This window comes from Rousettus aegyptiacus, unplaced genomic scaffold, assembly GCF_014176215.1.
Source record: "Rousettus aegyptiacus isolate mRouAeg1 unplaced genomic scaffold, mRouAeg1.p scaffold_m13_p_3, whole genome shotgun sequence".
Classification (NCBI taxonomy): domain Eukaryota; kingdom Metazoa; phylum Chordata; class Mammalia; order Chiroptera; family Pteropodidae; genus Rousettus; species Rousettus aegyptiacus.
The window spans coordinates 172,358,448-172,480,024 of NW_023416306.1; the positions used below are offsets into that span (position 1 = coordinate 172,358,448).

Here is a 121,577-nt window from a genome sequence, read left to right on the forward strand (position 1 = left end):
TTGTCCCCACTGCAGGTCCAGCTACATAATCTGCGGAGGCCCCAGTGTAAAAGGAAACGTCCGAGCCCCTTGTTCGAAAATTAAGAATTTCAAGATGGCAACATAAATAAATAAATAAAAGGGAATTTCAGGCGGGCAACAGCAAAGCGTCAAACCCAAGGTGGTCTCTTAAAGGTACAGGACCTTGGGGCCTATGGGATTGCACAAGTCACAGCTGGAGAGAGCCGCCGGCCTCCCCCAGGCCACGGCCTCATCCCGGCTCTGAGCTGCTCCTCTGGGCTCCTGGACTTTCTTTCACGTTGGTAGAGGGCCCCAGACTTCTGGCCTCTGGGGCTTTGTCAATGCTGTTCCCTTCCTGGCAGCCTCCTGCATTTTCAGGTCCTGGCTCAGCTCTCCTTCATATCCGGGTGGGGTAGGCAGTGCGGGCTGCTCAGGTCGGGTGGGGCCGCCTGGGCGTCCTGAGGCCACAGCCCTGCGCTGGCCCGGGCCTGCCTTTACGCGGCTCCTTGGGCGTTAGGTGAAGAAATCAGCTCAACCCAACTCACCACGTTTGATTTAGGATGACAGTACTTGAAACCTGCTGTGTCCCAAGGCTCCTGTGACCTTCCAGAAACCACGTAGAATCGCACCCATGTGACATGGGCGGGATAGGCGCAGAAAGGGGAGGACACTCAGCCAGCGGGCACGCAGGGACCCACGGAGGGTTGGGGGGTGGGCTGCCCTTACCTCCTAAGGATTAAATATCAGGGTCTGCACATCCTGAACGCTCGCGGGGCTTGCCCTGCACAGCGCACCCATTTGCCTGGAGAGGAGACTGAGGCCGGGCCTGGGGGTGACCGCAAGTCCTCCGGGATGGGGGCCGCCTGGCCTGGCCAGTCCGGCTCCCTGCCAGTCCGTCGCTGTGTGGCCTCGGGCCAGCCAGGGCCCCTCGCGGGCCGTCCCGCGCTCTGGGGCGCTGCCAACGCCACTTTCCTCTCCGCTCCACCCCCATCCTGCTGGGTTCCTCGCTGCCCACGCCGAGGAGAAATCCAGCCGGCGGCCAGAGGAGGCGGTGCGGCCCTAGCAAGTCGGAAACCGTAGTCATGGTGACCGCGAAAGACAAAGAACGCGCCGCTCGGGCGAAGGGGCTGCGCGAGGAGGCCGCGGCCGCGCGGGGCGCCCCACGGACGCCTGGCGGCCCGGCCGCTGCTCGAGCCCCAGCCTTCCGCCTCTCCGTGCCTCAGTTTCCTTATCTGGACAACGGGGGCAGGGTCCCAGCGGCTCCTCCGGGTTTTCGCTGTTCGGCTGTTCTTTTCTTTCGCCTCCTCCCTCGGTAAAAACAAATAACCCGGGAAGGTCCTTGCAAGGGGGCTCCGGGGTGTGCGTGCTGAGTTCTGAAGGGCCCGGGCTCCTCCCTCCAACACGTGGACGGGGAAACTAAGGCCTGGCGCCCGTCGCAAGCCAGGGCGGCCCCTCCCGGCGTGGTGCCAGGCTGTGGGGGGCAGGGGAATGACACCGGCGACCCCCCTCTATTGGCCTGGCCCTCCCCCAGCACCTGCCACAGCTCACGGGCCCTGGCGGGACCAGGCACTTTTGTTGTGGCGGCAGAGGCCCAAAGCCCTCTATTTCCAAGACACTCGTGCCCTTCTGGTGGGTAGCCAAGGCCCTGCCCTGCCCCCTGGCTTCTTCCCAAGGGCCCTGTTAGTCTGGAGTCACAGGCTGGGGGACACTGGTCATCATCCCCTTTATTCCAAGGTGGGCCTCGGTTTCCCCACCTGGAAGAGGAAGTGAGCAGAGGTTGGGACTCTAGTCTCTCTTGCACCTAGGGTCTCCAAGGCCTGGTTCAGCTGGTCCGAGGTGCCCTGGCCCCGCCTGCCCTGCTTTCTTGGCCCCCATGGGCACCTGAGGAGTGTCCGCAGTTAACAGGTGGTTTCCTTCCAGGCCCAGTGGGAATAGATAATATTAAACAATTGAGAATGTGGGGAGACATGAATTTACCCAATTCCAGTGCATCGATGATCAGTAATTAAGCATCAGATGCAGTTATGAGTTTCCTGGCAGGCAAGGCATAAAGGGAATGAGAATAGGCCTTCTCAGCAGTAGGAACTTCACTATCTGGTCAAGGTGCACGTATCAGACAGTTAGCAGACCCACACTTATTCCCAGAGAGAAGTTCTCCAATGAACGTATACCCCAAAACTCAGGAAGCAGATGTTTCCCATGGAAGAGCCTCTGGGAACAGACCAAAAACGGCTATGAGCTGGGCAGGCACCCTTGGGACCCCACCTGCAGGGCAGTCCCAGGCGTCCTGCCCTCCCTGGGTCTCTGGGCCAAGGCTAACCCCAATCTCCTGATCTGGGTGTTGGGAGCTTGGTCATCACAATAGCTGCCCCAGAGCTTAACCCGGCCCCACAGAGGCACCACCCCGCCCTGTTTCCCAAGGTGGCCCCTGGACAGCAGAGCGGGCTTGACTCTCCACACTGCAGGGGGCCTGGGGCAGAGGCTGCTCTCACGCCGGCCCCTCCCCCGCCTCTGCAGGAGCTCTTCCCCACCGGACCACCCTTCCCACCCTTGTGTGCCCACAGAGCTCTAACTGTTCTTGGCCTTTCGGTTCACACATCCCCTCACTCACTGTATGGGCACTGTCCCTTTACTGGTCTGTCCCCCCTGACAGCCCCAGAGAGGACACTCCCCTGGCTGGGGACAATGTTTCTGTCCTCCTAAGTCCAGCACACAGGCTGCCATACTGGTGGAGCAGCCGGAGTGTCCTCTGAGTAGGAAGAGATATTAGGTGCACCATCCCCATTGCGCGGACAGGGAGGCCGAACCCCTGTGCTGGTCAGCATAGGCCCCGAGGCCATCCACCCTGGGGTCACTCCCTGGGGGGGTGGGCAGCGTGCCGCCGACATTCAGAGAGCAGCTCTAAGGTCGGGCTTCCTGGGTTCAAATCCCTGCTCTGTGACTTTCTCGCTCCGTGACCCTGAGCAGGTCACCGCTCCCTCCGGGCTTCAGATTACCTCTGTGCACTAAGGGGACAGTGCTAGGGTGCTGGCTCCAGGGAAGCCGAGGGGTTCATCCGTGGAAGCACTTGGCAGAGGCTCAGTTGGGTCAGCTCTGAGAGGCTTGGTCACCACCACCTCGCCCCCCACACAGGGGCAGAGCCGGGGGCCTCTCTGCCGCCCCCACCCCCACTCCCATCATCTAGCAGTGGGGACTTGGACCAACTAGACGAGCTAGGGAGGGCATTCTGGGGGAGGGGATGAACATGGCGAACCAAAGGGCAGGATTGTACAGGGCCTGTTCTGGGAGCAGGCGGACCTGTGTCCCTTCCTCAGGAGCCCTGGGCATGCCAGTGGTGGGACCGGCCCATCGGAGCCAGGCCGAAGAGCTGGCCCTTTGCCTGAAAGTGGCTAGGAGTCATGGAAGGTTTGGAGCTGGGGTAGGCTGTGGCCACATCATGTGGGGCTGGCGGAGGGTGAGTGAGGGGTGCAGTGGCCTCCAGGGCCAGGGGGGTCTGAGGCAGTGCTGGCCCCAGCACCTGGCCCATGACTGCTTGGAGCCCGCCCTTGATGAAGGAATGAACGAATGAATGAATGGGGCCTGTATTTGGTATTTGGTATCGGAGCCGCCTAGGAGGTGGGCCCACCTGTCCCATGGGTGCCATAGCCCTGGAGTGGACGGGCACGTGGCTGCGACTCTCTCGGCCCCAGGCTGAGCCTGAGAGAGGGTGGCTCTGTGCGCATGGCTGCGCGGGGGGGGTCATCGGCTTTCCATCGAGGCTGCAGTTCTATTTGGGGACTCAGCTGCCCCCGTACAGCAGCTGCCAGGCGGTCTCTCTAGGAAGCCACAGCTGTTCTCCAGGGTGGGACAGGTGGAGCTGGGGGAGGGGAGAGACCCGTGCACTCACGCTTTCTCAGACCCCTGGGAAACCCCAAGCCCGGGACCCACTGTGGTCAGAGTCCCCATTCCACATCCCACCCCTGCTGCCCGCTAGCTGTGAGGTCTGGTCCAGTCACTTCCGCTTTCTGAGTTATGTCGTACAGGATGGGCCAGGATAAGTGAAAGTGATAACAACCCGGAATCTTTTTTACATTGCCTAAAGATTTTTTAAAATCAAACAGCGTTATTGAGGTATAATTCCCATACCCTTAAATCCACTCATTTGAAACGTGCGACGCGGCGGTGGTCAGCATGTTCGCGGAGTTGTGCAACTGGCACAATTTATTTCGAGCGTTTTCATCATCCCCCAAAGAAACCTCGAACCCATTGCAAATCGCTCTTTCCCCACTTCCCCCAGCTTTGCAACCGCTCATCTTTCTGTCTCTGTAGATTTGTCTAGTCTGGGTATTTCATATCAATGGCATTATAACATGGGCCCTTCTGAGACTACTTTCTCTCACTTAGCATAACGTTGTCAAGGCTCCTCCACGTCACACTTCATTTCTTTAAATGGTCGAATGACGTTCCATCATTCAGACAGACCACATTTTGTTCATCCATTCGTCAGCTAATGGACAGTAAATTTTTTCTGCTTTTTAGCTATTGCAAATAATGCTGCTATGACTATTCGTTTACGAGTTTTCATGGGCATATGTTTTCATTTCTCCTGGGCATATACCAGAAGAGGGATTTCTGGGTCTTATTGCAACTTTTAGAGGAACCGCCAGAAAGCTTTTCAAAGCAGCTGCACCATTTAGCCCCGCGCCGCCTCCAGCAGCGGGGGAGGGACCCAGTTTCTCCACGCCGTGGCCATGCCTTGTTACAGTGTATCATTTTGATTGCGGCCCTCCTACTGAAGTAGTGACTCTTTGTTTGCATTCCTCTCACGACTAATGACAGTGAGCACCTTTTGATATGTTTCGTGGGCCATTTATATATCTTCCATGAGAGATATCCATTCAACTCCTGGGCCCATCTAAAAACTAGAGCTTTTTAGAGCAGTTTTAGGTTCACGAGAAAGCCGAGTGGAAGGCAGGGGTTTCTCGCATGCTCGCACCTCCATCCATCGATCGGCGCGACACTGCGAAGCGACCTTCTTACCTTCACTTCCTGCCCATCGCGGGCTGGCGGCGTCTCTGCTCCACGTGCCCTCGCGCCGGGACCCCGGATGGTGGTGCCTCACTGGTCACTATGACGGGGGAAGAGGAAGAGAAAGTGGTAAGTGACCCAATTGCTCTTGAGGCTTCCACCGAGAGGATACCTGTCACTCACACTCACATTTCGGTGGTAAAGCGGGTCACCCAGCCATGCCTACCTGCAAGGAGATAGGCAGTCCTCCCACGTTCCTGGAAAGAGAGGATTCAAATATTTGCGGAATGCCTCTAATGATTCACAGCAGTTAGATAGGAGTCTTTCCTGCAGGACTTCTCAGTGCCTTTATTGCTGGATCATTCACTGTTCCTCTCTGGAGGGAGCAAGCAGGACGCAGCAGGCAGAGCAGCCCAGACTTACTCCGCTGGGGAGCCCTTTCGTCCCAGAGCACCTCATAGGGAGTATCCCCTGCAACCCCCTTTGGGAACCACTGCCTTGGCTGGTAGCCATTCCTTAGAGGAGGGATGGGCAAACTTTCTGAACAGCTCTCGAAGGTAACTATTGTAAGTGCTGTGGGCGCTGAGACCAACTCCTCCACTCTGTGGATGTGGAGCAGAAGCAGCCACATGTGCTGTGTAGACAAATGGGCGTGGCTGTGTGCCGACGAAATGTTATTCCTGGACCTGAAACTTGAATTTCATGTAATTTTCTTGTGTCCAAAATAGTTTTCTTTTGATTTTTTTCAACCATTAAAAAAATGTGAACCTATCCTCTAGTTTACGGATGATACAAAAGCAGGTGTGGGCTAGATTTGGCCGTGGGCAGTAGTTTGCTCCCCGCCCCCCGACCCGGAGGACAGAGCCCGCCCAGCGCCTTCGCCCCCGCCTTCGAGCGCCTTCGTGTTCCCGGGCCTCACTTGAAACCGCGTCTGCCCTCCGAGCCTGGGCTCGGGCCGGGGCAGGTGTTTTCCCAGGAGCGAATCCCACGCTTTCCCTCCCGGGGCCATCGCACGGGCTGTTCCTCCTCCGGGACTGTCCTTCCAGCCCCTCTTCCAGCGTCCCCGGAGAGCAGCCCTGGAAGGAGGAAGGCTGACCAGAAGCCCCTCGGCAGGCGCTGACCGTGTGCCGGGCACCATGGGGGAGGCGGGGCCAGGAGGGGGAGGGCACAGGCCTGCAGAGGGCCGACCTTGACGGAAAGTCCTGTCACCGTGTCCCCAGTCCCTAGTGCAACGTGGACACTCAGGGCGTGCAGCACGGCCGAGGAGAGCGGAGGAAGCCTGGCGGCGGGTCTGAGCGAAGCGGCGTGCGCTGCGGGGGCCGCGTCAGACCAAGGCGGCGCCTGCACCTGCCGCGTCGCCCCTACCCTCGTCCGGGGCCTGGGCGTTGAGGCTTCCTGTGCCAGGTTACATTTGGACTTGAATCTGAGCCGAAAAGCTCCTCTTCCTACAAATGGGGAAACTGAGGCCAGGGAGGTCCAGAGATGGGCTCGGGGGCTCTCAGTCCCATCCCACTGCCCTTTCCCCTGGGGGTCCCACCGACACGCTCTGCTGCAGCACCCAGAGAGTCTCGGCCTGCGGCCCTCTCCCGGGAGACACAGATGCCAGGATGTGTGGGGAGTCGGTCCGCTAATTAGCCACATCATTTTTGGCATCTCGCACAGCCTCGGGGAACTGGAGAATGTCATTGTCAAAGTATTTTTGAATGTTTGCCTTCTCAGCAGGAAGATGCTATGAGAACACTCTGTCTTCCACACGGGTAGATACCAGCAGAAACAACAGAGACCGCGCGCTGGAAGGATCTGAGCACTTGGGCGTGAGGCCTGGAGGAAATCCCCGCGATGCCGGCCACACCTGCGTCCCCCTGCCCCCTGGGCCTTGGCGTCCTACCCTAGAACAGCTCATTCGTTTCTCAGCTATTTGTGGAAGCCCGCCGTGGCCTGCCACTGCTCTGGGCTCTGAGAAACAGCAGTGAACAAAACAGACAGGGGGCCCCGGCCTGGAGGGGCTGCCTTCCCAAGGGGGGCCAGACGTGTGCAGACGGGAAGACAAAGCCTGCGTGTGTGGGGTGGCCTTTTTCAGGAAGGTGGTCAGGGGTGGCTCGCTGAGGGTGAGAGCGCGTCGTGAGCAGAGGGCACCTCTGGGAAGCAGCATTCCTGGCACAGAGAACAGCAGGTGAGCAGGTGCAAAGGCCCTGAGGTTTGTTAGAGGGTGAGCAGGAAGGCCTGGGGCTACGGGAGGGTGATGGGATGGAGAAGGCCGAGGGCACTGGGGGCCTGCTGGTGCCGGGCCCCCGAAACCACCGGAAGGTCTTTGCTCTCACGCCGAGTGAGGTGGGAGCTGCTGGAGGAGCGACATGGGCGACTTCCGTTTCCGTCACGTTCCTCTGGTGACTGGGTCGGCGGTGGAAGCAGAGAGGCTACACCAATCCAGGAGAGAGGCGACGGGCCGCACCGGGGCGGGGCGGACGGGGAGCGAGAGAGGGCTGCGAGCCGGGCGTGTCTGGAGGCTGAGTGGGCGCTGACGTGGAGTTCGGGGAGGAGAGGAGCCAAGGTGCCTCCGGGATGGTGACAGGAGCAGGCGGGAGAGGAGCCTACACATCCCCGAGGCGGGGCCGGGGCTCGGCGAGGTGCGGTGCCCGCCAGACAACCCTGGGCGCACTGGGCCGGCCGCTGGAGCTGATGTGGGGGTCCCTGGAGGAGACGCGCTGTTTGAAGCCTTGAGCCTGCCTGAGATCGCCAAGGGGCAAGTGCGCGAGGGGCCCGGCTCGAGGCCTCAGGTGAGGCCAGCGCCTCGGGCCAGGGTGGCCGAGCCGCTCTGAGCGTGGGCTGGCACCTGTGGGCGCTGGGCCCAGCGTGGGGTTTTCACCGTCATTGTAACAGTCACGCCTCACGCTCCGGCCTCGCCACGTCCTCCTCTGCGACCTTGGCTCACAGCCCCAGAATCCAAAGCTAGTCCTTTAGGGAAGGCCAAGGGGCAGAGAGCAGGGCACACGGCAGTGTGTAGGCGTAGGGTCACTCGAAGGAGCCTGTCGCCTGCCCCGCTGTCCTCTGGGGTCCTATGAGTGAGTCCTGATGTTGAATTCGAAGGCTGGGCTCCACGTTTGGTCCCTCAATTCTGTGTGTGTGTGTGAGTGTTAAAATACACATAAAATTGATCATCTAACCACTTTGAAATGTATAATTCAGTGGCATTAAGCACGTTCACAGCGTGGGCCACCTCCTCCAATATCTAGTTTTGAGCATTTTCGTCACCTGACGAGAAACCCCACCCTCACTGCACGGTCACCGTTATTCCCCCCTCCCCCGGTTCCTGACAACCCCAAATCCACTCTCTGTCTTTCTGGATTTGCCTGTTCTGGACGTTTCGTATAAACGGGATCAGACACTGCGTGCCCTTCGGGGGCTGGTTTCCTTCCTGTTGCGGGGTGTTTGCGAGGCCACCCACATGGCAGGAGCAGCGAGCAGGGATTCTGGTACTCTGGGGGTGTGCCAGTCACATGGGTCTTCACGGCTGGGTTCGGAACCAGCCCTGTCGGGCCAGCGAAGTCGGCGGCCACTCGGCCATCTGATTCTTGGCTTCCAAGACCGTGTGGCTGTTGTGCGTCCTTCTGGTGTCTTTGTTGGTGGGTTTTCACCGGCGGAGCCCGGAGCAGGGCCGAATGGGCTCCCCCAGCCATCTTTCCAAGCCTTCTGAGAATTTCTGCGATTTCTGAAGAATCCCTTTGGGACAGGCTTCGTCCCCTTCCTTAGAGGGGGCGCAGGGGCAGGGAGGGCTGAGCATGGAGCCCGCACCTGGGAGATGGGGCAGGCTGGCCTGGTTTGCCTGATTCCTCCGCTGGCTCAAAAATGTCAGGTGTCTGGTCAAAGGACCCTGATGTTGCTCGCGTTGTCCCCCCACCTAAAAGGATGACTCCCTCGTGGTCCACCCGTCAGAACCCCAAACGCTGACTGAGGCCCCCGTGTGCTGGGCCAGTGAGCGGAGGACGGATGCCGGCCAGTGAGATGCCAGGGCTGTCAGGGAGGGAGGCCGGCGGCGCCGTGGCAGGGCCGAGGGCCTTGGGCCATGGCAGCCGCTCCGGCACACGCAGCCACGGCGGCCTCCGCAGGCCTCGCTGTCCCCTGTGTCGCCCCCGGCAGTGCCCCGCTCCGCAGGCCCTGCAAGGAGGGCACCGAGAGGCACTCCCCTCTCGGCACCGGCACCGGCGCGGGGGACACGGCCATGCGCAGGGTGGACGGCAGGGCCCCTGTGCCGGGGCAGAGTCGAGCCAGAGAGGTAATGAGACAGTTGTTTCATAACTGTCGTTGAGACAGGATGGGGTAGGGCAGGGGGGAGGCTGGCGGCGGCCCCTGGGAGTGGGGCCTCCCGGAAGGCTCCCTGGGGAGGTGCCCTCTGAGCAAGGCGGAGGCAGCCCGCGAAGGTTGGGAAAGGTGTTCCGGGCTGAGGAACAACCCTTGCAAAGTCCCCAGGGCCGTGCGCAGGAAGAGGAGATCAAGGAGGGAGGTGGGCTTCTGCGGGGAGGGGGCTGGGGCCAGTGGAGGGGGCTTTGAATGGGATCCTCAGCAGAAAGCCCCTTGGGGACTGTCAGCTGGGAAGGACAAGATCAAGTCTACCCTTCGAAGATGATCTCTGGCCTTCCCGTGGAGAGCGGGGGGAGGGCTGGGCGGGGAGAGGGTGCAGCCCAGGTGTCTGCCATGGGTGAGGCCCCGCGTGGCCCTCCTGAGCCTGGCACCTACGGGTGACCAGCCCCCGAAACCCCATGCCGACAGACCTCTCACCCTCCTCCCGCCCAGTCTGGCTGTCTGTCTGGTGGCGTTTAGCTGGTCCTGTGGGGGGAGGGGGACGGTCACTCTTGTCGATAAAGGCTGGGTCCTCAGGCAGGACACCACACACGGGGAGGCGGTTTCAGATGGGAAAAGGAGCACTCCTCTCCAAGGAACGAAACGTCGGGGCGTAGCCAGGAGGCCACTGGAGTCACCGCACCTGCCGGCACGGGCTGCCTGGGACCTGGGACCCCGGAGCCGAGCTCGCCTTCTATTTCCAGGCACCATTTACGCTCTGACTGGGACATGGCCTCAGTGTCCCAGCCTGACCCCATGACAAGGCCAGCAGCGCTGGTTTAGGGAGCCCCAATGCCAATGAGGCCCATAGTGGACTGGGAGTCCCCAAAACAGTAGCATAGGCGGGGGGCTCACGGAGCTTCATTTGAATGGGAGAGAAAGACAATGCCACACATAGGTGACTGGTAAGGGAAACAAAGGAAGATCACAGGGACCTGGGCTGCCCGGGGAAGTCAGAGGGCTCCTGGAGGAGGTGACCTGTGAGCTGAGACAGACAAGAAAGACTGTGGGGCACAATTCAGACCACGTGGCCTAGCGGGGGAGCAACCCCAGGAAGGGAGCGGTCCTCCAAAGTGGGGAATCTTGAGGCAGGCCTGGGGCTGGAGGGCCGCTGGTCTTCAGCATTGAGACGTCCCTCAGAGCCGGGGTCTGTCTCAGGTGTCCTCCCACATGCCTGTGGCCCCGTGAGGGCGTCCCCCTGGGAAGCCCCACACTTATTATCCCAGGCCTGAGGCTGGCTCCTAAGTCCTCTTGGGGAGGTCCCTTAGATAAAGAGTGAAACATTCCTGAAGGTATTTAGATAAAGAATGGGGACAACTAGACAGGAAATGGCCGGGTCCTGGTACTTCCCCTCCCAAGTCCTCCCGCTGGGCCTCCTGACTCTGTCAGTGAAGTGAGGGTCACTGCTGCAAGGCAAGTTGGGGCTGACATAACCACGCCGTAGGGAGGGACCAAACAGGGGCCCGCGAGACAGGAGGCTGCTGTGGAGAGCCAGCCCGGTATCTCCAGGCCCAGCAGGCCAGCTGGCTCCTCCCACACCGGGGCAGACTGCTAAGTTCTGTTTTCTTCTTTGATAGTTGATCATCTCTTTTTAAAACAGCTTTATTGAGATAGAGTTCATATATCATACAATTTACCCATTTAAACTGTAGTCAACAGTTTTTAATATAGTCACAGTTGCGCAACCGTCTCTACAATCAATTTTAGACGATTTTATAACTCAGAAAAGAAACCCTACACCCATTAGCAGTCCCTCCGTATTCACCTTCTCTCCTGGGCCCTGGCAACCGACGATCTTCTTTCTGTCTCTACACTTTTGCCTGTTCTGGATATTTCATATCAATGGAATCATAAAATACTTACTCTTTCGTGACTGGCTTCTTTCATTTAACATAACTTTTTCAAGCTTCATCCACATTACAGCATGTATCAGTACTTCATTCCTTTTTATGGCTAAATAAGATGCCATCACAGACCTCATTTTTAATTAATTAATTAATTTTTTTGTAATGTCCCATGTTGCTTTTGATATTTGTCTTTCGTAGACTGTATTTTGTTCATCTAATCATCAGTTGATGGACATGGAGTCGTTTCTACTTTTTGGGTATTGTGAATAATGCCGCTAAGACATTCGTGGACCTGTTTGTGTGTGGCCATGTTTTCAATGCTTTTGGTCACATATCCAAGAGTGGAATTGCTGGGTCGTGCGGCAGCGCCAACGTTCAACGTTCTGAGGACCCGCCGGACCGTTTTCCGAAGTTGCCGTACCGTTTCGCGTCGCAGCGGTAGTGCGCCCGAGTTCGTTTCTCCACGTTCTCACCAACACTCTCTCTCCGTTTTAATATAGCCATCCTGGCGGGCGCGAATTGGTATCTCAGTGTAGCTTCGACTTCATTTTCCCGATGGCTAATGTTAAGCACTTTTTCATGGGCTCATTGGACATTTGTGTATCTTCTTTGGAGAAATGTCTATTCTGATACTTCACCCATTTTAAAACCGGGTTATTCATCTTTATATTACTGAGGGGTGGGAGTTCCTTTTTATTTTTATTTTTTTATTTTTTTTTTTTTGCATCTACAGCACCTGGTCTTCCTAGATGGTCTCCCATCCAAGTATTAAGGTCTTCTTAGATGGTCTCCCATCCAAGTACTAACCAGGCCTGACCCTGCTTAGCTTCTGAGATCAGGCCCGTTCAGGGTGGCATGGCCGTAGACTTGTTTTTACTTTCTTGATGGTATGGTTTACAACACGAAAGTGTTCAATTTTGATGAAGTCCAATTTATCTTTTTTTTTCTTTTGTTCCTTATGCTTTTGAAATTGTTTAAGAAGCCTTTGCCTAACTCTAGGTCATCAAGATTTACTCCTGTGTTTTCTCCTAAAAGTTTTATAGTTTTAGCTCTTATGATTAGGTTATGATCCATTTTGAGTTATTCGTTGAATTATTAACACGTTAAGCTACAAGATCTGGCAGTGGGTTTAATACCTTCTGTGATTTTGGAGATGAGTGTACACACTGTTCTGAGATCTCTCCAACAACTGTAATGTGACGAGACAGTATCATGACTTGTCTGGATGACAGAGTCGCAGCCATCGCTAATACCGCCTACACTCACGATAAAAGAAAATGTTAGATTTCAGTTAAAGATTCATTTAAAGAAAGCTGTAATCACCCTCCCAGGTTCATCGTCTCCCCTAATTCTATCCACAAACTTTAGGGTAAGAACTTCTGGGATGGCTAAAAATTCTCGCCCAAAGTCTCTATTTCTAAATAGTGTTTTGGGGGTTTGAACCCTCCCAAGACTGGCTTCAGGGCTGTTTTCCTGCCACCCCCCCTCCCCCTTCCCACTGCCCTCTGCCTGGCTGTAGCCTAGGGAAGCTATTCCTTGCCTAGCGGGATTTTCTAAGAAACCATCTAACAAAACTTAAAAATAGCAGCAATAAGAATTATAAACACTACGAGTACAATCACACCTTCCTCCCCCTTGCCCTCCCAACCTTCCTAAATCTCTAGGGTTGGGGTCGGGGCACATGGTGCATAGCTGTGGCAGAGACCTGCTGGCTCTTCCACTCACAAGATGCCTTGTTTAGGCAGATTATTTCACCTCTAGGAGCCTCAGTTTCCTTTACCACAAGGCGTGGGTGAGCCGCTCTTAACTGTTCACCCGATGGGATTATTGGTGGATTAGAAGAGCTCTAGCTGAGAGCAGAACCAGGCACAGTTACACCCTGAAGATATTAGCTATTATCGTTAACTCTTTCCCAGGAGAGGGGAAAGTGCTGTTTCCTTTACCTACATATTCTTTCCCTTGTTTTGCACCAGGTTAATGACTAATTATTTGTATTATTCTGGGTTCTCTGAGTTGTAACAGAGACCCAAATGGCTCAATTTTAAATAGCCAGGCTTTCGGGCCTGGTTTATAGGGTGTGGGCAGTGGGGAGAGTTCAAATGACCCTATCAGGACTCAACTCTCCTTTCTGCATAGACTAGGGGGGAGGTTGGCTTCCCTGAGCAGGGCCCAGACTGGGGTGGTCAAACCCTCCTCCAGCTCCCAGCACCTGGCTTGCCTGCCATGTCTGGAGGCTCTAGGATTTCTCAGTCCTTGGGTGATTTGAGGAAGAGGCACTTCCTTGAGAACTCCAGAAAAAGTTCCTGAAAGGGCTCTGATTGGACTGGCCAGGTCATGTGAGCCAATCACCGGAGCCAGAGGCCTGGGGTGCTCTTATTGGCCAGGCTTGGGGCACTCTTGCTGGTCAGGGATGGGGAAGCCAACCCCTTAGAGGAGGGTGTTGAGGATGGGCTTCCTCTAGGGGCTGGTAGTCCCCCACCCCCCATTCTAGGGCACATTTATTTCACTTCTTGGTTAGACCTCCCTTATTCCAGGAACCCTCTCCTCCCTAGAATTGGCTTCTGCTCTGTGCACTCACGGCAGTCTGTATTTTCAACCATTCAGTTCTCAACAAATAGTTCATATGTACCAGGCACAGAGCAGGGGGTCCAGAGGAACCCTAACAATCACAGAATGAAAGGAGGGGGTGGAGCCTGCAGATGGTATGGAGGGGTTGTGGTCTTTGAGGTAGGACTAGAACTGGCTTCGAGGTCCCAGGTCTGGGGTCCAGAGAAGTAAGGGAGTTTCTGGGAGGAATGGTGGGCTCAGGAGCTTCTGAGAGCCCCAGTGAGACCAAGAAATGGTTGCTGAATTGGGGCAGCAGGGAGGTTGAGGGTGACCTTAGGAATTGCTGAAAGTGGGGACTCTGTCCTGCCAGGGCGGGGTGAGGAGAAGCTGGGAGGGGAAGGAGCAGGCCCAGACGTGTCTTTAGGGTTTCCAAGGCGGGGCAGAGAAGTGGGGAGGAGGTGGGAGAGCACCTAGCAGCAAGGGAGAATTTTCTCCTTTTGTGGAAAATGCCCACCCAGGGGGAAGAGGCTGATGGCCCCAGGGGAGTATAAAGGGGAGGGGAGCAGGAGGAGGGTGCCCAAGATCAGGGTCGGGGTGAGAGAGCTGGAGGGGGGCAGTGCCAGGCAGGGAGACGTGTTAGTTTGGGGGACCTGAAGATGAAAGGGATCCCATCTCATGGCTTGTTCTTCTCTCTGAAAGGGGTGAGGCTGGTGGCTGGGAGCGGGGGCAGAAGGGCTGTGGTAGGTGAGAGGCGAGAGAGGGTGTGAAGTCTTAGTCTCAGAGAGTGGGCGAGTGTCACTGAGAAACAGCGTAGGGCTGCTAGCTCTATAGAGTGCCGGTTTGAAGTCTGAGGTCACAAATTCTCAACCAGAAGAGTTATGTGTGGACCCCCACCCTGCGAGCAATAGGCAGGGGTGGCGGGGTGGGGTGGGGGGGCTTCCTTTAGATTGGAGGGTTCCCTACAGTGGAAGGAGCCATGAGTTGGAGATATGGATTCTAAAATCCAGCAGGCCAGGAGGTAGATACAATTATTATCTGCCAGGTTCAAGGCCAATATAGTATCCGCAGTGCCTTGGGGGAAAACTACGCATGGCCTGGCACATGTTAGGTGTTCACAAATATTTACTGAAAAAAGTGAATGGCTGTGCTGTACATCTGAAACTGATACTGAAAGTCAACTGTAATTGAACAAAATTTGAAAAGTTAATGGTCAGACAGTCCAGTGATGCCCACGGTGTAATCCAGACAGGAAGTAGCCCCAAGCTGGGGGATCGGGGTGTGGGGGCTGGTGACTCCCTGTGTGGTGCCATGCCTGCTGCCCTAATAATGACTCAGTATTACCTCTGTGCCCATGTAGACCATTTTTTCTAGAGTCTGGTGGTAGAACTTTGCGAAAACACCAAGTGAGCAGGGCATCTTTCCCTTAACCTCATTCCTCACTGGCAGTGCTCACCTCTAGATGAGTCACAGCCCTCAGTCGGGTGCCCCCTCCCCCATGCCACCTCTGATTCCTAACCCTTGTCTTTGCTATCTACACCCTACCGAGGCCGGCTGGCGGGGAGTATCCCAGGGGCACACAGCCGCACTGCCAGTGGCTCTCCAAGGAGAGGGCTCCACCTTTAAGGGGAGTCTAGGAGCTTAGACCCTAAACTTGGTGGGGGCAGGGCACCTCCACAAGGAGGCTTCCCAGCCCTTTTTCTCAAAGACCATTTAAGCAAAAATGAACGTGGTCACTTCACTGAACTTAAAAATAATGGTTCATGCAGCAGAAAACGTGGAAGAGAACACCTTGCTTATTTATTCGGGCTTTAAAGCCATAAAACTCCAGATTTCTCCCTGTAGCTATTTATAACCGGAGCTGTTGTAAACTGTCCCCCTAATAAGCTCAGGTTTGAAGTAACTTAAGAGAAAAACAGCCATTAAAAAAAATTCATTTACAGACCTCTCGCCTAATTATGAACGAACACCGTGTGGTTTGGGGGGTGGGGGTGGGGCTGGGGCCGATAAGAATCTTCCGAGGAGTCACACACTCCCCCATCCCCCCACCGAGCTATAAAGGAGCCCCTGGGCCGGCAGGTGGTCACTCTGCAGGGCAGGGATGTCTCCCGCTGGGTCGTGCTCTTCCTCGCCGGTTGCCCCGGGTGGAGTGGGGGAGGCAGGGCAGGGAGCAGATCCGGAAAAGTGGCTCTTGCCTCGGAGGAAGTTGACCCTCCTCCCTTACCAAGGGCTTGGGATGAAAATAGCATCTTCCTCTTTACCCTTCCTGGCCCCTAGCCCATAAGTCCCTTCCCCGGTTCTGTAAGCCCTCCCCTCCCCCCGGAACAATTCGGCCCCTACACTGATCTCTAAGCGACCATCAGGATGGCAGGGACCTCGCGCCCTGGACTCTGCGTGCGGGCAGGGACTGCTTGGGACCCTCCCGTCCGGCCTCGGGCAATTGCAGTGACTTCCAACCCACCCCCACCCAATTAGCAGAACCCTCTACAAAACCCGCGAGCATCCACAGTGCTTCTTTTGCCTCCAGGAGACACTGTCACCTGGGAGCCCTGTCCTCTGCGCCAGGGCTCCGGGGGCCCCGGTACGCCCCCAAATCCCTTGGGGAAGGTGGGGGCGCAATTAGTTTCTTTCAATTAGTTTCGCCTCTTTGTATAGACCCATTCAAACTGTGGTGTAATCCTCCGCGCGAGGGGGAAAGTAGTCCCAACCTTGCGTTCAATTTCTGTTCTCGCGTCGCGCATATTTTACTTTTTGAAGCCGGTGGGACTCTCAGTGGGGCCCTTCGGGGAATGTGGGGGTCGAGTCCGCGGGGGGTGCCAGCAGGTGAGGGGGTGGGAGCCGTGGCAGAGGGAGGGGGCGGGGAGGGCAGCTAACTCCTTGCTATTGCCTAGAGAGATGGATCATGGGGCGTAGAGAGATTGCAAACCTCTAACCACGTACAGTGGGCGATACGCGTCAACCGAACCTGACCAACGGAAGCCCGGAGACCCTCCCCTCGCTCCCGCCCCGTCCCTCGGATAGACGGGGGCGCCGAGCCAACCGGGCTACCGCTCGCCGCCCGAGTGCGCCAGGAGCCAATGGGAGCGCGCGGGGGGCGGGCCTCCGCGCGCCGGGTTGGGCTGCGCGCGGCTTCCCTCCGCGCGCCCAGGCCCCGCCCCCCGCCTCCCGCCCGCGGCTCCCGGAGTAGTTAGTGCCAGTGAAGTGCGGCCGGCGATGAGAGCGAAAGTTGCGCTCGGCTCGGCGCTGGGGGCTTGAAGCGGCTCCGCGCGGCCCCGCGCTCCGCCCGCCAGGGCCGCCCCCAGTCCCAAGTCGCGCCCGCCCGCGCCGCGTCCCGGCGCCCCTCCTCAGGAGCCCGCCCCCGCCGATGCCGGCCATGGTGGAGAAGGGCCCCGAGGTGTCAGGGAAGCGGAGAGGGAGGAACAACGCGGCCGCCTCGTCCGCCGCCTCGGCCGCCTCAGCCGCCGCCTCGGCCGCCGCCGCCTCCGCCGCGGCCGCCGCCGCCGCCGCTGCCTCCGCCTCAGCCGCCGCGGCCGCCGCCGCCCCCAATAATGGGCAGAATAAAAGTTTGGCGGCGGCGGCGCCCAACGGCAACAGCAGCAGCAACTCCTGGGAGGAAGGCAGCTCGGGCTCGTCCAGCGACGAGGAGCACGGTAGGTGGCAGCCGCCCCGCGCCGCCCGCGCCCGCCCGCCCGCGCGCGCTGACCGCCGTGCTCTGCTTCCCCGCAGGTGGCGGCGGCATGCGGGTCGGACCCCAGTACCAGGCGGTGGTGCCCGACTTCGACCCCGGTGAGTAGCGCCCCGGCAGGCCGGCGGCCCGAGGGGGCGGGCCGCCCCTGGACAACTTTCTTTTTGTGTGTGCGCCCTGCGGTCCGCACGGGAGGGAGACACTCTCACCCCGGAGTGCCGAGCCGCCGCGCGCCGCCCCCCGGCCGGGCCCCGCCGCCCCCCGCGCTCCCGGCGAGTCGCGGCGGCGTGCGTTCGGCCGCCCCGCGGGTCGGGACGAGCTGCGCCGCGGCCGGGGCCGGGAGTGGGCCATTCCGGAGAGTTAGCATCCCGCGAGCGCCCGGGACCCGGTCCTCCCCCGGCAGGGCTGCCCCAGGCCCTTTCCTCCTCCTGCCCGCCCTGCGCCCCGCGTCCCCCCTCCAGCCCGGAGCCGGCGGAGTGACGACCTCCCCCAGTCAGTTGGAGAAGTGTGCTTCCCGGGGCGCCTGCCCGGGCACAGGCTGGCCTGCGGCAGTTTTAGGACCTATTTGTAAATGCATGTGTATTTTTTTTTATGTCTTCTCCTTTGGAAGGAAGGGATTATGAAAGAATAGAACCTGCAGAAGCTTTAGCCCAATGAACGATTTCCACCCCCAAGGAATCCCTGCACCCTAGAATGGAACATGTAGTTCCCTTGCTGCTGCTCCTTGTGCAGGCAAATTTAAAGTGGTACCAGAAAATCCAATCAGACAAAGGAATTCGTCAGATTTTAATGCATGAGAGTCTAGCCCGTGTCTGTGTGAGGCTGTTTGTAAAGATTGTTGGTATAGAAAATGTTTTTGAAAGGCCATGGGTTCCCCCTGCCTCCCGAGAAATAAAATTCAAAAGAGAATCTCTTAGAACTGGAGCTAACAGTCTTCCTGGATGCAGGGCTGTGGAACTGGAGGTTCTCTATGTAGGTTATACCTCTAGTTTATTCGAGAAAAATGCATAAGTGCTTTTCCTTGGAAACAGGACTGCAGAAAATTGCACGGATCAAGTCCTTGAAAGAGGCGATTGCTCTTGAGCTGTTACTGAAGTACTAAACTCTGGGTGTTCTTTGAAGTGAAAATACACAGGGATCCCTGAGCGAGCTCTGGGTGCTCTGGAAGTAAATGACTTTGCCCATATTTGACTTCCAAATTTTGGTCCGTGGATTAAATCTCTTAAGTTTACGTAGTCTAACACCCAGAATTATATATACATTTTTAAACTCATGTTAGTCTTTTTGATAGTTTCCCCTTCCTTCACATCTTCCTTTTTTGGTAGTCTCTTCTCATTTATAAGAGTGACAGGATAGGATAGAACTAGAAGACTAGGCTTTTTCTTTTCTATACATGCCTTCTCCATTCCTTGGTTGGCCACCAGGGGAAGCATACTGTTTTTTGGTTACAGTTGACCCTATCTTCATTTTGTAGGTCAAGTCCATCTTTGTTGTAATACACAGAGCATAAAGGAAAGCTTGTCACCAAGTTTCCCCTACATATTTTTAAAAACGGGCTTGCACAAATCTTTTAGTAAATTGGTCGGTTTTTGATACTTTTTAGTTATATTAGTTTAGAAAGCTTTATTTAAATATGTTGGGCGTGGCAAAGGAAAAGGGCATATTTGATGGCCGCCACCACAGGGATTAGATTTCTGACGTTCTTCTAAATAGTGATGTCTAGTGCTGCACTGTTAGTAAGGAGCCTGACTTCTTTGGAGTTGTTCTTTTCTTTGAAACAGCAAATGTAATAGGATCTGATTTTGAGCTGTCCTTGCATTTTTGTTGGAGTAGTTACAAGCATAAATTTGCTAGAGACCTGCCATTCAAAAAGTACAACATTGTAAATGTTTTGTCCCATAGTCTTACTGCCAGTTGTGATTGGATCTTGGTATTAGCATTTCAAAATTTCCTATTTTTTCTTTGCTTTAATCTGGAAAGGTATCTAATTGGTATGAAATAATTTCAAATCCTGTTTTGCCAATCTGAGCAGTAGGACACATTCCTAGATATGGCTGAAAATTATGGGACTTTAGTGTTTCCTAGGAATTTATTTTTCAGGTGTGTGGTCTCATTTAATTTAAAATCTAAGGGAAGAGAAAACTTCCATTTTGGAATAGAAATAGTCACCATGATTATTTCATGGTAAAAAAAATTTATTTCATGGTAAAAAAAATCTTTAGGCTTAAGATAGGTTCTTTCCCTGTGTACAAATCAATAATAATATGGATTGAGATTGTGATTGTTACTGCTTTTCTTTTTTTCTTTCTCCCTGCCTGAGTTTTGAATGAATGACCTTCCTTCCTTCTTTTTTTTTTTTTAACCAGAGTTTGAACAAATAGGTGAATGTGAAACTCATCAGAAAGCCCTTTTTCCCCCCTCACTTTGGTAAAGATGTGTGAGTGGAAGTTGATTTTAATTTTTTTTTAAGTCATATTTATCTACATTATTCCAACTTGACCCTATTTAGCTTTACAAGCAAATGGTTGAAACTAGGGCTACCTGATATTCTCTGTATAGTCCAAGGAAGATTCATTTTTGTATCCTTCACGCTTAGGGAATGAAGTGGATACAGCACTGTAGTCTTGAAATGTTGGTCCAGTTCTTCTGTTTAAGACCAAGACGAAGTCAGTGGCCTGTAGCATAACTCAGTAATTAAAAGTACCATCTATGTTTACAATGACAGAAAAAATTTTATCAGTTAGATTTCAAAACAAAGAGTAAAATGTAGTTCTGTGCCGTTAACGTAGGCTCTCTTCCCGGGTGGCGTCCATGCTGTCTGTCCATACTCAGTGCCATATAGCATATGCTGAGTTGTTATTGGTTTCTGTTAGAAGTTGGTGATTGTAGAATAGAGGAAGGGAGGAATGCCTGTTCTGTCCTACCACTGGTTAGTTATTTTCTACATTTGCAAAGGATAATTTCTTGTGAAATGAGTGATGTTCTCTGTACAAAAATGTGAAGGTTCCCAGTAAGCATGCAGAGGCAGAATCTGTAGCCCGTGTATTTCTTTGCTCATTTGTTTGGTACTCTCCTCTTTGTTGTCTTCTAGCTAGAGAAGCACAGTGACAGGATTTTAAGGTTGACTCAAGTTCTTTGTTTTCTGAAGCATGTGTTGTTATGTCAACTTCTCTCTTGGTTTTCAGTATCACAGTTCACTAATAAAATTGTGATTCTTACAGAAGAGGAAGTATTAATGGTAAATATTTTTGTGGTAATGGGTCTTTAAACATGCAACCTGTATTTGGAACATCACATTCAATAGACTTAATCACATTTGAAAATTGTCATTGGCTCAACTGTCGCTTCTCAGTTGACTTGTATTAATAAAACATGTTATGCTTTAATGTGGGATAATTTTACTGAACAAGGTGTCTCAACCTGCTTTTCATTTCTTTTTACTGGTAGTTCTAATGTACTTCTTTGAACACATTATTTTCTGTGTTTTAGTTTTATCGTAAAAATCAATTTTATAGATATCCTAAGATTCATAAGTTATGGTGAATGGTTCGTGATTAAAACATGCGGAGGCAATGTTCACCCACATGAGCGGTTAGGGTGATGATGAATCCTGTGAGTGATCAACTTAATTAAGTAGTGAGGTAGGGAGACACCTAACCCTGGTTGTCGGGATTGAATGCCCCGTGTCTGTGACAGAGAAGGTGATGTAAGGTAGAGCTGGTCGTTTTCATCTCTGGGAGCCTCAGTTTCCTTAATCATGTATCAGGTTCCTTTCATCTCTAATAGTTTATAATTATGTCAGTTATAGTCACCTTTTTAATTTCATGTTTCCTTCAGGAGCGCTATAGACTAGACTGTGAGAGCTTGGGCTGTGAGAATCGTGAAAGCTGTCTTCAGAGGTTCCATGTATAATTTAAAAGTAAGGCTTCTATTTATTTACCCTCTTACTGTAATGGAAAACAGTGATCTTTACTAAGGAGTATAGGTGAGTGTTTATATTTAAAACAGAACAGAGAACTCGAAATCACTTTCTGGTAGAGGGACTCTAGCAGCACAGTAAAAATCTGAAAAAGGTAGGAATTAGAGATTGAGTGCTGATCCTATGATTTGGACTGAGTTAATTTCCACAGCTTTAAATAGCCTTTGTGGAAAATATTGAGCCTAGAAATGATAGAGGTATAGTTGCAATATAACAATTTCTTCTGTTTCGGGTTCTAGAAGTCTTATGAATATATATACAAACTCTGGTTGAATTACGGTGTCTGTCGATTTCTTTAAATGCAATATATTAATGTTGATGTAAGGCGGCAAAAAGTGTTTTGTTAAAATGTTTGAGAGAAATAAGTATTTTAAAATAACATTAAGATGTTGAAGTAACAGTCCTATTTTTTCAAATTAGTCAAATTCTGTAAAAGATATGGATCTTAGTAAAAATTGCACACTAAGACCCAGTTCTTAGATATTTCTGGATTTTCCTTCCCTCAGTGAGAGAGAAGATTATAACATCCATGTAATCCAAACTTCTTGTTGGTGAGGAAAGTAAGGCCTGGACAGTGGCTTGTATTTGTCTTTCAGTACCTAATCATTGAAACTATCTCAAGGTAGGCTTGAGGCCCAACTTTCATTGCCTTCGATGTTTCAGAGCCTTGTTACTGGGTGCAATAATTGGGAACCGTAATATGTGTCTAATTTTAGAGTCAGAAGTAAGAGTTAAACTTTGAAAAATTAAAGTGACTAGATAGTTATTGTGCGTAATTTGAATGTCTTTGCAAATTACCATAAGGTAGGATAGAATTATAAAGATAGATTTATTTAAAAAAACGTTCAAAGAGAGCAGAAGCTAACACACAGCTATGCACCCACCCCTGTAATTAAACACCGTTCCTGTTAGGCCCTGTCCGCCTCAGGTGCAGCTGGGGGCCAGGTCCTCCATCCCGCCTTCGCTGACTTGATTTTGATGTACGTTCCTCCTGTCATAGTTCTTTTGCAGCCTCTGAGAAGCATGTGCCAAGATAGACTTAATGTGCAGGAAACTCATAGCTGTAAATGCCTCTGAAGGATAGACAGGAGGGGAAGGCGGAGGAGAGATGGCCAAAGCCTCCGTCTGCTGAGGAAACAGAGAAGGGGGACTGAGGCCGGGTCCAGGAGCCTGGGGAGAACCTCCGCCAGCGCCGATCGGTGGAGGGGCCCCGGGGCAGGATGGCCCTGCTCTCGAGCCGCTGTGTTCAGTCGCCGGCCTGGCCTCCGTCTGCTTGCCGCAGTGGTTCCCAGGGTGCCAGCCTGCGGGGCGTCAGCTCATTACACTCCTCGGCGCTCCCGGGGCGGCAGCATTCCCGTGCTCGTTGTTGTACTCCACGCGTACTTGTGTATGATCAACAGTGTGTTGTTATTGTCAGTCATTTTTTTTTGTAAATGGAATTAATTGTGCATATAAATTTTGCAAAATTATTTTTTATGCTTCGATGCTTTCCAAACAAGTACATGCCCACTAACAAGGCACATGAGTTCTTTTTCTTCACCCAGTTTTCACCATGGTGCTAGATTTAACTTTTTTCAGTGCTATCCTTTTGTGGTTTATGCTGGCATTTTTTAAATTACTGGTGAGGTTAAGTGTCATGTGTTTTTTGGTTACTCGGGTTCCTCCTATGAATGTATCTTTTGCTACTTGTGTATAGGATGTTGGTCTTTTTCTTACTGATCTGTGTGTGTGCTTTATATATTTGGATTCTAATCCTTTGTCAGGGTTACATATATAGTTTTGGTTTTCTCTTTGGTCTAGGGGGGGTCGATTGAGTTTTTTTTTTTTTTCCCAATTAGGAAGGAATAAAAATACATCCCTGGTTGAATATATTTCTGCTCAGAGATTGGTCTTGGTACACAGCCCCTGTCATATTTGTCACCAGGTCCCCTAATTTCTAAGATAAATGTCACTGAGAATTGACATGTCTCAGTCCCTTTTGTGTACTAACCTGACCAGTTGACTCACATGACTTGAAAAGCTCTAATTTAATTTCTGTCCAGCCTGTAGTTAATAGCAGCATACTAGTTAGAGGTTAAAGTTAGAGCTTTAGTTTCCATAATGGTCAGTTAGTTTCCTACAAAAGGTATTAATGTGCGACGGAAATTCCCCTGTCTTATGGATTTGCTGCTGATTCTACAGGAATAGGCGAGTGTGTGGATGGGGAGGTGCGACTTGTCATTAATAGACGCCTTCAAGAGAAGGCCCCATCAGTGCCAGGCCGGTGTGGTGCTTGCTGTGTGCCAGGCTGGTTGGAACACTTTATTACGTAATAATAAACACAACAGTCTCAACAATCATAGGTAATTATCTCCATTTTCCAGATGAGGTAACAGGCGCCGGGATGTTTATTGTTTTGGTAACCTAATAACTTGCTCAGGGTAACCCGTTCTCTGATGCCATTAGTAGTAAGATGTACCATGATTTTATGTATAATTAAAGAAAGAAAAATACCAAGATGCCATAAATTGTGAGTTGCACACAGATTTCATTCCCATGTATCTCAGGGAAGAATGTGCCAGAAGTCCTCTTGAAGAAAACATACAGGAGCAGAGAGTGTTCCGGGTCTGTTCGTGTGTTGCTTCCATGCGGCCTCAGGTGCTGCGCTTTTATGTGTGGGGTTGCCAGAGCCTGCCTTGTGTCCAGTTACACGCCGCCTCTTCCTGGCAGGGAAAATGGATGAACTGGGTGGTTTCTGGCTTGGTTGACTGGGGCAAGTTGGAGTGAGTTGCTTTATTTCTGCACGTGTGTTGAAATAGTCATGTTCAGAGCCTAAAATACAATTGCAGTTTTTTTTGAGGGGAATGATTTTTTATGATTGTATGACTGAAGGTTACAAAGGACAGTGTTACGTTGACTACCCGTTAGTTTAATGGATATGAGTATAATATTTAAATAAATTCCTCCCTTCCAATATGTTTTTCTATAGGTTCACATTGAACTTGAGCTATGGAATGAATTTAAGAAACATGGCTTGAATACAGCGTGAAATGAAACAAATTAAAATATCTATGAGAGCATTCTAAAAAACCCTGGATTTCACCTGCACAGCTAGCTGTCTGGTTATTACTGGTCAGGAACTAATTTCTTCCCCTCGCATGTTATTCTCATCTTCCCTCCCTGACCAAAAAACAGGAACCAAACTAACCCTGCCTGCCCCTCAAACCCAAAGTATATATTTCTTGGTGTTATTATTGACTTTTTCAAAGACCAGATACTTAACGAACATTGCAACTCTTTTCTAATCGAGTCAAATGTGAAGTTTGCGTGTTTGATTTGATTATAGTGTAATTTAACTAAGGACTAATTTTTGTCTGCCCAGAATTTCACGGCTAACTTTGGATTTTAACTGAGGGCATTTGGAGAGTCTCTGCCTCTGAAGTTGGGCTGCGGTGACCCTTCTTTAGCGGTTTCATCTAGTGGTCAAGAAACGCTACCTGATGGTCTGATGTCTGAATAGGTTAATTCAAACTTTTAGGTCGGCTAAACATTCTGGTCACTGAACTTAGAGTATTTCTGTGCTGTTTCTCACACACACACATGTATTCTCACACCGAAAGTTACAGTGTCTGCTTTACTTCACCGGCGTGGACGCCTGTGGGCTGGGGCTTGTCTGCCTCCACCGGCAGCATGGAGACGTGGAGATCAGCGTAGTGGGAGGCGAGGAGCAGGTGCCTTGGGACCGGGCAGCCCTCCGGGCGCTGGGAGGATCGTCCTGGGGGATGGGGGCCTGGTCGTTGGAGCCCCCAGTTCAGGTTTATCTTCTGACTTGTCAGAGCCAAACATGGTTTCGAGTTTAATGAGAACATGTGCTTCGTTTGACTGACTTTCCTCGAATAGACATTTGATAGTTATGCACCAACTTCTAATGAGTTTGTATGAATTAGAGACGCACATCTTGCTTAGATGCTTTGTTAAAAAACTTTTTAGTCAAAGTGAAATTTATATAACAAAATCAGCCGTTTTAAAGTGAACTATTCAGTGACATTTAGTACACCCATAGTGTTGTGCGAACACCACCCTGTCTAGTCCCAGAATGTTTTTGTGACCTCAGATGACAAACCTCATACCCTTTAGGTAGTTACTTCCTGTTCCCCTTCCCTCCCACCCTCATACGTCACCGATGACAGCTCACAGAGCGTGCTGTCAGATACGGGGTCGCGTGCTCCCCGGAGCCCTTCCTGTGGTGGAGGGTGGGGACTGGAAGAAAACAGGAACGAGTTTTAGATGAAATGCTCCTTTGAACCTTAAAAAATACCAGGTGTTTATGTTTATGATTTTATGGTGTTTATTAATTTAAAATTTATTGTATAATATGTAAGATGCAAGTGTTTTAAAAGATTACTTTGAAAATTCTAATTCTTAAAAATTTCAATCTAGATTTTCTTTCTAATTGTCTTGAGCTGTTCGGTCCAATAATTTAGCCACAGCTATATGTAACTAAATTTAAATTTATTAAAATTAAATAAAATTAGAAATTCAGTTCTGTCACACATTTCAAGCCCTCAGTAGCCTTAGGTAGCTAGCTACTGGCAACTCCATTAAAGAGTGCGGAATAGAACATTTCCATGCTTCCTGAAAGTTCTTTTGGACAGCACCGATCTAGAAGTTCTGATGAATTGAAAGTTTCATTGTTTTTCGTTTTTGTAATTAGTTCAGAAGTTTTGCCTCTTTAATTATGGTACACGGTGAAGTGTGATATTGCTTCAGTTGATAAATATGGTGGCCGTGTACTAAATTCCTCTAGTGGAGTATTTGTTAAAATACTGCCATTAAAGTAGTCAAAATAGGACTTCTTGAGAAAGCAAGTAGAAAGCTTCTTGAGAAATGCAAAGCTTGGGAGAGTTTTGTTTCTCGAGGTGGTTATTAACACCTGATTAAACTAAAAAGATTATAAAGATGTATGGCTATACTGAAGATCAATGTAGGATCTAAAAAATCAACAATATAAAGGATCAGCCTTGTTTTGATAGATAAGGTTTTTAAAAACAGCCTTATCGAAGTATAATTGACACAGAATAAATCATACATATTTAAAGTGCAGTTACATGTATATTAGGCTGTTTCAAGTCCCATTACTGATGCTTTTCAGTTTTTTTGTTTCATTTTGAATAGTTCCTATTGCTAAGCTTTATATTTACTAATCTTTTCTTTTGCAGTGTCTAATCTGCCTTTAATCCCATCCAATATTGTTTCATCTCAGACATTATAGATTTCCTACCTAGAAGTTTGATTTGGGTCTTTTTATTTAAATGCATTTCATGTCTCTGCTTAGCATACTCAGTCTTCTAACTTCTTGAATAGATATTGAAATAAAGTTATAATTATTTTAATGCCCTCGTCTACTGATTCTATCATTTCTGGGTCCATGTCTGTTGATTTTTCTCATTATGGGCTGTCTTTTCCTTCTTTGCTTGTCTGATATTTTTGTTCAGATACTAGAGATCATGAATTTTACTTTGATGGATGCTGGATATTTTTTGTATTCCTATAGATATTCTTGAGCTCTGTTCTTAAGTTCTTTGGAAGTAGTTTGTCTATTCCAGACCTTGCCTTTAAGCTGTGTTAGGTGGGGTCAGCGTGGCAGTTGGTGTGGGGCTTGCTTCCTTCCGCTGGGCCGAAACTCTCCTGAGTCCTCCACTTGGGAGCCCCTAAATTCTCAGGGTGTCCTACTCCTGTGTGAGCCCCTGGAGCGTTTTTCTTTTATTCTTTTAGGTGTTTCTTTATCCAGAAGCCTCAAGTATTTTCACGACTGGTTCTGGTCAGTATTTTGCTGACTGCTCAAGGGGAACCCTTTGCGGGCTTCTGGGGTTCTCCTGTGTGGCTCTTTTTGATATTTTGCCCTTCAGACTAGCCGCCATGGCTTCCCTGGACGTAGCTTATCTCCACTCGGGGAGACTGCCTGCCTTTCCCGGGGTTCCTCCTCCCCAGGCTGCCAGTTAGTTCTCAGTTTTAGGATTTACTTGTTTTCCATCCCTCAGGGGTCATCGTACTCTGTTACTTGGTTTCCAGTGTCTTCAAAATTGTTGATTTGTCAGGTTTTTAGTTGTCTGAGCCGCTGCAGGGTAAATCTGGTTCATGTCACTCCACTTTGGATGGAAGCAGAAGCCTAGATTAAAAAAAAAAAGAATGTAGAGGAATTGGTTATATTTCCTTTTTGTTAGAAAACACATATTTATATGCTTTCTTTTACCCCTAATCTATTTGGTTTCTTCTTGAAGTTGTTGTGGCTCTTAAACTTTCAAATTTGGATTTTATGTTCATGGAAGAATTCTGTAAATAGAATAATAATGCTTTTAGAAACTAGAATACCACATTTTGTGTTGTTTATGAAGCCACTACAAGATGTAGTAAGATGAGTACTCGGATGTGTGTTTGAGTACGTGCGTATTCCTTTCGAAGCACTTCTTAAAGAATTTTCGTTGTTTCCTAGTCATTTTCAGCTGGGCGCCTTTTTGATTGTTGAACATCTGGCGCTTTCATATGCCGTGTGTCGATACACCCAAACTGAACTAAGGTTTTTCTACGTTAGCCGGTGAACTTGGGTGTCTGTTCTGTTCGCTGGAGCAGGTCAGTTTCCATGGCGTCGCCGTTTTCGCTCAGCATCGTTTGCGCAGCATAGGTTGGGGGGGGTCGGGGTGCAGGCCCCTTCCCCTGCTGTAGAGCCGGGTGTCCACTAGAATAGCTGAGCTTTTATTTAGTTTCCGCATGTTAAGTTTCTGGATAATTTTTTAAGTAAGAGTTTTATTGCCGTAAAAAAGTTTTAAAACTACACTTTCTGCCTTGTTAAGAGCAAGTGGCAATGACAGAGTGCAAGTGTTGGTGTACCAGCGGTTCGAAGTGTAGGTTCTACAAACCTTAATGCAGTTGAGACAGAGCTGATGATGATCGAGCATTCTAAAAGCAGGAAACTTTCGCCCGTACTAGACGTATTCCTTGGTTGACTGTTTAATTGTGAAGGAAAAAACCAATTTAAGAACATTACAAAATTGGAATTATACTCTGGAAAAGTAAGATGAGATGTAGTTAAGTGTCTTTTTAGTTTTTAGCTTTCCAGGAATATAATTCCCCTTAAGACATGTCTATTACCTTTTACACATTCCATTTTTTTTTTTTTTACCTGTTTTAGGAACTCATTATGTGAGAAGGTGGTGCACTGCTTCTACTTCCGGTGGCCTAAGAACACTGACTTTTCTGTTATAGGATGTTAGACTTATATGGTTTTCCTAAACGTCATGAAATTGGCTTTTTTTTTTGTTTATGGAAAACTTGAACATACAGAAAGAATAGAATATTAACGAACCCTATATGTCCAGCCACTACGTTTAATAATTTTTAAGATTTTTGCCATAGTTGCTTAATTAAAAATGCTTTAGTCAAAGTTTGGTAAATGTTCTTTTAATTGACATTTATACGTTACAGAAAGTAAAGTTTTATATGTATTAGACCTAATTATGTATTGGACAGTTAATTATTTTCCATGGTCATAAAATACCCAGTCTGGCATGATAAACGCCATGCGGTGGAGGTATGTCTTTGCTCTGAAATCCTGGGGCTGGGTGGGATGAGGCGAGGTGGTTGAAACTGGGTGTGGAGGGCATGGCTTTCCAGAAGTGCCCCTTACAGGGGTAAGTCTTGCAGGGCAGATGAAAGGAGCATCCTCCAGGCTGAGGGAGCCATTTATTCAGATCCTGTGGATAGTGAGGGCTCGACTCTCTCAGTGTGAGACAGTCGAAGCTTGGGGAGGTCACCGCTGAGGCGGAGGAGGCTGAGGCGGTGCCCGTTGCATGGGCCCAGCCACAAGGGCCTTGTGTGCCAAGCTAAGGAATCGATTTTTTCTTTTTAAATAATAGCTTTTTAAAGATATTATCCTACCATAAAATTTATTCTTCTGTGTACAATTTGGTGGTTTTTAGTATTAGAATTGTGCAATCATTATCACTATCTGATTTCATATTTATTACCCCAAAAGAAGTCTTGTACTTATTAGCAGTCGTTCCCCATTTGGAATTTATTTTCAATGTTGCTTAATTTTTAACAACCATAAAGACTCATGTCTCCGATATGCATAAAAATAGCACAACTTCCTTAATGTTTGTACTGTGAAAGCAGTAGTGTAACATTTTTATGAAATTATACATGCTGTATTGACCATGCATTTTAAAACCACACTGCTCCAGTTGGGAGAATGATAGTTCTTTAGTGTGAGTAACACCGGAGAATTGTAAGCCAGAGAGCGCTGTGAACGTAATAACAGTTTGGAAAGATCATTATTGTTGTGTTGAGGAGGGTTTGGGAAGGTAGGGAAGACCACTCATTCATTCAGAAACTTTTAAATGTGCATCTGCTGTGTGCCATACACTGTTCTAGGCACTGTGAACACGCTGGACATCCCGGGCCTCACGGAATTCAGATCTCGTGAGGGGAGCTGGGAGAAGGGTGATGCAGGAGGGGGACGAGGCCGGGTTGGAAAGGTCTTCAGTTACAATAAACAGACTCATGACACATTGGCTGCAGGAGCAGAGCTCCTGGGAGGCCGCAGTAGCTCCTGGATTTCTGGTTTAGCTGACGTGGTGATTGATGGTGCCATTCACTGAAACGGGATATAGGAGCTTGAGATTAAGTGAGAAACCTGCATGTAATAATTCAGGCAGCATTTATTGAGAATTATCGTGGACTCTTCTCACCTTTCTCCTCTAAGTCAGGTTCACTCATCTGTTTTCGTCTTGTACCTTGTTACCTCTCTGTTACAGAGATTTCTCATACATCCTCTAGTTTTTAGTAATTATTAGCTTTGTCTTCTCCACTGCCTGTCCAGGGTGGGAACTGCCTGTATCATTTCGTATCCCTTTCTACAGCCCATCTCTCCTCGCTTGGAGAATGGAATTACTTCATGGCCTCAACTCCTGTCGTCTTCCTATAAGCCACCGTCATCTGTAACTCAGATGACTGTGGGAGCCTTCTAGCAAGTCCTGCCTCTGTGTGTTAAGATGTAAGTCAGGATGTTTCTCTGCTGCTCAAAACTTCACGGTGGCTGCACATCACTCAGCTGTAAAAGCAAAAGACCTCACAGGGGCCTTATGAGGCCTGCTCAGTCTGGTCTTACATCACTTCTCTGACTTTATTTCCTTCACTTCCAAATCTTTGCTCAGATGTTACCTTTTCAATGAGGCTTTTCTTGACCTACCGATCCATCTGTAAGTGTCTTATCTCTAAAATATGACTTAAAATCTAGCTATATGCTGTATGATTCCATCTATATGCCATTCTGGAAAAGGTAAAACTCTGTAGACTGTGAAGGTGTCAGTGGTGGGCGGGGTCGGAGCGGGAGGATTTCCAGGGCAGTGGGTGACGCTCAGTGTGATGTTGTAATGACAGATGCGCATCATTATATGTTCCAAACCCAGAGAGTGCGCCCCACCAAAAGTAACCCTGTGGCACAGTACGGACTTCGTGTGATCATGACGTGTCAGTGTAGGTTCAGCAGTTGTAACGAATGTCCCCTTCTGGTATTGCTCATAGTGGGGGAGGCTGTGCATGTCCGGGGGTAGCGGATATGTGAGAAATCTCTCTGCTTGCCTCTTAATTTTGCTGTAAACCTAAAACGGCTCTAAAAGAGTAGTCTTTAAATATAAAAAACAACACTAACAAAAAAATCTTTATAGAAATCACATTTAAATAAAATTAATACTCCCTAGTATAATTAAATCTCATCAGCTATTTTTAAACAATTTGTTCAGATCAGGATTCGAACATGCTGCATTAAAAAAAAGCTTTATTGAAATATAATTGACATTTAATAAACTGTCATATTTAAAGTCTGTTGTACAATTAGTTTTGACATGGGAGATTATCACCACAGTCAAGATACCGAAGGGACCCATTCCCACCAGCAAGTTCCCCTTGTGATCCCTGCTGTCTGTCCCCCGCTCCTGAGCAGCCACTGACCTGCTTCTCTCACTGTAGGCTCGTTTGCATCTTCTAGAGTTCTGTATAAATGGAATCTTAAATTATGTATTCTTTTGTCTGGCTTCTTTATTGATTATTCCTTTTTATTGCTGAGTAGCATTACATTGTATGGACACACCAGAATTTTTTAATTCATTTACTGCTTGATAGTCATTTGAGTTATTTCTGTTTTTATTTGGCTTCGACAAGTAAAGCTTTTGTGAATATTCTTCTACAAGTCTTCATGTGAACGTATATTTTCCTCTCTCTAGGTAAATCCTTAGGAGTGGAATTATATATTGGTTGAATGCTAATTTTTTTCAGAAACCGCAAACTTTTCCAAATTTTACATCATCAGCAGTGTGTAAGAATTGCTCCACAACCTTGCTAACACTTGGTGTGGTCAGTCTTCGGAATTTCAGAGGTTCTGATATGTGTGTAGTGGTATCTCATTGTGGTTTTAACTCGTATTTGCCTAGTGGCAAATGATATTGAGCATTTTTTATATGATTAACCATTCACTTCACTCTCCTGGCTCCATGGCTTGGAAGTTCTCTTACATCAGTAAGTTGGGACAGTTGTAGGGCTCATTTCTTCTTTTCCCATCTTTCAAGGATCACTGACCTTTGTTACTTGATGTTTATTGTCTGGAAGACCATTGTTTTATTTAGTTTTTCAGTTTTTTAATTTTTCAAGATGGAGGCAGCATAAATCTGATCTCTCACGCCATCTCGAGCATAAGCACACACAATGAAAGTTTTTATAATGAGTTTTAATATATAAATTTTCCTGTCTTTCTTTCTGTTTTCCTTGTAATTTTGTTGTAGAAAACCACTGGGTTGTCTGGTTGAGTTCTCCTCATGCCGGGCTTGCTGATTGCAGGCCCCCGTGCTCTTCTTACCGTGTTTCTTTGTCTTCTGTATTTCCTGTAAATGGGTAGGTAGATTTAGAGGATTGATTGATTTCTGATTAAATTTATTTGGGGCAAGAATAGTTCATAGTGGATATTGGACCCATCCTCTTTAAAGTGAAAACCTCCATTGCACTCCTTATCCTGCTTTACTTTCTTGTTTTCGTAGCACCTGCCAACATACTGCAGATGGACGTATTTGTTTAATGTGTGTTCTTAGCTATAAACTCCAGAAAGTCCCTGTTTACCGCTGCGTCCCAAGAGTCTGGAACACTATTTAGCACATAGTTGGCTAAAATCTTTTGAATAAATAAGTGAGTGGACTATGAAGGCATGGAACTGGTAAATTGTCCCACCCTTTACTACCGTCCACAAAGAAGTAACATTCCTTTTATTAGAATACTTGTGTTTAACATTATTAAAAACAGTGTAAAAACCTCTGGGGCCCGGGCAGTTGGGGACCCCAGAGGTGGGCTCGGGGGAGGGGTGTGAAACGGGCTCAACTTCTCTGAGACTCACCCTCCTTCGGCAGCTATGACAGCTTCACAGCTTCGCTGGCTCTTGAATGTCCTGGTTCAAACTCGCAGCCTTTTTCCGCAGAGATGAAGGACACGCTCCCGTGCGCAGAGCGAGACCGCTGTCCTGTCAGCCCAGGGGCCTCGGCGGAAGTTCCGGGGAAGCCCCAGGACTTCAGGCGCTCCCGGCTCGTCACTCGCTCCCAGCTGCTGTCACTGTCTGCTGTCCGTCCGTGTTCCATCTCCGCGTGTGCTTTGTTCTTAGCAACCAGTCACCAAGAAGGCCCAGATGCCTAGGTTATCCTCTGTCCTGTAGACTCTAATCTCTAATAAGAGTCTTTTTATTTATGTGTTTATTTTGAGCCCACCCTGGACCTTGTCTTGAAACCATCACACTGAGCCTTTTGAAACTCAAGGTACATCAGCGGAACCCCCAATCCTGTTTCTTTTGTGAGTTTCCCTAGGTCGTTCTGACTGAACAGTCCTTTCTCCCGATGGCATTCCCTTCAGGTGGGACTTGCTTTTTGCCCTGCATTCCTCATGTCATGTTTTTCCTCCTATCCTCGTTTGGTTTTTTACTTTTCCTTGAGGAAATATTACATATAGTTAGTGGTTATATTTATAGCAAAATTAAATGTATATATTTTTCATAGACATAAAATTCAGATCAAGACATCTATCAAATTTATATGCCGAACCAAAGTTTTGATTCTCAGAATTTAGCAGTCAGTCATGATTATGGTCCAGGGCCACCAGTCCATGATTTCACATGGGCCTAGAAGTGGGCTGTCGGTTCCAGTTGACATTCAGTATTATTTTATATCAGTTTCAGGTGTACAGCATAGTGGTTAGGCATTTATATAAATTACGAAGTGATCACCTGACAGGTCTGGTACTCGCCTGGCACCTACACAGTTATTACAGTAGTATTGGCTATGTTCCCTGTGTTGTACTTTATGTCCTTGTGTCTGTTTTGTAATTACTAATTTATATTTCTTAATCTTCATCCAGCCTCTCAACCCCCCGCTCATCTGGCACCCATCAGTTTGTTCTCTGTGTCTATGAATCTGTTTCTGTTATGTTCATTTATTTTGTTCTTCAGATTCCACACATAAGTGAAATTTTATGGTATTTATCTTTCTCTGACTTGTTTCACTTAGCATAATACCCTCAGGTCCATTCATGTTGTTGCAAATGTTAATATTTCCCTCTATTGCTGAGTTAATGTACCATCGCATGTATGTGTACCACATCTTCTTTATTCAGTTGTCTGTCGATGGGCACTTAGGTTGCTTCCCTGTCTTGGCTACTGTGAATAATGTGCAGCGAACACAGGGGTGCATAGGTCTCTTTGAATTAGTATTTTGGATTTCTTTGGATAAATACCCAGAAGTGGAATTGCTGGGTCTCCTTGTTCTTTACTGCCATTTCTGTACCATTCTTTTCCATTCTCTAAAAACACCTCACTGAATATGTTGTCAGCAGATTACTCGCTGCTGTGACCTGCCTCTCCAGAGATGGCTGTGGAGGAGTGGGGCCTTTGCTGGGAGGAGTGTTCTTCATCTCTGATACTGCTTCTTGCATTGATGCCTTGACTTGTCTAACGTTGATACAGTTTCTTTTTGTTACTGTTTGCACAGTGTCTTTTTTCATTGTGCTTTCAACCTTTCTTTATTCTGAGGTTTTAGGTATGTCTAAACAGGTTTTTATCCACATCTTAAAAGCAAATCTTTGTTTTTACCTAAGGCATTTAGTTCCATTTACAGCATTATGTAAGTATTTACTGATACAGGTCCACTGACTCAAAGCTTTCTATTTATTTGATCCACCTGTTCTGTTTCTTTTTTTATTCCTTTGACCTTCACATTGATTTAATGTTTATTATTATTCTGCCTCCTCTCCTTAGCTTGGTATAGTTATATGCTGTTTTTCAAAATACTATTCTCTTAATTGTTATCTAGAAGTTACAAATTATTTTTGGTTTTGCCTGCAGTGTTTTTTATTGTGGTAAAATACACATAATGTAAAATTTACCATCTGTAACCATTTTTATGTATATAGTTTAAGGATATTAAACACATTCACAGTGTCGTTTAACTATTTTACCGTCCATCTCCGTCCATCTCCTTAACTCTTTTCATCTTGTCAAACGGAGCCTCTATACCCATTAAACAAGAACTCTGTTCCCTCCTGCTTCCAGCTCCTGACAGTCACCATTCTACTTTCTATCTCTGTGATTTTGGGTATTCCAGGTATTTCATATAAGTAGGATCATATAGTATTTGTTTTTTGTGACTGGCATATTCATTTGGCATAATGTCCTCAGGATTCATTCATGTTGTAGCATGCGACAGAATTTGCTTCCTTTTTAAAGCTGTTTGCAGGACAGTTTTGCTAGATATAGGATTCCTAGTTGACAGTTTTTTCTTTTAGCACTTTGAATATATTGGCCCACTGCCTCCAAAGTTTCTGATGGGAAATCTGCTTGTAATCTTATTGAGGCTCCTTTGTATGTGGTGAGTTTTCTCTTGCTGCTTTCAGTGTTTTCTCTTTGACTTTGGAAAGTTTGATTATAGTGTGTCTCGATGTGGATCTCTGATTCCTCTTGGAGTTTGTAGAGTTTCTGGGATGTTATATTCATGTATTTTATCAGATTTGAGACATGTTCCATCAGTATTTCTTCAGATATTCTCTCTGCCCCTTTCTCTCCTCCTCTTCTGGGGTACCCACAATCCGTATGTTGGTCTGTTTGACGGTGTCCCACAGGCCCCTTGCATTCTGTTCATTTTTCTTCGATCTTTTTACTTTCTGTTCCTAAACATTGTAATTTCCGTTGTCTTGTCTTCAGATTTCTGGTTCTTCTGCCTGCTCAAATCTGCTTTTGAATCCTTCTAGTGAATAATGCATTTCAGTTATTGCACCTTCAGCTCCAAAATTTCTTTTTAGTTTCTTTTTAGGTTTTCTTTCTATTGATGTTTCCATTTTGTTCATACTTTGTTTTCTTGACTTTCTCAGCATTTTCTTTTAACTCTTTGAGCATCGTTAAGACCATTATTTTAAAGTCTTTATCTAGTAGAACTGCCATCAGTTCTTTTAAAGGGATAGTTTCTGTTGAATTTTTTTTTTCTTTGGGCCATTCTTGTTTCTTTGTATACCTTACGATTTTTTGTTGTTGTTGCTGTTGAAAACTGTACATTTGAATTTAATAATGTGGTAACTCTGGAAATCATTTCTTTCTCATTTTTGGAGGTTTGCTATTTTTGTTTTTCTGATTGTCACAGACTCTCTCTGTGCCAAGGGTCACCTTAAGGTGTTAATTTAAAGTCTTCTCAGATTTTTTTCTGAGCCTGATCTTTTCTGTGGGCATGTGCGGTCACTTTCTAGTTTTCTTTGTGTGTGCAATTACTTTCGAATGGCCTAGTCATCAATGTCTGCCTTCAAAAAGAGAAAAGAGGAAAGTAGAGTGGGGAAGGGTGCAAGTCCGTTAAATAGCCCAGGACGTCACTGCAGCTAGAGGAGGAGAGGCTTGCTACAGTGAGGGAGACGAGACAGTGACGGCCACCGCTTCTCGCCTGCGCCTCCGAGAGCAGAAGCAGCTGCCCGCGGTCAGAGCGCAGATCCGCAGTGTCTGTGCCCTTTGTGCCCACCCCGACTCCCGCAAGCTGGCTGCTTCGGGAACTGACGCCCAGCCGCCTGCCCCACGGCCACAGGTGGGGATGGGAGGCTGCTACTGTGCCAGAGCCGGAGCTGGCCAAGACTAACCAGTTTACCATCCAAGCCTTTCTCTGGACGTTTTAAGCCTCCAGTAGACTCCAGAGCTCCAAAGTGGCTACGTCGGGCAGACTCTGTAAGTGTGTTGCTGGCTGGGTGGGGAGACGGATTCCTGGTACTTTCTACTCCACTATCTTCCTAGAATCCTCTCCCCTAGGAATTACAGTTTACACCTTGATTTATCAATCTGTTGTGAACTGGATGCTTCTACCCTCTTAAGGGCAATGCAAGGACCATAGAACGCTCAGCTCCATTTACCTCCGTGCGCTCCCTTTGTGGCTTTGTTGTTTATTTTAGGTCTTACATATTTTAATTCCTGTAACAAATTATCATTTGACATGGTTATTTTATTTAGATTTATTCACATATTTACCCTTTTTGCCACTCACTATTCCTTTGTATACCATGTGAGTTTATGTTTGGGTTTATTTTTCTTCTGCATGAAGAATATCCTTTGATATTTTCTTTAGTGTAGGTCTGCTAGTGATGAGTCTGTCTGAAAATGTTTTTATTTTAGGTCATTCTTGAAAGTAATTTTTATTAGATATAGAATTCTTTCAGCACTTCAGAAGTATTTAATTATGTTTTGGCTTGCTTCCTTTTTTAGCAGATTAACTGTCAATATAATGGTAATCTGCCTTTTTCCCTCAGGTTGTTTTAAAACATTTTGTCTTTGTTTTAGCCATTTTATCATGATGTCCCTAGGTATGAAAAAACATTTTTTTTAGGCTTACTCTGTTTCGGATCATTAGGGCTTCTTGAACCTGTGGCTTGTTGTCTTTCATTAACTTTAGGAAGTTCCCAGCTATTCAGTTATTGCTTCTGACCCATTATCTTTCTCCTTTCTGGAATTTCAGTTTCATATGTGTTTTGTATCTGTCTCTTACTCTGTGCTTTCCAGATTTTAATATCTCCGGACTTTATTTGAGATATTTTATTCTGACTTGTCTTTCTCGTTTTGCCTGTGTCTGTTTTTTAATTCATCAATTGAGTTCTTAGTTTGAGTTGTATAGCCTTTTTAGTATACAACTTATGTTTGGTTCTTTTATAGTTTCTAGTTCTCTGCTAAAATTCTAAATCTTGACTTTTATCTCTGGGAACATTGTAAGTAAGTTATTTGTAAATCTGTTATCTCTCATATATGGAATGCTTGTAGGTCTGTTTCTGTTTTATATGTCTTCTGTCTTTTGTTGATGTTGTATTATTTCCTCATAAGCCTGGTTATTCTTGATTGTGTGTTTTATCTCAAACTTGCAACTTGCAAAATTGTTTATAAAAAAAAATTTGAGGCCTAGGATAATGTTTTCATCTGGGGAAGATTTATTCATACCAGCAGGCTGGAGTCACCCTGATCCAGTTGCAGATGACCCAGTCGAAGCGGTTCAGAGCTGAACTGCAGTCCTTTCGTGGGTCTGCTGACTCCAGTGTCATCCTCAACTCCTAGGGCGTAGCCGTTTGGAAGCCCGACGCAAGGACAAAGGCCGTCACTGGCCGCTGTGCTTTCCTCCTCCCTGACGGCAGCGCTCGCAGTCCAGTGTCTATTGCTCTAGCTCCAAGAACCTGTCAGATGTATTCCTGAGTCTCTCAGCTTCTTCTTAATGGTCCCTTCTAGAATTGGCAAATGCCCTTTAGGGAAAGTGACTGCGGTAGCTGGACTTTCCTTCCTTAAGCCTCAGTCTCCTGAATTCTGGCCCGTACGCTTAGTCCGGTGATTCCTTCAAGCAGATGTTTTTAATGTTTGGTTCGGTTTTCTCATTGTCCTCAGTGGGAGGGGTCTGAGTGAGTGAGTCTGTTACTAGAAGTGGCTTCTGTCTTTGTCACCTAGTATAGCAGTGTTTGTAGTCTTTTGTCATTTCGGTATCCTTTAAGGTAATTCATCCCGCAGGAGGTGAGAAGGACCGAACAGTGAAAGAACCGCGACCCTGATTCTTCAGATATCTTGGCCTGTGTAGTGCCTTGACCTCTCTGCCAGGTTTCCTGTTCTCTGCTCCGCCTTGGCCATCCCTTCCCTCGAGTTACCGCTATCTGAGACTCCTCTGTCACTTTGGTTTCAGGCCTCTTCCCGAGCTTTCTAACGTCCTGTGTCCTGCAGCCTTCAACCCCATCCTGACTTTGGCTTCGTTGATTCGTTGATTCTCCCACCTTTCCCCTGATCTCATGTCTTCGTTCACTTTAATCCCATGACATGTCATTAGGACACATCCTTTACTCCTGTTTCCTTGTTTTCTCTCATTTTATCTACAGTCTCGGGTAAGCCACAACGCGTCTTAGCTTGGATTCACCCCGAAAAGCTAGCCTGAGACAAAGCTTATGTGCACATACTTGGAGTTAGAATGAGGGGGGAAAACAAAAGGGGGCAGCGGAGGAGCGAAAACAAATACAAGGTGGTATGTTAGTCATCAGGCTGGCCACGGCCTCACGGGGACCAGGGCTGGTTGCCAGGTCACGCTGGGAGTCTCCAGGGAGTCATGGCGCCTCTCAGAACACTCCCGGGAGGGCAGGTTGGCGGAGAGGACAGTTCAGGCTCCTTCCCATCTCTTGTCTCTTAGTGGTCAAAGTTTCCTCACAGGGTCTAGAAAGTTCTGTGCTTTTGAGTTTCTTACTTGGGCTCTCCAGGCAGCTTCTGGAGAGGCAGCCGAATTTGAACATTGGGGCTGCTGTGGCTTCCCAGTGGGCACAGTGAAGGCCACCAAAGCCCAGCTCTTACCCCTGCGGGAGGCAGAGACAGCTGGTGATATCAGGAGAGGAGAACGTGTAGTGGGCTGGGGCTTTTGAAGCTCGTGAGCTTCGGCTGGGCCTGGGCAGTGGAGCAGCAGGCGAGTCTGAGTGGCTTTGGGGGAGGTGCGTGGACGGCATCTGTCACAGCGTGTTTAATCCAGCCTTTGCTTATTCTTCGCCTGCATTTTTACAGCTGAATGTGGCTAGAGAAACCACACTGACTAGTCTCACTTTAAAGTCATGATCACCACAATCAGGCAGGCTCATCATAGGGCACATTCTGTTTTACTGCCGCAGTTATTCACCTAAGTAGCATTTACATATCTCACTTTAAACATTCGATTCTTCTTTCTCTATCCTTTCTTTATTTCACTGGGGGAAAAAAAATGGAACCAGTTGGAAGAAAACTTCCACAGGCTCCCACTGCCATGCGGGCCACCCTCCATACTGGTGCCTGATCCTCTGGCCGGTCTTCTTTGAGTGATGATGCTCCTAGTTAAGGCTGGCTTTTTTGCACGTGCATTAGACCCTGTTGCCTGTGTCTGCTCAGAGACATCACTTACTCATTCTTTATTTGCGTCATCAGATTCCTCTGTTGTAGTCTCAGCAGCATATAAACAGCAGCTATTTCTCCCTTGTTTTAAAAAGATTCCTCTTGATTATTGTCTATATTCTGTTTTCCGTTTCTTTTCTCCTGTTCTCTCTTGAACACATTCTCACTTAGGCTTTTGCCACCACTGCTCCTCCAAAATTTCTCATAATGTCATCAGTGACCTCCATATTGCTAAATTCAGGGGTCAACTTGCACTCCTTACCTTATTTGAACTGTTCACCCCAAGACCCAGTGGATCACTACTCTTTGATCTCAGGGTTCTCCAGAGAAACAGATACAATATATACCTATCTATCTATATGTCTATATATATCTATATATATCTCTGTTTATCTATATGTTTATGTGACTGTGGAGGCTGAGAAGACCCAAGATCTGCAGTCAGAAAGCTAGAGATGCAGAGAGGTGATGGTGTAAGTTCTAGTCCAAGTCCAAAGGCCTGAGAACAAGGCGATCCATTGTTCGAGCACAGGCAGTTGGACTGGAGATGTTCCTTCTTACTCAGCTTTTTTGTGCAATTCAAACCTTCAGCTGCTCAGACGAGGCCCACCCACATTACGTAGGGCAGTTTACTTAGTCTCCCAATTTAGATGTTGATCTAATCCAAAACCGTCATCCAAAACGCACTCAGAATAATGTTTGACCAGTGTCTGGGCACCCTGTGGCCTGGTTAAGTTGACACATAAAATTAAGCACAAGACCCTTTCTTCCGGTCCCTGTCACCCCTGGCCTCAGCTCCAGCTTCTTTTCCTTTTCCTCCGCTCCATTTATAGGGCCCTCCTTGCTACTTCTTGACCATTGTGAGAAATGCTTCTGTTTTAGGGTCTTTGCCTTAATTTTTCTTCTGCCTGCAGTGCTTTTTCTTTGCCCCTCTGCCTTTCCTTTCACCCTGAATCCACATGGCTCTTTTTCTCTGTGTCGAAATGTCACATTCTCGGTGAGGCTTTTCCTGGTCAGTCTGTCTAAAAATTTCAGCTGCATCCTTGGTGCTTCCTGTTCCCCTTCCTTGCTTGCTTAATTTTTTTTTCCATTCACTCTTATCATTATCCAACATACTTCCTTATTTATCTCGTTTATTGTCTGACTCCTCCAACTAGAAGGTGAGCTCTGTGAAGCGAGGCATTTCGGTCTTATAGCCTTTTATACCCCAGCTTCGAAACTCGTGCCTGGTGCCCATTTGTCTCTCAGCAACAACTTTCTGATTATTTTATAAACATGGACAGAAGCTCTTCCCATGAAGTTGACAAAATATAGGTTTTAGCATGCAATTCTCAACAATGAATGCATTTATTGGCTTGCAGATGCCTTTTATATGCCTTTTATAGGTAACACCTTTTATAGTCTTACCTCTGGATGAGCTGACGTAATTCTTGAGGCACCTTGCCAGCCCTCTCACCTCCTTTCCCGCTAGCTCCGTGTGTGTGTGTGTGTGTGTGAGCGCGCGCGCGTGTAAGAAGCAGCAGTGTGCTGAAAGCTTTACAAAGATGATCTTACTTAATCTTTATAACAATCCTACAACATAAGTGGTATCATCCCCATTGTACAGATGATGAAACAGATTTAGAGAGCTTAAACAACTTGCTTAAACAACTTGCCTGAGGTCTCAGTTGGTAAGCGGCAGAACCAGCTTGGAGTAACTTGATCTAGATCCTGTGTTCTTGACTATTTTTACATCATATGCCACTTCCTAGATACAGAGATGTCATCTTGCTTTGCGTCATGCAGGAGCTTCGGAGGCTTGGGCAGGCTGTTTAAGTGTCTGCTTAGCGTATGCTCAGCACAGAGCATCCGCTCGGAGCTGGGAGTCCTCCCTAAGGCTGGAGAAATGACTAAACCTCAGGCCTTTCTCGGCTTGCACCTTCCCAGCCCTCCCTAAGCATCAGTCCTCTGGTAGCTTTCTGCGTCCAAGGTCCAAGCCTCGTCTAGGAGATTCGAAGGATGGTGGTTACTGCTATTACGAAGGATTTTGTCCTTCTTGGCTCAAGTAGTCTGTCAGCTCCACCCACGTGTGGAGCATTCCATGAAGAAACAGGAGTTCCCTTGTCTGCCACAGGACAGTGTAACAAACTGCTCACATTTTATAGCTGAAACTAAAAACTATTATTTCCTGCTTCTTGCTCTGCTGGGCTTGCTTGGAGTGTCTCATGTGGTTGCTGTCTGGGGCTGGCTGGGGTTGGTGTCATTGGTGGCCTCACTGAGATGCTGGGACAGCCGGACCTGTGTCTTCTCCATGTAGTTTCAGGGCCGATTCTTTGTCTAGTTGGGGAAGATCTTCAGTGCGGTAGTCAGATTTCTTACACAGTGGCTCAGGTCACCCCAAAGCAGAAATGAGTAGTCCTTTTTGAAATGTAGGCCCAGAACTGGCACATTGTCACTTCTGTTGCATTTCATTGGTTAACACGAGTCATGGACCAGCCCAGATTGCTTGCGAGGGTTGACTGCTCAGGGCGTGGGAGTGGGGTCGTTGGTAGGCTAGTCCAGACTGTGTTTGAGAGTGAACAGGGACCTATTAAAAATCATGCTAGATCGACAGGTGTAAACTGGAACACTCCAGGACTAACCTGGGCATGTCATACTTGTGCCCTGGAGGAAGCAAGAAATAGGCTTTACCTTGGCTCTTTCCTTGTGATTGTCTCTGTGTGAACGTATGACTGTGTTAAGTATGGTTCTCAGGCTTTAACTTGAACATGACTTCTAAACCCAAGGCAGCAACTTGAATCTAAGTGCTCAGTGACTACAGAAGGAGCTCTTTATTTTAACGGTAGAGGGGAAAACCGGCATTGAGTTTACCGAGATGATTTTGTTTGTCTCCAGTGGGGAGTTGTTGGTTTGTTTGTTTGTTTTTCTTTAACGCCAACAGCACCTGGTCTTCTTAGATGGTCTCCCATCTAAGTACTAACCAGGCCTGGCTGTGCTTAGCTTCCGAGATCAGACATCGGGCTTGAACTGGGGCGCAAACCCAGGACCTTCTGCGTGTAAAGCAGACGTGCTAACTGCTACACTATGGAACCACGTCGCAGCGGGAAGTTTTTGTGAGATATTTTTCAAAGTTGATTTTGACCATGCCATTTTCACTTATGCGATAACTCGGAACCTAATCTCCTAAGACACAGCTCTACTCTGCAGGTAATCAGATGATCTCAAAGGCTCTTCCAGCTCTCAAGTTCTCTTCTAATCTTACAGAAGGTTGGTACAGGGACCCACAAGACAGTTGGAGAGCTGTAGTAAGGGCTTTCACAGTTCCTTTGTGACCTGGGGCCAGGTGGGATCCAGAAAACTTTAGGCGTAAAGTTTTTTTTTTACTCTGTACTTTGAAGGGAAGTTAGTTTGTAATCCAAAATGGAATTTGTTCTCAATAGAAAAGTTAAAAGAAAATTCTAAATTTAAACACTGTGCCTTTCTGTGTATCGGCAAGTAGATGACGTTTAAGATCCATTTCAATGTGAATTGCCTCCAGAACGCCTCACACCCACGTGGTCGCGCTTCAGGTGTGCAGGGTGCAGGTCCGAGTGGCCTTTGCTGAAGCCACTCGGGGGGAGGGAAAGCAGCCCCTGCGGAGGGCCCACCCGAGGCCCGGCTGCACGCGCTGGGATGGGAGCGGAGGTGTCAGTGGAAACCCCGGGCTTGCACGTGGTGTCGCAGCCTTCATGTGCATCCTGGCCACAGTCTAGAAGACAAAACGAACCTCTCCGAACCACCTCTCTGCAGCTTTGAATAGTTTTGAGATCCTTTTGGCTGAACAACTTGCTCCTGCGACTGTAGTCAGATGACGCTCTGCATTCTGCCATCTAGGGTCCGAGGGTCCCCCAACAGTGATTTCAGCTAGTATATGCCATATAAGTATTTTACCGATTTGTGGTTGCATTTGTAGTAAGGAAGGCTCCCTTGGGATACAGCTGTTTGTCTTCTGGGGAGGGGAGGCGGGAGGTGGCTAAAGCAGAATGACTGTTGAACTTCGCATTCATCGAACAGGCTCAGATATATTGAGAGTCGGAAAATGTTAGCAATTTTATTTACTTTTAAGATGACTTTGACATAATGTTAACTTTTAAAATTATTAAATAATCACGTGGAGATCACCTTTTATAAGTACTCATTACAGCAGTCTTGGGAAGAGCATTGGCATTTCACACGTGAGAGAACCGAGACGGACGTGCCCGGTGGTACGTGTGCCGTAGCCAGTTGTGAGAGCCTGGGTTTAACCTCGGTGTGACTTCAGAATTCTCCGGGTTCACCCCCGCCCGCCCAGTTTGGTCGCTTGGACGAAGATCCTTCCCAACCCCACTGTCTCTGCGGCACCTTCCACTGGGCGCGTAGGTGCAGCTTCCCTGGGCAAAAGGCTGCATCTGGCCGCAATTTCGTCATATTGCCAAAAACGTGCTGAACGTCAGGGTTTTTAACCTGGGACCTACGCACCCTGTGAAATTGTTTGCAAAATGTTATATGTGGATCTTTTGGGTGGAAAATGTCAGAATCCATAGTTTTAATAAAATTCTCAGAGTGGTTTCTGACTCAAGACGACTTAGGAACCACTGCTTTATGTCATTAATATTTTCCCAACAGCATTGGTAAGTGAATTAGTACACGAACAGTGCTTAGAACAGTGCTCGACAAGATGTAAGTTCACTGTTAGTATTGTTATGACAATAATAATTTTCTGTGGTCTTCAGAACTTTTAATGGTTGGATAATTGTCTGTGGAATAGATTACCGGATGTATCAACTCCTTATTTTTGGCAACGTTTAGCCTCAAACTTTTTTCTTATGAGTAATTTGCAGTGACTCTCCATGTATTTATAATGCTTTCCTATATCTTGAGTTATTTCTGTAGATTCCCCAAAGTGAAATTACCGGGTCACGTGTATGAACATTTTAAAGCTCCTTAGACATTGCCAGGGTGCGTTCCAGAAGGTGTGTACCAGCAGTGTACTGCAGTCTGTTTTGCTGCATACTCTTACACTTGACAAATAGATAGATTTTATTAGCAGCAGATTGCCTTTTTTATAATGCTTATTTTTCCAGGTTCCAGAGAGGTGGAACATTTTTTGTGTACTCCTTTGGGAGTTGTCTTTATGTCCTTTTCTCATCGAGTAGGGGTTTTATGGTTGAGATAGTAACAGTCATCTGTTGCAAATATGTATTCTCAGATTGCTTGCCTTTTAAATATTTACTTTTTTTTGATAAAATCTCTTTTGCGTGCACATCTATTGTTTCTAATGTCTAAGTCCTCCTTCCCTCTCCCAGTTTTCCTTGTGCAAACTTAAAAATTTTCCTCTATATATTCCTAAAATCTCCTGATATAAAAAATACTGAAGCAGTATATATTTATTAGAATGTATATGTACATATTACAGAAATGGTCCCAAAGCAGCTATATTTCTTCATGGTTGCGTAGAGTGTTTGTGTGGATTTAACCATAATTGGACCTTATTGATGGGCATTTTCTTGTTACTGATATTCTCTAACAATGAATTCTGTATGATCGTCTGTCTCCATATAATCTCTGCTCAGCTGGGTTCACTTTTCTGTAGATTCCTAGCAGTGGCGCAGTTGGATCAAAATTTCAGTATAAACTACCAAATTGCCTTCTGCAAAGGCTGTTTTGTTTTTCATTTTGTTCAGATTTTAAGAGTAATTATCAGTCCTTCAATGAACTTAAGCATCTGTATATTTATGCCATTTGTTTTTTCTTTCTGCACACTGCCCATTTGAGACTTTTGCCCATTTATTAATTTATAACAACTTTTCGTATATTAAAGGAGCTAGCCCTTTGATATAAGTTTTGTAAATGTGGGGTTCTTTTTGATGATGTGTAGTTTGGTTCTTCAAAAGTTTTAAAATTTGTGTAGACTGACTTATCATTTTATTTATTTATCTTTATCATTTATTTTATTTATTATCTTTAGTTTTTGCTCATTTTTTTTGTGATTTTAGAAGTTTTACAATTTAGGGAAAAGTTATTTGAACAAAAGAAGAGCACCCTTTGCCACAAGGGAATATTCCTTTATTTTCTCTAGTCTCAGTGTATCACAGTTTAGTTTTTTATAGTTCTTATAGTGTTTAAACATTGGAAATAAATATCCAAATTTAAAATAATTGTCTTCACAATTTGAATTATGTACTTCTTTTACTTCAGATGTCCGTATTTTTTAGATGTTGGTTTAAAAAAGCAATAAAAACCTTTACAGATAAAATGTAGAATGGGTTTCTACCCGTGTTCAAGCCAATTTGACAAATTTGCTTCATTAGAAAGAACTGTGCACCAGTCTTGGGAATAGCACACACATAGATAGCCCAAGGTCATTATCAGTTCTGATGCAGAGGTTGTTTTTGAAGCCTTACTAATAGTTGTCTTTAGAAATATTGAGTTGGGAGGTAGGTTTCAGGAGGGAGAGTCTAATGGGCGGCTTTGAGACTTGTAGGGAGAGATGAATTTTAATGGAAAGGGTGCTAGATAGATGTTATTCCTACCTGTATAGTATTGTTTTTGATACAGGCTTTAAATATGATTCTCTTGGGATTCTTTTCTTGATTTGTACAGCTGCCACTGTACTGTTCATGGCTGTATCCATGGGAACATAAATAGGATGACATGACTTTATAACTTGTTGCTAGGCAGATCGAGCTCGGAATGTAATAAAATTTTCTCATTAAAAAGTGTTTGGATGGTTTACCTTCTGTGGGGGAAGGTAACCAAACAGTAGTTTGGAATTCAACTGTGAAATTGTGTAAACCTTTTATAGTGGAAAGGACTGGACATGTTTTTAATTAATTGAATGTTTGGAATAGAAGCGAATTAGTTGATAACTGATTGTGTACTGTAAGGTTGGCCTTGTAGGCTTAAAAGGTCAGTACTGTGTATGGACTAGATATGAACACCTGATCTATCCTAGAGCAAGTACTAAGTTCTAGAACAACGACAGGTGTTTTAGGTGGTCCTTTATGACTCTGAATGACTTTCTAACCAAGGAAGCCTCATGGAGAATGAGATACCTGTCACTTATTTTGTTGAAATTTTAATTTTTTTAATTAAAAATATTTAATAGGTAATGTGTCATTGGTATAAAGCAACTAAATTTCAACAAGATATAGAGTGAAATGTAATTGCTCTCCTACCTACCTATATCTCCTAAGTCACAGTTCCCTAGAGGCTACCACACTTCTTATTAACTCCTCTCCTGATTATAATTTAAAGAATTATTTGAGTGGTTATTTAAATATAATAGCTATTACTTATGCATTTCTATGTGCCAGCCACTATGATCAGTGAGTTACAGGACAATCTTAGGGAGCAGTTAACCATTTTACTATTAACTACATTTTACTGGTAAGGAAACCAAGGCATAGAGAGGTTAATTAACTCGTTCAAAGTTTAATATTTCTTGCCCACTAGATTGTATGCTCCAAGAAAGCAGGGTTCATGTTTTGTGTCTGTTTCATTTCTGTGTGTCTAGCACAGTTGCTGTGGGGTTTGGGTAGTCTGTCAGTTTGAGTATGAAGGCTGTTTTTACAAAGATGGCTGTACCCTCATTTATTAGCTTTGAACTCATGTAGCTGTGACTCAGACTTCTCTTTGTAGAGAAGTTACATGAGTATTTGAGCAGCACTGAATCTGCATGTTCATCAAAAGAACCTTATTGTTTCTGGATTTCATGTTGGGAACATTTGGGCGACCTGCCGTGGCGATTCGATATGGTCCAGAATTTGGGGACAGGGATTGGTGCAGTCACGGTTCCCTTCCTTTTGGGTGTGTTTAGTTTTTGTTACCCCTTTCCTCTCACTCCTGCCCCGACTGTATCTTGGCCCAATATTCTTTCAGTTTCTTGATCTGAGAGAAAGCATAAGTAGGAATAGAAGGAATCAAACAGAATGAATAAAAGTACTTTGTTTAATTAAAGGCCAGTATTAACAAGTGTCTGTGATCTTGAAAATCTGTGTTTAGTGTAAGTTGTATATAGTGCTTCCAGTATCTTTTTGAATTGTAGGATATAAGATTTTAGAGCTAGGTTGGATTATTGAGATTATTTGGCAAGAAGAAAATGAAGGACAGTTCAATTTTACAGATAATTGTTGAATTATTTTCTTTATTAAGTGGGGATCATATTTATCTGACAAGGTTGATATTGAGGATTAAGAGATAACCTTTATAAAAGTATTGGTCTGACTTAATGGTAATACCAGTAGTTATATTAGCTGTGCTTTTGGTGCGTGCTAGCATAGGGCAGAAAAGCATTGAGACATTTATAGGAGGGATTGTAGTATGGGAAAATGGTCTAAACTTGCATGTGAGAGCTGAACTAAGTGTTAGAAATGGAAAAGAGGTTAGATTTGAGAGGATGCGAACAAACTATAGGGCTGGCAGGAAGGAAGGTTAAAAGATTGAGTTTGATGCCATGGGTAACGGGATACTAGGCACGGTAGAGCGTTCTGGGGATGCCACTGATGTTTTGGAAACTGAAAAAAAATAGGTTAAGGTAAAGCAGTAATTATGTGGCAGAACCAAGAAAGCTGAAACCGGAGGATGTCGTGACACTGGTAAGAAGCAAGCAGGAGTGGAAGAAGCAGGAGTCTCCAAAGGCTTCAGCGTGGTGCGGATGGGGCTAACCTGGAGGGCTGATCAAGAGTCTCTAGGATGGGAGGTCCTTAGATCTCTAGATTCTGGCTTTGCTCCAGCAGCCTAGTGACTGCCTCTTTCCTCTTCTAGCAGAGGACAGGTCTAAGGGACATTAGATTTGAGGGGGAAGGATGGGTGGGATTGGACGTGAGAGGGTGGGTGGGAAGGTGTATAGATTAAGTGAAAGTTTCATGTTGAATGGTGAGAACCTCAGAATATCCCAGAATTCTTACAGGCCCAGTTGTGACCAGATGAGGCAGCAGATTTGATTTCCTTGGGAGAAAACTGGCCCAGATGTAAAAGTCTGACCTTCGTCACCCTGTATTCCAGTTATTGTTGCGTTATTGTTGCCGTTACTCTTGCCTTAACACCATGTTATCATCTCACAGTTTCCGGTGACCAGGATTTGAGAAGGGGTCAGCCGGGAGGTTCCAGCTGACTTGGGTTTCCCTCTAGGTCGTGGTCACGAGGTGGCCGGAGTCTGAGCAGCAGAGATGCTGGAGCAGCTCGGGGTGGCCAGAACCTCTTTATTCATGTGGTCTCCACGTGGGCCGGTACCGAGAGAACCAGGCTCAAGTTGTATCGCCTTTTGTGACCGAGCCCCCGGTGTCGCACAGCATCATTTCTGCCAGGGTTATTAGTCCGTTCATCTCCAAGGAGAGGCAGCATAGATTCCTCTCTTGGTAGAAACGGAATCAAAGTCGGACTGTGAGGAGAACGTGTAGGAGGACGTTGTGGCCGTCGCTGGGAAGCACAGTTTACCCCTTTGGTCGGAATGCGTTCCTGTTACACGCAGGTTGTCTTCATGCCTTCTCCCAGCATCCCCTCTCTCCCCAGTATGATGCTAACTCTGAGGTCCGGATTTTGTCTTGTACGTCAGGCCCCTCCGGTGTGGCGCTGGAGCCGAGCACGTGAACTCAGACAAGCAGTCTCACGTTCCTTCCGGCGGGAATGGCGGGTCGGGCTTAGCGCAGTTGCTGCAGACACATCTGTTCAGAAAAGGGAAGACGGGCGGAACGGTCGCAGGTCCATAGCTTTTCTGAGACCCGGGCAGGCGCACATTGTCAGTTCCTCGATTCGGACGCTGTTTTGTTGCCTGGGACAGATTTTCTAAGGCATTTGGCTCTACTCTGAGACTTTCGTTTTGCCTTCTGAGCTATCCTTTCCCATAAGTAATGGAATTTTTTTTTTAAATGGTGCTTAATACACATATATAGAAATTTGTCTCTGATTTTGGCTACTCTGAATACCTCATAAGTGATGGAGTATCTGTGTTTCTGTGATGGCTTATTTTACTTACCAGAATGTCCTCAAGGTTCATCCACATGGTAGCCCATGTCATAGTCTCCTTCACTCTTAAGGCTAATATTCCGTTATATAGACACACCCCATATTTTGCTTATCGGTTCTGTGGGGGGGGGGGACAGTTGGGTCGTTTCCATATTTTAGCTATTGTGACTAATAGGTGTACAAATACCTCTTCGAGACCCTGCCTTCAGCTCTCGGGTGCATACCCAGGAGTGGAATTGCTGGATCACCTGGTGATTCTGTTTCATGTGTTTTTAGGGTGCGTCGTACTATGTACCATTTGACGTTCCCACCAACACTGCGCACGGGCTCCAGTTTCTTCACGTCCTCAGTGGCGCGTTTTTCCTGTTCTGTTTTGGTTTTGATGGTATTCGTCCTAATGCGTGTGAAGTAACATCTGGTTGTAGTTTTGGTTCACGTTTCCCTGATGATCAGTGCAGTGGAGCTGCTTTTTTCATGCGCTTCTGAGCCGTTTGCACGTAGGCACACCTCAGAACCATTGCAGGTTTGGCTCCAGAGCCCTGCAGTAACGAGTTTCAGAATACAGTGAGCTGTCACCTTGTTGCTGGCAGAGGGTCTTGCCTTTCTTTTGTTAAAATGCAGCAGCCGTGGAGCAGTCCCACGCAGCGAGGTGTGTGTGCCTGGTCTTCTCTGGAGAGGTGTCTGTTAAAATCCTTTGCCCATTTTTAAACCGCCTTGTTTGTTTTTCTTTGTTGTTGAGTTTTAAGCGCTCTCTGTATGTCGTGGGTCTTAGTCCCATATCAGATCTGTGATATGCAAAAATCTCCTCCGAGAAATGGCTGCTTTTTATAGCTGAGTAGTTTTCTCAGCCTGCTTGGTGTTCATACCATTTTGGGAGGAACAGAGGCCTTCCTTTTGTACTGTTTTTATCTCTTTCATTCAAACTGGTACAATTCTTTTAAAAAACGTGTAGGTTCAGGGTGTGCCGGGCTGTAACCCGTTCCGGTAAGCAGAGCTGGCCAGAGGCGGCCCCGGCGGGCCGCAGGGGCCCCTCGGTCCGTTCGGAACCTTCTTGGATCTTTCTGAGGTTTTAAAAAAGTTTTTCAGTCATAACCTAGAGTCGGTCTTTTCTCCCGTGGCCATTTCTTATTTTGAGAATCATTTTGCCCTCGGGAGAGCAGGAGTGCGAACCCCGGCGAGCCGGGGCCTCTGTCTGCTGAAGTCTGTTTCCCGCAGCTCTTCTCTCTCCTCTCGTTTTGTCCGAGGCGGGGGGAGCCGGTGGCGTTTTCGCTCCCCTCAGTCCCTCCGCAGTGGCCGCGCTGAGGCGCTTCAGGCTTCCCCAGCCTGCCCCGGGGCTCCTTTGCACCTGCCACGCGTCCCAAAGCCAGTTCCACACGGCCGCCGAGGTTTTTGTTGCTGTGGCATCTCCCTCCCCGGTGCCAGGATCTCTTCCACTTATTCTTCCTGCCAGAAATGACCCCCAAAGTTAAATGACGGAGAATAATTTTCTGGCTTTTGTGGGCCACGAATTTGGTGGGAAGCTTGGCCGGCGAGTCTGGCTCTGGCTACTGCCGTGGTCGCGGTAGCGGACCTGGCACCGCACGGGGCAGGTGAGGCCGTGTGGCCCACCCGGCCTCTCTCCGCCTGTGGTCCCGGGGCCGCGCCGTGTGGTCCCTTTGTGCAGAGCAGCGTGTGCTGCCGCTGAGGCACTCGGTCGCTTGTGTGATGCTCGCTGTCCAACAGTCCGTGTCCCAAAGGGATCAGCAGACTCCGTTTCATCTCTTTATGTCTTAGTCTTAGAAGTCACATCACACCGTTTCTGCTGTTAGTCACGCATTTGCTCAGGTCTGAGGGGGAGGGAGCATAGACCTCACTCACCTCTTGAAGGCGAGAGTTCCAGTTGGTCACATTGTGAGAAGATCACGGGAGATGGGAGAGAATGTGGTCAGCTTTAGAAAATACAGTCTGTGGTGGCTCTTGTGAAACAGACCCCTGTCTGGTCACCTGCGGGCGGGCCGAGCTACTTACTTGATAAGCCCCATCTGTGCACGTGCAGTTACAGCCGGCTTTGCAGTTAGCACTGCCTCCTCCACCGTGACAGAACGCTCGAAGATCATCCTAAACGTGAAGAAAGCTGCTGTGCTAACAGTCTAACGCAGGCATGAAAGAAACTGAATGAAGAAACAGGAAATGCAAGCAAGTTGCAGAAGGAAAGTTCAAACTTCAGAAACAAAAGGCTAAAGGAACTAAAAAGATGTTAAATTCATGACAAAAATAGGATGGTATAAAATAGGGAACCATTTAGAGAGCAAAAATAATTCTTGGAAAATAGGGTAGCAGGGTAAATGTTCAGTAGAAAACAGGAAATCTTCCAAAAGTAGTAGGCATATATGAATGAAAACGAGAATGGACAATACCTGAGCCTTGATTGGATCCTTGATTGAAAAATGTTGTTTGAGGTGAGAGGAGGAAGTGTGGAAATGTGAGCATGGACTGCACAGTGAGTGCTGATGAACTAACTGAGTATGGTAGCAGCACCCTGGTTACGTAGGAGAATGTCCTTCCTAAGAGGCGCATGTCGGAGGAGTTTAGCATTATTATCATGTGTGCATTTTTAGATAGTGTTGTGGTGTGTGTGCGTGTGTGTGTGGGGGGGGAGAGAGAGAGACGGACAGACACAGGGGAGAAAGAATTAAAACAATTATGGCATAATAATAATGATGAATACGAAAACAACAGAAAAGAATATGTCAGAGGTAACAGGTAAGTTCAGGAGACTCAACATCTGAATTACTAGGTGCTAGAGAGACAGAAGAAAATTGAGAGGAAACCGTGATTAAATGAATAATTGAAAATTCCCCAGAACCGAAGAGTTATAAATCTCCAGAGGGAACAGACCTGCCGAGGGCCCAGCGCAGTGAATAAAAGAAAAACAAATCAGTATGTCGCAGTGAGATTTTAAAACAGAATAGATTCCAGACTCTTCCAGAAAGAACAAATCAAGTCACAACAGGATCGAGAATCCGCATGACACTATCATCTAGGTGACAGTGGAGTAGTGCCCTCAGATTCTGGGAGTATTGCTTCCAATATAGAAATCTATGCCAAATTGTATGTGTCATGTGTGAAGACAAAAACATTTTTTAGACATGTAAGGTTTTAAAAAAATTCTTTTAAAGGAGGAGGTGCTTATCTGCCTTTTCTTTCTATATGTATAAATTTTGGGGGACCATTTTAGAATAAGTTGCAGACATGAGACTATTTTTGTTTCTTTGGTGTCTGCCAGGATTCTTCACTGTAAAGTAATTTGAGAAGTATTTTTGTACTTATTAATGTGTAATAAACATTTTGTGAGGAAGTAGTTTGCAGCTTCTGTAAATTCTGTCATTTATTTGTTATATCAGTATGGATTCATGGTTTTCCATTTTATTCAAAATGTTGCAGTTCTTAACTATCAGTTATTTGATGCTCAAATTATTCTGATTTGTCCAGCAGGAGCCCCTTCAAGCTGACTCTTGTGTTCTTTAGACGAATCGCCATTGTTTGTTTATGTCTGTGCTTGCTGGTGTAGCAAAGCATTCCGCATTTGTCTTGTATTTTCTCTGCCCCACGCCGGAGTCAGCCCTTTCTTTAAGGAGCACTGGTTCCTTTTAGAGGAGGAACAGTGTTATAGAAACCAAGGTCTGGGCACTAGAGGTGCTCACGGCTGCCAGGCCGTCGTTGCTTCCAGGCCTCTCAGTGAGCAGAACCAGGAAGATCTGTGTGCACACACACGCGCGTGCACGCACACACACACACACACATTCTATCTCTACACCTATGTGTACATTTATATACATATGTTAGAAACTGCAAATTCATACCAGTGCCACCATTTTTGATCCAGCACCATAGGGTTCATCCTGATTGTCTTCCTTTTCTTTTTGTATCTGTTCTTTGACAGTGAAAATCTGGTTCTCGTTATCCTCAGTACATTTACCCATTTGCTTAATTCTGAAAGCTTAGCCGAGACCACAAGGTCCAGGTAATGGGGAATTCAACAAGGGAGTAAAGTGAGGGGAACTCCTAGAGCGATGGTAAAAAGAAATCTTGGGATAATAGCTGTGCCGGCGTCAACCAGCCAGCCCAGAGTGGTAAGTGAACGCGAAGGGGTGTCTTCAAGAAATAAGCAACTGGTAGGTGACCTGGTACGTAGAGATCTAGGCTTTTAGTGGAAGTTTGGGGAGTAAATTAGCATTAAGTATATAGAAAACCAAGCAAGCAACAAAAGACAGTTATTCCAGATAAAAAAGGGTGCCCAGAATGGGCCTGTAATAATAGTATGCAACATGATTCAGCTATGAATAGTATGTACACAGCCAGAAACCAACAGTGACTTAATTAAAATACACTAAGCATATTGGATCATTGGAGGGCGAGGTGGTTTCTATAAGAAAGCCAGACCCTCTTCTATGTAAGAGTAGATAGTATTGAAACTGGGAAAAAATGCCAGTCGCAGAATAAGCGTGTTGTCTAGAAGGACCCGAAATAGAGTTGCAAATGACTCCACTCCGCAGAGTGAGGAGCGAGAGAGCCGTCACACCGCGCTTCGGGGAACAGTGGACGGAATAAGCCAAGAAAAAGTAGGCAAGGGCCTTAGGAGGTAAGTGGTAGTGTGGGATGTTGTGGCTTTGGTCACCGCACCTTTTGAAGTCCTTGGGGAGAATGTCCCACCTCATCAGTCCTAAAGCTAACGTGCTTTCCCAGCCTTCCTAGTAGTTGGCCTCAGCCGTGTGACTTCCGCCCCGTGGGCCAGGGCGAGGCCCAGACTGGGGGGCACGCGACGCGCGGCTCTCGGGCAGCCCGGCGCCGTGCTGTGCAGCGGCCGCGGCTGTCGCGCGCTTCTGAAGCAGCTCTCGGGGTGGTCCCCGCGCAGGCTGGCCGCGTGGCCACGGAGCCCGATTCCTTCCTTGACCCTCCTAGTGTGCGAGCCACTCAGCAGCTCACAGTAGCTAGAATGCGCTCTTTCTACAGCAAAAAGTCTGACGGGTGCAGCAGGCGGCACGAGGAACCGCGTCGGCGGCAGCGCGGCCGTGGGCGAGGCAGGAAGGCGGTGAAGGGGGCGTGAGCGCGCAGGGGAAGCGGGTGGAAAGAAGCGCGCGGATTTTTCCAGACCTCACCACACCCGTTCAGTAAAAAACAAAACGAAACATTTCCTCGGATAGTGGGAAAGGGAGCTGGGGCTTCAAAGCGGACGGGGTTCTGCCATTTCATTTGTCTGTGAAATGGACTCTAGAGATCACGTCCTTTCCTCTCATTTTGCTGCTGGAGAAACTGAGTCCCAGATACTTTTTGGAATTTGCCTATTTTTGCAAGAGATTGATTATTCCTCAATTGTTGTATACAAAGGAATAAACCCTGGGATTATTGGGCCCAGTTTCTGTTCACTGGTGTTGGGGGTGTTCTTTACATTTGAGTTAGAAACTGACTTCTCTGAGAGTTTGACAATATGGGGCTCACTTTAGAGTTCTTAATGTTAGTTAAATGTTGGATGGTTTGCCCTTGTTTGTACTGAATAGTTTAATTATCTTCTCACTAGTAATTGCTGTTGTTAGGCAATAAGACTTGGATGCATAATAGAATCCAGATATCTTAACGAGAATGTTCTAATTTTTAAAGTTAACTCCTAATTTACTAGCAGGTGATGGAACTTTCATTGTTGCACTATGAATTGTTGACTGCGATTGTTTAGAATAATCTGATGGTGAGTTTTGAGTATTGCTATTAATGAGAGGTATAGAATTAAAAAATAGTTTAGGAGATCAGAGTGGAAATGGTTGATATGAGTAAGTGTACTTGCAAAATAAGTGGGTTCCCTAATTAGATGGCTGTCATGTATCTGAGTCCTTGTGGCTGAGGGTTGCCTGAGTTGATTATCCATAGGCCTTTTAAATAAAAGGAAACTTACACTGGAGGATCTTTGTGGTGAGTTGGCTGGAATAAGTCGGAATGGCTTTAGATGAGAGCATTGTAACCAGGTCTCAAAAGATCGTCGTGATGGAATCTAGTCCTAGTGTCTAGATCGATTGTTTTAAGTTCCCAATATGGGACAGAACCTTTGCCACTTCTTCTAAAATGCTATTTTCTTTGATCTCTGTAAGAAAGGAATCGCTTCTTCCATTTTTATGGAACAGAAGGCTGAGGTCTAGAGAGAGTGGTTAACTCTGGCGATCTGGGCAGAGCTGGGTTCCATTCTGGCACAGTCGCACTGAAACCGGAGAAGTGTCTGCTGCGTTGGAGAACCACCGGCGGGGACCACCCGGGGTCTCGGGTGTCCCTTCACCGGGATGAGAGAAGGGGTGCTGGGAAGTGGATTACGGGCGCCCTCTCCCCTACTCGCTTTCGGCAGTGATCAGATTTCTCAGACCTTTGCCTAATTCTTGTGTCCTCAAACTTAGTGTCGTGCGTGATGGTGACGTTTCTGTTCTTCCTCATGCTGAGCTTGACGCTCTGTCTGCTTGTTCCTCTGAACAGTTCCCTTCAAGTACCGTACCGTCCGCCCGCATCTGCGTCTGTTTTATTGTGTCCTTTCATCGAGACCCTAGTTTGGGTGAAAATTCTAGCATGCTCTATTTTTATCATTTAGAACCAGGTGAGATCTTTTTTAATAGATACAGGTTTCCCCCACTATTCGAAAAGTCCGTTGAAACCTTCCGTAGGCGGAGATGGAGTGACGGGAAGCAGCAGCCGCCGTCGGTTTACGCGCGGGCGCCGCCTCTGGGACGCCGCCTGCGCTTTTCACCTTTTTCCCCCTAACAGTGAAAATTGTCTTTGGATTTCTTTCGGTTAGCGAAAACTAGCACCACCATAGGTCTTTCGTAAAAGTGAAGGGGCATAAAGTGAACTTGGGAAAGCTGGGGGCCCCTTCACGTGTCACAACCACCTGCGTTTACCAGTTCCTGTGTTCCAGTTGACAAAAATATTACTTTTCATAAATAACGAACTTAGGATGTATATACACAAAGTGGGAAGGGCGTGTCTCTGCAGGATTTCAGGAGAGCATGGGAAAAAAGATATTTGAAGATAGCACCTGCGGAGCTTTGTCGTGTTATTCCTCTTAGAAGGCTGATGTCGCATGTTTACAACCATTGTGTGAAGGTTTCATTTTGAGTTGGGCACTTAGCGAAGCTGAACAGTAGGTGAAGATAAGATTTAGCTCTATCTGAGTGAGTCATTGAGCAATGCCTTATAATGGCTGTGGGGTTCTGACAGCACCCCACCTTCTGCGATGCCGAGGCCTAGAGAGAAGGGTGTTGGAACCCATGTTCCCTGGCAGAGGGTGGCTGTCAAGACCGTGTGTGTGGTTTAGAGTTGGTGTTCCTTGCCACACCTCGTTCCCCGTGGCTGACTTTTTTTTTTTTCAAGCAAAGTTTTATTGAATATTTGGATAGGTAATAAAGGTATGAGGTACAAAATTAAAAGATCCAGAAATGGTATTTACAATGAAAAGGAGATTCCTCCTGCATAGCCTTCCATTTTCCCCCTCATAGGAGACAACCGTTTTTACTAGTATTTTCTGTGTGTGTTTCAACACTGGCTTCCAAAGGAATATCTTACCTGTTAAACTTTAAGGGTGGCAGGAAGCTGCAGGACTCACATTTGTCTTTCTTGAAGTTTGTTGGCATTCTTCTCGGTACCTTTCTGGTGGTAATTTTGTAATGTGCTTTTTTTGCTTTGTCATAACATTCTCCTATGTTTTTATGGTCTTCTTGTTTTTAAGAAGTGGCTTTTATATCTCTTTCAGAGAGTTGTGATTATAAGCTAATGTTTGTGAAAGTGCCTGGTACATAATAGTTGATCAATAAATATTTCCTTTTATATTGTCCTTTCTCTCCGCTCCCACTAGTAGTGTCTATAAAATAAAAAAGACAAAAATATTTTTGTGAACCAGACAATGCAACGGATTCCAAAAATAAGATTAAGCTTGTGTGAGTTGTAATGTTTCTTGGTGAACCCATTCATTTGAGTAGAAATAAATTATTTTCATTCTTTGAATTCACTTTGCTCAGATATTTTTTAAAAATCCCTCAAGGCTGCCTTGCTTTTTTTCTCCCTTACATAATTTCATTAGGTTGACTATGTAAACCCGGACACACAGAGGGTAGAAACTTGTGGGAATGTTTTTGAAGGATCTTGGAGAACTGTCCCTCATGACAGTGGCGGATGCTGATGTGTGCCTAGTGTCTACATTAAGGATTTCCCACCTGGATTGTTCTTAGGGCGAGTCCTCTAAGGGCTTCTTGTCCTCGTGGCTACAGGCATATTTGGCTTTTTGTTAGGTGTGTGTTAAAACCCCCTAGTATTTTAATCCTAATCTAAGACTGATTTACTTCCACTTGGCTCTATCATATATTAACTTTTCTAGTGAGGTTTTCTTTGCTTAGAAGAAGATTGCTCTAACACAGAGGTGTTAGTTAATGGCTTTTGAAAATAAAAAGAACTTCGTAATTGCATGTAATTAGAATGTCTATACCAGCACCCTGGAAAACTATCTAGAGTATAAAACAAAACTTTCAGGCTTATCCATTCTTTTTGATATTAGAAATGTTGGTTTATTTATCTGGTGGGATTTAAGTATTACACATTTGCCCGTAAGATCTGATAATTAAGGATGAATTTAAGCTAGGCAGTTTCCCATTTGTTGCTTCTCTGAAACAAGTCCAATGCTGTCCTTTCTGATGAGTGACCTTCTTAAAAAATTAGCTGCACACTGTAGTTGTGACATTTTTCTTCTGTGTATGGCTCTAATTCTGGGAGTTGTTAGAGTATGAACTTTCTCAGGAACAGAGCGGCTGTCAGGCCCCCTCCCCTTCCTGTTTGTCGAAGATCAGCAGCCCCTCACCTGCTCCTCCCCAGTGTTCACGTCTTTCTGTCCATTTCATCACACTCTCGAAACTGAGATGCCAACAGTGGGATGTTGCTATTAACTCAACTGTAGCCTCGATTCAGATTTCACTAGTTTTCCCATGAATGTGCTTTTTACTTCCGGAATTCAGTCCTGCCTCTCCGTGTCCTCTGGTCTGCGACAGTTTTCTCAGTCTTTCTTTGTTATTCGTGACCTTGAGAGTTTTGAGGAGCTCTAGTCAGATATTTTGTAAAATATCCTTCAGTTTATCTGACCTTTTTCTTATGATTAGACTGGCATTCTGGGCGTGGGGAAGGAGCTACAGAGGGAGGTGTTTCGCCTCTCATGTTGGAATCGGGGGTGTGCACGTGTTGTCCTCACGACCTACCACTGGTTGTGTTAACCTTGATTGCATGGCCAAGGTAGCTTTCCAGGTTTCTTTACTGCAAAGTCACCCACCCTCTTTCATGCCGTACTTCTTGGAATCAAGTTACTAAGTCTAGCCCACTCTCAAGTGGGGGTAATTAAGGTCTCCTTCCTGGAAGAAGGGAGTATATACATAAATTTGAAATTCTGCAGGGAAGCTGCTTTTTCTAGGAAAATCTTTGCCCATTTTTCTATTGGCTTGTTGGGCTTTTTATTTGATTTTAAAAAGAAGCACTTTACATAAGATCTCCATAAATATTCTGATGAATTACTGAACTTAGCTCTTCACATATGAATCAGTAGGGTTGTTTTGTTGATAGAAAGTTATGAGATCTTTAATATCAAAACAAATATATCTTTACTGCACCAACATTTATAAATAGCTAGGTACCAGAATCATTAGGGCCCATAAATCTTCCATTTTTATATTAGCTATTCCGATGGCAGATAACATTACATTAACAGCAAAAAATTTCACCTTGTTTTACCTGCAAAAATATTCACCTTGTTTTGCCAGGAAATGTGTGAGGTGCTATGGAATGCTGAGGACAAGGAATCATGCTTATTTTTAAACAAGAAAGGTCCAGGCTGAGTGTCGAGCGTGGCGAAGAGAACTCTGGTCTGGAATCAGGAGGAGCCTGCACTAAAGCCCTTGTCTGGCCTCAGTACCGGGTCCCTGCTGGGGAGGAAGGCGCTTTGCTCAGGTCTCTAGTTTAAACTGAGCAAACTCCATCTGTGAAGTTCTTTGTAGCTGTAACATTCTGAGTCAGTTTCTGAGCTTGCATGAATTTTGGAGAAGTTTATACAAGGTGCTGTGACGTAATATACATGGACAGTATAGTGGAGATACTTCTTGCTGCTGTTTATGGAATAGATTTGATTTTGGAGGTAATTAGAGGAGGCAGAAACTTTGATGTTTTTGCAACCTGAACAAGCTATTTGGGATCTAGATCAATAATGTTCAGGAACGTTGGAAAAGAGAGCCATAGCCAAGGAGCGTGGAGTTAGGATCCATTATTTTTAGGGTGTTTTTTGCTTGCTTTACTCAGGCTTTCATACTGAGTAATCAATTATTTGGTGAGCACAATGCTCACGGTATGCCAAGGCATTTAGCTGAACACTTTACATAATGTTATCTCATTTAATGCTTTCACTGTGAGGTAGAGATTTTTCTACCCACCTTTTCCAGATGAGAAAATGAAGGCTTTCTTCTAAGGAGCATTTCCAGTGTCTTAAACATTGTAAGCGGCACAGCTGGGATTCTAACCTGCATCAGTTCTGAGCCCGTTCTGAGCCCATCTATTTAACCAGCTCATCTCAATGGTTCCCTGTGGATGCAAACCAAAGTTAGCATGGTTTATGTGTCTGGGGAATGCTGAACTTTGCTGATTTTTAGAGAAAATCATGAATTTCTCTATGAATCTGATGAATCTATAAATCTGATGTATTATGTAAGCGATATTTGTTTTGATTTGTAAGTGAGTTCCTTAACAAATATGAAAATTTGAAGATACTTTATATAGATTACTTTTTGGGCAAAAATTAATTTTTTTTAAAGTTTATTTATTTTAATTTGTTTCAGGTATACATTATATTGGTTAGACATCTATATAGTTTGTAAAACGATACCCCAATTGCTCCCTCCCCCTCCTGACCCTCCACCTAGCCAGCGTATTAATGCTAACTGCATTCCCTATGCCCTGCTCCCCATCCCTGTGACCATCTATCAGCTATTAATTTGTACTTCTTTAACCCTTCACCCCATTCTCCCAGCTCCCCAAACCCCCCTCCCCTCTCTCTATCACCAAATTGTCCTCTGTATTTGTGAGTCTGTTTGTCTGTTTTTGATGAGTTTCTTCTTTTTATTCCTTAGATTCTGCATGTAAGTGAAATCATATAGTATTTATCTTTCTGTATGACTTAAATACCTTCTAGGTCCATCAAAGCAATATCTTTATTCCATCCCCTTCCTTTTCATATGTAGGGGTCATGTTTTCTTCTCCTTTCAGCCACTCTGTCTTTTGGTTGGAGCTCTTACGTTGTTACCATTCTTTATTCCTGTTTGTAATACATGTTTTTTCTTCTTAAAGAAGTCCCCCAACATTTCCTGTAGTATTGGCTTGGTGGTGATAAATTCTTTTAGCTTATTTATGTCTGGGAAGCTCTTCATATCTGTCCTTCAACTCTACATGAGTTTTGCTGGATAAATTATTCTTGGTTGTAGATCCTGGGTCGTCGTCTGGTTGAATATCTTTTGCCAGGCAGGCCCTTCTTTCCTACATAGTTTCTTTTGTGAAATCAGCCTCCAGTCTTATGGGTGTTCCCTTATAAGTAACTATCTGTTTTTTTCTTGATGCTTTTAATAATCTTTCTTTGTGTTTAACCTTTGGCATCTTAATTATGATGTGTCTTGGTATGGACCTCTTTGGATCCCTGATTTTTGGGATTCTCTGAGCGTCCTGGGGTTTTATGTGTATTTCTTTCATCAGGTTAAAGAAGTTTTCCATCATTAGTTCTTCAAACAGCTGTTCAACATCTTGATTTTCTTCAGTAACACCGATTAGATGGATATTTAGACCCTTAATAGTGTCTCATATGCTCCTTAAATTATTTTTATAGCCTTGGCATCTTATCTCTTGCCATTCTGATTGTGTGTCCTTGGCTTTCCCATCCTCTAGATAGGGCATTTGATCCTTTTCTTTATTTACTGTGTTTATTCCTTTGTTTATTCAATTTAATATATTTCTCATCTCATATAATGTGTTTCTCATTTCAGACTGGTTCCCTTTTATAATTTCAATTTTTATGTTTATCTGTTTATTGAAGTTCTCAACTGAATTTTTCTACACTTCCTAAAAATTAATTGAGCATCTTTATAACTAGTGCTTTGAACTCTGCATCTGTTCGATTATTTGACTCCATTATATCTGGATCTCTGTTCTGTTCTGTCATATGGTTTCTGCGTCTTTGTCTTCCCGTTTTGGCTGCTTCTCCGTGTCTGTTTCTGTGTACTAAACAAAGCTCCTAAGTCTCCCAGTCTTATTAGTGTGGATTTGTGAAGTAGATGTCCAGGGGCACAGTCCTGAGAGGGGTTTAGCTGCAGGTCAAATTTAGCCCAAGCCTCTGCCCCTCTCGGGCCACCTGTGAAGATTCAGCAAGCGATCCACCGATGCTGTGCTTATAGACGCCTCGGAAGACCACACCGGAAATGAGGACAGCTGCCTCCACCTGTGCGAGTCTCAGCAAGGAGCACCTGACTCGCCAAGACGCACCTGGGTGTGGCTTGGGTGGGGCCACAGTTGGGGGAGGCGGGGCTTCAGGGACTCCTCTGGGCCGAGCGACCTGTCTAATCCAGTTTGATGACGTCACGGCTATGGCGGCGCAGTGTCCAGGGCAGTGGGAGCAGGGAGGGCCCAACAGGGACCCGTGGACACCGCCGGCACTTCTGGACAGAGCGAGTCTCCCCGCGGCCCTCACTCCGACGGTGTCTCCCTGTAAGTCCCTGGTGCCCCCTGCACGTCGCCCAATCGGCGCTGGTGCTCAGAGCGAGCAGGTCCGTCACCGCTGAAGTCCGCTCGGGGACGCGGCCCCTTTAAGAGGCATCTGCACCTGCCTCCGGGTCTCAGCCGCTCCGACCGGGCGGCCCCGCGTCCTCGCCCGTCCTACCTTCTGCCGCTGCGGGGGGCTGTCGTGGGTGTCTCCCCAGGTGTGTGGCTTGTTCCTCCAGGTCCCAGGCGATTTTTCCTTGCTGCCGCTGCTCGTTTCCGTCGCAGCTTTGATTTGGCCGCCAGGGCTGTGAACAGGGCCTCTGTCATCTACGCCATTTTTTCCCTCTCCTGAGTTTCTTTTTATATCTTGTATAATAAAGTTAATTTTCAGTCTGTTCCTAATTGGGAAAAAAGGAGACAGACCTTTTCTGTGACTACTATCAAGAAGTTGACAGCATTTGGTTTTCTGCCGTTGTTAAATCGTGGTAGTACTAGGTTAGTATGCTAATGAGAGGCTGTGTGGTAATTTTCATTCTCAAGTATAGTATTAAGGATAGATGTTTCCTTAATGTGATATGAACTTGTATAAATTACACTCATAAATTGGTTCAGACTTGTTTTTAAAAGAAAGCAACCAGTAAGACGTGGTGATGTTGCTAAGCTCCTCTGGGTGTAGCGTGGTTTATTTTGTTTCGGTGTTACAGTTCGAATTAGAATAGTAGTAGTTGTAGCTTCAGACTACATGTACCACGTAAGATCGTTGCTCACAGGAATGAAATGGTACCCCAAAAAGTCTATTATTAAATTGTTTGCATTTCTTGGTATATCAAAAAAGAGGCATTCTCTAATTCCTGTTTTAAATCACAGTGGGCAGTCTTATTTTTCACTCGGCGCGGTGCTGTCCGGAACGTGGCTTGCTGTAAGTGTGGGTGTTTCGCCACCCGGGCAGTTTTTGCCCTGCGCCTGGGTCTGATCAGGTTGGCGCCGCCGCCGGGGTCAGGCCGCGCAGCTTCATGCTTGTCATGCCTCCCGCAGGGCTTTCTCCAGGCTGCGTGTGGGCGTCCAGACCTTCTCAAAGGGCTGAAGCCCTGGAAGAAGGTTGGTTGTGGAGGTAGGAATCTAATGAAGTCCTCACAGATCTGGATCAGTTATGGAAAAGTCAGTAATAATGATGTAGGTTTTAAAAAAATCTGTCCCATGGAGCTGTTTTTTATTTGGCCAAAAGAATTAATATTCATTTCTTCTTCTTTCATTCTACTCTGTCAGTGGCTTTATCCTCTCAGCATCCCCTAGCCTCGTAAGACTTCAGAGGGAAGACAACTCAGAAGATGTAGTCAGCAGCATGACCTAGTGTTAAGTGTCGGACGTGGCGGGGCGCCGGGGCGGGAGCGCCCCGCCGGCAGCGTGTGCTCTCGCCAGAGGGGCGCTGGGGCAGGGGGCGGCTCGGCCGGGGCGGCGGTGCAGGGAGTGCACTGTGTTTATGGAAGCAGCTTTAATGGGACACGAGTTGTTATGTGGGCTGCCTCTGTAGTGACTCGACAGGGGCCGATCGGGGCCTTTGAGGACAGGATGCTGTGGACGTCACTTTTTCTTAGGGTCAGAGCCAGCCCAGTGGCACGAATGGCCACATGGTTTCCCCACGTCATTGAACGCACTTGCTGCAGCTTCTCCTAATGCGTGTGCAGCTTCCACTGTAGACTTTTACCGAGCTTTTTAAGTCTCTTGTTGGACATTTGAGCTGTTCTCAATTTATTGCCATTTTCAGCAGCACTTGATGAACAACTTTGTAAATGAGGTTTTGCATAGCTCTATGATTATTTTGTTTTAGGCTAAATTGCTGGAGGCTTTGGTAAACATTGCCAAACTGCCATTCAGAAACCCTGAACTAATTTACAGCACACTCCTGTCAGCATTTTTGGTGGCTTCTTTTCCTGTACCCCTTTCTAACATCCTGCTCTGCCAAACTTTTAGAATTCCACGTCCTCTTTTTTCCTAACTCAACTCTTTCCAAGGAAACTCTGATAACATGGGCATAATTTCAAAGCTACATCCTCAGCTAATGGTTCAGGAATTGCAGTTTCCACCGGGCTGTGGAGTAGTGTGGTGGCGTGGGGACCATTCTCTTGCAGGGTGATTCAGGCGCCCCGTGTTCCTCATGATGGTGGAGCGTCACCATTAAACTGTGGCGGGAGGGCGGACCTTGGGTCACTGCTCTCCACTTAATTGCCCTTTGCAGATACTGCACTTTTTACACTTTGAAGGTAAGGCCGTCCCACTGAAGGCTCAGGTGATGGTTAGCATTCTTTAGTGATAAAGTATTTTTAAATGGCAGTACGTACATTGTTTTAGACGTGTTGCTATGACACACTTAATAGACTACAGTATAGTGTAAACATAACTTTTATATGTACTGGGAAACCCACAAACTCGTGTGATCCACCTTATTGAAATGTGTGCTTCATGGCGGGGTCTGGAACTACACCCACAGTGCTCCGAGGTCTGCCTGTGTGGTCTTGCGTGCCCTGATTAGTGCTTGGAATAGTGTTAAGAAAAATCGAGATACAGAGCATCAAGCATTCCACTGTGAAATTAATGGGTCTCTCATGTTTTGCCCTCTTCTAGTTGAAGGTTTATACGTGGCGATATTTCATTGATGTTAAATGATAAGTCTGTAAGTTGATAAGATAGAAAGTGTGTTTTCTCTAGAGAAGACGTGATTCCGAGTCCAAGACATGTGAAGGTCAGGGAGGATGAGAGAAAAGAACGATGTTTTTAGTTAGAGCCTGGGCACGCGAGTCCAGTCGCTAGTGTAGACAGTTGACTGGAGCAGCATTTGCTCAGACTCTGACTTCCTTCTTGGGGAATCAGGAAAGACACAGATTGGGCTCCAGCTGGCCTTGGGTCACTGGACAGCGATGCAGCCAGTTCTGCGCCCAGGGACAGAGTTCCTGCCCCTAAGGGGTGGGGTGCTGTCGTGAGGAGTGAGGGGAGGGCCGTGGTGTAGGGCCAGGCTCCGGAGTCGCTCGCGGGCCTCGGTCTGCACAGCTGCAGGGGGAAGAAAGGGTGCGTGGAACTTGTTGCTCTGTGCGCATTAGTCCCGCTTTGGGGAAGCACCTCCGTCGGACAGGGAGGCAGAAGAGAACCGGTGCTGCTGTTTGCTGTTATTAAGTACGGGGTACTGGTACGCGCCCTTTCTAACCCTCACGGAAAGCCGGGCGCAAGGGAGGCATCATCCTTCCCGTTTTCAGCAGGGTTCGAGGAAGCTAAATTCATCGTCACTCGGTGACAGTGTCTAAGGTGGGGTGTCTGAGGTGGGGTTCCGGTCCGGCGTGGGTTCTGTCTCAGATAGGAGCTCAGATCCTGGCCAGTGTCATACTCCAGCGCAAGTCACTTAAACGCTCCTTCCAGACAAAGTAGAACAGGTCTCATCTCATGGGATTGTTTTGTGTATTATAATTGGTTCTCACTACTAATAATTACAATGGACCCCCCCGCCCCCAATCTACGAGTTCGCTTTCCACAATTTCAGTTACCCATGGTCAACCACAGTACAAAAATACTAAAAGTAAAATTTTAGAAATAATTCGTTTTAAATTACATGTCGTTCTGAGTAGCTTGATGACATCTTGCTCCGTCCTGCCCGGAACGTGAGTCATCCCTCTGTCCAGCATATCCACACTGTATGTGCTCCCCACCCGAGTCACTCAGTGGCCACCTCGGTGATCAGATTGTTATCAGAGAATGAGACAGAGACGGGGGAGACTCTACATTCACAGAACTTTTATGACAGTTGTTATTATAATTGTTCTGTCTTATTAACATTGTTGTTAATCTCTTTCTGTCCCTAATTTGTAAAGTAAACTTCATCATAGGTATGCATGTGTAGGGAAACCATAGATAAGTAGCAGGGCGGGTACTATCCACGATTTTGGGCACCCGCGGGGGATCCTGGGACACGTCACCCGTGGGTCAGGGGGAGCAGCAGGTGTCTTTACGCAGGCCAGGCATGACCGGAGTCTAAGCTGTGATTGGGGGCCCTCGGGGCGATGGGAGCGTCGAGGAGGGTGGACGCGAGCCTGGACTGGGAGAGCCCCAGCAGACTGTGCAGAGAGGCTGACCCCGCGCGGAGAAGGAAGGTGTGGGGGACACGTGGGAAGGTAAGAGGACATGTGGGGGGCGGGAGTCGTGAGGCTGGAGCGCGAGGTGAGAAAGGCGGGCGGCCGGGGCGGGGGGCCGTGGAAGGCCGTGGGCTTTCTTCCCCGAGACAGTGGCGGCGAGTATGGAACGGGTTTTCTCCCCAGGTAGACTTCTTATTTTAGAATAGTTTTAGATTTACAGAAATTGCGAAGATAGGACAGAGCGTTCTTCACCACACCGTTCGCCCCGTTGTCGTCGTCCTGTGTCAGTGTGGTGCATTCGTTCCCGTTGATGAGCCCACGTGGTTTCGTTGTTGCCGTTACCTGAAGCCATGATCATTTAATTTATTCAGATTCCCTTAGTTTTTACTCAATGTCCTTTTTCTGTCCCAGGCTCCCGTGCAAGATAACCACGTTACGTTTAGTTGCCATCTCATTGGGCTCCTCTTGGTTGTGACGGTTTCTTAAGACTTTCCTTGCTTTTGATGACTTCAGCAGTTTTGAGGAGTACTAGTCAGGATTTTTGTAAAATGTTCGTCAGATGGAGCTTGTCTGATGTTTTGCTAATGATCGGAACGAGGGTGTGGGGAGGAGGGCCACAGGGGTGAAAGCCACTCTCATCACGTCCTATCAAGGGCGCATGCTGTCAGCGCGACCCAGACCGTTGATGCTGGCTTTCACCACCGGGCCAGGTTTCGTCAGGTTTCTTCACTGTGACGTTATCACCCCACCCCCACCCCTTCCATACTGTCCTCTTTTGAAGGAAGTCACTATGCGCAGTCCATGCTTAAGGAGTGGACATCACACTCTGGAAGGTTTTAAGCATCGGAAGTGCTTTGATCTGAATTGCAGTTCAGAAGATGGCCACAATCTTCTGATTGTGGGGAGACTGAATTTTTTTTTTAAGGATTTAAATATTAAGGATTCAAATAATTGGACAAATGAACTAGAGAAAAGCAGGAGCTATAAAACCATGGAGGGACTGAATTGGAGGGTAGGTCTGTGTGTTGGGTGTTGGTTAGCCTGGCACCCTTAAGACAAGGTGAGGAAAGATGATGCTCTGAACATAAGGCCGTGGCGGAGGATGGGAGACTGTGTCGTTTATTTGAGAAAAGCCGATGGGGTTCAGTGGGTTGGGGTTGAGGGACTGGTAGGAGGTGGAGGAGGCGGAGTCCAAGACGACTTGCAGGGGTCGGCTGTGATCAGGGTACGCACTGTCACGTGCTGTCCGTATGACTTACCGCCCTTCATGCTGGCTTTCATCAGCCGGCAGGGGTAGGGCTTATCTGGGGTCTGATCAAATTTTAGGAGAACTTGCATCAAATGTGAATATTTCAGGGCTTTATACTGTTTCTATGTTACTGTGGATTTTAATGCAAGAAAGCTGGCGATTGAAAATTATGCACTTATTTATTCCAACATAAACCTGTAGCATTTAAAAAGGAACTGCCTAAAAGAGAGCCAGACAAAGAAGCGTACACTTCAATTGTAGCAAAGTACGAATATTTAAATACCGAAATTGTGTCCGACTTCTTTGTTTTATAGAGGACAGATGTTGTCATGAGAGAATTTTTATGCCTTTTCATGTGTTAAAATACGGCCACGCCACCCTGAACATGCCTGATCTTGTCTGACCTCGGAAGCTAAGCCAATTCGGGCCTGGTTAGTACTTGGATGGAGGCTACCTAGGAAGACCAAGTACTGCAAGCATTAAAATAAAGGAAAAAGAAAAAAAATAATAATATTAGAAAGAAAAATGTACTTTGTATACACTGTAGCTTTTGTTTTGTCTTTAGACTTCTGATAGTTGATGGTGTCTCTACATGTAGGCAGCGTGCATATGGTTAACGTCCTGGGCCCTGGAATCTGCTTCTCAGGTTTGACCCTCAGCCCCCCTGCGCGTGTGTGTGGTCTTGGCAAGTTACTTCATCTCTCTGTGCCTTAATGTCCTCATGCATAGAATGCGGATAGTGACAGCGCCTTCCTCGTAGGGCTGTCAGGAAGATTAAATGTAGTATGACCTAGCACACAGCAAGCTTAGGTGTTAGCTCTAACAGTAGTGATAATATTGTATGATTGCACCGTAGATCAATTTACATTTCTTTCTGAATGCCCAAAATTTTGGAGTCACAAAATGGTTTTTTCACAAAATTTTTATCACCAAATGATAACGTCAGGTTAAGTTTACAGATGCTCAGCTTCTCGGGATATAGTGAAAGTATGGGTGGCCAGTTGCTACATTTAGGAGTGAGAAACTGATCAATTTTTAAAGCTTTATTCCTTCCTTTCTCTATTCCTCCTGGTGAGTAATCGTTCTTACTCTGTATTTGGAATACCATGTGGTTTTTTAATGCAGGTATCAGAGTATGACAGTGACAGCCATAGGAGATAGAATTTAACTTTTTAAAGCAAATAAAACAGCTGTCTTGCTTCTGAGAGCTAGTTTGAAATGTGGAGATGTGGGAACTTCGAGCAGAGGTGACCCTGGAGCCCTCCGTGTAAGGCCGGGGGTGGCTCAACTTCGGTTTCTTACCAGGACTTTGAGCAAGAAGTGGCTTTTGATTCATAGCTCGTCGTGCGGTTACTGCTGTTTTCATAATTCTTCATTAAGCTTCTGGTAGGATGAAAACATTTCAAGAACAGTTAGGATGTGGAAAATAGGACATGTGTTGCTAAAACCTGTAATTGTGAGCATTTCTTAAAATGGCGAGTTTATCCTGTGCGCTTACTGATCCTGTGTGGTGATGGCTAGAAAAGCGTGTGGACGGGAATGACTAATCATTTCAGTTTTGGCTGATCTTTCTCCCTGCCTCTTTCTCTGGTTATCCATTTTGGCTAAAAACTCTTTATCTTGCTCAAGGCATCCAGGCCATGCAGAGTGCCCTGAGAGGTAGACCAGCCCCTCCCCCTCCACGCCACAGGTTAAAGAGTGCTTCTCAGGCGTGGAGGAGGGGTTCTTAGGCGAGCAGGGGATCCAAACAGGTCGCTCTGCTGGCCACGGCCACCAGTAACCTTTCTCTCCTTTTAACAGTAACCCTTCTCTCCTTTCCAGTCGCATTTTTGTTTTTCAACGCCATGTAAAGTCGTTCTCCCATGTTGGCACCCTACCTTGAGCAGTGAGTCGCCTTCCTTAGGGAATTGCTGTGTGTCTTTATGCATATTATTGCACCTCTCTGCGCCTGTCTCTTCACATATAACCTAGGGATGATACTACTTCTCTCTCTCTCTCTCAAGAGTAAATGAGTTAAAACATTTGAGGACTTTGGGCAGCGCCTTTTCAACAGTTGCTCCTAGTACTACCACTGCTTCAAGAGAGAGGAGTGTAACGCATATGTACATAACCTCGTACAAAAACAGTCCTTTTGCCTAAATTCTGAAACTTTGGCATAAAGTTGCTTATGAAATTTAATCTTTAATTTCTAATGGATCTGGAATTATATCCACTTTTTTGATTCCTAAAATTATGTGTACCCGTCTCTTATTTTTCTTTATCAAACTTGGTCAAGATTAATCTATTTTATTAGGTTTTTCAAGAGACGAGCTGTGGCTTCGTTAGTCCCTTCTTATGTTCTGTTTGTTTATTAATTCTGCTCTTCGTTGCCTTCCTTCTTTTCTTGGATTTATCCTGTTGTTCTTTCCATGTTCTTAAGTCGAATGCTTAGCAGAGTAATTTTCAGTTTCTCTAATGTACCATAAGCATTTTTAGCTATACTTTTATGGTAAGCTAACCTCTTCCATTGTTTCTCATAAGTTCATAGTTTTCTGTTTAATTAAAGTAATTTTTTTTTTTTGGTAGGGATTTCTTTCTTGACCCAAGATTATTTAAGAGTATTTTATCATTTCTGACTGTATAGAAATTTTTGGCTACCTTTTAATTATGACTTTTAATTGCATTGCAGTTAGAAAGTATAATCTATATGCTGCCTGTTCTTTGAAATGCATTTGAAATTGCTTCATGACCTTGTACATGGTCAGTTTTTGTAAATATTTTGTAAGTTTGCTTGAACAGAATGATCATACTCTTAATTATTAGAGGCAGCCTTCAAAGTATGTCCAATAAATAAAACTTGTTCATTGTACTTTTAGGTCTTTTAATTTTTATTTGGACTGTCAACAGACAGATGTATTAATCTTTCAGTACGATGATGTTTTTTGTTAACATCCCATTTCCCATCCATTTTTACCATATTAATTTTGAGACTTTTTTTGTTAGGTACATATAAAATTATCATTTTCATGTCATTCTGCTTTCTCTTATTCCACTCTTAAGTTTTTTTGTTGTGGTTTTATTTTTTAAGGAGTCTTTCATTTTTCTGCCTTGTACTGGGTTAGAGGTTTGTCGCTACTATTTAATAGCTATTCTTGATGTTTGGCTGTCCATGCCTAATTTATCATCCAAAGTTAATCTTTCAACTTCAGAATACGTTAGCTATGCTCTACTGCCCCCAAGTTACATGTTGTTATTGTCCAGAACTTTGGTTCTGTTCTTTTTCCAAACGTCTTAAATTGGACATAACTTCTATTTTTTATAGGCAGTGATTACAAAATCTCATTTACTTGCCATTTCTTTTTTGCATATCAACCTTCCTTTCAGGATTGTTTTTCCCAGAGCATATTCTTTAGGTAAAGTCTCCCAAAGTTTTTGTTTATGTGAAAACATTTTTATTTTGCCCACGTTCCTGAGAGTTTTACAGGATACATTCTAAGATATTATTCTACTGTCTCTGGCTTCTGTTGCCATTGGGAGTTTTATGGTAATTTATTTGTAAGTGATTTGTCTTTTTTTTTTTTTTGAGATATAATTGATACGTAATAAAATGCACAGATCTTAAGTGGTAAGTGAAGTTTGACAGTTGTACATACCTGCGCATCTGCTACCTCAAACGAGGCCAGGAGCATTTCCATCACCCCAAATGGTTCTCTCATTCCCCTTCCAGGGACCACCCCTTCTCTCCCATCCACACAGTGGGTTTTGCTGTTCTCGAGTTTCACATTAATAGAATTGTGCAGTAGATATTCTTCAGTGTCTGGGGTCCCCCGCTCTTTTGAGGTTAATGCATGTTGATGCTCGTTTCAGCAGTTCGTTCCTTTTTATTTCTGTGGAGCATTCCTTCGTGCGAGTATACCGCTGCCTGTCTGTCTCATTCTCCTGTCAGTGGGCACTGGGACCGTTTCTAGTTTTTAGCTATTGTACATGAGGCTGCTATTAACATTTTTTTGTGGATAAACATTTCATTTTTCTTGAGTAAATATGTAGGAGTTGAATCGCTAACTAATAAGGTAGTTTTAAGCCCAACTTTATAAGAAATTGTCTCAGACTGTTAGTGAGGTTCTCTTCTCATCTCAGGCATTCTCCGGTCTCACCGTAGTGGACCTACGTGTGGTTTTCTTTTTATTCCTCTCCTCAGGAGACATACTTCCTCCGTCTGCGGATTCATGTATTTCATTTTATCTGCAAAATTTTTAGGTTATATTGCATCAAATGTTGCCTCCTCAAATCTGTACTCTTTTTCTGGGACCCTGATTAGACATATGTTATCTTACTTTTTCCATCCCCCATAACTCTTAACCTGTCTTTTATATTTTTTTATCTTATCTCTCTGTTGTGAAGACTTATAGCTCTTCAACTGCAAGCTAACCCGCTGCTTAATTTATCCACTGAGTGTGTGTTTGGACGTGTGTGTGTGTGTGTGTGTGTGTGTACACACACACACGTATTTTTAAGTACTAGGTGGTTCTTTTTCAAACCATTCTGGTAATTTTTGATGCTAGTTTGTTACTCATTTTTGTGATTCCAATTTCTGTTTCTTTAAACATTTAATATTTATTTATAATTCTGTATTTGTTGATTACACTATCCCGAGTCTGGTATCAGTAAATTCTTGCCGACAGTGTTTGCTTGAGTATTTGTCATCTTTGAATGTGAGCCCATCCTGGCTGATCTGAGAGAGAGTCCGATCCTCCAGGAAAGTTAGCTCTTTTTTTCCTTCTGTTAGGCCAAGGACAGTAAAAAGGAGATGGTCTTGCTTTATAGTTACAGGTTTTTAAGGTGCTTGTTTGGTACCCACGTGTTTTTAGGCACTGGATTTGTGGTAATGTGCCTCGCTATAATAACTGTAAAATTGTGAGAATAAGATCAAATTTACTGAAACTTAAGTGTGATTTTGCTTTCTTTACTACTGTTATAGTGGATGTCACTCTTAGAGCTCAGAGTTCTTAAAATTCATTTCCTTAATATTTTTTTAAAAAGAGGAATAAGTACCATTTGAGTGCATTCTTAGGATGAAAAATCCAAACAATAAGGAATTTTATGGAGGAAAATCATAACCAGGTGGTTTGTCTTATCTGCATACAGTTTGATATGCTTGCTTTTTCATTCATTTATTCATAAAAAAATACACATGCTAAAGACAAGTATTCTCACTTTTTTTTATAACAGCTTCATCAAGATATAATTCACGAAATAAACAGTTCACCTGTTTAAAATGTGTAATTCATCAGTTTTTAGTATATTCACAGTTGCGCAGCCTTCACTGTGGTCAATTTTAGACAATTCTCAGCATCCCATAAAGAAAGCCAGTGCCCATTAGCAGTCGCCTCCCATTTTCCCAAGCACCCCACACCTTCTGGCAGCCACTAACCTACTTGCTGTGTCTACAGCATTGCCTATTCTGGACATTTTATGTAAATGGAATAACACCGTTTTTGTTTTCGTGACTGGCTGCTTTCACTTAGCATAATTTTTTAGGTTTCATCCATGCTAGTTAGTACTAAATTCCTTTTTCTGGCAGTATAATATTCCACCACATGGCTACACTGTAATTCGTTCATCGGTTGATGGACATTTGGCTTATTTTCACCTTTTGGCTGTTATGAATCATGTTGCTACAAACATTTATGTACAAGTTCTATGTGGACATAGGTTTTCATTTCTCTGGGCTGCATCCCTAGGAATGGAGTTGCTGGATTATACTGTAACTATATTTAACCTTTTGAAGAACTGCTAGACTGTTTTCACAAGTGGCTGTACCATTTTACATTCTCTGTCTAGTCAAATAGTCTAGTTCTCAAGTGGATAGAGGATCTGAATAGACATTTCTCCAGGGAACATATACAAATGGCCAATAAGCATATTAAATATGCTCAACATCATTAGAGGAGAAATGAAAAATCAAAACCACGGTGAGACACAGCATCACATCCACTGGCTAGAATTGAAAAGTCAGGTAATAACAAGTGCTGGAGAAGATGCTGGAAAATTGGAACCCTCATCTACTGAGGGTGGGATTGTAAAATGTAAGTGTGAATTGTTGCTCTGGTCCCAAGCAGTTGACAAATAAAATTTGCATTATATAGAATGAGAAAATATACTTGAATGTTTCCCTTAGCGTGGGCCAAGATTATTTTAAATTCGGACACAGAAACTGTGTTAGGTGACATTCTTTTTTTCTTTTTAATTCTTTTAAAAAATGTTTTGAATTTCTACAAACATAAAAACTATAGACAGTAGTATTTGCCGACCTCCCACCCAGATTTACAGAAAGCAATGAAGAATTACGGGTAACAGAGCAAGGTAGCCTCCTTTCAGAGTGGCCATTACTGGATTTTAAAAATATCTTTATTGTGCATATTTTATACTTCAAATGTGTGTACTCCCGATACATGTAGCTCTGCTCTTATATTTTTATTATTTACATTATGGCGTCATACATTTCCTTTACCTGGCTTGTCGCTCTCTGTAGATCTGATGACTTTTGTTTCCTGTATTTAATTCCTTTGAATGCACATGCTGCATTTTAACCAGTTTCTGTTGACGGACTGTTCAGATTTTCCTGTATTTCAGCTCCGTAAGCAGTGCTGTGGTAGCAGTCCGTGTCAGTCAGGGGTCTGCAGAGAAACGGAGCCAGTGGGGGTGCGTGTGCGTGTGCGTGCGTTCAGACATGTGGAAAGAACTGGCTTGTGTGACTGTGGCCTTCTGTCTTGAGGCACAGTTTCTTCTGGGAAACTGCAAGTTTCGCTCTTCCAGCCTTCAGGTGATTTGCCCCGTGCCTCCACCCCACCCCCTCCCCTCCACCCCCTGCGTCGTAGGCTGACTGACTGCAGCTGACTGTAGGTGCCAGCCGCAACTACGAAGTCCTTCACAGCGACACCTGCACCGGTGTTGAGCCAACGGCTGGTTACTGTAGACTACCCAAGTTGACACATGAAACCAAGGAGCATCAGACTTAAAAATCTCCACCAGTAGTTCATACACATACTTCATTAAATAATATACTGGTGTTTTTACAATTCTTTTTTTTTTTTTTTTTTAATGCTGGTTAGGACACAGTAAATTAATTTCAGCAGGTCTGGCCCGTGTTCGAAAACCGTTGCTATTGTATATATCTTACACGTAGCAATGGATTGCTGGGTCGTAGGGTATCTGCACCTCGCCTTTGCCTCCCCTTGCCAACTTTCTCTCTAAAGTAGTTGTAAACGTACTTTCCCACTAGTGGTGTGAATACCGTTTCTTCTTCCTCTTGATGGGAATTGGTAATTTCTGTTTCCTTGTAATTCTACTTCCAGGTAGGTCTGGGTTTATTTTTTAAGATTTAAATTTTTTTTTCAATTACAGTCGACATTCAGTATAACATTAGTTTCAGGAGTACAGCATAGTGGTTAGATATCTCTATACCTTATAAAGGGGTCCCCCGATAAGCCCAGCACCCACCCGGCACTGTACATAGCTATTGCAGCACCGTTAACGGTATCCCCATGCTGTACGTCACATCCCGTGATGATTTTGTAACTGCCAGTTTGTACTTCTCGGTTCCTTTACTTTTTTCACTCAGCCTCCCAGATCTGCCAACCATCAAAATGTTCTTTTGTCTCCATGAGTTTATTTCTGTTTTGTTTCTTCATTCATTTTGTTATTTAGATTCCACATATAAGTGAAATCACACGGTATTTGTCTGACATTTCACTTAGCGTTATATCCTCCAGGTCCATCCATGTTGTTGCAAATGGCAAGATTTCATTCTTTTTTATAGCGCTCGTAAACCTTTCGGCCTACCATTTCGTATTACAGATTTTTAAGAATTTGAATGCACTTCGGAAGTTTTTTTTCAGGTTAAATCTTTTTAGTGGTTATTCTTTAATAAAGTTGTCAAAAGAATCTTTGGATTCCTGTTACGTCACTAAAAAGTTACTCTGGCAGAGAAAAATAAGGGTATTCAAAGCACACGTGAAGGATTCGTGTTTTAGCAGAACCTTTGAGCAGCTTGCCGCCGTGGCTTCTCTTTTCGCTGTCCCACGTCCGAAAGCAGAGCATCATGGTGCATGTGCTTCAACGCTTGGGCACCGGAGCTGCTCTGTGTGCGTTCAGCCCTGGCTGCCGCCTCGTAGCCGAGTGACCGCACAAACGAGAATAATAATTGCACCCGCCGCATACATGCCTATTTGTTAGGTGGTAGTAGTAAAGAAGGAGAAGACTTAGCAGTAGGACGGTTCGGTAGACTTCAGAGCCTCCTCCACCCCCTTCACCCTGTGGCGGTGAGTGTGCGGGGTCCGTTGGGCAGACTTCAGCAAGGGGTGGGCGGTGTCACCATGTTCTGAGGTTAAAGGACCAGAGCGGTGCTGGTAGTCGTCGCTTCTTGTGTCTGTTAAATTATAATAAGAGTTTCCTTTTTTATTTCCACCCAGCCAAATTAGCAAGACGCAGCCAAGAGCGAGACAATCTCGGCATGCTGGTCTGGTCACCGAATCAGGATCTATCAGAAGCAAAACGTAAGTTTTAGAACACCTTTGTTTTTCACCTTCTTATTGAATGCAAAGTTTTAAATAAGCTTTTAAAAGTCTGTACATATGTTATTTCTCTTATCTTTTTTTAAATGAATAATTTCAAAAGTTTCAGAGTCTGTATTTTTTTACTGTGGCCTGTCATGATTTAAAGATTACTAACCCATGGTTTTTCATAATCTACTTTTTTCAAAATGCTGTACAAGCTAATAGTGAAGTAACTAGGAGGAAAGGCTCAAAGTGGAAAGAAAATTATAACGCACTATATAACTAACTCCCTCAGCTGGGAATTTATAGATGTATAAAGATGAAGAGTTGAACACGTTTCTGATTTGAAGGATTTCAGAGGACAAATATGTGTCCTTGGAGTAGACGTCACAGTGCAAGACTTCAGCCTGCCTGAAAGCAAAGCATCGGCATTGGTGATTTCATGTGTTTAACATTTCATTAGGACGGGTATTCTGAGCTATCTTGAACTTTCTCATAGGGGTGTGGTGGTAGGAGTCTCATAGCTGTTAGTGATCGTGTATTTTCAGAGTTGGCTTTCTGTCAGCTCTTGTGTCCCTTCTGCTTAAATGGCACCACGTGTGAATAATCTTTTATCCGATATAATACCATATAGTCTTTGCCGTTTTCAGAGTTATTATTTCCTCCATAACTTAAAATTTGAGAGAAGAAAAACGAAATACCCTTTTTGAAGACTTTTCAGTGGAGTCTCAGTGGAGTTGATGGGGATTTGCAAACTTGGAAATCACATGGCAAAGTTTTTTTTATTATATGTGTGTTTTTCTGGAGAAAAGGACATTTGGATTTTCAAAGGGATCTCAGAAAACAAAAAAAAGGTTACTAATCAATGCCCTGAACCACGGCAGGGCTTAGCAAAGGCCGCAGTGGCGAGCGTTCGTCAGACAGCTGTCGGGTGGTGCGTTACGGCCGGACTGCGCAGGCGTTGGTCGGGTTTCCCACGCTGAGCTCCGCGGCCAGAGAATCGCTGTTCACAGGTTCCCACGCCGAGCCCGTGTGAGAGACGACACTTGTCAAACGTCCCCGTCGTGCGGTTCAGCTGTGGAGTCAGCATGTTAAGATGCAAAGAGCTCATGATATACACGTTTAATTTTGACCAACAAGAATCCTTTTTTTGGTCCAAATTTTATGACTCTTAGTAATGCTAAACTTAGCAAAAATAAAACAATCTCAGTGTGACCTGAGTTAAGAGTGCCTTAATTTCCCTCCATCTCGCCGCTGCGCGATGAGTCTGTGATGGAGGACAGCTGGCAGGGCGCGTGCTGGAGTCGCTCTTGTCTTCGCTGTGCCGGGGAGGACTCTGAACGTGTCTCCTTTTGCTCGCCCCTTCGTGCACGTCCAGTAACTTAGAAAACCCTCTGTTTCGTTTTCCAACATGTTCTTTCTGTAAAAGTCTAACTTTTAAAACTTTGTTTTCCTGAATTCTGCTAAATAAGTCAGTTCCCATATGCGTCTTTCAGTTGTCCAGTCATCCTGCCCCCCGTTGCCATCCTAGTCCAGGGGAAGCCTGCCTGGTCGCTTCAGGTGTTCTGTAGATGGTTTGATTTTGGGGTCTCTCATCACGCCTGTTGCACTCCCGGATGGGTCGCAGTTGGTCACAATGCCCGTCTTCAGTTACGGTGCCCAGAACTGAGTATTAAGAGTAGTGAGCCTTCGTGCCAAGCACTGGATTAAAATGCCTCTGTGTTCCGATATTCAGTTTTTGTAGCAACTGGGAGGAAATATTTGTCCCCTTTTTACTGATATCGTTTCACAGTCAGAGCGGGCTGTGGCGCTCCCACGGGGCACCAGTGGAGGAGCCGCGAGTCGGGTCCGCGTTCGCAGACTCTGACCCGTGCTTCGTGTTCTAAACGCGTCTCTCCGGTCGAGTTAATTAAACTTCAGTCTCTCTTCATTTCGCCCTTGTCCTGTTACCACAGTGCGCGATCGCGTTCGTGCCTCCTGCTCTTGTGTTACCCGTTGGCAACTTTGAAGTCTGAACTTCATTTTAATGTTATCTTATTTTTTTCTAGGTCTAGAAGAAAAGAGCAGAATTAAAAGTTAATAGATTTTTAAACACTGGTATTGCCTAAAATAAACTTGCAGTTTTAAAGTAAGCCCTGCCCATATTGGTTAAAACTTTAAACTTTAAAAAAAAAAACACAGTCTAAAAGTATCATTTATATATTGCTGAAAGTTCAAAAGACACAGGAAAGTATAAAGAAACACTTGACTCATTAAGCCATTATCCACAGATAACTGTTAAACAGTTTGGGATGTTTTTCCAATCCTTTTTCTTCCTCCACGCATATTTATGTAAGTGAGATGAGGGTGTTTCTATATATGTGGGTGTGTACAGCAAATCCTCACTTGACATCATCAGTAAGTTCTTGGAAACTGACTATAAGCAAAACAACATATAACGAAACCAGTTGCATCCTAGGCTAATTGATCTAGATGAGAGTTAAGTTCCTGCGGCGTATTTCTGGTCACGAAGACACCAGCAAACTTCTAAATGACCCAAAACACTTCTAATAGTAAACACTGAAATACACGTGAGCTCTATGCACATTGATGAAAGATGAATAAAAACAAGATCAGCTCATCTCAGGTCCAGGTCACAGGTGGCCAGAGCCTGTCTCTGGTGGCCTAGGGCAGGAGGTGGGGCCACCCACCACCACCCACACTGGGACAACGCAGGCTCGGCATTCACCTTGTGTGCACACTGCTGTGACGGGGGAGGGAAAACCCACAAGGCCGGGGAGACCGTGCTCCCTCCACGGACAGAGGCCCCGGCCGGGAACCCGTCTTCGTTTCCTCCTGAGCGTCATAACAAGACGGGGTGTGTGAGGGCCGGCCATGCCCGTCCGCGTGTCGTCTCCCGGAACGCTGACCTGTGCGTTTCCCACGTCGTGCGCATTTCATAGCGTGCCATGTGGATCTGTCCGCGTATCTCACCGCCATTCTGTTGGAAGTTCAGGTGGTTTCTACTATGTTGCTTCTGTAAAAGAAGGCTGAGGAGAGGACTGAACCATAGAGCTTTGTCCTCTTTCTGTTGTTTTTGCTGCGTTTTTAGTTTTCTTAGGCTAGATCCCTAGGAATGGAATGGGGGGCTGACAGGAAGCGTTTTCCTGCCCCGGCGTGAGTGTGGTTCCCCGCAGCAGGCGCCAGCGTGCGGGGCCCCGGAACCACACCCATGGCTCGTCGTCTAGTCGTAGGCCTTGAACCGTAAGTACAGTGTTAACACAGACGAGCGTACACGCTTGGATCTTTGCCATCTGCCACATCCCCCAGCGTGTAGGTGAAAAGAAGCTTTTCCACCCATTCCGCTTGCCTCTCTTTGTTTTGAAAGCCTGTGGCGGTGCCGGTTGCCCAGCACTGGTTCTGACTTTACGCACACATAGGCGGTTTGGAACGTGCGCCGGTTTCCAGCAGGGAGACAGCCCCGCGCAAGGACGCCTGTGGCCCCTGGCTTCCCCGTAGCACGTTCACGTAATTATTTTGTGGTTATAAAAACACATGCTGCTGTAGTAAGTTCAAGCAATGTAGAATCTATAATGTGGAGAGTTAAAAGCCTTATAGTCACTGCTTATGACATATATGCTTTCCGATATTTTTACGTATATTACTGTTAAAAAATTTTATCACAACCCGAGCTGTTCAGCAGTTTGTTCTTATCAGTATGTGTGGGACTTGGTTCTCTCAGTACCTTTGCAATTAGCCAGTTTTTAACGAACAAGTATGGGTGTATCATAAATTAATCCTTAATTTTTTTCGTACAACAAAATTCCCTGTTGGTCGATACTTGAGATCGTTCAGTTCTTCCTTTAAAAAAAAAAAAATGCTATAGTGAACATTCTTATTTCTTTAGGATAAACCCCTAAAAAAATGGCTATAGTGAACATTCTTTTTTCTTTAGGATAAACCCCTAGTTTGTCCCCTAGGACAAAGAGCAAATACAATATTTCTTATTTTTTTCTTTTTCTTTTCTTTTTTTTAATAGAGTTCATTTTTAGAGCAGTTTTAGGTTCACAGTTAAATTGAGCCGAAAGTGTAGCGATGTCCCGTATGCCCCCGTCCCCCCATGCACAGCGTCCCCGACTGTGGACATCCCTCACAGAGCAGGACATCAGTTACAGTCAGTGAACTGATACACTGTTATCCCTCAGTGGCCGCAGTTGACATTAGGGCTCATGCTTGCGTTGTACATTCTCTGGGTTTTGACACGTGTGAATGACACGTACTGCCACCGTGGTATCACGCCCAGTCTCCGTGCTCTGCCTGCGCGTCGCGTCCAGCCCCCTCACTCACTCTCAGCCACCGCTGACCTTTTTACCGTCTCCATAATTTTGCCTGGTCCAGAATGTCATGTACTTGGAATTATACAGTCGTATGGTCTTGTTCAGATGGCTTTCTTGACTTAGTAATAATGTATGTTTGAGGTTCCTCCGTGTCTTTTCATGGTTTGATAAGTCATTTTCTTTTTAATGCCGAATAATATTCCACTGTCTGGATGGACCACCGTTTATCTGTTCTCCAACTAAAGGACGTGTTGGTTGCTTTCAGGTTTTTGCAGTTATGAGTAAAGCTGCAATAATCATCTGTGTGCAGGTTTTTATGTGGATATAAGTTTTCAACTCCTTTGGATAACGCTGAGAAGCGGGCTGGCTGGACCGTGCACTAAGAGCACCTGTCGCCCGGTGAGAGACTGCAGGGCCGTCTTCCGGAGCGGCTGCGCCAGTTCGCTGTCCCCCGAGCCACAAGTGACGGTCCTGCTGCTGCACAGCCTCGCCAGCGCGGGGCCGTGTCCGTGTTCCGGATCTCGGCTGCTCTGATAGGTGCATGACTGACTTACTTTTACACTAACAAGTAATACATACACACCAAATAAAATAAAATCGCGAAACATGTGCCACGTCTCCCAAGTTAACCACTGTTATGTGACTTTTCTGGTTGTTAGTCTATAAACGTAAATGTATCTTTTTTTTAATGGTCATATGCGGGCCTTTCATAGTTTAAGCATCTTTAAACTGCTGCAGAGAACATCACTCACTGCATCGGGGCTGACGGATCAAACGGTACATACATTTTAAATTTTATAGATTTTTCCCATGTTTCATCTAAAGGGTTATATGAGTGTGCCTATTTTCCAAAACCTCCCTAGCATTGTATTCTTTCTTTTAAAATTGTTTTAAAAATTATTTTTATTTGTGGTAAAATAAACAACATAAAATTTACCATCTTAATCATTTTTCTTACATAAATATAACTGCCAAAAAGTGGAATCCATGCGAATATCCCTCAACAGGTGAGCAGACTGGCCGAGCGCGGGATCCCGACAGGGCGGAGCCCGACCTGGCAGCAAAAAGGAAGGAGCCGCTGGCGTGCGCCGCGGCTTGGACGACACAGCCCCAGGCCTGGTCACGCGCCCGTCCCTGACGGCTGCGTGCCTCGTGATTCCACTTGTACGGCGTCCTTGGGAAGACAGACCGTGGTCCACCTGGACCGTTCTTAAGTGCGTGGCTCAGTGTTCCTGCGTTCACGCTGCCATGCAGCCAGCGTCCAGAGCTCTCATCTTGCAGCACGGGGGCTCTCCCCGTCAACAGCCCTGCACTGCCCCCTCCCCCAGTGCCTGGCAGCCACGCCACTGTTTGACTCAATGCTTTGACCACTCTAGGTATTTCATTTAAGTTGAATCATACAGTATTTGAGGGGCTATTTTCGTGTGTGTGTGACTGGCTTATTTCACTCAGCATAATACCCTCAAGGTTCATCCATGTTGTTAACATGTCACAATTTCCTTCATTTTTAAGGCCGAAAAATATTCCATCATATGGATATATACCACGTTTTGTCTGTCGTTCATCTGTCAAAGGATACTTCGCTTGTTCCCACATTTTGGCTGTTGTGAATGATGCTGCTGTGAGACCCTGCTTCTCGTTCTTTTGGGTAATGCCCAGAAGTGGAATTGCTGGATTTGGTAAATCCCAGTTACTTCCCTGGCTCATATATTTATTCTTCTGGTGAATTTTAGACGTGGCATCAAGTCCTCTCCAAAAGCATCTCAGTTAGCGTTGCCTGAGTGTGTTTAGGGAGAATTGGTTTCATTCACATTTCGATTGCGCGGCTGAGTGGCGTGAGAGAGTCCCCTGCATGAGAGATTCAGGAGCTCAGATTCTAGTGGAGACGGGGAAATGAACATGTAAACAAATGATTTGTATGTGTTTCCTCTGGTTCAGCACTTGCTTGTCAGATGTGAAAAACCGAGCTCCGGAGAAGTCAAGTCAGACGCCTCGGGCCCCGCTGCCAGGCAGTAGCCGGCGAGAGCTGGGGCTCCAGCGCGCGTGGTGACCCGTGCTGCTTCGTCCTGTGAACTGCGAGTAAATACCTGCAGCATCGTCAGTGTCACACGGCTTGCTGTGGGCTAGTCGGAGTAAAACTTCAACAAGAAGTACAGGCTTTGGGATGCTCCTAGACAATGTGCCTTGTAGAGACACATTTCATGTAGAGGAAATGTGGATAATGTCAGGTAGCGTAGATGAGAACAATAGGCTGTAAATGGCATACAAAATGATCGTGGGAAACCGCGTGACGACACAGCGGCGTGGCCGTCAGGAGGGAGCGAAGCCCGAACCGTGTGTGGAGTCTGACAGGTAGCGAGAGAGGCTGCAAGCGCTCCCTAGCTGGAGAAGCGGACAGTGGCTCTTACGTTGTTCTAGTACCGAGCGTCTCCTGTGTCCTTCTTCGTGCCCCGAGGTGCCCCTTGGGGCTGTAGAAGGGGCTGTGTTTCCAGGGCAGGAACCAGGGGAGCGTTGGAAGCAGTTGTCATTTGAGTGACATGCTGAGGCATGAACGAGCGCGGGCCGCACAGGGCGCAGAGCATTCTACGCACGAGGCGGCGTAGTGTTCGCATTTCACAGCCGTGAGGGCGTCGAGCGGAAGCGCGGGCTTTGTTTTGGAGACCCACTTGGCTGTGTGTGACACGTGGTGTCCTGGGGGACCCGAGAAGCAATGAAACTTCTTAAAAGTTCGGGTTTTACGTAGAGAAGCAGTCGAAGGTTAGCGAAATGAAGTGGACGTGTTAGTAACAGGAAATCGCCAAAGGTTTCTCTAGTGGGCAGCCTTGTCGTTCGAAGCGTGCGCAGAGCTGGGCCAGACCTGGTTCCCGCTCACTTTCCTGTTTTAAGGAAGGACGTTCACCAGAGCAAGTACAGTCAGAGGAAGCAAACGGTGGCCTGCTTCTTAGAGCGGAGTTTGAGAAGAGAAGGAATGCTCTCAAGGTGACTTTATTGTTTGATTCTTTTTAAGGTAGAGTTTGAAAGAGAAGAAGGGGAGCTAGAGGGGGAGCCTCACCCCGCCCACGGGGTCCGTCCCTACGCAGCAGACTTCCTGCACTCGGCCCGGTCGCCTTAGGCGCGGAGGGAGGTTAGCAAGGTGACTCGGGCTTTCCAGAGGCAGACGGTCTCCCTCGGCATGCGTTACCTGTTTTATAGGTTATATAATCAATGCTTTTGCAGTTATTTAAGTCCGATTGTGGTTTTTCATTTTGGAGAAGCTGGTACAGTGGTGAGGAGCGCAGATCTCAGTGTTAAAATAGACAAAAGCGGGACTCATTAGCTATGCCGAAGACAGTCAAGCGGGATAAGTTTTTAAGTTGGATGTCTCTTAACTGTAAAGAAAAAAATAACCTAACATGCTAGACGCAGAGTTTAAAATTGTGTCAAGAGCAAAAGTCGTTGCTGCGTGAGCACGTTAGACTTCATGAAGTACACGTTTTCAGGGTTGTGCAGCGTGTGGCAGTTTCAGATCCATAGTAAATGTCTAAACTTCCATGTAACGGCACAGTCGGTGTCAGGAGTGTCTCTTCAGAGCGCCCTAGTGGCGTCAGCCCGCTGTCGGGGGGGGGGGGGCGAGGGACCTGCCGGCCACCAGACCCTGCGCTGTTTTGACCCCGCTCCGCCCTCCCGACCTCACCCGAAACCTGCTCCCTTCGTCTGGGGTTCTCTTTTCCGAGCGTCCGCACGGCTCGCTCCCTCGGCTCTTCTGGGCCACCGCCTTAGCGTCACTTTCAGGGGCCTTCGGGGGCCTCGCGGGGCGGCAGAGACCGGCACGTGTTCCCCGCTCCTCGCCTGCGTTCCGCCGACGCGCGGTGTGTGCTTGGCGACTGTCCCCTGTGCGGGGGGCCGGCGCGCCGTGCACCACGTCCGCGCACCCCCCCCGCCCACCCCCTGCTGGCGTGAGCACCACGCGTGAACGTGTCTACCGCGTGGGAAGATGCCAGGGGTGTGGCCGCTCTCGTGTGCAGTGGGCCAGCGCAGGCCTGGGGGCTATTTGTTCTGCACCCGGGGCGCCGGGGCTCCTCCCCCATCGCCTTCCTTGCCACTCACCTCGTGCTTACCGCTCACTCGGGAGGTTCCTGAGGCCACGCATGTGCTGGGAACCGGAAGAACGCAAGAGTGACCGTCTGAGTCCCTGCCCCGGTGTAGCTTACAGTCTCACGCAGGGGTCCCCAAGCCCTGGGCTGTGGACCCGTACCGGCCCGTGGCCTGATCGGAACGGGGCCGCACGGCAGGAAGTGAGCGGCGGGCCAGCTTCATGGTATCTGCAGCCGCTCCCCAGTGCCGGCGTCACCTCCTCAGCTCCACCCCAGGTCATCAGACATTAGATTCGCACAGGAGCACCAGGCCCTGGTGCCACAAAGGTTGGGGACCGCTGGTCTAAAGCTGCCCTACTAAGTTTGATTGACAGGAGGGAGAGTGTACCTCGAATTCTCACCTGTTAGTTTTTTGACTCAAGGCTAGGGTTAGGATAAGCTAATATTGGCCTTGGTTTTCAGCTTTTTATAAGTATAAATGAGTATCAAAGAAGCTTGAAGCTTTGATTGAAATTATGTTTTTTAGTGTGTGAAAATTATTTTTATCATTTTTATTCTCGTAAGTGCTTTACAGAACTTACTGGAAAAGACAGAGCTAAATTTACCCAGTAGCGGAAGCCCTCCATTAAATCAAGGATTACTTTACCCTTTAATCTTATCAATCAGTCTTATCTTCATCCATTTAAACTTAAAAAATTTCATTTTTTTACCATAATTTATTTTTTCTGTCCTTATAGACATTTGTTTCATTTTTCACTACCACAGCTGTACTGCTGGGAACATCTTCGGACCTGTTTCTTGATATCCATCGGGAATGTAGCTACTCAGCTCTGAGAGATCAATGCCGAATTATTTTCCAAAGTGGTCAACCTGGTTTATACTGCTACCAATAAAATGCAGAGTTTATGTGCTCCACGTCCTCTCCAATAATTGTTATTGTTGGACTTCTACCTTTTAAACAATACAATTTGTATAGCGTGTCTCATACATACCAAAGAATTTGGCTGTCTTCGTTAGGTACGATGACATTCTGGTTCTGTAAAAGGGACGCCCACATTTTTAAAAGACGCACATTGATGTGTATATAGGCGTGAAGTAACTGGGATGTGCTTTAGAATTCTTCAGCCGGCACCAGGCGCGTTTTCAGCCCAGCCGTCCAGACCGGGTGCAGACGCCGGCTGCCGCCTCGGTGTCGACCGCGCCGCGGCGTGCGGAAAGCGCACCCGCCGCCGGGAATGCGAGCCGATCGTTTGGCGCAAGGACCGCGTCGTGATGCGTGGCGTTCTCAGGGGCTCAGAAGAGAAAGTACGTGTATACGTGGGCTCGGTGGTTTTTGCTTCTTTGTTTTCATCTTAAAAAATAGCTTGAGGTTCCACCTCGAGCACGTGGCCGTGACCACTGCCGCCGTCGTGCTTTCGTGTCGTTTCTCCGGCTCCCGTGCACTGCGATTCTAAGCACAAACGCGTCACACTGGATACAGGAGTCTTTGAACTTTAATTTCCCTGTGTTTAAAAATTAAACTGAGTTTTGGTCCCGACTAATATCCTGTCGTATAGCTTTATTTAACTATGTCCCTATTCTTGACCATCTGTATTTTTTCAGTTTTTCTTCACTATAACACGTCAGTAAGCAACACACGAATAAGCAGCAATTTATAACATCCTTCTCCAGTAGAAAAGAAAGTCTTCCTTGATTCTGCGGATCAGGTTTCCCAGTTCGGTGCATTCTTTTTCGCTGGCACTTAAGACAGTCGGGATTATGTGTGTAATTAATCAGCCACACTTTGAGGTCTATGGAGGCAGAGACTGTCTATTTTTATCATGGCTATATAAGCAGTACTGGGCACACAGTAGGGCCAAAAGAGTTATTGGATCAGTGGGGAATAATTAAATGTAAAACATATCAGTTTATTGTAAAACACCACTCTTCTGCAGCCTACTTTGAAAGCTCAGATTTCTTTGCTAGGTAAAGACCTCCTCCCCGCCCAGGAAACAGGCATTGAAAATGGTCCCACTTAGAGTGGGAAACGGTGCCCCCCCGCCCCGTTTTCTCGCTGTGCCACTGCGCAGTTCAGTTCAGCTTACATTTTCCCAGCTAAAGAAAGTGGGGCCCCCAAGGAGGAAGTGACTTGTGAAAGTTTGTGGTGGGCAGAGCCTCGTCAGATCCCCGGGCACTTCCTGTGACCCTCCAGTGGCTCTCGGTCCCGTTTGAGATCCCTTTTTCCTGGGCCCTCGCGTATAGATGGGTTGTATTGAGGGGAGGATGTAAGGAGTCACTAGGATGTGCAGACTTTTAAATCCTGCTGTCTCCTTCCTCCCCTGCCCATAATCCCTCAGCAGGAGGTGGACTTTAAATTGGTAATTTAAAAAACTGTAGTCACTGAAAGGAAAGTTTTTTGAGTGATTGAAAATCACACTCACAAATTCAGAAACCTCAAAGGGTATTTCTTCTTGTTCGTGTGGTTTTGATATTGTCATAATCTTTTTAACACCAGAACCTTCAAATTTGGTGTTTGTCGAGATGATGTTTATCCCATTAAAATGGGGAGTGTGATCAGCATTTTCTACCCATGTCGCCACATATTAATATTATGCTCTAATACGTTGATTTCCCAAACTGGCCCATCATAATTACCTGAGCACATTACAAAAACAAACCAAAAACAGCTTAGAGTACAGTTGGTTCTCGTCTTGATCTAGGTGTTTCCTTTTCTGAAAATTTACCAAGTTGTGCCCTCCTATGTGTGCTTTTCTCTGTGCACATTGTACTATGTAACAACGACTGTACACATACACCCATGCACATGTATACACACAAACACGCGTACATGCTTACATACCTAGACATGCAAAACAGAGTGGAGCCTGACAGCTAGTGTTTTGAAGCTGTCGGTCAGCTGGTCCCCACTGGCCAGGGCCAGGAGCTGCAGAATTGGACCCTGCCTTCAGGGACCGCAAGCCCTGGTGTGCTCTGTCTTGCTGGACTGATGATGTCTGTGGTTCTGAGCTGCTCCTCTTAAGGCTAGTTGAATCTCACGAGTGTTTATGAAGGAGTTAACTTTAATGGTACTTTACATGTGTATATTTCGACTCCTGCTACTTTGCGAAGGGGCGAGCAGGATACCAGTAGCGTTCTTGTTTATAATTGAGAAAACGGCTCTAGTCTTCTAGTTCCTGATGAAGCCAAGGACTGACTGCCTTGTGTCCAGGACCCTTCCTGCCAGTCTGCTCGGAGGCCGTGGGTAAACAAACAGCGTAGCCCTTTTGTTTTTTCCTCTCTCTTTTAATGTCAGGAAAATGTCGCCTTTACTTAGAAGAGGTGCAGACTGTGTTTTGAGCGTGGTTCCTTTCTTCAGCTCATTGTACAAAGCGAAACATAGGTGAGAGCCACCGAAGTTAATTTGAGTAAACAGTTGCCCACTGAGGGACTCAGGCATCGAGTCAATTGACTGGAAGTGAAAGAGACCAGGGGGACGGGGCGTCACCTTGCCCATGCTCTTTACCGGGGGCTTCGGGCGTTCTCCAGGAGAAAGAGAGCTGTTTTGACGAGTCACGACCAGCTGTCACTCTGGTGACAATCTTTCTTTAAAAGAGGTCTTTACGAGAGGTCCGCCTCTGCCTTTCTGGACGAAGCACAGATGCGTGCGTCCTGGAGTGGAGGCGAGCGAAGGGATGCTCCGATCCTGTTAGTGGAAGGTTCTTGAAATGCAGCGCACACACAAACTGAGCTGAACATGAACATGTTCACACAGTGACTCCTACGGTGTTAGCCTGGAAGACACTTTCAAGGTCCTGCTTCCTGTCCCTTCTTGGACTGGTGTGGAGACAGGCACAGGGCGCAGGGGCAGAACTGGTCCGAGGTCACGCAGGCTGACCCTGGACGGGGGAGGGACACAGCGCAGCGCGGGTGGGGACAGATGCCAGGAGCTGGCTTAATGTGCGGCGTATTTCTTATGTCCACTTGATCAGGTCGCCGTCTGAGAGACTGGTGTGGGTTTTGTAGTATTTACGAGAGTATCAGAGTGGGGGGAGCTTTCTCTGTAAGGTGGGATTTTAACAAAACTACATTAAGAAATAGCATGTTCATAAAGAAAGTGCATTTTATTACTTAGTAGGAAGGACTGGTTCGTTTTATTTTACTCTGGTGGAGTCTCTGTGGCTTGTCTTGTTTCTTGTGCCCTCTTTTCCCTGGGTATTCAGAGGGATCATTGAAACAGTTAAGTGTAACAATATCCGTGTCCACCAGGGGGCATAATTGCTCTACTTACATAATTTCAGCTCGTTTTGGTTGTTACAGTGATAACTCATTTCTCATTTTAATAATACCAGGAGAGCCCACAATATTTGTTTTTATATTCTCAAAGAAAATTGGGCATGCTCAGTTTGAGGTACAAGAGAGAAATAAATAAGTTTCCTTTGCAGTAGCTAGTGCAGCTCCACATGTTACGATAGTAACATTTTTAAAAGCTGTAGTAAGGCTCTGGCTTTGTCCCCAGCCCACCCCGCGGTGTCAGCCTCTTGCTCTGCGTAGACTACGCAGGCTCACAGGACGTTCGCCTAGGCAGCGTCTGGGGGGTGGGATGGGCGAGTTAGGGTTACTGTGGCAGTTTACATCTGCTTTCTTTCCCTCTTTTGCAATTGAATTTAAGACTGTTACTAGAGGTACGAGGGCAGGTAGTTCATGGCATGAAAACACGAATGTGGAAACAGGCGAAGCCCAGTGCAAGCCAGCCGTTTACCTGCACTTCTGGTTTCCCTGTTTCCGCCATCAGCCACAGTTCCCAGCCTAGGTAGACCGTTGATGAGCCTTGCTCGGCTCTCTGCCGTGGGGACCGTTCTCATCTGAGGTGCTCATCTCCCTGTCTCCTTGACTCGAGAGGGAGGGTAGCATATGGAGGCCCTGGAGTCACACACTCTGCATTTATGTGAGTTCTGTTTCTACTTATTGGCCGTGTGATCTTGGCCAAATTATGTAATTTCTCTGACCCCTGCTTTCTTCATTTGTGAATGAGAGTGATGATAGAATTATTGGAGGGTATTAAAGTGGTAATCCTTATGAAGAGCTTAGAACACTGGCTGGCACATAATAAATTCTTACATGTTAAATACAGTCGTTACTTTATCAGTATAACCGTTGAATCTTTAGAAACCTTTTCTTGATGTATCATCATCATTTGCTGATAATTTCGCATCCCCATGCTACTGTACGTCTAGACTATTATTTTATGTGTTTATGTCTCTTCTGTTACCTGTTTGTTTTCTGTTGTTTCAAGCCACTGCAGGAAATCAGTTCGTTTTTCTTTTGTGTCTTGGCCTGCCGTTTGCTCCGATGTTCTGACACAGTAAGGGTAGCTCAACAAACGTTTGATTAGGCTTTAGGAATTTTGTAGATTTTCTTGATGAATCTCACACTCTACCTTTAAGTGATGTTGCCCTGAAAACACACTCACTCACCTGTGCTTTCCATAATGGTAAGTTCTTGTCAGAAAAAGCTGGCGCTCTGTACAGTCTGTATATTTCTTACAGAATCATTGATGCCTTCTTTATCCATGATGCACGTCTTTAGCCATCGTAATTTAAGTGGACAGTTCTTGTTTCCATAAGACTTTTCAAGTTTTAAAATACTTCATTGTGGGATGATATCGATTGTTTTCAAAGCAGAGCACACTTGATTCGGTGACCGATTCTTCTGATTCTGCTGACACCCAGATGGCTCCCTGGTGCTGCCCCCTGTGCACTGGGGAGGGCCGGTGGGCGCGGAGGCCCAGGCCTGGCCCGGGGGGATGTCCTGGCGCTGACTCAGGCAGCAGACTTTGCCCCTGTCCCAGAACGCACCTCCCCCAGTGACGCGGCCTGCGCCGCTGCTCGGCCCGGAGCAGACGACTCCCCTGCGTCTGTCAGGGGCCGCATCAGGATCGCGTTGCCGGAGATGCATTCGGGGTCTGGGCTTTTGTTATCTTTGTTTCCACGCCAAGTGGTTTGTGTGTCTCTTGCTTGCTTCCTTGTTTCTTCTTTACGGTCTGGTCATCCTTTGTTTTTCATGAGGGCCATTCGGAGCGGATTTTATTTTCTTAGGTTGAAAGCTTATTTTTGCTTAAGGGAACCATGTGGGAGAGGTTGGCCAGGGCACACTTTCCATCGCACCATGTCCCACCTGCAGCTCCTGGCACGCTCTGTCCAGGAGCACAGTAGGTGCTGGGGAAGCATCGGAGGTTCCAGAAGGTGTGACCGCTGGCCAGGGCCCTCTGATGGTTAAAGGGAATAAGCACTCAGGACTGTGCGGCGAAGGATGAGGCAAGGCCTTTCACCAGCGTTATTTGTACAGATGGCGGTATTCATTGTGATTTGACTGTAGTCCAGAACATTCCGTGAGGAGTAGGTGTCGCTTTCACAGTTAGGTGATAATAACCCGGCCCTCCTGGGCAGAGCGCCCTCCTAGACTGTCCAGGGGCTGCGGAAGGGAAGACAGCCTGAGAGGGACCCCGCTGCGCCTGCGCCCGTTCAGACGGGGCCGAGCGACCCGCGGCTTTTTTACCCCCACCCCCTCCCCGTGCCCCGCGCTTCCGTTAAGTGGCTGGAAAAGAGCCCGAAGTGTTGAGTGGCACATTCCGCAGCGCCCCAGATCCGCCCAGCAAGTGTGTGTCTATCTGTGCTGGGCACGGGGACAATGAAGAGTGAAAGACGGTGTTTTTGTTAGTGAGCGTCACAAGTTGCCGGGTTCCCCGTACAGTCACCTGCTTCATCACACCTTCCAGGCACCTGGTGGACATTCCAGGTGACATCAGGGAAGTAGCCGTGATAGGGACTTGTTTGCTTTAGCGCTGAGTCTTCAGCATGGTCTCGAGGAAAATCTAAAAGCCGTGTGGTTTTAAAGGCAGCTTGGCCAGGACGCTGGCCGCGCGCGTCGTGGTAAATGCCACAGCAGCCGTGGCCACCGCAGTCAGGCGCACTGCTGCAGTGTTTCCCCTGCCGGCCAGTTTTTATGTTCACCAGGAGAGCAAATGACAACAGTACGTTCGAAGAATGCTTTTGTTTTTCTGAAGTTTTCAGCTAAATTTTATAGCTAATTCTGGTTGCTGGCATCAGAGACCGCTTAATGACTGCGACTATGCAGCAGAGCAGCTAGCGCAGAGGCCACCTGCTCGAGCCGTGGGCAGGACGGGCTCCCGGGGCAGCACGCACCCAGCCCACACGTTTGCCTAGAGAGCGTGAGCCCAGCTGGTGGCCGTGTACGTAGCACGTGATCCTGGCTGGGCTCAGGCAGATCACTGTGTCAGGAGAGCCGTGGGCTTGCAGAACCGAGACTGCGGAACACACACGTGGGGTTCATTCACTGTCGGATCGCCCAGCGTCGTGAAAAGCCACCCGCAAAGCAGACCTGCCCCGGGTCAACCCTCGAGTCACTGTCGGCCCCTTCCCCCGAGGCGTCCTCGACCCCAGCGCGCTCACTACCCAGTTTCGATCGTCTGAACCGAAGTCGCCGTCCCCCCACGTGCTGCCATTGCCGTCCAGGTCTCCTGAGTGCCACCCGTCCAGCAGACTCTGGCCAGGTGTGCAGAGCACCTGTTCATGCAGCCTCACCTCACAGGAGCTTCCCCCTCCCCCCAAGACTCTTAGAGCAATTTTCCCATATTTGGCACAAAATCACCCTCTTGCGAAGTAAAATAAGCAAGGGACACACTTTGGAGTAATGTCCTCCCCTGTTTTTAAAATGACCAGTTTCAACTTTTGTGACAGACCAATGTCATTTGGTTTGGCATTCACTGACTCTCGGGTCAACTGGAATTTGACTACATTCTGAGCAAAGTAACCAGTCAATTTGTAAGTACCTTAAATGTTAAAAAAGGAAATAGAAAATGAATGCCTCAGTATTGAAATTAATATTGAGTTGCACTATATGTAGTTACTACTCGAATTAAGTTGCCTTTTTTTATCAGTGGAAAATTTTTCCCCCCAGTATTAGAATATATGCTAATAAAAGTTCGAAATATTTTTCCGAATCGATTCCTTTGTCCTAAGTTGGTGGTCGGCTCCACCGCAGTTAGGAGCGGTGGTTGTGGCGTGGAATTCCTGACTCTGTCAGCGGTCCGCTGGGCGCCGTCCTGCTGGGCAGGCGGCCCGCCCGGAGCCTGGCTTCTCAGCGCCGTGGTGGTCATCCCGCGTGGAGCGTAAGATCGGGGGAGAGAACCGGGGCGAGTGCGGGGTGCCGTTTGTTTCATCCAATTTTATGCTGTCTGACATTTTATTTTTTTTTAGTTTGTGTTATTCTTGTACTTTTTATAAAGAAACGTGATTTATTAATATAAGGAAGTGCTGTCCATTAGTCGTAGCTCATTTTTCTGGAAAGAAGACTAGAAAATGTAGAGTGGGAGTAGATTCGTCTTTGGGGGTGACAGCTTCTGGGGACCAAGTCAGTTTTCCTGGCTGCCTCCTTAGTGCGTGGAAGCCGGCACGCACCTTCTCGTGCGGAGTTTGAAAGCAAATCCCAGACATTGGTTCATCTAATTTATCTCTTAGATTTTTTAAAAACATAACAATAGGTGGTTTGTTCTTCAGCCTCGGCTGAGACTAAAAACGAACGTCAATTTAATATTTTTTTACTTCTAAGTATTTTTCAGGGTACCAATGAAATACTTGTGTATTATAGAAAATTTAAGTAGAACCAAGTTTTTAAAAAAACAATTATAATCTTGCCATCCAGAGATAAGTACTGTTTGTTTGCGTATATTTTCAGCCATGTCTCTGTGAGACGTATGTGTGTAAGGTCCACAGCGGGATCGTATTAGCCGGTTCTGTTCTGTGACCGTCCGCGTCCTTATGTTTATCTGGGGCCTGGACCACGCACGTCGGCCGCGAGTCCAGCGCTCACAGACTGCGCTCTGCCCGCGGTTGTTCACTGGCCTCTCGTCTTGTTTTTCAGTGGACGAATACATCGCCATTGCTAAAGAGAAGCATGGGTACAACATGGAACAGGTAAGGATGTGGCTTGCTTTCGTCGTAGAGATGAGTTTTTAGAACTAACTCGTTAAATGTGTTTTGTCGTGTGTGTGAAGTAGCAGCGTTTCGTCATCAGCGATTTCTGGGGGGTTACTCGTGGTCTCACACAAGGCCCAGGTCCCAGGCGCTCTCTGAGGCGTGCGTGACAGGCCCTTGGGTTTCAAGGGCACCGTGGATCTTGCAGGCCTGCAGCTCCGGCGGCAGAGGCGCCGAGGGCTGGGTACTTGGGCACAACGCTTTCTTACTTGAATATGTGGTTTGTCATTTATGTGGTTGTGTGATAGTTTTTTCCTGACTCATGTTGTCACACTCAAATCTATAGTATTTTAATATTAATTGTTTTGAATCACTTTCAGGTTGTAAAATTGGACTAAGGCTTTTTTAAAAAAATCGTTTGGAGCCTATTAGTGAGAAATCCATGAGATTTATTTATTTTTTCCAGAAGTGCAGTATCTTATTTCAAAGCCTTATTTCTAATTACTGTTTTTGAAATAAGCACATTAAGTTAGATGAGTGCTTTTCTTGGCATCGATCTAGATTTTTACAGCCCGTAAGTTACTCATGTTTCTCATTTACCCAAATGACTAAGGGTGCCAGCAGTCGAGGTTATATGGAATTGGACTCTTTTGTTCAGCCTTGGCCTTATTTTAATTATTCTACCCTGTTAGAACTGTTAGGAAAGCCAGTTAAAATAAGATAGTTCCAGAATCTTACAAAGCAAAAAATGTATGCTGCTTCTTTTCCAACCCTACTTATGAACTTAACTCAAGTTGCCCAGAAAAATTATCAATTTTTATTCTACTTAGTGTAAATGTTTTTGGGTGATTGCTAAATACAGGAGTTGTTTAAGACTTCTGGCCTTTTAAAAGTATGACTGTTTTTACTTTAGATTTGTAATACAAGAAATTTCTCAGGAAAATATTCTAGAGTTATCCCTCTTGTTTCTAATTTGTTCCTCACCCATTTGTGTATTTTTCCTTTCTGAGCTGAAAAAAAAAAAAGTTTTATGTTTGCGTTTTGGGGGCAAAAGAATCACAGAGCAGTTGCGTGCTTTTATGACTAGGCCCCCCGCTCCGTGCGCGGGGCGGCGGGTGCAGACGGGGCCGCGCTGCCGTTGCCACTCGCTGGCACCAGGACATTGGCGAGTCGCTCAGTTTCTCAGGGCCCACGTGTTCTAAGTCAAGAAGAGAGAATAATGGACCCCGTGCCTCAGGGCTTGTGGGATGAAGGAGTTAGGCCGCGTCAGCCACTTAGCGACACACACGAGTTAGCTGTCTGCTTGTCTGGGTGTGAGGACGTACACGCTCTTCTTTTGCCAACCTCATTTCCATTTTAATGTCGCATTCCCGTTTTTGGTCTAAAATTTCACTGATGCTATTTTTCTAGGCTCTTGGGATGCTCTTTTGGCATAAGCATAATATTGAAAAATCATTGGCTGATTTGCCCAACTTTACCCCCTTCCCAGATGAGTGGACTGTGGAAGATAAAGTCTTGTTTGAGCAAGCCTTTAGTTTTCATGGGAAAACTTTTCATAGAATTCAACAAATGGTGAGTAGACGAGATGCTGAATCCCCCACCTCCACCCCAGCAGCATACCCGAGGGCTAGGGGCGTCACCTGCAGGCATGAGCAGTCTCGTTTTTAATGAAGCTTGCTTTAGGAACAGCAGCTCACTCCTTGTCGTGGGCGTGGGCGGGCGAGAGGCTTCAGATCACAGCAGTGAAGCAGTTCCTAGAACTTCCCAGTTCGAAGGCTGGAACTCAGCCCCCGCCCCTCCCGCCACGCAGGCTCCCCTGTGGGGACTCCCCAGCAGCTCAGTCCAATAGAAAGGATCTTTGATGGTTATTTGATGAGCTAGAGCATCCTGGGGCCCTGTCTGCCTGGGAAAGGCTTGATTATTTTCTACGTTCTAGAATGTTGTTTGGCGGACCCCTACCATGAAAGCTTATTGACCGTTACATGAGTGCTAAAATGAACTTTTAAAAATAACCCCAAAACTGTGTTAGAAACTTGAGTGTGAAAACTGATTCATCTTAAACTGACTTTACAATTTTTCGTGAGCTAATAAGTTTCATTTACAGTCAAACTTAAGCAATTTTTAAATGTGTCGATGAGAGTAGTTTCATGAATTTTTTCCTTATTAGAGAAAAAGGGCCGTGACTGATGGTATTTCTGAGTATGCGACAATGATCCTAATTAAGTGTGTCTAATCGCATTTGATTTTTTAAAGGTTAGTCTTAAATGTAAGCCGACTCATTTTTTATATTTAGCTTCCTGACAAATCTATAGCAAGTCTGGTGAAATTTTACTACTCTTGGAAGAAAACGAGAACTAAGACCAGCGTGATGGATCGCCATGCTCGCAAGCAGAAGCGGGAGCGGGAGGAAAGGTCAGTGGCGCCCGGGGGGGCCGCGCCACCACTGGGAACCGCCTGAGTCCGGGAAGCCCTACGAGCTGGTGGGCGCACAGGGACGGCGGGGCGGCTGGATTTCCCAGTGCCTTCCCGCGGGAGACAGCTTCCACAGACACCCTGCGCTGAGGGTTCGCGCGCCTGGGGGCCTTCCTGCCTGTCCCCGCCTGCCCCTTAAGGGCATCTCCTCTTAATAGAAAGGAGTCTGTCATTCCCTAAGTTGACATTATTCGGTATGTTCGTGCAGATTCATTTGATGTGTTTTCCTGTTCGGTGTGTTAAAAGACGTGGTGCCGTTGAGGCCGCTTCTTCCCTCTTTGACCCTCTGCTTAGTGTATGCGAGTGAGTGACACATTCCGTGGGAAGGATGACGTGCTGAGCAGCTGCATCTTCGCCGTCACTTCCTCTGTCTGGCCTGCAGCACGGCACGTGGGGGCGGCAGCGTGCCCCCATACACGAGTGGACCCCTCCGGGCTCCGAGGGAGGGTCCGCTCGGCCGCGCGCAGGCGGGTTTTAGCTCAGCGGGCTCCCCCGGGCCCGCGTCCTCAGCTCTAGAGTGCAGACGCTGAAAGTCCAGGCGTCAGCACCCAAACGCGGCGGTTCTGCGTTGGGTTCGTGGGAGTATAGACGTCTTTTTGAAATTATATTTTCCATATTTTCTCTGATACATCATTTTTGTAAATTAGTAATCAGCCTCATCTCAGGAGAATAGTTTATGATTGCAAATGAAGGAGAATAACGTGAGAACAAATCGAGAGTTGTATATCACTTGGGAGAATTCAGATCTCTCGGGCCAAGTGTACGGTGAGAGTGCCGCACACGTCTCGAGCCTCCTCCAGCTGCGAGCTGCCGTGCAGTGCGCATCAGTGCTGTCAGTGACCGCAGAAGTGTGGCAAGCCCGCTGAGTCTGTTTTTAGCGTCGTAGCAACTTAAGATGGACGTTTTTTATTTCCATTATGTGTTTAAGTCCATGTTACTGTTTATAAATTAGGTTTATTACTATAAACAGGTGCATTCCGCTAAGCTGAAACCAGAATTCAATTTAAAAAGCAAATGGAGATTTGTTACCCTGGAGCATCGGCTGACACGCCGCTGTCCTCACCTGCCAGGTGGTTTCTTTCATTACTGCCACGGGCGGCCGAGCTGCCGTGTGCCACCTCCCCCGTGCGGTTCACCCCTCTCAGGATGCAGACAGGGAAGGACACACCTGCCCTGGCCAGGGCACCCGAGACACTGTCTTTGTGCTGCAACTTGCCCATGAAAGTCATGGCAGGGGCTGGGGCAAAATTCCCTCACAATCCCAGGCGCTCTCTTTTCTTTCTCAGCCAGAACGTCCTGCCGCGTCGGGCTGGGGGCGGGTTGGGGGAAGGGGTCGTATGGTGGGCGCAGTCTGTTTTGTAACTACCAGTTTGTACTTCTTAATCCCCTCCCCGTTTTCAACCAATTCCCCTCCCATCTGGCAACCGTCAGTTTGTTCTCTGTATTTGAGTCTGTTTCTGTTTTTGGTCATTTTTTTTGTTCTTTAGATTCCATGTGTATAAGTGAAATTATACGGTATTTGTCTCTCTGTCTGACTTATTTCACTCAGTATCGTACCCTCTAGGTCCATCCATGTTGTCACAAGTGGTAAGATTTACTTTTTTGTGATGTCTGAGTAAAATTCCATTGTATATGTATGTACCCTGATTTCTATTTCCAGTCGTCTGTTGACAGACACTTGGGTCTTGTTTGCTTATCCATTCAGCCACCCTGTGTCTTCTGATTGGAGCATTTAATCCATTTACATTTGAAGTAATCACTGATAGGTAATAGTTATTACCATTTTATTATTCACATTTTTTATCTTCAGGAAGTCTCTTTAACATTTCTTGTAATACTGATTTGGTGGTGATGAACTTTCACTTTTTGTTTGGGAACAAAATAATCTTTAAGTAATATTTACTTGTCTTTCAGTGAGGATGAACTAGAAGAAGCAAATGGAAACAATCCTATTGACATTGAGATGGATCAAAATAAGGAGAGCAAAAAGGAGGTATTTTTTCCCCTTTAGAAAAGTAAATGTTATTGCTAGTTCCATAAGTAAAGTGTTTTTACTTAGTCTGCTCAACATATTAAGGGCTGTGTATAGGACATCACAGTATGACATTTTAAACAATATCAAATTTACTTTATGGAACTTAGAATTGCGTTTGCCAAGAAACATGAGTACAAGAAGTCTTAAAAGAAAAAATAGCATCGGCGAGGACAATTTTGTCTAGGGCAGCGGCCCTCGCCACCTTCTCTCCTGAGCTGCCAGCTCAGTCAGTCAGGAAGCAGGCGTTGGCGAGGCCCAGGCTAGAGTGCGGCTCCTCGCAGCCTCGGGTCTCCTTCTGAGCTGTCGCTGGCCAACAGCTCTGCACACTCTTGGTCAGGGGGTGACTGCAGGTGATTGCTGAGGGCTGGTGGACTTGGTGCAAGTCCTCATTACTCAGAATCAATAGTGCAGGTTCATACGAGGGTGAGCCTCACACACGGCGAAGTTCTAGCTGTTCACCTCTTAAAAATCAGTATGCCAGAGGTTTTTAGTCTGGATTCAGAGAGTCCACAGATTCCCACAATTGTGGATGACTGTTTTGGTATATTTATAACATTTGTTTATTGTAAACTGTCTACTGAGAACAATGGGATATCAGGATGATCTTAGATTTTTAAATGGGTCTTACAGTCTTGCATTAATTCGTCCATTCGTAAAATTAATGAAACATGCGGGCTCCCCAAAGCCCTTCCAAGGAAACCCAGGGCTCCGTGGCACAGGTCGGAAGCCCCCACAATCCAGCACCACTCACAGCAGGCCCTGGTGGCGTGCCACCGTGATACCTGCAGGACACGGCTCCTTTGCCCACTGGCGCCGTTCAGCCCCTCGGTCGGGCTGGAGCACTGAATCCCATTGTGGGTATGACTTCCATATGTGGTCACAGGAGAGTTTTTCTGAAAATAAGAGTCTAAAGTGTCAGTAAAATCCCAAAGGGTTCTTCTCTATCTCAAAAGATTCTAAAGTATAAGAACAGCTGTTTTAGCATGGAAAACCAAAAGGGTCTAGACACACTCGAACTTTCAAGTTGCATCAGTAATACATGTTTTTATAGACGAAGCATGAAATACAACTAAACAAAAAGGAGAAGGTGAACATGACAGTCACACAGAATCACCGTTAACATTTTGGTGACCTTTTCCAGGTGACTTCCTCTGTAAAATGTGTGTGCCCACATACATAATTCTGAATACTTTCACAAACATGAGATGGATCTTAATATGTAACATTTATAACCTTTTAAATTTACTGTACCTTATCCATGTTTTTATGCCAAATACATTTGTATACACAACTGTTATTCTATCATACAGAACTTTAATAGTTGAGTAAATTAACCTACTATGGGTTTTTACAGTTTTTTGACCCTGCTTTTTGCTATTATAAACAAAGCTAAACTGATCTCATAATTATTTGTGCACTTCATTTTTTTCATTATAATTAATTTCTAGAAGTTGAATCGTTGAGTCAAAGTGCTCCAGGTACATTTTTAGGCTCCTTCTGGTTTCATGTATATATAAATGTGTATGTGTGCGCGCGCATGCGCACGCACACACACATACATGCATCTCTCTCTCTCTCTCTCTCTATCTCTCTCTCTCACCAAATTGGAAACTGGTCATTCTTTCTGGATGGCACTTTGCCAGTGATTTATATGAGTGCTCAAATTACAAGATTATTTTAAGAGTTAGATAAATTAAGAATGTTTGAGAAACCAAATTATGCTTAGAATTTTTAGTGAGCTCTGTTTTGATGCGTTGTTTATTAGGTTCTTCAGTGCAACATTTTAAATGGAAGAGAAAAGGGTTGATTTTATATTAATTTCTGTAATCCTTATTTGTGTTGCTCAATTTCCGATTCAAAAAGAAAACTGGTTAAATAGTAGTTTCTTGATGTACTAAAATATTGTTAAAACACACACATCATCAGTAGGTGATCTTCACTAAACAGAGTGCTATTACAGAATATAGTTTGCTGCCTAATATTTTGATGTATTATTTATTACCACTTGTTCAAGAACTTATTGCTGCCATTTTAGTTTGCATGGTCTTTTTATTTTAGTCTTTTAAAATATGAAGCAAAAAGTAAGATACTGTTTTCTCCTTGCCAAGATTTTACTGCATTTCATGTCTGAAGGATTGGTTTTAGAGACAGCACTTAAAAAATTAGCAGTCATGCATTTTAAAATGACAACATGTATTTTTTGAAGCATGTTTTTAGGGCATAGTTGCCCTAAAAGTCATGTCATCCCCCCCAAAAAAAAAAGATATATAAAAAAGTCATAGTTTCATATTTATTTTTTTAAACTTCTATGAAGATTTGGAGAATTTAAGTGACTTTTTATACACGTACTATATCTTTCTGTGTTCATATGTCCATCTGCACTACTGAGGACTGTTAGGATAAAATAGCTTCTTATTCATATATATATAAAGCTCACTGGAAGAGAATGCAGACTTTTTCCTTCCTGTATTATTACAGGAAGCTCAGAATGCTTATTGTCAGAGGCTTAAAGTGATAGAATGAGGCTGTGTCTATGCGAGAAGGAAGTGGAGTCCACTTTGAAGTTCAGTAGCTAATGTTTTTGTCTGTTTGTAGATGGCAATTCTGATATGGCATGATCTTTGTCTTAGGTTGTTTGGAGCCATGTTAAGGAAATATGCTTATTACTGTTCACTTGGCGTTTTAATTTTTTTAGCATCTCATTTATCACATGTGTATCGTGCAGGTGCCGCCTACTGAGACAGTTCCTCAGATCAAAAAAGAAAAACATAGCACACAAGCTAAAAATAGAGCGAAAAGGAAACCTCCGAAAGGAATGTTTCTCTCTCAAGAGGACGTGGAGGCCGTCTCTGCCAACGCCACCGCTGCTACCACGGTGCTCAGACAGCTGGACATGGAGCTGGTCTCGGTCAAACGGCAGGTACGCGCGGCCCGGTGCTCGTAAGGCACGCCACAGCCAGTGCCGCGGGGCTGCTGGTCTTTCTTGCACACGTGGGTGTCCTCGTTCCACAAGCCTCAGAAGGGCGTTTTGTTTCCAAGGAACTGGACAGAGGATCTTAGGTACTGACCAGCCACCGAGTTTTCTCATTTTAACCGTGACATCGACGTTACGTACGTAAACGTGTGTGTGCGCGCGCTCAGTGGTGTTTCGTGTTACAGACACACCCAGCTGGCCTCCGTCTGGATCAAGAGATGGAAGCTGTCCCCTTCGGGTGCGCCTCCCCGCAGGAAACCCGGCCCTGCTCCTGAGGCCTCCGGTGCCCCTCCCGTTCCTTACCCGCTTCTCCCAGAGGTGGCCACTCTTCTCACTTTTAAGACCACAAATTATTTTTATCCATTTTGGGATTTTCTGTAAAAGTACTATGATGTGGTTTCTTTCATGCCTGGCTTTCCTTCACTACGTGAGTTCTGTCCATCTCGTAGGAGCCGTAGCTGCCGTGGCCGCCTCTGCTGTGTGAATGGCCCACAGATTTTATCCCTTTACTCTCCTAGGCATTCGGGCTGTGGCCGGTTTTCAGCCGTTACAAATGCTGATGTGAACATTCTTTCGTGTGTCGTGGTGTATCACGTGTGCATCGTGGTTGAACATACACCTGAGAGGACTTGCTGGATTAGAGTGTGCACGTGGCCAGCACTGGAGCACGGTCCCACACGGTCCCACAGTGCTCATGTCGGGGTTTCCTAACGGTAGCACTGTTGACATTTTGGACTGGATAATCCTGCTTTGTGGGCGGTTGTCCTTTGCGTCGTAAGATGTTTGGCAGCATCTCTGGCCTCTACCCACTAAATACCAGCAGCACCGTACCCCAACAGCCGTGACCTCAGAAATGCCTCAGGCGGGGGCAGGGGGCAGGTCATTTGGTTCCCCATTGTGAGACTTGGCGTTTCACTCTCTCAGTGGTATTTCTGGACGAACAGAAATCCTTAAGTTTGGCGGCTGGACTTCTCATTCTTGTCTTCTACAATCAGTGCTCTCTTGCCTGCTGCTACCCTTCCCTGCGGTCAGGGCGGTTTTCTCTCGTGCTGTTTGCCTTTGCGTTTGGACCTTCAGTCTGCCTGGAAGTGTTTTTCTGTGACTGTTGTTGCGAGTAGGGGCAACGCTCGTCTGTTCCATACGGGTATCTTCCCAGTCGCCCGAGCCCTCTTCACTGGGCAGACCGTGTCCCGCGCTGCCGTGCAGGGGGCCCCGCGCTGAATCCGTCAGCCGTGCGCGCGGTCAGCGCGGTCCTTTCCTGTTGCCCACGCTGTTGCTCTGGTCCGTTTGTCCGGTCCTGCCCGGCACTGCGCTGTCTTGGCCACGTGCATGTCATGAATCTGGCGGCCTGGTGGCAGAAGTCCTCCACGATTCTCTTGGTTATTCATGCCGCTTTGTGTCTCCATTTATAATTTAGAATCATCTCCTCAATTTTCAGAAAAGTAATTCTGCTAGAATTTTGATTGGGATTGTATTGAAATCTATAGATCAAAATAGAGAATTATTAACATCTTCTGATCCACGGACGTGATTTATTCCCCCACTTACAGAGACCTTTAATTTCTCCCTTTGTTGTTTTCGATGTATAGGCCTTGTATATCCTTCGTTAGATTTATTTCTAGGTATTTGGTACTTTTTTGGGGCTCTAGTAAAGGATATTGTTTTTTAAATTAGTTCTTTTCTAATTATTTGTGGCTGGTATGAGAAATGGCTCATTGTTTTAATCAAATTTTACACAGTTCGTTGAAACTAAAAATTTAGCTGAGTAGCTTAGTATTGTCCTTTTATGTGCCCCCCCACCCTCCCCGTTGCCCCCCCAATTCAAGGCAAATTGTGGGCTCATGGTTTACTTTCAGTTTTTGCTGCTCTGACTTTTAATCTTGGTGGTTCCCTTGAAAGGTTGACTAGGAGGCCAGCCGTCACTTCACGGATGAGGGGGGTGGGGTGGTGGCCCCACCCGTCTTCTGGGGCAGGGAGGCAGCACAGACCAGGACCAGGTGCGCCCCATGGAGCCGGAGGGTTGGCTCCCTGGCTTGGCTGCTGGCACAGCTGCATTCCCATCTTAGGGGAACCGCTTAATCTTCCTGGGCCTCTTTTCAAATGAGGAGATTAACCCTGGTCGGCCTGATCCTCCAGGGTGCGTGCGGGCTGCTGTGAGCGAGCGTTGTAAGTGAAGAGCTCTCTGGTGCGTTTTCCTGCCCCTCTGCAAGGGGGCTCGTTCCCTCTGCCGAGCGAGCCCCTAACGCTTGCCGTTTGATGTTCAGGAACGAGCAAGAGATCCCTTCTTCCACGGAGGCATTACTGACGCCGTAGACAAAAGATTCTTTGGTTTTCAGAGTCAGGGTCGAGAGCAGGAATTTTTTACTTGACCATAGCTACTCAAAGTCTACAGTCCTGAAAGAGAAAGAGTCAGACTTGCTGAGAGGGAAGGCAGGCTGTTTATTTCCCATAACCTTTTATGGCTACTGCCAGATGCGCTTCTGGACTCGGGGTGGCCGCTTAATTCTGGAGGGCCCGTGTTTGCTTGTATGTCCAGGGAACCATCACCTGAGAGTGACAGGAGACCTGACTAACAGCAGCCGACCCGGCGAAGGACTGCTTCTAGCCGTGGTGCTCTCGGGGACCCAGATTTCTTTCTGTTGTCCGCTCTTCGCCCTTCGTTTGTTGGCCTTTCACTGCTCCTTGCCTCCTGTTGGACGCTGCAGGAGCCATTTCGTAAGCTTCACATCTGCATTCCGGGCAGGGAGAGGAGATGGAGGCGGAGCTAACCCATCTGTCCCTTCAGCAGGGAAGGCTTTTGCCTTCCCAGAAACTCCTGAACTTCCTGGGTGCCAGAGCTTTGCAAGGCGGCTCCTCCGAGGTCCGCAGAACGAACGAGCAGGGGCTGGGAACGCCCGTGAGGTTGCCAGAGAACAGAGCCAGTTGCATTAGGTCTTTCTGAGCGGAGAATAAAGCAGTGAGACATTAGAGAAGAATCTCTAAACACACCATAAAGCAGAAAAAAGAAAGTTGTATTCCGCCGGGAGGTCTGGGCAAGGCGCCAGGCCAGGGTGGCCGATCCTTTTCTTCAGATGCTGATCACAGCCGTGCCCTGTTCCTCTTCTGGCTTGCCGCCGCTCTGCGTGCTCGCCAGCTGCGTTCAGCTGGCGACAAAGCCCCGTGACGCGGGGGAACGCTGGGTGCTTCTGACACGGAGAACGCAGCCGTCGGTGCCGGCGATGCAGTTTGATGAGAGTTTAGAGCTACCTTTACGTTCAGAATGTGGGGGTGTTTTGCCTCGTAGCCGTTCATTTAATCTCTGTGCTTCTTCAGCTGTTGGTTTTAGAGAAAAAATGCACGTGTTAAAGTAGATTGGTTTCCGTGGGAAATGCACACCGCTCGCTGCGGTGCCCTTTGTCCCCACTTTGGCACTGTGGGCACACGGCCGGCCGCAAGCGCAGTGGGGTGCGCAGGGTTCCAGACTCCTGAGTTCTGAGAATTCGCTGATCCCCCGTCGGAAGGTTCTTGGCCGGAGGAGAGCTCGGTGACCGTAGTCTGAGTACGTCGCGGTGTCGTATGGGACACTGGTAGCCGAGGGCTCTGAGCGAGAGTCTGATCGTGCTGCTCAGCACGGTGGCCGGCAGCCACTTGCGGTTATTTAAATTTAAGTTGGGGTGAATTAAAATTTAAAAACTTTAAAATTCGATTCTTCAGTGGCACGGGCCACGTCTCCGGCGCTGACAGCAGCGTGCGGCAGGCGCCTGCTGGTGCACGGCACAACGTTCGAATGTTTTCGTGTCAGAGAGTTTATCAGGTGGAGCTGGTCTGGGGGCTTGGCATTACTGCCCTGAAAACTTACCATGAGTGATTTCTAGTATTTTCTTCCGATTTTACCTTTTTGAAATAAGCCGAAGCGATCTTCAGTGAATCAAGTTCTTCATTTATGGTTTTACTGTGCGGTAAATTTTGTGCACATTTCTGGTATCTTTTGAATTGTCTTTATGTTCCGACGTGGCGTCACCGTGAAAAGATTCGGAGTGGGCTGCATTTCCGGTGGGCCTTGTGGCCTTACTCGTGGCCAACGGGTCCGTTTTGGTCCTGACAGTTTTGGTTTTACTTGGCTGTTGGTCCCACAGAGTGGAAAATTCTTTGCACATCTTCCTCCCTTTTAAAAGGTTTAGGAGTGAGGCGTCGGAGGAAGGGTAAGGAAACTGTGGGACTATGTGAACTGTGAGTACTGGAAAATGGGATTTTCTCAGACTGCGGAAGTGTAGAGTCTCGTGAGACAGAGCCATCGAGCACTCGGTGGCAGGGCCTTCGGCACTGTGTCCGCACCGCGGCCTCCCGCCACCTCGGCCCTGTCCTCCCCCGCCCCCCCCCCCCCCCGCCTCGTGAGGTGTTGCTCTCGAGGGCGCCCGCCGCGGACTCGTGTCTTTGCTGTTTTATGCGGGAAAATGGCTCTGTTGCTCCCCTTGGTTTCTTACTTGCTGATGTGATTATTCAAAAATGACGCCAGGATCCAAGCCCCCCAGTGCAGAGCGCAGAGGAGAGCGGCCCACTCCGCGACCCAGCAAGTTCAGGAGCCCGCACAGAACTGGAGAGCAGCTGTGCTTGACGGGTCCCGCGTGGCGTTCGCGTCTTTCGATTAGAACAGGCTGATGAAAGATGCAGCCCGTCGAGCCCGAGCGGTAACGTGGAAGAGACGATGTGGGAAACTGGAGACGTTACAGTCGTTGGAAGTCAGGCTTGTGGAGAACTGACGGGTCGCCTTTCCCCCCGCACTAGGGCGAGCAGGCGTCTGCCCGGCCCACAGAGCCTGCTACTCAGCCCGGGCGCGGCCTGGCTTACGTCACACTCCATGTGTGGTCTGCTCGGGTGACCCCTGTCATGAGACAGTGGATTGCAGGAGCCTTTCCACCACCACCCGGTCCTTCCTGGTGGTCCTTTGTCTGTCGCTCTCAGCAGATCAGTTAGAGTCCCGTTAGATGCTGTTCAGGGACCTCAAATTTTGGCCGCCATATAGCATAGAACTTTTTTCACTTTTGCTTTTCTTTGTTTCCTTTATTTAGTTCTGTTTTCATGCCTTTATAAAAGTTTTTCACTTTTAAAATGAAAATCTTCTTTCTCATAGATTCAGAACATTAAACAGACAAACAGTGCTCTCAAAGAGAAGCTCGACGGAGGAATAGAACTTTATCGACTTCCAGAGGTAGGAGCTTGTCAGCATCATCTCGGGGGCCACCCAGCTTATGTGTTTAAGGGTGTATGATGTCCTCATTGCATTTCCAGCCACGTCTGTTAGAAAAGTATAGATGCCATTTTGTAAATGTAGTTGATGTTAAAATTCTGATCTGGGGAAAGGATTCATTAAGCCTCGTAAGGACATACTGTCTCTAAACATGGTGTCCTGATGTGACTCCTTTGCATGTCCAGGTCATTCAGAAGTGTAATGCGCGCTGGACCACGGAGGAGCAGCTTCTGGCCGTACAAGGTACGGGGGTTCTCCTCGCGGGGCCGGGCGCAGGGCCAGCTGCAGGAGACACTGCCCGCCCTGCGCCCGGCACAGCTCGCGCCAAAGCAGAGCCTGGGAGGGTCGCAGTCCCGTAGTGGACGTCGTTTTAGCCCCGCTCCCGAGACCCCTCTGGGCTGTGCTTGTTTCCTTCCCCGTGTCTCACAAGATGCGAAAATGAACGTGAAGGCATCAGTTTCTGACCGCGCGAGCAGTCCATTTCAGCAGCTGCGCGCTGGGTTCTGCATAGCTGCGAAGTACAAAACCCCGGAAGGAGCAGACTGCTAGGGTTTTAAGTGAGGTCGTGGGGGTGTTCTGGGTCTGGGGACCTTGCAAAGACGAATGCAGAATGCCCATGACCATAGAGTAATTGCCGTCATGTGACATCGGATGGCAAGGTGGAGGTTTCTGGGTACAGGGTCACACTGAAAAACTTCGACCTGTCATCTCCAGGGTAGGTCTGTCCAGACTCGACTGCTTTTCCCGCTGGTATATACACTAAGGTAGTGCCTGCTGTTAGAGGCCTGTATGTTTTCTTACTGGACACGAATAAGTCTCAACTGTGGTTTTGTAAATTGTTTTTCTCTTGTATTGAAAAAAAAAAATGCTCTCTTACATCCTTAGCCATCAGGAAATATGGCCGAGATTTTCAGGCTATCTCAGATGTGATTGGGAACAAATCAGTGGTACAAGTGAAAAACTTTTTTGTAAATTATCGACGCCGCTTCAACATAGATGAAGTTTTACAAGAGTGGGAGGCAGAGCATGGGAAAGAAGAGACCAACGGGCCCAGTAACCAGAAGCCTGTGAAGTCCCCGGACAATGCTATCAAGGTTCCTGAAGAGGAAGACGAGGTAAATCTGAAAGAACGTGATCTCTTCTCTGCCAGAGTCATGCTCAGTAGCCCAGTTAGTGTCTTCGTGGGCTGCCATTTCCGGCTGCAGAAGGGTTTTTAGGTTTTAGCTATGTCGGTAACTTGACGTTGGCCTGTGAATGCCGTAGTATGTGTGTTGAGTTCACTCAGGTTTTGGTCACATTCAAATTTCCAGACAAATTGCTGGTTTCATCCTGGCTTCCTCCAGCCGCAGAGTATTCCACGTCACGAGTGTTTCTTTAGATGCGATAAGAACCCCGCCGCAGGACGGTAAGCTGGAAGCGCCGTGGGGCGTGTCAGTGAAGCTCAGCCACGCGAAATAAGTCGTCATCTCGTCGTGAGGTTAACAGGCTCACTGGCGAGTCTGCTCAGCTAGCCAGGTCCTCCGGGTCTGTGTCTGCTGTACACATCCTCCAGCCTTCGATGCTGTTGAGGGCTAACCGGCTTACATGTTTGATGGGGACAGTTCTCGGTCCCGTGGTTGGCTGGCCTTCCTGCATTGCGCTGGCAGGCTGGTAATCTCCAAGCTGGTGGCACTGATTTCATCCGCCCAATCAGCAGAGATTAGGCAAGATTATTGAGGCTGCAGGGACCCATCTGCCACCTCCCTACCTCCTGGGGCAGGGCCGTCGCTGTTCCCCCACCTCACCTGGCCTGCCCAGCTGCGGGTTACTGCCTCGCAGTCCCGCAAAGGAGGGTGGCTGGGCGTAGGTAAGCTAGTTGCCAACCACGTTACGTTTGAGTTTGTTCACTGACTTGGCGATTTAAGGGTTAAGGTAGTTTACAAGGAGACTCATGCTCCTACCAGTCTTCCCACAGCCATGCGGGATGATTTGAAATTACCTGTTTTCTGTCGTCTGTGCTTCCTTTGGAAGAGCCGGGCTGTAGGAGCAGCCCAGAGGCCCTCCTGCCCTGGGCACGGGGACAGCTCGGTGGCAGCCTGATGTCCACACAGGGCTGGTGGCCACTGGTCAGAGAGTTACAGCATAGACTCCTTAGAGCCTTCCAGCAGAAAGCCTTTGTATTAAGCGCACAAAATCCATAATGCTGCCAGTGTAAGGGGGGCTCACCCATGTGGGGACCAGCCCGTGACCTGGCCCGTGACCTGGCCCGGAACAGCACAGGAGCAAAGCGGAAGTGTTGGTGTCTTTGGGCAGTGATCTTTGTCCCAGCGCTAATTGCCCTTTTAGCAGCAAATTAACTTTTTCGAGTCCGGGACTCACTGGGAAGCACTGGAAGGCTGCAGGTGACCAGGGGAGGGACTTCAGAGTTCGTGGGAAGGAAAGCGTTTCATGAGACGTTTTCACCTTCGGTGTGGGGAGCGCCGCCGGCAGGGCCCGCGGGAAACGGGCCGGCGGTGAGGGTGGGGCCCGCGGGACGTCCGTTCTCGCCCGCCCTTCCTCATGCCTGGCGCACTGACCAACGGACTCAGGTGGGTCAGTCACTGCTTTCCCCCTCATTAGTCCAGAAGGTCCAGCCTTGATGGTCCACTTACGATGTCGGGTTCACACCAAACGCCCCGTTCCCTCCCCGCCTGGCAGCGTCGCCCCCCCATGACGAGCCCCCCGTCAGGCAGCCGTTGCCGTCAGGTCCTCCGCGTGTCCGTCCACCCAGCCTCCTCTTCAGATAGTGTCATCATCTAACGCACCTCTGGTGTATGATCTGTATATTTCCGTACAAATTTTTCATCCCTTTCGTCATGTAAAACACACACTGTATCTCACGCTCTCTCTCTCACACGTGCCTATATTTCCTTTTCTTAGCCTCTTGCTTTTCGGTTGCTGGGAGCATAGACCTTCCACTCCGCCAGCCTGGTTTGCCATCCTCCACTTGCAGAAGGAAGTTAATCAGTGAGGACCAGCCGCCCCCTGGCCGCCGAGGGCCTGAGGGCACTTGTTAGGATGCTGGTCAATCGTCCTGTGTGGTCGGTGCTCAGAACTCGGTGTCCTCGTGATTCCGCATTCCTTTTTTCCTGTTTACTTCATGGAGTCCAGCAGCTAAGAAAGACCGCTGGCATCCTCCCTGCTCCCTGCCCTCTGCCCTCAGGTTTTGTGCCTTGTGCAGCACAGACAGGAGAGGACGGCAGAATCGCCAGAAGTCCTGGCACAGTGGCTCCTCATGTAACACGGGTCACAGGTTCTGCGACTTTACGCGAAACATGGCGTAACAGAACCAGGATTACTGTAGGCTGCAGGTGCAGGTGAGCGTTGGGATGAGCGCGGCAGCCTGCCCAGCCTCCAAGGAAATCCACACCGAGGCCCTGCCGTGAAGCTGTAACATAAGGGCACGCTCTCCTTCGGGGCTGAGAAGAGGGGGAGGCCCAAGGATCGGAGCTTTTGGGGTCCAGAGTTCCTCCATGTGGCCAAGGATGGGTTGTGGGGCCAGGGTATTGGAGAGGCCACCGAGCGGTGGCAGGTTAGAGGTAAAGTTTAGGATTCTCACTTCAAATTGTAGAATGAGTCCGTGCATAGCTAATGGAAGTCTCTGGCTCAGGACTAACAGCGGTCCTCGTCCCCCGGCTCACCTGAAGGAGCCGCCATGTGCAGAATGTGCCGGGTCTGCGCTCGTCGCCCAGCGGTCTCCCATGAGACATGGGAGGGTCACAATGGGCGCTGACATGCAGCCACCGTTAGGTGCGGGAGTAGGAGCCAGGCACGAACAGGAGAGCGCGGAGCTCCGTGCTCGGAGCCTTTCCGGGAGAGCCCGTGACCTGAGTGCTCTCGTCCCTGAGTCCCAGCAGGAGCCAGCGGCTGCTCGTGGGCTGCCACGCGCGCTGCCTTTTCCGGGGGCGGGCGGGGGGTGTTATTTACTTCTGTGAAGTAGTTGACGTTATTGTGCATATTCGGCAATCGAGGGAAGTGAAGCTTCAGTGGAGTGGTGGCTTGTCCAAGGGCGTGCCGCGAGGAAGTGGCAGGGCCCGGACTGGAGCCCGAGACGTGCGGCCGTGGAGGCCACTGGCTCCCGCCCGGGCCGGCCGCACTCTGAGTCCCTTCCTCTCCCCTCCTCAGGCTGCTTCTGTTCTCGACGTCAGATACGCATCTGCCTCCTGAGAAACTGGTAGCTCCGAGCACTTGGTATGGACGACTGTGTTATACCCAGGATATCAGGTATTACAAGACATCACCTAGCCATCTGCATCACATCTCCGTGGACAAGCAGCTATTACCAAAAAGGCATACACTTCCAGTCCCGTGCTCCATCTGCCTTAATTCCTCGCTCGTTCCTCCATGCTGGCGCCACCTCCCAGACCGCTCCACCGCTTCTCTCACGCTGCCCGAGTGCTGGGGGACCTCGCGGCCGGCGCCCTCCTGTAGCTCTGGGGGCCCCCGCCCCGGTCGGAGCTCCCGAGCCGTCAGTGGCAGCTCTTGCCATCAGCAGCCGCAGAACAGGGGTTCGGCGCGGGAGCGCGGCCCGCAGTGTCTACCTTGTGCATAGTGTACTTTTCAGAGTTAACGGACCCTGTCGGCCTTCTAGAAGTCTCTCTCGTTCCTTTCTGAGGCGTCCACCTAAGTGATATCATGCTTCTTTGGAAACCACAGTATGTTGGCAGACTGCATCATCACCTCTATCGTGCCAAACGCCCTGATTCAAGCCCATTTCCCCGAGGAGGATATGACTACGGCCCAGACGTGGTTGGCTTCACCCCCGCGCGCCCCGCCCAGCAGCTGGAAAGCCACTCGCTGCAGCGCTCCTTGGACACTGAGCATCACAGGGGCGCGGACCTCAGCGCTTTCTGCCTTCAGCTCTCAGCGTCGCGCCCCCAGGATGGGTGCCGCCCCGTCTTTTCCCGACTCCCCACCACCCAACTCCAAGAATTGGTCCATACCACTGCACCTGGTGCTCGTACATTGGAATCGGTGCCTTCTCCTTTTGGCAACCATGGTATCCATCCTTTTCTGTTTTAGTGTCTTATTTCTTCCTTCAAGTTTATTGCTTGCCAAAGATGACATCGCTGAGATGCGGAGGCGGGAGCGCCTGCTGCAGATGCCGACAGAGTGCGGACCGCAGGCGTCGCTTGGCGCGGCAAGGGCGTCAGTAGCTGGCGATGGCTTTGCGAGAGCTTCGCGCTGTTTGCCCTCCGACCTCTCGGTGTGCCTGGCCTCGTGCGCGTCACTCCACGTCTGCTTTCGTGTCCTCCGTGTACCGACACGCCCACAGGAACCCCCCCCCCTTCCGTGTTATTAGTACAGGACAGAAATGGTTAGTTTATTGGTTCTAGTGAGACCGAGTTGAAAGGAAACCATCTGCATGGTGGTATGCGATGCCTTTCCGTCGGGCTGGGAGCTAGTGAAAATCTCTAATAAATGTCCCGAGGCTTCCAGAATCATTTTTCTTCTCTTGCCAGTCCATGGAGCTGCCTGAGGGTTTGAGGGCTGGACTGTCAAATTTCATTCTAACCCCCTGCGCCCTTCCCCCTCACGATCAGTTGGGCCTGCACTAAATATGGTAAAGCAGCTTTTTGTTGTTTTCTGTATCATTTAAATAGTTGTCCTGCTTTCAATACCAAAAAAGAAAAAAATGCAAACACTTTAAGGCAGCATAAACAATTCTTAAGAATTTAAAATATGCAATTAAAATTTCAGTGTGTTTTGACTCCCGAGCACCTTGCCGCCCCCCTGCCCCCAGCCAGCTGATTTTCTCTTTAGGAAGAGAGAAGATCAGCTAGAAACATAGATGGTTTGAGATTATACTTTTTTTATATACAAATCTGGAAAAAGGTCGCTTGGAGGGTGTAGGAAATAAAATAGGAGCTTCCCGACCTTCATCGCCTTGCCCCTGTGCTAGGAGTCTGTCGTTCAGGTGGGCGCGTGTGAGGAGCAGCACCAGGGCCGGGCAGAGGGCAGGCGCAGCCCACTGCCCCCGCTGGGTCGGGGAGAGCAGAGCAACACTAGTCATGGTGGGGGCTTGTTTTCGTTTGTCATAGGCTTGCTGCATAATTGGAAGATGACAGGAACAACGGGGAGGAGGTGGCATGTTTTGCACATCACTTTAAGGGGACACTAGGCATGATCAGAAGCTTCATTTTCTCCTTGCTTCTCACGAGCGCCTCTCTCAACGGAAGTAGGCACTTGGCTGCAGTGGGCTTCTCGCTCCGCCCCCGGGTCTGTTCTGCTCCCCCCCAGGCTGTTCTCCTTAGGGGCTGACCCCGTCCGGTGGTGCTCGGTAGCTTGATGCTGGTTCTCACGGGGCGCGCGGTGGCGCCAGGCCTCTGTCTGGAGTCTGCACTGGCCCCTTACCTGGTCCCCGGCACCAAGAGGTCTCCAGACCTGAAGAGTCGCTGTGCTGGTGTTTCTGAGATCAGAGCAGCTGGATTTTGGCTTTCTCTCCAAGGGAAGGTGGGGGCTTGTCGTTTTCATTTGCCAGGAAAAAAAGATGAGTTGTCTGCTTCGTGGGTAGCTCCATGCAGAAGACAACACTGCGTTTCCAACTGTTCCATTACACTGTCCGCAATGATGTTGTAAGTGCAAGAGATCACTTAGCTTTAAAAGCAGAGTGCTTTGGTCTTTTTTGTGTGAAACCCCCTTTTTAATGTATCAAGACGGGGTGCATCAGCAGGTCGTGTTTGGATGTGCAAGGGTCCACAGTGACAACTGCTCCGGATGCAATGTTCACTTAAGCTTTGTCTTCTTAAAAATTATCAATGTGAATGTCATAATTATATATATATTTTTGTGGAAAATTTCTCCGAAGTATAAGTTATTGTGCAAATTATAGTACCATTGAAACAAATGATAGTTTTAGTTTAGAAATCCTAAAAGATATAAATTGCATTGCATATGCATTAAAAGTTTGTTTTATTTAATTTTATGTAGATGTGTAAAGTGTTAGGTAAAATTTTTTTTCACTTATCCATTGAAACACCTTGTTACTTGAATATTGTGTTGACTGGTCTGAAACGGTGATCAATTCTGTAACATAGCTCTTTTAACCAGGAAGCGAGCCTGCCTCGGCCGCGCCGGCCAGCGGAGTGGCGGGGCGCAGCCGGGCGCTCGTGTCACACGCCCCTGCGCTGTCTTGGTGCGTTTGTGCCAAGACGCCAGTTCCTCAAAATGGTTTTTGATAGTTTTTTAACTTATAAGACCCTTTGATGGTCACAAACCTCTAATCAAAATAAAAGTGAAATAATAGTTGAGTTTTGCAACTTGACTATGGTGGACTAATCAAGCAGTTGTTTTCTGTGTATATAAAGTTTCCTCAAATATCACACCCCACTATAAGTGTGCTCATTGTCACTTTAAATTTCAACTATGCCCTATTTTTGTCTTTCTAAATATCAAATGTACTATTGGTATAACTGCATACCAAAAATAAGCCAAACAGTGCATTACACTGACTGGACCCTGCTTGCGTGAGCAGAGGAAAGGAGGGGCCCGCGCAGCCGAGAGCCTCCTTTTCTGTCTGTCCAGGCTGTTCCTAAATCTCGTGACCCACAATTCAGGCTTCTAAAAGCAAGTGCGACTTTGCCTCGAGCTCACTCAAGGAGGTTAGCTCATCGGAACGAGCGACCCTGGGCAATGCTCCGAACCCCTCTTTCCACCGCTCCCGGATCTCACACTTCTCCTAACGATCGTAAAGCACAATGCAGTAACGTTACAGTTCAGAAGAAGGAAGGTCAGTATAGTCTATGCATGTTGTATGATAATGAGTGTTTACAGTCACCTTCTCCTAAAACTAAAACTGATACCGGAGTGGGTAGTATTCCATTATGTAGACTTATCAACTTTGCTAAGTGCTTTTTAGATTGCTTCAAAGTTTTTCAAGATTTTAAAAGATGTATAAGGTTAAGTTTGCAAATATAATGGAAATGCTGTATATCTTTTGAAGTGATAAAATCCACGTTGGGATTTTAAAGAAAATACGTTGTAATGATGCCGTCGTACGTGATATTTTGATGTCTCTTTCGCCTGTTTTCTATTTCAGCGCATTCATCATGGTGAATGATCATAGCATTATAATTGCTTAGCCATTGGATGATGACATTTGTTAGTGGAGATTGGAAAATTTATTTGTGAAATTCTGCAGAATTCATTTTTCTATTTCCAATATTTGCTGAAGTTAAATAAAAATTTTCAAGCCATTGATGTAATAAAATATGAAACAAAACAACTTTCTGCCCCGCCCCCATCAGAGCAGTGCCCGGTCTGATCCGGGCGGGGTTCTTCCTTGCCCTCCCTGCCGAGCCCTGGGGTCCGCTATCGACACCCCCAGAGCTGCTCCCCGTGGAGACATAGCTGGGCGCCTTCCGATTTGGTCTGTAGCTCTGCCTTAGCCACGTCTTTTTCACGGATGCTCATCCTGGGGTTGGGGTCAGACCGCGGTGCGTGAGTTCGGAGCAGTCGCGGTGACCAGGGGCTCCCGGACTCCCCGAGGGGGTGCTCTCCGTTTTCAGCCTGACCAGACGCGGGCACCTGGTGCTGGCCTCGGGGCTGGGGGAGGGGCCGTCCTCTGTGCAGCAGGCGCCTCATCGCCTGAGGCAGCTCTGCAGGGCCCCACATCAGGCCCACAGTGGTGACCGACTGATAGGTGCACCTGCCTCAGTTTACCTCTTCTGTCTCACTGTTCCTCATCCCTCGCCCCTATTCCCTGGGCTCAGTTTCAGAATCAAACCGCCCGCAAACCAGCACAGGCTCCACCTTCTGGTAGAGTCTGCATCCAGACAACACATGGAAGTGAGAACTTCTGTCCCCCACCAGGCCTGTCAAAGCCCCGTGACTTCTGTTGAGGGGAGAGACCTTGAGAGCACTCGAGCACCCCTGTTGCAGGAAAGGCGGTGTCGGCGAGTGGGTGGAGTGCTCGCGGCTCCCGTCCCCTGGAGCCCTGCTCCGGCGCCGTGGTCAGGTGTGGACCCCACCGCCCCCCGGGCGGTCAGGCTCTGTTCCCTCAGCAGGTTCACGATGACGCTTGTTCCTCCTGCAGCTGCCTCGTGCTTGGGCATCGTGGGGCCTAGACAGGCTCGTGGGTGATCCTGGCCCACCCTGGCCCCGAAGCAGGCCTCGCCCCTCTTCCGGTTCTCCCTCCCTGGACAGTCACCCAGGGGGCACCTGTGGCCCGACAGCTCCCACATGGGAGACCCCACCCCCGGGTCCATCAGTACCCCAAAATGACACGTCCAAGCCTGACAGATCTCTTCCCCACTTTTTTCTGAGTCCTTCGGCGTGTGGCACTGCCACGTGTCCGGTCGGCAGGATAGAAACACATCCCCTGCCCAGCCCCCAGCCCCCAGCCATAATCTGGCCCTTTCCTGCTTAAGATGCTCCGTTTGTGCCTAGAGAAACACACAGCCCTGCGTTCTGCCTGAAGCGTGTGACATTCCCGCTCCAGGGACGTTTTCACATGCCTCTCGCCGCCGCAACGCCCTCCGCCATCTGCGTGGCGCGCACCCAGGGCTCGGCGCGCTGCCATCTCCGAATTCCTGACATCTCACCCCCAACCTGCAGTGGAGGCGTCAGTCAGGGTTGGTCCTGGACTATAAAATGATGTCGAATTTTTACTTTGTTCTCAGGTGACCAGTGCACTCTGGATAGGAGGCCGGCGGTGAAGTGTAAGTTCCCTGCCCCCATCCTCCCGCCATCCCCTGCCCCGCACAGCCCTCCAGAGAGGGCCGAGACACGCGCAGGCGTGCACGCTCGCGGCACGCGCGCACACCGCCGGCTCCCACGCGAGCACCACCACGCGCGCCTCTGCGCCGCCCCTCGTCTCCCTCGACACACCAGTCTGCGTCGGCGCCGCACGTGGAGGCCCCTCATTTCTCCCGCCGGCTTCGCGGTGTTCCAGTTCGTTGCCCGGTCATGACCGAGGATTAATCTAAGCCCTCGGCGGCGCTCGCTGATGTGTCATTTGTAACATCAGCAGACCGGAAATGACCGACGCCGTTCGGCCTGCGTGCGAGTGCAGCTGCAGAATAAATACCTAAGATTGGAATTTTGGGGTCAAAAACATCCTGGTGCACTTGATGCGAACTGCTGGTTGTCGTCCAGAGAGGTCGTGCCGGCTCCTCCTCCCGTCTGCCGTGAATGGGCACCTTGTCCTGACACCGTGCCCAACACCGCGTAACCAAACATTTCCATCCGAGGTGTTCCATACGCTTCCGGTCCCCCAGATAGTGAGCCCTTGAAGTCGAGAGAGTCGTGTTCAACTTGGTCCTCACACCTGGCAGTAAGAGGCATGGAAATGCTTGTTAAAGGGGGAAACTGGGCGCACGGAAGAGGGAAAGTAAATGCACGCCGGCCCTGTGCCGGGGGCACAAGGCCCCGTCAACGGCCCGTGCTGGATGCCCGAGGTGTGGGGCCCTCAGGTGCCAGCGCTCGTGACACCGACAGCCCCCTGCCGCCCTCCTAGGCGTGGGGCTCCCCTGTGCTGTTTAGCGGGCGGGCCCACTGTTCAGAGGAGGGAACCAAGGGACAGTTAAGTGACTTGCTTCGGGTCGCTGAGCTAGCAGGCGGCAGGCTGGGCTGGAGACAGCTCCCTGGGCCTGGCCGCTGTGGCCGCTGGTGAGTGGGCAGAGCTGGGGCCGCCTCGCTTTGGCTGCACCCGCAGCTGGGCCCGCCCTGAGGCTCCCCACAGCCACCTGCGGCGAGCAGCCCCCAGTTGCTGTGGCCTTCGCTGCCTTCAGCGCCCTGCTTGCCCGCCTCCTGCTCCGTCTGCCCCAGGCCTGGAGCCCGTCTCACGCCATGCCCGCAGGTGCGGCTGTGGCAGCAGGGCACCTGCCCGACCCCGGGCGGTCCCCGCGGCTGGCTCGGCCTGGCGCCAGCAGCAGCCCGGTAATTTCTGCTCCACCTCTGCGCCCGGCCCAAGGCGGGCACTGCCGTTGCTCCACCCTGTGCTTCCCAGGCCCGCACTGCGGCCCCTCACTCCCCAGAGCGTGAGCCGGTGTCGTCGGCAGCCCTGGGACACCGAGCCCAGCCGCGCGGCCGCCGCAGCGGGGCCCGTCCATCATTCTGCCCCTGTCTGACCCCTGACCCGCCCGGGAGGCAGGTCTCCCAGGGTGATGGCTCCAGCGAATCGTCTCTGCGTGTCCCTGCCTTGCGCTGCCACCTGTCCCAGCTCCGGGTCCGCGAGCAGGACACGAGCCCAGGGCTGGGCGTCTCTTGCGGCTGAGAACCCTGTCGGCCTGTGACGAAGCCTGGGACAATCTTCTGGAGACGGGCGGCCCAGCCGACAGCCAGCACAAACCACAGACCTGTGCGTGAGGCCGCCCGGCCAGTCCAAAGCGCTGACCGACAGGACCCGACCAGATCAGGTACAAACAGTGACTGCCGTCTCAAGCCACTCAGTTTCAGAGTGGGGGCCACCTGCTGCAGACAGCCGAAGCGTGGCAGAAACTGGGACCGGGGAATTCGCGACAGGTGCAGACTGCAGGAAAGGGCCGGGCGCTCGGACCTGTGACGCCTGATCCACGGCTCTCAGAGCCAAAGTCGCACGTCCCTTAGAGGAAGCGCGGGCTGCTGGGAGGAGAGCGGGAGCCCCTGCCCGCCTCCGGGGCCAGGGCGGCCTGCCCCTCTGGCTCTCGGGCCGACAGTCACAGTACGGAGTCCCAGTGTGACGCTTCGCTGCGGACAAACTCTCACGGCCCCTTGGAACTCTTCCTCTGGGACCCCCGGGGACGAGCCCCAGGGCCGCAGACCAGAGTCTGCCGAGCGAGCGTGTTTATCGGGGCTGGAGGTGGCGGCTGGGTCTCTCCTGGCAGCCCCCCTCCCCGCCGCACAGCCCTCCAAACCGAGGACGGTGGGGCCTGGCAGTGGGCTGCCCTTTCCCTTCCAGAGATTCAGGACTCCAGGCTTCCCTCCTGCTGTGGCCCGCGCATCCTTCAGCCCGCATTCCCCCAGGTGGGGCTGGAGCGCTTCCCAGCCCGGGGGCCAAGCGCGCCTGGTCTGCCCCTGAGTCGCTGTGACCCTAGGCTCGCTTCTTCATCCCTCGGGCTTGCCCCGCCCTGTGAAGGGGGTGCCCCCAGCTGCCAGCACACCAGCTGAGCTGGGAATGGGGCGCAGGGCACAGCAGGGCCGGGGGGCCTTCCCTGTCTTCCTGGGAGTAGCCGGAGGGACCAGTGCCCCTGCAGGCCGGCCCAAGCAGAGTGCCAGGGGCCAGCAGGCTCTGCACAGCCCTTAGGCTCCCTGGGGACCCAGCAGCAGGGTGGGGAGGGGTGGGGCTGCCTCAGGGGCAGCCGGCCTGGAGCCCGGTCCCGGTCCGTGCCGCCGTGTGGGCTCGGGGGAGTCACTCGCCGCCAGGCCTCGGGCCTTGGACGCGTTTGGTTGGCGGCAGGCACTTACTGGGCCCTGTGCTCAGCGGTGGGCGAGGGACCGTGAGGAGCGTGAATCCCAAGGGGAGACGAAGGGATGGGAACATCCACGCCAGCATGACAGCCACGGCGCGACGCGTCGCCAGGACGGCCAACAGCCGACCACCGGCCTCGTCCCGTCTCAGCCCGGCGCCTCCTGCCCTGCGTGGAGCCCAGGAAGGCCGCGTCAGCGGCCTTGGTTCGACTTCAGGAGTCTCAGCCCGACCTGCCAGGGTCATGACCCATCCACGAGCCGGTGCCTGATGGGAGTACCTGGTGAGCGGGTCCAAGGCTTCGGTGATGGGAAGGCGGGGGCGGAGGGCGGTGCTGGCCAGGGCGGCGGCCTTGGTTCGACTTCAGGAGTCTCAGCCCGACCTGCCAGGGTCATGACCCATCCACGAGCCGGTGCCTGATGGGAGTACCTGGTGAGCGGGTCCAAGGCTTCGGTGATGGGAAGGCGGGGGCGGAGGGCGGTGCTGGCCAGGGCGGCGTGACCGTGACCGACGCTGGGACGTGGCCCACCCTTCCCTACACACCCACCTCAAAGCCCAGGTCGTGGCCTCTGGACACCGTTTCCTGGTAAAAAGGTTCCAGGGATCTGTGGCGACGTGGCTGGTTTCAGACCTTGCGGGAAGTGTGCGGAAGAGCCTGGGAGTCTCATGCCGAAGGAAGGAAGCACCTGGGCGAACGGGGCTGTGGCTAGAGCCCTCGGAAGCCAAGATAAAAGGCCTGTCACTGGTGCCGCGTGGACCGGTTTGCCATCAAAACCATCACGAATGATCGATAAATTGAAACACAGTAAATATGAGAGACCAATACTTTCTAAAGATAAAACAGCCATAATAAAACATGACCGGAGACTAGAGGATATCGGACACACATTCAACTTTCCTATCTAAACCATCTCAGGAAAATCAAATCATTGGGGGCAAAATTTCCTTGCAGAAGAATTCCAGCTAATGCAGAAGGAGATGCTAGAACTAGACAACTGCTCGTTTGCGGCCCCTTATGAAATCGTGGATCTAGTCGCAGATTGTCAACAGCTGCTAAAACCATCAGGCGGAAGCTTACCAGAACTTTGGAAGAGGCTGACCCTGAGCCTGGCATCAGCCTTAGCATTGAAAACCTGGACCCTGGGGAGGATTCTGGGAAGACGGCAGACTAGGAGCCAGCGGGGATCCGCCTCCCAGCCTGGGACAGCGACTGCCCGGGCAGAGTCTCCGCCGTGACTATTCTGGAACTCTGGAGCCTACCGAAGCCCGGCCCCGTCCCGGGCAGGTCTCGGGCAGCGCGTTGCGGTCGCTCCCCGCCCGGCGTGCGCATTCCGGGAGCAGTTTGCACACAGCTCGTGGGAACAAGGCCCCTGCCCTTCGGGTATCAGGGTCCGTGTTCTGACAGCCGGTTATGCTTCTGGTCATCGAGGCGCAAACACGGAGGCAGACGGTCGTCGTCGCGTGGGCCGACGTTGGCGCGAGCCCCTCCCACTCGACCGAAGCAACATCCAGGGGACTCGAGGACCAGCACCTCCCCCAGCTACGTACAGCTTGGGTGACGGAGAGCTGAGGCGTCGTCGGCTGGTGGTGTCAGAGTCGTCGACCCTTGAATGACACGAATCCGCGTGGGTCCACTTGTGTACGGAATTTTTCAGTAAACATACCGTCGGCCCTCCGTCTCCCCGGGTTTCACGTCTGCAGAGATGACCAACTGCTGATTGCAAAGAAGTATTTTCCATCCAAATTCGGGAGTCCTCGGATGCGGAAGGCCAGCTGTGTGTGCCATTCAACGCCATTTTGCATAGGAACTTGAGCATCCACAGATTTGGGTGTCTGCAGTGGGGGCTCCCAGAACCAATCCCCCACAGAAACCAAGGGACAACTGTAGTTGAGTTCTGGGGGAGTCAAAAGGTATATGCGGATTTTTGACTGCACAGGGGGGTGGGTGCCCCAAACTCCCATGTTGTTTAAGGGTCAACTGTATCCGACCAGATTCCAGCAGAGAAGCCACGAACTTGGGAAGGAATTGTCAGAAGTAAGTGAAGCACAAGAGAATGACCTAAATTGAAACCTTGTCGAACGTCTTGGCTGATTGCCCAGCTCCAGGCAGAGGGGAGCACCCCCTGCCCCCCCCGCCCAGGGAAGCCGGCAGCGGAAGCTGCGGCCAGGAGCAGGCGGGACTGGGCAGCCAGCGGCTGCAGACTCTGGGCGGCGACAGAATTCGTCGTTCGAATACAGGCACGTTAACTGCCCAGAGTCACCACAATGCATTCTCTAAGTTGTCCAGTTTTCAACCCGAAATTAATAGACACGCAAAGAATTGAGAAGGTGTGATTCGTGATCAATAATACGATGATAGACATTGACTCCAAGTGGACAGGATGCTGGATTTAGCAACGACTTTAAACCGCCAGTGGTAAGTATGTATCAGTGATTAAGGGGTAATGGTTCTCATGAGTGAACAGATAAGGAAGCTCAAAAGAGTTAAATACTGTTCAACGGGTTTCCAGAGCTGCTCAGTATGAAAACTACCATGAAAATTGTGTGTGTGTTTTAGATGGTGTGAACAGCAGATTACATGTAATTGTCTCAGAAGGGTCAGGAGACACA

The 121,577-nt window shown here is 47.8% G+C and overlaps 1 protein-coding gene across 3 annotated transcripts; it reads left to right on the plus strand.

Annotated features, from left to right (window-relative positions):
• Nucleotides 1-16,917: 16,917 nt before the first annotated feature.
• RCOR1 (REST corepressor 1) lies at nt 16,918-114,777 on the plus strand. 3 transcript variants are annotated; one of them, XM_036239502.1, is made up of 12 exons: nt 16,918-17,386; nt 17,463-17,522; nt 76,412-76,495; nt 93,804-93,856; nt 95,267-95,428; nt 96,150-96,268; nt 98,243-98,321; nt 101,089-101,283; nt 106,448-106,525; nt 106,750-106,807; nt 107,561-107,679; nt 110,708-114,777. In XM_036239502.1, exons 1-12 carry the CDS (start codon nt 17,101-17,103, stop codon nt 110,747-110,749), a joined length of 1,335 nt encoding a protein of 444 aa, XP_036095395.1. In that variant the 5' UTR covers nt 16,918-17,100; the 3' UTR covers nt 110,750-114,777. The 3 variants fall into 3 exon arrangements, with proteins under 3 accessions (XP_036095395.1, XP_036095393.1, XP_036095394.1); XM_036239500.1 differs by having other exon boundaries at nt 16,920-17,386; nt 107,450-107,679; XM_036239501.1 differs by lacking the exon at nt 17,463-17,522 and having other exon boundaries at nt 16,920-17,386; nt 107,450-107,679.
• The last annotated feature ends 6,800 nt before the right edge of the window (nt 114,778-121,577 follow it).

Coding starts and splice junctions, on each gene's coding strand:
- RCOR1 (XM_036239500.1), top strand. CDS start 17,101: ATGCCGGCCATGGTGGAGAAGGGCCCCGAGGTGTCAGGGAAGCGGAGA. Junction 76,496..93,803: donor GGATCTATCAGAAGCAAAAC/GTAAGTTTTAGA, acceptor CTTGTTTTTCAG/TGGACGAATACATCGCCATT. Junction 106,526..106,749: donor AACTTTATCGACTTCCAGAG/GTAGGAGCTTGT, acceptor TTGCATGTCCAG/GTCATTCAGAAGTGTAATGC.